The 109,581-nt window shown below is 40.7% G+C and overlaps 2 protein-coding genes across 4 annotated transcripts; both read right to left on the bottom strand.

Moving 5' to 3' along the window:
- Positions 1-300: 300 nt before the first annotated feature.
- On the bottom strand, positions 301-68,671 carry slc6a9 (solute carrier family 6 member 9). Of its 3 annotated transcripts, XM_054626716.1 has the most exons (15): positions 68,437-68,671; positions 68,118-68,321; positions 53,387-53,639; positions 16,992-17,148; positions 12,176-12,307; positions 11,483-11,756; positions 10,223-10,355; positions 9,848-9,982; positions 9,660-9,763; positions 7,343-7,580; positions 5,577-5,711; positions 5,388-5,487; positions 3,525-3,625; positions 2,355-2,525; positions 301-811 (listed from the first exon to the last, which is right to left on the bottom strand). In XM_054626716.1, the coding sequence occupies exons 3-15, from the start codon at positions 53,414-53,416 to the stop codon at positions 542-544; spliced, it is 1,980 nt and encodes a 659-aa protein (XP_054482691.1). In that variant the 5' UTR covers positions 53,417-53,639; positions 68,118-68,321; positions 68,437-68,671; the 3' UTR covers positions 301-541. The 3 variants fall into 3 exon arrangements, with proteins under 3 accessions (XP_054482691.1, XP_054482688.1, XP_054482696.1); XM_054626713.1 differs by lacking the exon at positions 68,437-68,671 and having other exon boundaries at positions 68,118-68,354; XM_054626721.1 differs by lacking the exon at positions 68,437-68,671 and having other exon boundaries at positions 53,387-53,634; positions 68,118-68,354.
- Positions 68,672-79,456: 10,785 nt separating this feature from the next.
- On the bottom strand, positions 79,457-82,195 carry klf17 (Kruppel-like factor 17). Its single transcript, XM_054626863.1, has 3 exons — positions 81,819-82,195; positions 80,574-81,693; positions 79,457-80,454 (listed from the first exon to the last, which is right to left on the bottom strand). The coding sequence occupies exons 1-3, from the start codon at positions 81,891-81,893 to the stop codon at positions 80,279-80,281; spliced, it is 1,371 nt and encodes a 456-aa protein (XP_054482838.1). The 5' UTR covers positions 81,894-82,195; the 3' UTR covers positions 79,457-80,278.
- Between the last annotated feature and the right edge of the window lie 27,386 nt (positions 82,196-109,581).

Below are 109,581 nucleotides of genomic sequence, written 5' to 3'. Positions count from 1 at the left end.
AAAAGTCACCGATCCCACACAGACCCAGCTAACAGATAAAGGAGAACAGTGTGTGATTCTATGATGCTGCATGCACGAAACAAGTACATGCAGCCCTCACAATCTACTGCACCTCTAACTGCATATGGAGATGACATGTACAAGTTTTACAAAAAAAAATGAAAGGAAAAACCAACTGCATTATTAAATTATGTGTAACAAATTGACAACCCACACCCATGCACACACTAACATACACACGAATCTTTTGGATGACGACCCAATTTTTTTTTTTTTTTTTTTCTTCCTTTCGCTTTTTTTTTCCTTCTTCGTTTATCTAGAGACAACACACAGATAGATAGATAGATAGATAGAAGAGGTTAGGATAGATATAATAAGCCCTTACAATATGTAAAGGTCTCCAGCGAATGGGATCTCCCCCACAGAGGTCTGTGGGAAAGTGGGGTGAGGATGGAGGAGGGATGACGAGAGGGAAGAGATGGCGGGGCACGGTAGAGGGGTGGGGGCCGTGCCCGAAGGCGCTGACAGGGCGTGGTGCCGTCTATGCGCTGGGGTTGGGGTTGTTGTGTGTGTTGGTGGAGCCGTTGCTTCCCTGGATGGTGAGGCTGATCTCATCCCTCCTCTCCTTCTCCTCCTCCTCCTTCAGATCCTCCTTCAGCTCTTCCTTCAACTCCTCCTTCAGCTCCTCCTTCTCCCTGAGGGGGCGGGACTCCACCGTGTCTTCGGAGGCCATGGGGGCGTAGACGCCTATCCGGTGCTCCTGCAGGGCAGGGCCCCACGTTGGGTGTGGCCGGCAAGCGAACTTCAACCGCTGAGCGAGAAAGAGAAAGAGAAAAGAGTCAGAGCAGCTTCAATATGAGAGGAAACTTTAGGGGAGAGTTATTTAAACAAAGAGATGAATGAACAGGTCTGAATTGAAGATGAATCCACTCAGGACTAAGCTGGAAGTACAATTTGAAATATACCAGTTACGCAGTCATAATGTAAATGTGATTACAAATACCAGCTCCAAAAACACAAAGTTGCATTCACTGATTGACAATTCAACTGCTTTCAGCCTCTAAACATCAGCTGACACTTCAATTAAACACACTTCAGCTATGACTGATACTGATACTTCTACTTCAAATTAATTTCAAATTGTTTTCAATGTTTTTCAGTTTAAATGACATTTCCAATGCTTTTATTGCTGACCCATTAAATTACAGTTCAACTGCTTTCATCTCTTACACTTCTGACAATTAAGGTGTTACAAGCCTCTTCATATAACTCATTTTTACTCTTCAACTAATACAAATACTTTCCCTGCAGTTATTCTTGCTCTTCCACTGACAGCTCAAATACTTTACGTTGACATTTCAACAGTCACTTTAAATATTAAGAGTGCACACGCTTAACTTATATCGACTTCTACGTGTATTCACCTGCTTTCAGCTCCTACTCTTCAACTTCTTTAGGGGTTTATATAAATACTGATATTTCACCTGCATACAGAGCTTAAAACAAAACTTTTTGACTTAGAATTAGTGGTGTAATGGATTGTAGTTGATGAATGATCCATTCAGTAAGAACAAGTATCATGACAAGGTAAATTAAAACGTTAAAAAGGTTATCATGATGTGTTCAATTGTAAGCTTGTAAACTTTGGTGTTTTAGCATAAATACAGTTATTTGACGGAGATGTTTTCACAGTAATATAAAAAATACATTAGAGAGGGAATTCTTACCCCCAGCTCTAAGCAGCATATAATAATATTAGAGAATAAAAACTAGTAATGAAAACATATTTCATCAATAAAAATACAATTATTCCCTATTAATTTGAATTGTGTATTTTAATGCAAATAATCACTACAGATGATGACCATAACAAAGTAAAAGGATAAATCGACAGTTAACACTGACATTGGAAGGTTGAAGTTGTTTTTTCGAGATGATTGTGAAAAGAAAAAAAAGGCAACCAATGTTAGGTTGTAGACTAACTGGGTCGCTCTACAACTGTTTGCTTGCCTGACTCCACAATGGTGGGACAAAGTCCCCATTGACATCACAACAACAGTAACTCTACACATATTCTGTCGTAAATTAAACTAAAATAAAAATAAAACTAGAAAAGGTGCACTAAGAACTACTTTTTCAGTCCTGATAACGATACCTGGGCTCTGGGTACCAGCAGAGTCCGAGTACAGAGCCGTTACCAGTGTTTTATCAATAAGCTGTATGCTTATTTTACCTATCTATAAAAATTTGAGCACCCAAAATATTATGCAGCAGAGACAGACACAGAGATGCACCACCATGCAGGCACTCAAGCACACCCACAACCGAATTCATAATCTCTGGGTAGTCTGTACCTCTCTGAAGGTGGCTCCTGGGGACCTTGAGATCTTGTAGAGGGCATAGACGGGTATGCAGATCACTGAGGACAGAGCCATGCAGAAGCCGATAGCCAGAGACCAGCCCGGATACACATAGTTATTGTAGGTGATGGGCTTGTACTGGATCACAGTGAAGATCAAGATGAACTACACGGACAGAGGAGAGACGGTGAATGAGTAAGGGATCATCATTTAGAGCAGGCGTCAGAAAAAGCTGATGCAATTAAACTTTATTTAAAAACACAGGGAGGAAGGAGAAAACAAAAACAACAAAATATATACATTTTTATGTTGTTTTTTCTTCAACATACTATAAATAATAGAAAGTTTTTCTACGGTATAAACTATTTTATCAATTTGATAATATTCTGTAAAAACACCCTTAGGATATACCACGAGAATTAGTCTTAAATCATGAAGCGTTCCCCTACTGGTTACAATAAGTCCAAAGAAATGGCTGCTGTTGCTATGATCAAAGTAAAATAAACATGACTTCCTGTCCAGTTTTTTTAAAGAAACCTGCATTAACTCAATACAGGTGAAATCACTGAAGACAGCCGCACAGCAGGCAGTTGTTTGATTTCAAAGATGCAGATAATTAGAATTATGCATCATGCAGCAGCGAGTTTAGTCAGAGTTCTAGCAGAGGCCCTGCAGAGCAAGGCATTAATCTGAGTGGTGAAATGAAAGAGAGAACAAAAAAAACGCCTGAAATCTGACCAGTAATCCACAACAATGAATTTCTTGGTTGGCCAGCCAGCTTAGTGGACTAATGCGCCTGCTTGGGAAATACCACATTGATAACTGCTGCATGTGTCCATTTCCCAGTTGCAAAGATTTGCTTTTAGAAGTTTATACTGGAAAACAAAGCCAACAGTAGCCAAACCGATTAGTGTTGATGGCAGCTCATATTTAGGTCAGGTCTCACACAATGTGTAAGCGACACATTGTTTAGAACGTGTCGCTCAACTTCCTTCAGATCGCTGCAACAACGTGTGGTTTGTTTCCTGCAACAATCAAATGCCCACTACGTTTTGCGGGAGGCAGAGAAGATGTATTGATTTTTGTTCTCTGATTAGAGGTTCAATCCCTACAACAGTGGTCCAGGATGGGCAGGCGTGTTTGTATGTGTGTGTGTTTACTTACAGAGATAATGACCGGGGAGATGAACCTCCAGCAGACTTTGAAGAAGAGAGGAGGAGGGAAGCCCAGCATCATCTCAACGTCTCTAAAGTAGTTCCTGTGGCCTGCAATCAAAACAAAGAGTTATCTAGGAGAAGTCCAAGGTGTGCATTCACGTTTAATCCTTTTACATTCCAATAACGACATACAATATGTATACATGTGTACATATATATATATATATATATATATATATATATATAGATATGATTCAGCATATGAGTCAGCATGTGTCTCTCTAGTCCCGTTACCTAAAGGTGAACCCTATCCTTATTTTTTGGACTGTATATATCATCATTTTGAGATTTTATTAGAACTGCACCGTATATCATTTCACAATAGACATTTCAGTCTGGGCATGAGCAATAGTCACATCAAAGGAAATGCATTGTGTCACGGTTTTCATTTTCCATGACTAACGCATGTTCATCATTAATTACCTACAGTCTAAGACGGTCTGCCACAGTTTCATGATGAAACGTTTATAATTTCTCAAAGTCTGCCCGAGGGATTCCAACTCAGCGGATCGGAGGTTGCTCAGTGTGAGAGGATCCTCTCTCCAGTAGGGGTGGTAAATCTTTTGGTATCTCACTATTCAAGTCAAAATCGATTCCCAATTCAGAATGCATTCTCGGTTCAGTACATAGGGGTGCTAATTTTGGGATCTACTCTTGTCCAGTGCGCTAGTAAAGGCAGAAGTTTGATTTGTGGCATGAAAGCAGAGTGAAGTGTGAATAATATAATGGAGTTTTTATATTTCAGAAAGTTATTTCAACTGATTGCAATGTATTCAGACCAAGGCAAGGTTAAGCTTGCACAAATAATCACTTAAAAGTTTTAGTATTTCTCGGTGAAACATAAAAAAACTAAACAAAGAGGCAGCTGGCTGGAGGGAGATCTCCAGGAGTTTGCCTGAAAGGTTCCTTTTTGCTGTGGGCATTCATTAGACTGTGGGTCTGTCTTCAGCTTGCACTGATTCGAATTCACTCCTGATTGGACTTAAAGAAACTGCTGCAGAGATTGTGTATTATACCAAAAGTAAAAAAGAAAATCCATCCACATTAAAATTGCCTTTTAATATCCACTTAGTAAAGGCACCCTGCTCAATTTTCAAATAATCCAGTGTCTGTGCCTGTATAAAAAGGCATTGCTTTGTTATCTCGGGCTATAGTATGTGTGTTTTTGTCTGTACTCCCTGCACACATGCTTGCATTGCGTCATGTTTCCGATAGCGTCACATATGTGTGCACAAAAACTGAAGACTCGGGTCCCGTCACTATCTTAAGCCGTCACTGCAGGCGTTTTGAGGTGCAGCCAAGAAAGTGAGCAAGAGAAGAAAAGGGTTTTTCTAGTCTTGCAGCACACACTGAAAACATGTCCCTCAAGGCAGCATCGTGTGCCAGCCTGTTCAAAAGCACTATCTCTGCCTTGTGCAATTACATTTTTCCATTTGGGATTGTTTAATTTGGGTGTTTAGTGGTGAGTTTACGATGAAGCTCACATTCCTTCAATTCAAAGACCCTGGAGAATTGAATTAATAATTAATGAATTCATAATAATCATAGACTATTTACATTTTTTTATAGTATACGTACTAACTCATAATGAACTTTCCTCTCCTATGCACCTGTCCCCATCTTTTTTTCAATAAAACCCCTGATGATTTCAGGCTCTATTATAGCTGCCCTGAAACTATCTCTTTATGGAATTTCAAAGTAATGTTTATGTGTCACAGCATATCCTGTTCTTTTAAAAATGTGACGTCTTTGTCCTAAATTCACATGAGAACAAACATCAGTAACATATTCAGTCTATTTCCTTTCTTACCATAAACATACATGACGCAGATGCACATGATGCAGGAGATGACGACCAAAGAGAAACTAGCAGCATAGTTGTCCATCAGCAGCAGCCAATAGATTCCCGCCTGCACACGGAAAACAGACAAAGAGTCACATCCATGAGAGAAAACGGGTTGCGTTCAAAGACACGATCTGGTTGTGTTTTGGGACTTACCCGTGTCGTTAGTGGCACTCCCAGTAAGAATCCAATGATGGCCACTGACAGTGTGACAACAGTCTTGTTCCGGATGATCCAGTCCGTACCGATCTCATCCACGACAGCCGTCACCAGGGTCTCCAGCAGACAGAACTACAAGAACAGGGATGAAGGGTTTATGAATTAAATTAAATGAGACGGCTGGCCAAAATTCTTCTTCCATGATGAGAACGAGGGTAACAAGAATTTTGACATATTGGAGACGGTTTTTCGCGTTAACAGTTTACACCCCAGGGGACTTATAACGTCATTCATAGTAGAAAGTCTGACATTTTAGGAGGAAAAAGTTCCCGTTCTGCATTAAATGTCCAGTAGATTTTAAATTGTTATATACACTACAACGTAAAGCTTTGCGATGGTACATTCTGTGAGCAGCTACATATTTATTCGCAACATAGTTCCACCACTTTTGTAGTAAAATGCATATGCATTCCACCAAATATTTTGAAATAGGAAAAATATCTGTCAAGCTTAACATGGTGGCATGCAAACTAGCAAGCAGGTGGAATTTTACAGAGTCACAGTTACAATCACCAAGACAAATTCTGAATTTATATAGATATGCAGATGGTGAAAACACAATGGTGATTACATTTGTTGTTTCAGTGTGGATTTAATCATTCCATCATGCAGTTGAGAAAGAGGTCAAAGTGCTCATTCATCGGATTCTGAATGACCCGAATGAGCATGAAGACTACAACTACAAACAGAACAACAATCTTGTACTCATCATCATATTTACCCCAAACATGAATTATAATACAGTGGAAGCCTCTTATAGTGATCAAGTCAGTTGTTGTCAAATTCATCACTATAAGTGGATGATTATTATTATAATTGAATTGCTTTTCTTTCATTTTCACATGCAGATTACTAGCTAATTTACTCTTTTTTTTTTAACACAAATATAAAGTACTGGAATGGACAGATTTATTATTTACTGAATTATAATGGCAACTGTTTGAAACTAGACTTCAGATGTTTCAGGCGCGTCTTCAGCCACAGGCACTTTCACCGTACACATTTGTTTTCGGTCTCCTTTACCAGCAGCCATGAATGTTTCTCGTTGTTTAAGTAGACGATATAAGGTTGCCTGAGGAACACCAGATTGCTGCTGCGCCTCGTTGGCTCATTGTACTCAGTTTGTTATTAGCTTTAAGAAAACTTTTTCATTGAGGGAAAATAACTTTTTTCTTTCCCCTTCATGATTTCAATGTGCACGCAGCCCCAGGTAGCCAGCCACAAGCAGAGGGGTTACCGCAGGGCAAAGTATCATTGGAGTGAAAAAAATAGATAACTATAGTTTCCCCCAAAAAATGTATATGTTTAAACAGTGTTAGGTAAGTTACTCAGGCAGTGAAACAAGTTACTTTTTACTTATTACTCCTAAAGAATGGCTATTCTGCCATGGCAGATAGTTCAATACATTTGATTCCTGACACTACTCGTTACTAGGGAAAGTTATACATTTTTGCCCAACATAGCTGTCTGTATAAAAAGACACAAAACAAACACGCTCAGTGGACTACTTGATTACTATAAGCAAAATTATTTGAACAGCATTTGTACGGAATTGAGTCTGTCCCAAGCGTTTTGATCCATATAAGCGTTATCAAGTAATTAACACTTGATTGTTGTTGATGCATTGGTATGGTCAGAAATGGTTTTAGATTTGGATGTAAGCGCATGAAATCTGTGTGTAGCATACAGTTTTCCGGCCTCACCTGAGTCCCCAGTCCCAGAAGGATGAGCATGAAGAAGAAGAGCAGCGACCACAGCGGTGAAATGGGCAGCAGAGTGAGGGCTTCTGGGTAGGCCACGAAGGCCAGGCCCGGGCCGTGGTCGGCCACCTCTGACACGGGCACGTTCAGGTTGTGTGCCATGAAGCCCAGGATGGAGAAAATGACAAAGCCGGCATACACGCTGGTCGCACAGTTGGTTATGCTGATGATGATGCTGTCTCTGTATGAGGAAATGAGAAGAAACAACTCATAAGGCATTAATCCAACTGCTTGGAAACATTTACAATCTGAAACCAGAGTATCCAGTGTTTTTGTCATTATACTGTCAACTGCCAACACCGAAACTGATACTTTTCCCTAAGGAAGACCTTATGTATCGTCATGTAGGGTAGTGCCCCATGTCCTGATTAAAGATGAGCGACAGTGAACGCGTCATTTAAAAGCTACTTATGAGTACTCTTTCATCTCCATCATCATCACATGATTATGAAACATTAAGAGAGCTTTTTACTGTCATCTGTTAATAATTCTGCTAAATGACTGTAATGTAATGTAATTCCATTACATGCAGGGTGAAAGAAAAGCAATTTTTAATGCAACAACAATAGTGCCTATGTGTGAAATCTATGAACTATCGAGGTGATCGCATCAGCATAGGAGTGAGAAGAGAGTGAATGTCATCTAACTGAGATTAAGTATCTCCATCAAAGGCGCCAGAGCGAATGGAGCGAATGCATCCCCATCATTCAATTAGGGGGAGCAGTGTTATAGATTTGCAATCCTCTCTTGCAAATTTTAAAAAAATCAAATAAACAAACATATGAGAATTCAGTCCCCAAAATCAGTAGGGATGTGAATCACAAGTTTCATCACAAAACATTATGATATTGATTTTCTGGACAACAATAAGATATTTTCTGATATCACAAAGTATGCCATGATACGATTTCACTTATGATTCAATTCAGAGAATATGAGGATATATCATATGCACATTGAAGACAATCAGTTTCATTAATATAAACCCACAAAAAGCAACTAAAATATGATTTTTTTCAATTGAATCCCCAGTCCAAGAAGGATGAGCTCAAGAAGATGAAGAGCACCTGAGTTCATGATTGAATTCATAGCAAAGAAAGGTCAGATTCAGTTTGAGATCTCTAACCCTTAACAGATCTGTGCTGGGCTGACTTTACCCTCTCTGGGTCAAGATGATTTTGACTGGGATGAAGACGTAGTAGTGATGAAACATTAATATTAAAGGTTGCGAATCAGTATGCTCCGGTACCATTGAAGTCTGCTCTGAGTCTTTGTTCTGAGAAGCACCAGTCTGAGCTGCATGCTGCTGGAGGAACACTTTTTTTATCTTCACTGTCCTCGACTCAGACTTTGTTCAGATTCAACAAGGGAATTATGCGGTTGCACGGTTTCTCTGTTTCCTCACATTTCCCGTTAGGAGTTACCACAGAGGTTTGACTTTGATGACTTTGATGCCCTTTCTCAGCTCCTAGTCAAACTCTCTGCACTTCTGCGTGTGCACCGATTGGTGGTGTTACAGGAGTGCGGAGGGTTGCAGAACACAAGCTGATTAGGCTGCCGTGCAGCTGTGTGCGCAGATAGCACAACCTCGAGCTGCTGGCGGAGGAACAAATTATATCTTTAGCCTTTCTCCTCGCACCCTCCCGCTCACTTGGTCAGCATGTGTGGACCAGCTCAGGAGAATAAATTACATCTTTTCCTCTCCTTATCACCTCTCCTCGGCCCCCTCGCTGGCTCCCTTGGCGTTCAAGCACAGTGCAACCAGGCTCTTGACACAAGTCTGAAAAAAAAAACATTTTCTCTGTCTGTCCTCCTGTCTTACCTTATCTCACCTTCTCTTTTAGACCTGTAAGCTTGAAGTTAGCCCACCGACTATTTTACCCTCATTGTCTCTTCCCTCTGTACTGAATCCTCCAGAAGCTTGTGGTTTATTCTCAAAATTCTATCAACTCCTCTTCTCTCCTCTCCTCCTACGCCTCCTCATCTTCTCACTCCCTCATATTGACACAGGCAAGCACTCACACTGCAGCTGCTGCTTTTGTTACAGTTCAACTGGAGAAGCTTCACAATCTTAAGTGCTCTGCAAAATCCAATGGCATATATTCAAAAATGCATGATCATCAAGCTCCAGCCGTACACGCGAGAGTTGTATTGATCTTCTCGTCTAACGCTCAGCATGAAGAAAATAAGCTTATTTCCTTCAAAGCAGCTTCAAAGTACCAACGTTTGTTATTGTTTATCCATAGGCTGGAGAACCGACCTGAAACAGTTGTTGTGGAACTTGTTGTAGGAGGCCATGGTAATGAGACCACCCCATGCACAGCCCAGGGAGTAGAAGATCTGTGACGCCGCATCTCCCCACACCTACAAAACCAAACCCACATACAGTCAGAAGCAGAACAAAGAATTCATCATTCCATCTGCCCATTTATGTGTTTGAGCAAATACCTTTGCATCGAGGACCTTCTGCCACTGTGGAGTCAGGTAGTACTTGATACCGTTGATGGCTCCGTCCAGGGTGATGCCACGGATGAACAGGATGGTCAGAACCAAATAGGGGAATGTGGCTGTGAAGTAAACAACCTGCACAGACACACACATACAAAGATAATCAGAGCATGTGGTGAAATATGTTGGAAGTAGTAATTTTCCTAAGCAAAACCTATCAACGTGACAACAGTAAAGAATGCCTGTGTGTATCAAATGCTTAATGCAGTGTGAATGAAAATGAACTTACTGCAGGAGTATTATGTCAGTTTTTCGCATGTGGTCAAGCCTTGATGTCTATGTATGAGTATTACTGTGCGTGTGTGTGAGACTGACCTTTCCAGAGGATTTAACGCCCTTGATGAGACAGAGGAAGACGACAAACCAGGACACAGCCAGGCAGCCTAGGATAGGGAGACGGACCTCTCCAAAGTTCCCAATGTCATCAGAGATGTTCAACACATAGTGTCTGAGAAAGAGAGACATTCACATGTTTAATTAATTGACATTTACAGGTCTTTGAACATTTTAATAGCAAATGTTGAAAAATCAAAATAAGCCCTTAATGACCATTACTAACTAGGAATTAAAGATAAAAAAGCAATGAATTTGTGTGATCCAGAGAGGAACAGTAACAAAAATGAGGCGCTAGTTCCCCAAAACATAGTTTGCTCTGAATTATATGAAATGGAAGTGATAATAAATGACAGTATTGATAAGCAGAAAACACTGAGGATATTATTATATCTTCATGATTATACAACCTACGCATCTTCTCATCTGCCTGATGAATGATGGCAGTATTGTCAGTACGAACAGATGAAGAAAGATGAATACATTCCTCCACAATGTGGCTAATTATCATGGATTGAGTGGTGTTAAACAGATTTGCTAGCATCAGGATTAGAGTTTATTACACAAGCATTTAAACCTTTATGGTCTCAATGGTAAAAATGGACTAAACCGTTTTATCAGTTGCCAATGTAAAGTAAACGCTGTGTGTTTAGTGCCACAGACAATAAAGTGTTAACCAGCATTAGCAAAACAAACATTCCTCCTAGCGCCACCTGTTCAATCCAAACCAAAACAAGGTCATTGAAAAAGATGCTCACCTTCTGCACATGTGTTAACATCAATACAAACTGATGAGAGCGGTGTCACAACATTGGTTTTGCCCTGACCCTGAAATGTACTTTGCTTATCCCTTTGCTCTTTTCATGCATCAAGCAAGGCGCTGTCCCACGCTGAACTTTACTCCCATTGAAAATCTAGTCCAAATATTTTAAAGTTGTTTCTGCAGAGAAATGCAGGCATGTTTGTGGCAAGCTTATCTCAAAGGGGCAAGTGCGATAGCCCTGCATACTTGGGTCCAAAGAGGTTACTTGCATAACTTGGCAAAACAAAGTGAGGAATAATACTTATCCTTGCTCCATTAAACCTATGACGAGGATACTCTTTTCACTATATTCCTGCATCTTGGGTTCGAAGATTAATACCGAAATTGTAATGCTCATACCAAAGAATACCGCTCAATTGCATTTCTTGCACTCACTTTATTAATGAATTACACATCGGTGATGTACTTCATAGACTTACTTCCAGTACTCCTCACTGGGGCTGGTCCTCTTGGTGCGGTTGACCACCTCGGACACCCCGGCCACCAGGCTGGTCGTAGCGTTAGCCAGGCTGGCATTGAACCGACTGTTACCCAACACCCCGCTGCAGTCCGGCGTGTTCCAGGGGTTGTTGCAGTAGGTCCACGGCAGCAAGCTAGTCATGGACATGAAGAAGTAGTAGAAGGCAATGCAGATGACCACGTTGTAGTAGATCCCGATGTAGGTGGACACCACCATCATGCCATAGCCCACGCCTGAAGGGAGAAGGGGACAGGACGGGAGAACAGAAGAACTTGGATGTGAGGCAAATGTGAGCCTTTTGGTCGATATATATGTTGCATTCTTACAATAATTTGTATGTTTGTCAACACGCAAGCATCATGTACTTGGGAAATCCTCGCTGTCCTGTTGCTAACACATCTAATTTGGTCATGGGTGCATCTCGTGTAATTTCCTTCATAACAAGCTGATGAATTTGGATCTTTTACAATGAAATTAAGCCTCACCTCACACTTGACCTTCTGTTTTAGCATGCCCTCAATCCTAATGTAACTCTTGCGGTCTGGATGGCTAAGATTGCGATCTTCCCGCATTGCGATAATTCTCTATCTAGATTAGCAACGATAGGAAAACGGGATAAGAATTTTATCCCCAAAAATTGTTTGGCACCAACCTTTGAACATAGGGCTGATCTTCCATACTCCCAGACACCCGAGGCTGGCGAACTGACCGAAGGACAGCTCGAGGAAGAAGAGTGGAATTCCGCAGAACACCAGCATGATGAAGTACGGCAACATGAAGGCACCTGGATTAGGGGGAGCCAATAGAACAGGCACTCAGTCACGGTCATGGTTCCTGCTCTGGGAGGACCGGAAGTTGCATATGAACAGCATTAAGACACACAGTGGGCCATGAAAGAGGACAGAAAATGATCTTCTTCAATTACCAATTTGTGTTAGTGGAGTTATTACAGCCAATGTGAGGACACTTTGGTGTTTTTCCAGACAAAAGCATAGAAGCCAAGCAAACAAATACATCACTTACATCCTATGCTGTTGTCTGAGAAAGGTAGTAATAAGGGTACAGAAATTCTTAATATAATACACATTCCCATTTGTGAAGGTATCACATCAGTTAATCTGCAGCTTTCAGTTTACCCAGCACTCTGTGCCTTTCTTCCTAAATACATCAGCGCACATAGTTCTTGGGATACAGCTTGAAGAGCTTCCCCTCCTGTTTGGGCTCAAAACCATATTTCTCCAGCTGTCCTTTGCTGAAAGTACAGTTAGAAGAGTTAGATAAAACTGCAGAATGTGGAGGAACCTGGTCCACAGGCACAGACGGACAAAATAAATCAGACATTTTATCTTAACAATGTAACATTAACAGTAACATTTAAAAACAAATACTTCTTCACAGTATTGTCAATTACTACACAAATGTGTCATGTGATTGGAAGGAAAAAATTTGCAATCCGCAAAAAGAAAGAAAAGAACTAGAAAAGAAACGAAAACATAGACCTCATCTGTCACAGCGACCTCCCCTGGGTGAGCAGAGAGGTCACTGCATGTGCAGCTGAGTCCGTTCAGTGGTGCAGCAACTCTCTGGTGGTTCAGACTGAACCAGAAACCAGACAGTCATCTATTGGGAATGTCTGTGTGTGTGTGTGTGTGTGCGTGTGCGTGTGCGTGTGTGTGCTCTCGTAAGAGGGTCCGTATGCAAACTGGGTCGGTGCAACCAGCTGATACTGTACAATACCGAAACCTTATCGTTCTGTGCGAGTTGCCGGGTAAAGCTCAGCTCTACTGCGTGCTCCGCCCCATTCGCAGCTGTGTGAGCGAATATACGAGTACGACCTACATATCCTGCGTCCTTGTACGGGACTGCAGGACTTCCACATGCATAACACTAATCCAAATATTTGCAGCATAAACATATTAACTGAAGTAGGAAAGGCCTGATTTACTGAGTTATGGGACCTTGACCAATACTTTGGAACTTTTCTAGTACATTTTCTAGCACTATGTAGAACCCATTTTAGTCCATTTAATGGAGGGAGGAAAGACTTCGAGTTCTTGAATGTATTTTTTTTCTTATCATGTTCTCATGCGTTGAATGCAGAGGCTGCAGACCGAAAGCAGCACGTCAGCGGAGGCAGCAAGAAGCAGCTGGATCCGTTCTGTGCACTCAGACACATTCTGACAGCGTTCACAACCCAATTAACAATCATTTAATTATGCAAAACTAGGCGTGATGCATGCAAGGATGCTTTGGATTGAAATTGGTGCGCTAATATGGTTACATATTGTTGATACGTTAGAACTGTTTGCATTTTTATCTACACTTCATTGTCGTTGTTTTTTGTGTTTTTACGTTCATATATATATACTTTTGCATTTTTATATTTCTGTGTAAAAAATAGTTAATGTTTATCCTTTTTTCTTCTTGGACCTCCTTGATTTTTTTTTGTTTATTTGTCTGTTTCTGTGAATTAGTGAGCGTAAGTAACCGGAGTGAAATTCCATGAATAAAGCGGATTTTGATTCTGATTCTGTTTAGCAATATAAATTGGGAAGATTTTATATTATACTTCACAAAAATACACAATATACCTTAAATGACAAATTATTAAGCCAAAGACATCAGACTAAATGACCAAATAAAGTCAGTTAAGTTTTGTAATAACATTTCCGTATTATTTTAAAGCTGAATCAATATAAATGACAGTGAAACACACACATTTCTTCTGTGTGCAAATAACAAAAGTCATCTGAATTTACAAAAGATTGAAAGTTTTAACGTATTGTTTACATTCTTAAAAGGGGTCGTTCGGATTCACCAAAGTCACAAATTGACCTTAAAGCTAACCAGAAACGGCAGCAATTGACCAGCAATTTCTGTGTTTTGCAGGGTAAAATTATTGGGTTTTTTTGTCAAAGGAGTCCAGTGGCTTTGAAGAAAGCAAATATAAATAAATAGAACGACTACAGTTTCCCGTCAGAAAGTGCTGTATGACAGTAAGATAAAGCTGTGAAAATATTCAAAATATAGTGTACACTTTGATTGATATACATTTGTTGAAGTGTGCCTTTCTATTAGGTGTCTAAAATACATTTTGGTGCCGTCACCGTCCACAGCAGTACATTGCTTTGCTCCCGTGCTGGTTCTCCTGTCTGTTTCTCCAAACTGGGGGCGTGACAACCGCCATCTACTGTAGATACAGTGGGTACGGAAAGTATTCAGACCCCTTTAAATTTTTCACTCTTTGTTTCATTGCAGCCATTTGCTAAAATCGAAAAAGTTCATTTTTTTTCGCATTAATGTACACTCAGCAACCCATCTTGACAGAAAAAAACAGAAATGTAGAAATTTTTGCAAATTTATTAAAAAAGAAAAACTGAAATATCACATGGTCATAAGTATTCAAACCCTTTGCTGTGACACTCATATTTAACTCACATGCTGTCCATTTCTTCTGATCCTCCTTGAGATGGTTCTACTCCTTCATTGGAGTCCAGCTGTGTTTAATTAAACTGATTGGACTTGATTAGGAAAGGCACACAACTGTCTATATAAGACCTTACAGCTCACAGTGCATGTCAGAACAAATGAGAATCATGAGGTCGAAGGAACTGCCCAAGGAGCTCAGAGACAGAATTGTGGCAAGGCACAGATCTGGCCAAGGTTACAAAAGAATTTCTGCAGCACTCAAGGTTCCTAAGAGCACAGTGGCCTCCATAATCCTTAAATGGAAGAAGTATGGGATGACCAGAACTCTTCCTAGACCTGGCCGTCCAGCCAAACTGAGCAATCGTGGGAGAAGAGCCTTGGTGAGAGAGGTAAAGAAGAACCCAAAGATCACTGTGGCTGAGCTCCAGAGATGCAGTAGGGAGATGGGAGAAAGTTCCACAAAGTCAACTATCACTGCAGCCCTCCACCAGTCGGGGCTTTATGGCAGAGTGGCCCGACGGAAGCCTCTCCTCAGTGCAAGACATATGAAAGCCCGCATAGAGTTTGCCAAAAACACATGGAGGACTCCCAAACTATGAGAAATAAGATTCACTGGTCTGATGAGACCAAGATTGAACCTTTTGGCGTTAATTCTAAGCGGTATGTGTGGAGAAAACCAGGCACTGCTCATCACCTGCCCAATACAATCCCAACAGTGAAACATGGTGGTGGCAGCATCATGCTATGGGGGTGTTTTTCAGCTGCAGGGACAGGACGACTGGTTGCAATTGAAGGAAAGATGAATGCGGCCAAGTACAGAGATATCCTGGAAGAAAACCTCCTCCAGAGTGCTCAGGACCTCAGACTGGGCCGAAGGTTCACCTTCCAACAAGACAATGACCCGAAGCACACAGCTAAAATAACAAAGGAGTGGCTTCGGAACAAGTCTGTGACCATTCTTGACTGGCCCAGCCAGAGCCCTGACCTAAACCCAATTGAGCATCTCTGGAGAGACCTGAAAATGGCTGTCCACCAACGTTCACCATCCAACCTGACAGAACTGGAGAGGATCTGCAAGGAAGAATGGCAGAGGATCCCCAAATCCAGGTGTGAGAAACTTGTTGCATCATTCCCAAGAAGACTCATGGCTGTACTAGCTCAAAAGGGTGCTTCTACTCAATACTGAGCAAAGGGTCTGAATACTTATGACCATGTGATATTTCAGTTTTTCTTTTTTAATAAATTTGCAAAAATTTCTACATTTGTTTTTTTCTGTCAAGATGGGTTGCTGAGTGTACATTAATGCGAAAAAAATTAACTTTTTCGATTTTAGCAAATGGCTGCAATGAAACAAAGGGTGAAAAATTGAAAGGGGTCTGAATACTTTCCGTACCCACTGTAATACACTGACTATGTATAAGTACCTCATACAACCCCACTACAAAAAACCTGCACTATCCCTTAAAAATTTTACATTTGAAAGTAACGTTACAGCTGCTAACGGCCCCGTGACCTCCGGTTTCATCGTTTATTAATTTGTCAGAACGCAACAGATGTTTCGTGGCAACCGTTTTACAAATCTCTTTTCTAGTTGAGACATTCTTTATGCTTTAATGGCGTGACCTAGTTTAACAAATCACTTGTTTGAATTCAGCGGGTTGCATATTACACACAAACTTGGTAATGGATTTACAAATAGCTGGTCGAACCCAGTAGCCGTGCTCTATTTCTTACATATATTCTACCAATGCACTCTCTAGGCTTTTTTTTTTTTTTTTTTTTAATTTTTACATACTAAGGGGCGTTGGGAGTCAACCAAAACATTACACTTGATCCTGTGGTCATGAATTGAATAACTTTTTGTTCACATGTGTATATAAAAAAGTATGTACGTACGTATTATGTACCGCATGTTTTCTTAAATGTACACTTAAATAGCACTCTACAGCTTTTATGCAGTGTGTCACTGGCCAGCAATAATAAAGTCATCCACTAATAGCTCAGTAGAAATTAACTAGGCTCTACCCTGACATGCATACCTCCTCCGTTTCTGTAGCAGAGGTAGGGAAACCTCCAGACATTGCCCAGGCCCACGGCATAGCCCACGCTGGTGAGGACAAACTCGATCTGGTTGCCCCAGTTCCCTCTCCGGGAGTTTTCATCCTTCTTCACTGGCTCTCCTGGAACTGCTCCGTTCTGCAACAACAAAGAGAGAGTCAGAGGTGGCAGAGGAAGGGAATGCGTTTCTGAGATAGCGCTGGACCAGCGGGTCCAGCGACTGCACTGGGCACAATAAAACACCACCTATTTTACCGAATCAGAAGAGGGTGCTGCGACAGAGAAGAGCATCCTGAAAGGCCTTGTTTGCTCTATTTGGCCAAATGGGTGTATTCAAAGTTGTATTTCTATCAGTATCACGCACCAATGGTAAATAATTAACATATTTGCATGCGGAGTGGAGTTACCCATGTGCCACACTCACACTCAGTTATTGAATACTTTCCGTACCATACTATCTCCTCTACCCCCCAAAGTCTGGCATGAGGTGGGCGCGCTGGAGCAGACGGGATGCAAAGTGAAATCAGCGCCTTAAGAACAGCCGATAAGCATTTGGTCTTGTCGTCCTGATTGCAAGCTTCTCCTCTCCTCTCCTCCCTCCCTACATCACTCCATCTGCTGGCATCAGATGGTCCCTCTCTCCTGACCTCCTTCCTAACCTCAGCTGGGTCTGTCTGTCTGTCCGTCTGTTTTTGCGGGCGCACGTGAAGACACTCGTGCTCTTGCGGATGAAAAAATATAATATATAAATAATCCCGGTACACTTTTACTCGTAGATTAACAAACTGATATGATGTAATGATCTTGGTTATTTTACGCATTTGCTTCCACTCTGTGTGAAATGAACCGACCGTGGCGTTGCCAAATTAAATTAGCATAGGAAAATACAAAAGAAAATATATTTATGCATATTAAACCCTACATGACCAAGGGCAAATTAGCTCTATACTCAAATTTTGAAATGGTTATGATGCACAACAGGAAAAACGGTTTGAAAGTATCCCGTCAAAGCCAAAACTAAGGAGATATATGCATTTAAAAGAAAAGTTTGGCGCTGAATCCAATTGTTACATCTTGTTTGTCTAGAAGTCAACATTCTTTAGTTGAACAGTTGAGAACTTGTATTCTTCTGTGTGATTTTCTTTTGTAATGCACAAACTATGATGATTAAATAGTTACTTTTCCATGAAATGGTGCAACAAAACCCTGAAACATTCTGAAGTGCAGATGATTGAATAATTGGCTTGCGAGCTTTGCAAGGAAGGCAAGATCAACTATTTAATTAGTATTTACTCAGATTTTGGTGTGAACAAATTAAGGTCTGAAGATCAGATTTTTGGGAATTTCTTATGTTTGAAAATGTAGATGCAGCACTCTGGTTCTGGCTTATATAAACTGATGGTGTCTGTGCTGGCGAGGCACAGCTGTGTGCAATGCACAATAATAAAAACTTCATTCAATCATTCATGCTGCCCGTGTTATCTGCGTATAGCAGAGCCAGATTTTCAGAGGCTCAATGAATGAATAGCCAGACAAAACTGTGAATGCTGGTCACAAAAACTGTCTCCTTATTTAGAGGCAAACTAGTCATTCTGCTGTTAGAAAAAAACAAAAATAAAACAGCTTTATTTGTGACAAAGATGTTGCAGTGGAATTTGTATAAATACAAAAACAGCAACAACCACGTAAAACAAACAAAGCTCAGTAGTTTGTCTTTAAGTCCGGCTGTGCATGCATCTCAGGAGGGCGAGACAGAGACCAATTCTGTGGCATCCTTGACCTTTTTTTTTTGGTTTTGTTTTTTGTGCCTGAGTTGGGGCTGCAGGTGGGACAGACAGGAAGCAAAAACAAAGTGTTGTTGGCGGGGGGGGAGCAAGGCCGCAGTCACAGCAGTGTGTGAGCAGATACCCCGTCCATCGCACCAGGGGTCGCGAGTTACGACATCTTCGTCCGGAGTTGACTTTGGAAGGAAAAGAAGCGGCCGGGGACACACGGAGACAGATTGCAGCTGTGCGTGTTCCTCGTTGCGCTCGGCACTCAGCCGTGCATCTTGTGCATCTGACTCCCCCTATCAGCGACCAGGTGTGTGCTTTCGCAAGATACGCACGCATGCATGAGCGCGCAGGTCAACAGTCGGGCTCTGCTCTGCAACCCTGACAAACAGAAAATGGAGAGAAAATGCTGGGAATAGCAATGACCCCTGAGCCTTTGGTGCACACTCTCTAAAACTGACATATTGAGGCGAGGTACACGTTTGAATCAACTAGTAGAATTCAGTGGCCAAGTGAGTGATTTTTCAAAGTAGGGCATGTGTAGAAGTTGTTCTTTTATAGTGAAAACCAGGCCCTGTGGTGCTGCAGTGTACCTACTACAGACGCTATAATCAGTAATAAAAAGTAATTCCATTCAGCCTCAAAATTGAACAGAAACATTTATAAATTATCATGAATTATAATTTCTGCTGTTTTGGCCACATTGAACTGGGACTTGACCCCCTTCCTTCCTGCTATCGTTTGCATTAGAAATCTGTGGTCTATGCTATGATGCATATGTTTCATTGTGTTAATTGATGACGGCACGTTCACTGGCACTAAAGGCTCATGAAAATTATCCTTTCAAAAGGATACAAGTTGATATAATGTTGATGATATTGTCATCATGGTGATGATTTTATGTCTAAATGTTCTACGTCACATCTGGCCATAATCTGATCTCCTTAAGCAGATCAGATTATGGCCAGATTTGACCAGCGACATGAGAGCAGCAACTATTTTGAAAAACTTTGATCACTTTGGTAATCTTTCTTTTAATATTTACTGGATGATTTAGGTCTTTAGAACAGACAGTGGAGAAATGACAAGAAAAAAAAGAGAGCGAGAGATGCATCAAACATCCCCGTAATTTTGTAAGCAAAAAACAAAAACATTTGCTCGTTCTGGCTTCACAAATTTTATGATTTGTTTCTATTCTTTGTCATATATGACATGATATGAAAGTTTTAAAACACCTTCCGCTGCAACAATTCATAAATATGATTTTATATTTTATATGTTTAATTGACTCGTTGAGAAAATTATTGTCAGATGAATTGATAGTGAAAAAAAGTCATTAACTGCACGTCTTAATGTCATCATAAATGTATAAAACATTCATTCAGTCATTGCAGGCAGCTGACAATTTGTTTTGGTAGCGGAGAAATTGTTGGTTTATCACTTTATGCCAGGTACTGGGTTGTTACTGATATCAAGTACCAAGTATCAGACTCTCAGACTCCGTATCGTAAAAGATTAAGTGGGGTCCATAAATCAATATTTTGGCCCGAAAATATGACCAATAAACAAGATTAAAAAAGACTTTCCTAAATAAATACACCAAAACAATAGGTTTAACTGCTCTTTTCGTGCCAAATCCAAAAACAGCCTTAATACTTAATAAAACGAAAGCTGCTCAGAAGTATTTCTCCACCAAAAGCGTCCTTGTTGGAGCCATCAGGCGTCATCAGGCGTCTCTTGTGTCTGCTTGTGTCATCCCTGTTGATCCATCCAGCTACAGGTAAGACTATGACCCACTAGTTCACACACTCTCCGTAGGTTGGGGTCCATTTTTTTTTTTTTTTTTTTTTTTTATAATGGCAAAAGCTGAACTCTGTGTTTGTCATGACATCCCTCTCTCCCTTGACCGACCCCGATGTCTGCCTCTCTCCTTCCAGGTGCTGTAGCCTGCAGTGTTGGCTCCCCCAGGTCAGTCAGTCAGACAGACACCCCTCTCTCCATATCCCTCCATTTCTGTGTCACATGCTTCTCTGGGACCATCTGGGTTTTATATAAGACCACACATGCTGCTGCCCCCCCCACACACCGTTTCTCCGTTGATTTCACTTTTTTCTCTTTCCAGGGTCTCATCCGAGCTCACTTTGCTGGACAAAAATTGGAATCAACAAAAGAATCAGCCTGCTACAAAGCAAGATGTGTTGATGTCTATGTATTGATTTTGATTTGTGTGCGTTAAGAGGACTTGGTAATCTGGGATCGCACATAGAGAGCTCTGGCAGCGGCGTTCGTTCTGATTGGTGAAACAGCAAAACCAAATGACAATTTAGTGATAACACTTAACATTAACATTCTAATAGACGGTTGTGTTGACAAGGTGTGGTCCAAAACATTTAATAGCCCGTTGCCCTTTCCAGTTTACCGATTCCATTTCTATTGTTCCTCCCTGCAATATTTTCACACTGCAGAGTATGTCAATATTGAAAATGATTACACCTTTAATAGAACTGCTAACGAAGCTACGCTAAATTGGTGAAAATCCCATTGCATTTCCTACAAACTTTTCATAATAAAAGCATCCAACCAGTCTGAACATTCCATTCTTCGGGACACTGTTTGTAATGTAAAATCATAATCTGCTGATGCCCAAGAAAATGCCACGGTACTCCAAAAAGTAACATGTTGAAGTGCTGATAATGCGTCCGCCTGAACTGGTTGACGTTGTTTATTTCTAATAAACAGTACATCCTTGCTGGCATTAGAACAGTGGACAAGCCATTCCCCATTCTGTATTAGTAATCTCACAGGTTTGAGACCAACAGTCTGTCAAACAGCCATTGACAAAATTACAGAGTCCCAAACCCTTCTCTGTGCTAAGCTGGACTGGAAAATACTGCCAGCTCAGTGCTTGAAATGTGAATGCACAGATAAATGCTGATCTGTGTTGTGCAGGCTCAGACTAGAAGTGACATAAGGTGGGATCAGAGCAATTTATCCCAAATCGTGTTGCTCTTCAAAGACCTGCAGGTGTAATGTGAAAGGAATAAATGCTCTAGCGTTGCAGATGGGGAGGTTGAATGCATACACGTTCAATAGCTACTGTTGAGTTACCTTTAAACTGTTCTCTCAAATTCCAACTGCTCTGATGGAGATGCTCACTGAGAACAAGCATTGGCTGTCGTTTTACCCGTCATCGTGTGTAAACATATAGTAATTTTAAACAGAGCATTGCTGAAAATGATAAGAAAGGTACAAATTCTGGACATAACCATTAACATTGTTTAAAAAAATATCATAGCCGACCATTTATCAAACGTCTAACACAATAGACTGTAACTAGTATAACAACCTCATTACTTTTGCAGAATTAAATGATAAATGTTATAATAGATGAGTAGTAGTAGTAAGTTATGGATTTTCCTCTCACAGCAACATTAATTCAGTTTTATCCAAAATGCACTTTTCTCCTGCTGTGTTTGCTCTCGACCCTGCTGCCACTCATCCTCTCACAGTCCAAAGAGAGCACTTCAGCTATGTGGAAAGACTGCATCGAGCCTGCACTCACCTTCACACCAATGTGGGACCAACACACACACACACACACACACACACACACACACACACACACACACACACACACACACACACACACACACACACACACACACACACACACACACACACACACACACACACACACACACACACACACACACACACACACACACACACCTTTCAAATCAACATCTCTTGACAATGTCAAGTCTACTGGAGTGTGGCGAGAACCAAAACATTTTGACATACCTGCTCTTACATAATTCATAAATGCTTTTATTTCTTCCACAAAAAAAACATGCTTAATCATGAGCTTCCTGTTGGAAGTGAGTTACTCTATGGCGCTTTATTTTGAAAAAAATGTGTCAAGATACAGTGCCTTCTGGGGCTTTTATTTTGGAAAGCTAGTTTCATCCCTAGTTTTCTGTTAGCGTACAGTGAGAGGTGGGGTCTATTATTTTGAAAATCAAGCATACTCCATAGTTTGCTGTGAAGATCCCTCCTACTAGAACAAGTACAATTGAACGCCACTCAGAGTTGGAATTCATACTTGTGAACTTGAGGCAAATCCATCTACCATGACTACACCATAGAGCAGTTGTCTGATGTCACACAACAATGAAAGCATATACTAAAAGTCAGCTTTATATATATTTTCCTGTATTTCATTTAAGTAGTACAGACTATCATATAGTAAAACCTCATGTGCATTTTAATTGATGTCTATATAGGTTTCGATGTTATAAAGAAGCTGCTTACGGTAAACAATCTCTGAAAGTTGTCTTCTCTGCACAGTATTTCATTAAAAATGTAGAAATGCCAGAAAAAAAACATGCACTGCTGAGAGTTGTGTTTACACTCACGGTCAGCCTTGGTTTTTGTTTATGCTTTGTGCCGTGCACCTGGAATAATAATGCTGTGTTGATGGAATGTACTGTAGTGCACAGCACTCACCACCAGAGGTGGCGTGAGTGAAATTATGCATGAAGACTAACTATTATGGGAATAGGAACAGTTTTAAGATATATTTTTGTGAAGATTTTAAAGCTCCTTTACACTCTAGCTGTGATGTCATCAACTCTAGCTTTGAACATTACGTCCAATACACACACACCAAAAGTTTTGAAGGGATTTGAATGCTGAATAACTCCCAGAATGTTTAAAGACGTGGGAAAGTATGAATGTAGTTTCTACGTGAATGTATGAATGAGTTGATAAGAGTTCAAAATGCATGAATATGTTTCATTTCTAAAATTCATTCAAATGGGGGAATTTTTGCCAGAATAAGTGGACTTTTTTTTGAAGATATTAGAGTTATGTATGTGAAAAGAAAAAGCATGCATGTCCTAATTGAGCTATGAAAAAAGAATGCAATTATTTTGGCGTAGAAGCACATAGGTAGTGAATGACGAGGAGATATTAAACCTGTTAGACTATAGTCGGCCTTGTTGCTAGCAGGCACCTCAAACTACACACTAAATTTCAGCTAATGACAACACACACACACACACATTTAGGTAACTTCCCTTTGAACTTTAGCTAAAAAATTTTGGGATGGAATGGTTTGGAAAATATGTCAAAGAAAGGAGTATACATTTGAAGGCTGAAAGTATGACATATTAGCCAAATATAATATCCAAGCACATATTAGCAAGTTCCCTGTATTATTTGCATCTCTCACACACTACATTCACTCAGCTTCTGAGCTTTGAAAAAGGTGCGTTGTAGCTTTTCATACAGTTGCAACAAGAAGGCACACAGTAGAGTGCAGAGCTCTGCAAAGGCCCGATAATCTCGCCTACAAAATATGATTTGTTAATATCGTGCAATTGCTGACTGTGCGCTTCAATTCCTGTCTGAAATAATTCTATTTAGCGACATCTCCTACGGAGCGATGGCATTTTACTGACAGCCCACTGCTCTCTCCCTCTCTCAGGGGAGTTGTCTCTGTGCACATAAGCAAATCTCCCTCAAAGTGAGCTTGACTTGCTTTTTAAAGCAAAAAATGATCGTAAAATTGGTCATTGTTGCAATGAAAGTAACAACAACTAATAGAAAGAGATGTCAACTATTTTTCAAGACTATGACATTAAGGACTATCCAAGAAGCCAATATTACAAACGTACATATCTTTGACACCTCTAAACTTCGGCGATTTTAGTCCTGTAGATAAGAGCCCTACAACAAAAAAAAACACACAATTGCCTGTCATGCTGTGATTTTCACCTGCTTCTATATTTGAATTGCTATTAAACCCTAAATTAAAAAATGACCAGATAAAGTGCACTTATTTTAAGTTTGATGTTCTCACACATGCATTCTCCCTCTCTCTTTTGAACTTATTCCACATCTCTATTGCCACCCAGGTAGCAGCTTTTTCTGTGTGAGAGGGCGAGGTACCATCACACCTGATCAAACATGTGTCATTGTTGAAAGGGCACGTGTACCATCAAAATCATCCGTGTTGTGCAATCTGCTACCTTGTGGCATAAACGTATTGTAGTTTCAAACAGACAGTCGTGAGCTGGCAGAGCATGAACTGTTTTTGGCAATATAGATGGCGTGTGAAAGAAAAAGGGATGTAAAAAAGAAAAAGGTGATATGGTGCGGAGATGCAGGAAATGTCTCGTCAGGACGGACCGGAGAAATCTGTCCATAAGCCTAAACAAAAGGGTCCAATCACTGTGATAATGATTTGCAGATCACGCCTGGCACAATCGATCTCATCTTTAAGACGAGAAAGTATTAGGTATCTCTGCTGTAACCTAGAAGTCTGTTAGCTATACTATCTACACAATACAAAGTTGACCTTAAATGCCAGTCAGGGACTCATTGCATTCACACAAGCAGCTCCAAATGCAGCTCCAGCAACCTTATCTCAACTCACATCTACTGTAAAAAAAAGAAAAGAAAAAGGACCACAGTATAATATATGTACTGCTCTTGCAACAGACAAGATGACTCTTGACAATAAACAACAAAGAGAAAAAAGTGTGTGCAGAGGAAGAGCTGTCTCAAACATGTCAGAATGAGGTGGTAGTCAATGCACAGAGGAAAACAACCGAAGAAAAGTTTCTGCAGTCTGAAAGTTAAGTGTGTCCAGTATTTTGAGCTTCCTGTGACATTTACTATTTACTTTTGAAACGGAGCAAGCAGTGTTTAACAGAGTAGGGATTTAGCAAATAACTCTTTACAACAAGACATAATGGAATGGTTTGAAGGCAAAGTATATTGTCTCCCTTTGATACAAGAATGTGAAAAACAACTTTATCCAACAGTGCAAATTGGGCTGGACACACAAGTGTCCACTTCACCACGAAGCACCTCGTCAAGGCGTAAGCACCCAGTGATTCATGTCAGTGTCATGCCCTCCGTTCACTTTGGCTCTATCTTCTTTTATATTCAAATCACAATCATGCAAATAAATGCATACCCAAAAACTCCTTAAATCAGCCTTTCACATGAGGCCGCTTACAATACCGTTTCCCCAGCCAATAACCAGGCCTCGGTTATTCAAAGTGGCACACGTAATCTCCCTCGCTCCACCTACGCAGAGTTTGGTAAACATGTCTGTCTGCAGTGACTGAATCCACTCGGCTATTATGGGACAAAAAGCCCACCGGATCCCTCCCAAAAACAGGCCGCTCAAAGCTCTCTTTATGAGTGGGCTGTGAGGTGAGAGTAATGGGCCTAAAGACAGTGTAGACCGTGGCTTCTCAACCTGCTACCATTGGGGCCACATACCAAAGGATCCCATTGGGCAGGGACTGAATAAATCCCCCTCCACGGCTGATTAATTGAAATCAATGGATGGGGTGTCAGGAGGAGGAGGAGAAGGAGAGAAAGTCGAGCCCTGTCAGATGAAGGGTGGGATAGAAGGCCGCCCAGAAGCTAGGGGTCACTTACAGGTCACATCACTCGATACATTGAGAATGTCGCTCAGCGACTCAGGCATCTCCAGGTTACACTTAAAAACACTTTAAACTCTGCGCTCATGTGTGTGTAGACCAGCCGGCGTTCCACCAGTGATGGTTTGTTATCCTTTGAAATTCCTTAAGGTGCAATTAAGCGTTAATTGTGTATTAATTGTGAGGGCAGTATATCAGGATGACATTAAGGCCGGCGAGGGAAGAGAAGAAGACAATGTGCTGGTCCACAATTACCCATATTTATGTGATGTCTCCATGCTGTTCCACGGAGACAATTTAAGTATCTTCAGATAGTCTGCAGGATCTAGACTTATACTTCTCCCATCACTTTTAAGTTTGAGGAGAGAAAAGTTCAAAACTGTGGGCCATTACCCATTTAGAACGAGTATAGATCCTTTTGATAACACTTTCTATGATTATCTGCTTATATCACTGTTTAAATACAGGCAAGAGTATAAATAAATATTCAAAATGCTTTATAACAATTACACATATTTCATTGCACTGACATTTGCAAGGATCATAGAATATTATATTTCCCATAGTAGTAATACATTATTATCTTTTTATAATGCTTTATAATGTGATTACAAGATATTCTAAGTGGTCAATGTTTGTTAAAATTGTTTTTTATAACAAAAAAACATGTAAAATAAACTTTTACTTTAGTACTATTCACCCGGTTGGGGTTCATTTCGTAATATTGACCAGCTCGCTGAACATTATCCCAATTATTACACACATAATTACTAAAGAGATCGACAATTTGACACAAAATATTGATTTAATAATGGTTTTATTGATTTAAAAAAGTTTTTTCCGCTTTAAAAAATGTCCATAGTAACAGTCTTTTATTCATATAAAGAAATAACAGACTGTTGAATATGTAATTGACCAATCGGGATCAAGCATTCAATAAAGCCGTGTAATATTGCATTATAGACATGGGCGTACAATCTACTTCATATGAGGCAAACTTAAACCTTAGGCTTGTTTCAAACATCTGGGACAACGTTGAAGCTTGTACCCAAGGTAACATACCCGATAGCCACCTCATTCCTCTCTTGCAGCTGAGGCCCTGCCTTTACAATGCATTCTTTCTGATCACAAGTGTACAGCTCTAACAACAGATGCAAATGCACCCCCCAGGTTGCGCTCATAACACATTGAGATTTAATTACCCACGCAAGGCTCTGGAGATCAGAGACGCATGAACGCAGTCTACATTCAAAGCAATTCAGCATCTACTCTCTCTCTCTCTCTGTCCGTCTGCATTATCATGTTTGCCAACTCTGTTTCCAATGTTTAAGTCTTACATTTAATTTTATTTGGTAGTTTTATCCAGTATGCAAATAACTAAGTTTTGCAGCATTTGAAAATAAAAGAAGAAAAATAAAATAAAAGATCTGCAAGTTATTACAGACGGACAGTTGTAATTCAGGAGCACAAATGCAAAAGAAGACCTAGCTGGTCACATAAATTAACATACTGTATATCATTTTTGCAAAGAATTTCTATATTACCTTTGTTAGATTTCACCTAAAGAATTTACAAGTAAAAAAGGTTTAAAGATCCATCTCCGTTCTCTACAATAGGTAGTTGATGAATCAGATTTAAAATAAGCCTCTTCAAGGTCTTATTTGTTCTGTGGTTAAATAAACTGGTATTGCAATCACAGTACTACCTCCACCTGTAAAAAACACAGCAGCGTCATTATGCTCCTTACCTTGACATCATTTCCCATGGTGAGGAACTTGATGCAAACACAGCAAATAGTCCCAATAGTCTGATGACTGACTCCTCTATCACTGTGATACTTAAATAGCAAGACCTTTACCGGGCTGGAATCCTAAAATTGGGGGGAGGTGGGGGGCAGGGCCAAGAAGGGCAAGTAAGGCCAGGTGTGGCTGGGGCAAAGGGGAGAGGGCGGGCAATGGAATTTATGTCGGGAATCAACTAGGGAATTGAGACTGCCCGCACAAACATGTGGGTGTGGAATTATGTTAATTATTGTGTGATAGATTATCCTACTTACATGTATGTGTGTAAGTATATGTGCATATGTGCGGCAGATGATCTGATATTATTTCTGGAAAGATAATCTCAGATTTCCCAATTGTCACTGGATTTTCGGTCCTGTCATCTACATGCAAGATACATGTGAAAACCATGGATCTCCTATGATGATTTTGGCAACCACTTCAATTCTACACAGAGGGCCAATCTGCTTTGACAGTCCCTTTCTCTGTCCATTGTCTGCGAGCGCAGGACGACAGCGCCCCGTCGAAAGCAAAGGGAAGACAATCTCACCATCCGATTCAGAAATAGGCAATTCACTCATAAGGACAATGGGATTACATGGGCACGAATTAACGCTAGCGAGATGGGAAGAGACGGACTGAAATAGAGACGGATACCGAGAGCAATGTGAGAGAAAGACAGAGTGACAGAGAGGACGGAAAAGGAAAAGAGTTAGAGACAGCGGGACGAGAAGCGGTGACGGCTGACGAGTGCAGACAGACAGGCAGGTCTAGCTAGATTTATCCGCTGCAGTCGTGCGCTCTATGTACCCCCCCGCCCCCTTCGCTTGTTCACTCATTTGCTTAATTCATCAAAGTTCATTTGTGCGTAGGCCTTCATCGGGTATGGCTGTCAAGTGATGCGCGAGACTGGCCTGCGGAACTGTTGGCCCTCGCAAGCTGTTCACCTGTTCACACACACACACACACACACACACACACACACACACACACACACACACACACACACACACACACACACACACACACACACACACACACACACACACACACACACACACACACACACACACACACCACGAGATCAGCTGTGAAGTAGAAATTGAAATAGGTTTGTGGCTAGTTTTGTTGATTGTGGTTGATTAGCTGCATTTCTTTGACTTAATAGTAACCAGAATATGTATTTATTTGTATATATATACACATAGATATATTTTGGATTGTTGGTCGGACAAAACAAGTTAAGGGAAATTGTCAAATTGGCTATATTTAGGAAGTTGTTATGGGCATTTTCCTGTATTTTCCTCTATGGACCTTTGGCGGCATCATGGCGAAAAAACGAAATAAATTATTTGTCATCTCCATTTAAAATCTTGTCATCTATTTGCTTCCACCCCTCTTGCGGGAGAAGCAAAAACATATTTGGCGTTGCCAAATACTAAGCTGAGTTTTTATGAACTGGATGACATCCGCAGTATCATCATCAATAATTGTATGGCTAAACAGTCGGTTATCCTATAAAATATACGGGCTCTCAAAGATAACAATGTTAAAAGCGCAAGTATTTCCTGAAAATGTCATATTAATACCATAAATCCATAGTGACAGTGTGGAAGGTATGAAGGTGATAATTATGCTAAAACGAGACAATAAACCAGAGCACAAATTTCGAAATCACCTCCAGGACTCTGGTATTTCTGAAATATTATAAACCAAACAATTATTTGATAAGCCAAGAAATCAGAGGCTGATTGATCCATAATAAAAATAGCCGTTAGTTTCAGTCCAAGTTGATTTTAAATCTTTGTTGTAGGAACATTTTAGAATTATCTAATAAAATAAATAACAGTTGACTGCTGATGTGATGGATGAGTTATTGACATTTACCGACTGCTTTACCTATCTTTCTCCATTTCACTTGTTTGTCCTTGTTTTCTTCATTGTTTCAGCCCTCTTCAATTGAGACACATAATCTCTGTCCTAAAAGTGTGCTGCTCAAACAACTGTGTGCAAACACGCAAAAGCACATCGCACACATGCAGCCTCAACAAGCATCCTCACCCCCCTCCCACCCTCTTCTCCCTGCTACCACGGTGAACATGCTGCCTCATCATCAGCTCTGGTTCTTGCGTCCTACAAATCCATGACAAAGCTGATGAAAAAAGCCTTGATCAGCCTTTTCTCCTCGCCGCGTTTCATTGTTTTGCTTAAACTTCCCCTTCTTTCCAAAAGTTGCACTGCTGCACAGGAGAAGTGTGCAGGTTAGAGCAGTACCATATTTATTTATCTACTGAGGAGTGCGGGCTGCTGTGATGACGCCATCATTTAAAAATAATTTAGGTTTTGCTCCGTGCATCACCCATCGTACATTTAGTGTTCATTTACCAACTAACATTAACTTTAAAAGGTGCAATGTGTAAGATTTGGCTAGCACTTTAGTTTAATATATTCAAATGTCAAAGACGTCCATGTATTGTGTTGCAGAGATATCTACTGAAATGTATGCTAACCAGCTAGCCCTATCCTTTCCTGCCCTAAGTCCAACACAGGAGTACCAAGAAGTAGAGCTGCACTAATGGCTTTGATAGTCAGCTCCCGGTTAATGACACAGTAAGCACAGAGATCGCTGACGGTCCTGGCAAGCGACCCTTATCACCATCCCAGGCACCCGCTCCCGGCAAGAAACCATAAGCAGCAGCAAAGAAAAGACTTGTATAAAAAGAAGCAGACAAGAGTAAACACAGGCGTGGCACTCCGTCGCCACTGCAGACAGCTCTTGGTGAGTTAAGGGATAAAGTTTGATGCTGAACTCACCATGTTTCTTTTAGACTTATATTTTAAGTAACATCTAACTTTATCTATTTAGAAAAACGTAAGTGCAACTAGTGACACAAACCGTACCAAAAACATCAAAAATGGCGTCAATATGTGGTTTTGGTGTGGCTGTTTTCTGCTATTATGGTCTTGCTAAAGCTGAGCTAAGCAAACTATATTGTAAACTAAAGGCCAACCCCACACCCGTGAAGATTATAAGATAGCAGGGTTATTTTGATCAACTCTCAGAGTTTTTGCAGTATGGTCTAATGTTACATATACTTGCCATGATGTTTTAGATGTTGTATATGTTATCTGTTATGACGGTTGACTGCAAATTTAGATTGTATGGACCCAATAGTAGACCGTTAAAAAAATAATAATTGGTTTGTCATACTGTAACCGATTTGCATTACTGTTATGAGGTGAGGCAAGATTGGAAAAATACACATTATTGAGGACATTGCAATGTTTATCACGTGTCTACTTTGACACAATCTTGAACAGTGTCATCGCTGCAGGTGAATTGTTGGCCCCTATTTGTTTGGAGCATTATTTCGACATTACTTATTGCACCTTTGAAAAACAATCTGTGTCAAGCAGGTTTGATCAGTGGAAATACTTCCCCTTACAGATATTCCAAGACAAATTTGAAGTTTCAGTCAGTATGTTTCCATGCACACCATTTTTGGTTTTATGGGGGTTTTGGGGATATTTACATGTCACAATAAATCCTGGTTCTAGAAAGTGCGCAAATGAAAAGCACACATTGAACTGATTGATTAGAGGTCTTTTGTATGAAAGGATCTCAATTTAACCCTATTTATAACCATTTGGAAAAGAAAAGGTAGAAGAATGATTGAAACGTTCAATGCATGCTGCAAACCTGATTCTTTATCTTTGACCTTGAATATTTACAATAACTTTGAGTGTTTTATATTTTGTTTTCCTTTGTTATCGTTTCTACTTAAAGTAATTGGTTTGACTAATATGGCCGAAAATGGGACTTGATCACAACATACTGTACTTGCAGTCTGCTGTGAAGGTGTGTAAAATGGTGTTATAGTGACTCCAGATAACCAACATAGGTAAAAAGTAAAAGTCTCCAGCACTGACAGGAAACCAAATTTCACGAAAAACAAAAACAAAAAACAAAAACAAAATCGTAAATAAGACTTGCCAGTTCAGCTAAACTGCACGCTACATCACAGATGTATGGCAAAGACTATTACCGGCAATATGGACATATTGGACTGCACATCCAATCCTTACAACCAAAAGTGTGAATAAACAAATGAAGATCTACCCAATACTCCCAATCCTAGATCTACATAATTTTATTAAGAACAAATGGACAAATACTATCTATCGGAAATCAGTTAGCCTCTAAAAGAAGAGTTAATATACCCGACTTCTCCCACCACAATTTGAAACAAACAGACAGGCCTAACGCAACAGGAATAATTCAAGTTAAGCAAATGGACATGTGAATTTAAACAATTAAGAGTCGGTTAGCGAGTCAGCCAGTTCTTAAAAATCATTCACTGTTACTTTCGGGATCGCTTTTAAATGAATCTCTTCCATTTTTGCCATTTGCAGATGCAAATCCTGGGTCGGACTTTCTGTATGTGTTGAATCTTGCCTCATAGATGGAGCCACATCGGTCAGGAAGACACAGCAGCAGCCCAGACATTTTTTACACTGACGCTGGCACAACAAGAATAACCTGCACAGTCAGTTCATTTCAGTTAAGTTCAAGTTCATATCAATAATCTTCCATACTATCCAACAGTGGCCCAGTCCTGCACTACCCTCACTAGCCTGGATTGGCTTATTGCCATTTCACAGAGGATGGCCCGGTTAGTTCCGGTTGGTAATGAAGAGTTCCAGGAAGTTGAGGTAACCACACCAGTGAGGCAACTCAGAACTATGATTATCTTTATGCGAATGGCTGGATGGGGCAACCCAAATTGGTTGATCTGGAAGTAACCATCGATCATAGCTGTTGGTTTCTTTGTTTGCCTGTCCTTTACTTGTTGGTATTTATTTTGGCCTCAAGGCAGGAAATACAAACCTTCTCCTTCTCTAATCATGTCCATCCCAATCCTAGTGGCCAAAGGCTTCAGGTTGGAAAATGCTGCCCTATGCCATTGAAGGCTTTGGGAAGTTCACCCTTGCCATGACCCCAACATTCTTCAATAAGGTGTTTTTTTGCCTGAGGAGGGTAATTCTAGATGGGATACTAACTACTGAGTCACCTAACCATATATGTTTGGTACTCACAACCCTTTAGTATTTATAACATGTACGTAGCGTTTAAGTAAGGACGAGACCTTTATTTCACCTCTCTTTTACACAACCTACATTTGGGTTGGCCTTTCCTTTTGAGTGATGGCCTCTTTTTATCATGAAGCATGTAAACCCAATAAAAAAGATCTTCTAACCTTTAGCCTCGGAGAGATAATGAGCAGTAGGAGCTGCTTCTTCCCATTGTTGATAAATGGGGCATCGGGTTCTAGTAATGTAAGACTAACCTATATTTGGTCATGTTTCATAACTGTTGCTTTGACTCTTTTTTTCCAATCATGAGATCCCATCTATTGTATCTTTTCATGCAAGAAAGGAATGACAACAAACTGTTAAGAAATGGAAAGCATTGATAGCCTTTCGTTGCGATAAGACCTACAACAAATGCTCAGTGTTGAACCACCTCAAGGTCTGACCTCTTTAACCCTCAGTCAAAGACTGCCTCTCCTTTCCTTCTTGCCTCCAGCTGTTAAAATGCTGTCGTTTTTTTTGTGCCCCCATGCCGAGAAGCAAATTCTACAGGGAAATGCCTCCACAGTTTCTTATTTCACTTGACTCTGTTAGCTTCTTTTTATTTAGAAGGTAGAAGAAGTTTACATCTACCAGAGATGTACAAGTAGCAATTGATCAGCTGTTTATCGGTTGATGTGATTCTACCACAGTACTGTATGACTGTGGTATGTGATTTATGTTGTGTGTCCAAGGTTTTGGAAGTAAAAATCCTGATCATTTTCTGCATAAACAAGGTTAGTTGATTGGCAGTTGGAGCACTTCACAGGCGAGCAGTGACATTAAACACTCCTGGTTGAATCGTCGGCATAAAAGATGAGCTGCTAAATTAGAAAATATCTGGTTCTTTGATTTAAAAAAGTCAGAGACATAATCCTATGTACATGAATGCCACAAAGAATGGATTGATTTTTTTCAGGATTACACAAAAGAACTGGAAGCTGGGAAACACAAATTTAAAAAAATCAGTTGTGAATTACCACTCAGCTTGTCCCATCAGGAAGCGGCTTCAGAGCACCAATGGCCAAAAAGAGAACTTACAAAAACTGTTCTATTCCCTGTGCAATATCTCAATATTATTAACAAGCTTTTTCCCAGTTTCAAGTCTTCATGCTAAGCTAAGCTAACTGACTCTTGTCTATAGGCTTATAGTAAACAGACACATATGAGAGTGGTATTGATCTTTTCATCTAACTCTCTGTAAGAAAGTCAATAAGTGTGTGTTTCTCCAAATGTCGAGCTATTCATTCAAGGAGCTAAATTAGTTCACTTTCAGATTTTTGGTCAGTTTTCAACTGATCTGTAAACTATGGGAGGGTGTTTTGTTCCCAATAGCAGCAGCAAATAGTTTTGAATGAACTATAGCTCAGATTTGCTCCTCTGGAAGGCTTTATCACCATAGCAACTGCGATAGGGCCTTATGGGCATCATAGTATTTAGAGCATTCTGCCATATACTGACTGGAAAAAAATATTTCTCAAAAGCAAAGGTAATAAGATTTAAACTGATGGATACAACATAACTTAAAATTAAACGCCTCTGGAATAAGAAGCTTCTGTAACTTCACAAAGCTAACTGCTTATGTTACACAGATGCTACCAATGTCACTATCAGTTTTCAGATAATCAAACATATTTATGTGCATATCCAGTCCATATCCGCAGAAATGGCAGGGGGTCAGTAACATTTCCTTCCACTCCGCCAGTTCTCCCATCAGATACCCAGCTCTCCTCTCAGCGGGCTAGTCAGCTGGTCAGCTATCCGTCCACCTCTCAAGCCAGCCATTATCGGTCAGTAACTCTTCTTACTTATCAGTCATGCTGGCAACCATCCGTTCGCCCAGCCATGCACGTAGATTCAGTTTGCTGTGTGTTGTGTTGTATGACCGTGTGCTTCTGCAAGGCAGCTGTGAGCCCGGAAGCTTAACTTAGTGAAGTCAGAGGGAGACCGAAGGTTAGAGCCATCACAGGGAGATGGACAAGGGACGGACACGGACATGCACACACACACACACACGTTCTCTGTATCTATTCCTGTCTCTCTTTTCCACATGTGTCTCTTCCCTTGCTAGCTGAGCCTCGGTGCAGTGAGTAAACACTTCTACTTTGCACTTCCGCTCCATAAACTGCAACACCTGCCCCCAGATGGGCAGAGTGTGTGCGTGGGCCCCTGCTGGCTTCCTACGCTAGATGTAATGTACTGAACTGCATATTAGCTGCTACCATCACATTATATATGACATCCATGGACGTTTCACAGTCAGTTCCATTTCAGTAAGTTCTCGATGATTACTTTAAAAATTGTGCCAGAATAAACAGCCAGTGAATGTTTAAACTACCACAAGATATTTTAAGTGAACATCACCCTGCTAAACCTACAGCGAAACCGTGACAGCCTTCAGGGCAGACAGGCTAAATATGTCTAAATGCCTTTATTATAGGAGACAGAAAGAGTAAAGGTAGATGTTGGAGTGCCGCAGCGCAATGAACGAATGCCTCTACAGCGGAAGAATTTGTGCTTTTCACAAATCCTCATTAGAAGGCACCCTATGATCCAGAAAATCTGCTTAAATACAAAGCAATTATTTGGGTCAGTCTGGTAGGGCAATTCACTTTCTTTGAGTTATGACTATTTCAGACAAGAAGTATTGCCTTTCAAATTCAGATTCAAATATAAGAAGAAAATAAGTCATTTTTTTTACCATCCAGCCGAATGGTATCACAACCGATACGTGCAAGTTAACGTGCAATCACTGTAAATACAACTTACTCAATTACGATAATAAAATAATTAAATTATGAAAATACATGAAGTCAAAGCAATGACTTGTCTGGATGTGGAAATGGTATCTGATTTGATCTTTTCTTCCAGTAAAAGGATGTCAAAGGCAATCACCAGCACTCACTTAGCAATTACCAGATCCATCTGAACTCCTTATTACTCCAATTATTAGTGAAGCATGCCTTGAACGCACACACGACCTCGTACTTTTGTCCCACCACCGTGAGGTCGGACTACCACTGAGCGGAAGGATGTGACCCATGAAATCACAGAGGAAATGACCAGGACTAGGGCTTTGATCCAAGATAGGCATTTTTGGTATATCTTTTTAGCTCTGTGTGATAACAGCATATCAAACTATTTCAGATAGGGATTTTTTCAACAGTGATTTAGATCATTAAACGCAACATAATTTTTATTGAACCACACAGGTTTCCAAATCCTGCTGAAATGCGTAGTTTCCCCAAGTAGGAAAGTACCTTGCACACACACGACTGATTAGCGCAAACCATTACATTACAACTGTTGTCGAAATTACACCAGTGGACACACTAGTGCTTAATTTACGGAAGACTACTGTAAACTAACAGAGTGCATCAAAATTAAAAGCCCAAATTAAAAGCCCAAATCAACGCGTTTCGTTGTTTGGAGTATAAATTAAAGCGGTGTTCTTATACATAAATAAATAAAATATACTGAAATACCTCTGTTTTGAAATTATTTCTCAGTTAAACAATATAGTTTAATTAGGAATAACAAGGTATCACTATCAGTATCTTTTGAGATCTGTATCAACCAATCACCTGGTGACAAACCTGGATCTGAGCTGTGTTGAATGTGTGATGCTTTTTTTTCTCCCAATGGCAGAGCTTACATAATGTTTCCATTACAGAACAACGCTATTCATTGATTTAACTAACAAAAGGTATGTATTCTTTACTTCTAAAAGACAAAAAATACCATGCAAAAACCTGCAAATGAATGTGCACAATGCTTGCATGTTAATGAACCCCCGTTTCTGTGTTTAAATGTTAAAGTACTTAAGAGTCTTAAAAGTACAAAAACATTCTGACTGGCAACCAGAGATACCCCCCCTCTACAGTGAGTCTCCCGATGTGAGTGACGGAGCCATATCGGCTTTAGCTGCAGCATCTTGTCTCATTTATGACATTAAAAGATAAACAAAAATCACGTCCACAAACTAAACACTGATAAGAGACGGTGGAGCGGACGACAATTCTGTGAAGTTCACCGGAAAAAACCTGCTGTCGGTTTCTGACAAGAGTGCCCACAGATTCATACTCAATAATTATGGAGACATTATGCACAATCATCCACTGCTTGTAATTATTTAGTGTCCACACAGTTCTGTCACTCAAAGGTTTTGAGAGAAATACAGTGTGTGTGTGTGTTAACAAATCTAAACTGTCCAGAATCAGCAAGTATGCGTGCTTCTGACAAATTTATCCAAAGTAGAAAAGTACCTGGACCAGAATCAGCGGATTAGCATATGGACTGTCAGCTGTGGTGCACACACACACACACACACACACACACACACACACACACACACACACACACACACACACACACACACACACACACACACACACACACACACACACACACACACACACACACACACACACACACACACACACACACACACACACACACACACACACACACACACACATTTTGTGTGTGAGCAATTTGAGCGTGTGTTTTGCTGGCGAGTTCGTTTGTGTGTACCTTAAACTTTTGCGCCTATGCTGTGTGTGTGTGTGTGTGTGTGTGTGTGTGTGTGTGTGTGTGTGTGTGTGTGTGTGTGTGTGTGTGTTTGCCTACAGAACCATACCAAGCTGACTCAGCCTCGACAGTAGCAATCGGAAACAGGAGACAAGGACTTGGCTAACAATGTAAGCCGGCAGCAAGGTCGGATGCGCACGCACAAACACATGCACGCACACACACACTTTTTGTCTCTACCTGCCGTAATGGAACTAATTATATATATATCTTATCTCAAACGGATCAGAGGATTTAATTGTTTCAAAAGTGTTTCAAAGTAAGTCGACCGATAAAAAAAAAAAAAAAAAAAAAAAGCAGAGTAAAGGATGGATGTGCCAAATTGTGCGATTAAAAGTGGCTTGTGGGGGAGGAGGGTCGGAGAGGGGAGTTGGGGGCCGAAGAGGGGAGGGGGGGTATAAATATCGGCCTTTTTCTGGACACTTTTGCTTTTCTCCTCTGTCACTCTCTTTCACACACACGGCGGACCGGCCCACTTCCTTACCAACCCCATCTCTCACGGCGCTGCCCCGGACTTCCCACTGCAATTACTTATAAAAACTTTTCAGGGGCCGCCACACGTGGTCGGGTTTTTAAAGAGCTGCGTCCCCCTCCTCGCGTGGTGCGGGGGGTATTGAGTCGTCACAGACCCCCTGAATGATCACCGAAAAATAAGGCGGCGCAGACAATAGCTCGTCTTGATGAATTCAATTCTTTCAGGACCCTGTACCGTTGTCCAGGCAGCTCCGGGCCAAACAATCGTTGCTTTGATAGTCCAAGAAACACACACTCACTCGGTTGCTCTTAGAAACTCCCTCGAACTACTTCCGAATTAGGATCTAAAGATAATATACATCTGACCGGAACTTGGGATGCGTTCAGTTTTTCCCCATCCCTAGAAGTCTCCTCTTTTCCAAAGTCTCGCTTCCTGCCGCTTAAGCCGGCATGAGGTGCAAGTAATAAAGAAAAAAAAACATCAGCACGCTCGCCTCTGATGCCAATGGAGAAAAAGAGAAGAGAAAACAAAAACAGAAAAAAAAAACAATATGACAGCTTTAACTGACCTGGTCTGCGGTGGAAGCGGCAATGGTGTTCGACTCGGACATGATTTGACGCTGTGACCCAGTGGTGCTTCTCTGCTGCCCACTGTGGTCTCCTTCATTCACACCTTGCCTTTCAGTTTGACGGCGCGCGAGAGAGAGTGAGAGAGAGAGAGGAGGGGGGGGGGGGGGAAGCACAGTATACCCTCCCTTTTGCCCTGGCTTGATTAATGCCTGAATTACTTTCACCTCATTTCATCTGATGGAGCTCTGCTTCCTCTCCGCCTCTCTTGCTCATTCGGCATGGTAGCCCGCTCTCTCTCCCATCTCTCTCTCTCTCCCACCCCTCCCTTCCTTCTGTGATTCCAGCACTGCCTCCCTTTCCTCCCTCCCCTCCCCTCCTTTGCGCTCGTACTTTATTTTACTCACCCCTCCCTCCCTCTCTCTCCTCTCCCTCTTTTACTTTCTCTTTCTGCTCCGTTTTTTTGCCATCGTATTTCACCATTACAGGAATATGCTCCCCCTTCCTCTCCCTCACCATCCTCCTACCCCTGCCTTTTCCCAACTCCCTCCACCCCCACCAAAAAAAAAAAAAAGACCCAGGAGAGATCCACAGTCTTTTCCCCTCTACCTCCACAATGAATGGCTCGTTGTCACTCCAGCACCTAAGCTGAATACAGAGCAAGTAAGAGGAGAGAGGAGAACCGATGGGGGGCGCGTGGAGGGGGGGTTGAACTTCTAGTTAAGCTGGCCGGAGTAAAGCGGGGGAGGTCTGGAGCACCCATGGGCTACGGCCAATCTCTCTCTCTCTCTCTCTCTCTCTTACTCTTTCTCCCAACAGATTAAAGCGAGGAGATGAAGAAAAAAAAAAAAAAAAAAGTGAGGAGCCCACAAGTGAGGAGCCTGCCCGCCTCCCACCGGACTCCCCCCAGCCTCCCCCACCTCCACTCTTTCTCTCTGTCTCTCTTATTTCTTCCGTTTGTTTTCAGGGGGCAGCTGCTGCAACTCTGCAGACCACCAACAACTTCCCTTTCAGCAGCACTTGACTCTTCCAAATCCTTGTCCGTCTCTACACCCTGACATTGCCAATGCCCCCCCCCCCCCCCACAATCCCCTCTGCCGTGTCACACCGAGAGGCCGGCGGAGCCAAAACCCTCCTCCTCCGCCTCATCCCGCGACATGTTCACAGAGTTACACCCTTTCAAAATGCAAGCTCTTCCCTCCCCGAGCCTCCGTTTTGTTTTGCGCGCATTGTTGAGTCTGTTTGCCACCATATGGCTAACCGCAACAACAAAAAGAGTGATGCAGTGAGGCGAGGAAGCGAGAGAGGAAATAGTAAAAGTGCATCCAGTATAGTGGCGTGATTGAGGGATCAACAAACACATCACTCATGTGGCAGAATGAGATGCGTCGGCGATTCCCCGACTGGATGCGGTGCGGGCCGTGTCAAAAGTTGACAAGCAACTGGCGCCCGGCCTAATGGGTGTTTGATAGCCGGGGACAATGGCCGTTGCCGCTTGAGTGGAGGCCCTCCAGTTATGTTCAACACGAGACGAGCAATGCAGACAGGATGCCATTCATTTGTCTATCAATTCAGAGGATTAGAATCTCACAGGGGATCCAATAAAGGAATCATTACCATATACCCGCCCTATTCAGTGTGCTCGGAGGAAGCACTGAGGGCAACGAAAACAAGTGCCCCCAGCAAATAGTCGACCGTGTTGACACTTTAGAACAGACAAATCTTTGTTGATGAGGTGCCATTGCACTTTCTCCGTTACTGTTCTCCTTTGCAGCGATTGATAACTCTTAGAACGTTCACCAGTTGTTTGGGTACATACGTTTGTTTACCCCCTTAGTTTAAGTTACTAGATTCAATCTGTGGTTTGATCAGAGTGAAATTAGAACTTTTGCATTGAAGCCAGGCAGACATATCTGATTATATTATCTTATTGCAGATATCGGCCGATAAGTAACAAGAAATTTCATTACCGAAATGCAAAACTAGGTTTAAGGTAGTTCGGAAAGTGTGTTATCTTTACATCCGCCAGGAAGAATGATATATAACATATTTTTCAACTGCAAAATGTCCTGCTTAGTATATGTTTATAGCTTGGTCACAATCAATAAAATTGTATGAGCGCTCCTGTTGCCTAGAGAGATGAGGTTTAGAGTGAGAACATTTTTGCAATGTGAGGTCATTGATCTGGTCCTCACCTCTTGAAGGTGATTTTTCATTTGAGAACTTAACTATGGAAGATAATCACACACACACACTAACACACTCTACTTAATGTACTAACAAAGCTAATAGTGTTTACCCGAGGCAGAACCGGAGGGTGGGTGCTACACTTCTGCGGATACCGTTCATTCTCCACTCAGGTAGACATTCTTTGTGGTTATATTAATGATCAGAATGTTAAATACAGACATTAAGCAGGGGGAAATCATTGAAAACTTGGTTTGAGTTTGGTGGAGGCAAACAGATCCTAAAATAAATGCATCGTTGTGGCTGCAGCTGGCTGTTTTTAGGAGAGGGGGGGAATTGTTTTGTTAACTAATTATCCTATTATGTTAGGTAATTTAACTCTAATTAGAGAAGCACAGATGCCGCTGCTGCTGCTAGTAACACCAACTTGTTAAAATTCTCACACTTGTTCATTCATATGTGTGCTTCTTACGACACTACAAAAAACGGCCTGTGTGAGAGAATAACAATGTGGACAGTGTGGATGTCCACTGCATTTTCAAAAGGCAGTGAAGGAAGTGCACCTCCACGTCCGACCAAAAGCCTGTCGGTATTGCTTGCATTACATATGGGCGAACACTTTTACACAGCCTCACCTGGAGGACAATCGCATTGTTGCATTAGGTTGGAATTACATTTGTTGGAAAAGATTGCCGTTTCATAAAGTTACAAAAATGGGTGGACGCAGTTTAATTGATTAGTCGTTCCACTGAAAGGCAATTCTCATAATCCAAGATGACGTCTTCACATGTGTTGTTTTGTCTGCCCAACGCTGGAAAACTAAAAGAATATTCAGTTAGTTATTGAAGAGGACTATAAAAATGAACAAAACATTCTTATTTGGAACCAAAACTCTCATCAAATAACCTTCTGATGATGGAATCCAGTCTTTTAAAAGGTGTGACCAGAAACCGCCGGGTGGGAGCAGCTTTCGTGCGTTAACAAGGACAAGCCCACAGAAAGACAAACAATCAGGAGGGCATGGAGCGGAACACTGATAAGGTCAGAATGAATCTCCTAGAGGCTTTCCTAGCACATGTCATCATCGATTACGGTTTAACCTAAGGCCAAACGCAGACATTGATCCTAAACCCCATCGCTATACATGCAACACCAACGATGTTCAAAGGGAGGGTGAGAAATTAAAGAAAACATTTAAAAGATAGCTTCCTTCTCCACTTCCCTTGTAAGCTCCTCGCTCTGACAAACCAATAACCTCCCTGATGAGAAAGATGAATGTAGCGTGGGTCTCATCCTTCCTAGGCTTTTAAAATAGACTTATAAAATTAAAGCAGGTAATGAAATGTTTTTTCTCGTCATTTGCGATTGTATTTTTTTCCGGCATCCCCTGATTTGGGGTCATATTTTCTTTTTTGCAAGTTTACTACAAGCTTATCGCCGTGCTAATTTTGTCTCAGGTGCCCTATACTCCAATAACAAAAGACTGCTTAGGGAACACATTGAGGGTTTCTAGAAAGTCCACAGTTTCGAGTCCAGGGTCTAATTTTTGCAATGAGTTTTTTCGGAGGGAAAATATCAGACCGTGAAGGACAAAGTTGTTTTGAGGAGAGGCGGATGAGTCTTTGGACATTGTGGAATATACAGCAGGCTGTGGTGAGGGAGGAGTGACAGGGATGCACAAAGATGCACCAATCAGACATGAAGTCAGAGGAAGGAAATAATCTACTTTCCTTCGAATTGTTTTCACTTCATCTCCTCCCTCATGTTTTTCTCTCCTTTTCCAAAGCACTCTTATCCGTGTTGACAAATTCAAAATATCACTGAATGCTCATGAAAGATATATCTTGCCCGTGCCTTAAATTCAGTAAAAAACAAATGAAACACCTTCTGGCAAAGAGTAGCTTTCAGAGATATTGGTCCAAGCCAGTCCAGACTACATTACAATTCAAACAAACAAGTACTGTTGTGAGCACAAATGAGAACACACACACACACGACAAAAAGAGCAAACTCCAAAGCTGAGGACACGCAAACACGATTTGGCTGTAAAACATCCTTGTTTGAGGTCAGAACAGAATGGAAAATGGGCGGCTGTGGCTCACGAGGTAGAGCACTCGTCCCGCAACCACAAGGTTGGTGGTTCGAACCACTCTACAGCCAACATGCCGAGGTGTTCTTGAGCGAGACACCTAACCCCAAGTTGCTCCCCGGGCGCTTCTTAGCAGCCCACTGCTCCTCCGGGATGGGTTAAATGCAGAGAATTGTAATTTCCCCATTGTGGGACTAATAAAGGATTAATTATTATTATTATTAAAACAGTGTACATGTTCTCTTACTGCAGCATCCTAATCTGTATCTCTACTGTTTATAAATTCATTCAGTGTACAACTGATTAAAGGTATACTTCACATTGCAGTTACTCACCCTGTGTTAAAGTGAATTCGTATAGAAACCTTTGTTATTCTCTCATGACTCCACGGTAAACGGAGGATCCAAGAACAGAGTCTCGAGGAACTAAATAGAGTGAGGTTGAACGACAGCAAAACTATATTGAAACATCCGTTTGGAAACTCTCACATGACGCATGCAGTAAAACTCAAGTCTTGTTTCTCCAGTTGTACGCTCACTACTTCCCAAACACACATCTTTGCCAAAATCTTACTGTTCAAAACACTTCACTACCATCTCTTACACTGACTCTAGGCGGTTGGGTTTTAAATAGTACGATTTTGCATCTATGCTGATTTTTGGGACGAAGTGAGCGTCGGCTGGGAAAATTAGTCTTGGATAATTCTGCATGTATTGTGTAAGCGTTTCTAAAACAGATGTACTGATGTAGTTTTTCCGGCCAACATTGACTTTCATTCACAAAGGATTTACTTGTTTGTTGATTCTCTGTTCACCTTGGAGGCGTGTGAGCTCTCCTCAAGAATTCAGGGTAACATTGTATGAGTAATTGATATACATATGGTAATTTTGGAGGTGACGTATTCCTTTAAGGAAAAGATATATTGAAGAAGACTGTGAAGATGCCTTCACGGAAAATATTTGCTAACAAAAACGAAGCTTCGTAGGATAATAATGCAGTCATGTGTCTTACAGGATGTGATCCAATCTGATATGTTACTTCCACTCAGGGGACAAATACCAACACATTAAGATGCTATTAAAAGAGCCTTTTATCATTGTGTGCTCTTGGTGATTTGGGCTTCACCTAACCAAGAAATTCAAAATGCTATGTTTCAAATTGATATATGAATCTGCCTGTCTCACATTATGACTTCTTGTCCTGTAACCAGCTACAGCTGTAAATCTTAGGAAGCCAGCAGCCCGTGTCTGGGCTCATTACATCCTCCTCGATCTATATATCTGTCCCTTACAGCAATTAGGGTAATATCTCTTCGCCTCGCGTTAGCTCAGCACGCCTGTGATGGGACGTCCGACTGGGGGGGGGGGGGGCCTTGAAACGAGGGAAACGTCGATAGGCCTGACGTTCTCTCCCCTCCTGAGTGGTTCACGTGAAAGCAGAGCAGTCAGGAGACTATCTGATTAGAGAAATGAAGCGATGAGCCGGTTGGACAAGTGAAGGGATGCGCGGCCAGGAGAAGGACTTCACAGGGTTGAGGTTCACAATAGGACGGGCGCCACATGAGCCATGGAGCAGAAGAAAAAAGGGAAGATGCACAAACAGCTCAGTTTTTGCAGCAGCAGGTCGGCTTTGTCTGGCGCAACAAAAGGACAAAATGTGTTGAGGCGCTGCTGGAGAGGGAAAAAAAAATCAACCCTTTCTTGTTCAGTCCAAAACAGCCAGCTCTTTAATTGGAGAAGAAAGTGTGTTTGAGAGAGAGAAAGAGGGGAAAATGGTGGGAGAAACATCAGTTGCAAAGTGAATAACAAGAGAAAAAGCACAGAGGGATAAGATTGAAAATGGAATGAGGGAACAAGACCAATGTTTATGTTTGTCTGGCGGTCCAGCTGACCTGGGCTGGACATGACCTGGCCACGCATGGACACCCAGGGGAGAAGGACAAATGACGGAGAATTAGACGACGAAGAAGAGGGAACAGAGAGACATTTCCAACGCTTGGTTTAACCTGAAGTTTCTATGATCTTTTTTTTTTTTTCTACCCATCCCTCACTGCTTTGGCTGGGAGGGCCCCAGCTGTTCGGTCTGTATAAATAGCGTGAGGCTTCGGTCCGACCTCCCCCCCGCCCCCCCCCAGGGAGAGCGGGGCTCATTGGAGAGAAAGCATGGGAACAAATCGGGCCGAAAAAAAAAAAAAAAAAAAAAAAAGCACACAACATACACATTTTTTACAAACATATGGGACCATTGCTGGGGATGAAAGTGAGAAACATGTGACTGAAGTTGGCCTCACGTGGCAGAAGTCACTGTCGCGCTTCAAATGGGACAAGAGAGGAAGAGGAAGGGGGGGGGCTGCAGAGAGAGAAAAGAGATGTGAGATTCCTAAGCTGTTAGAGCAAATAGAGATAGCGTCCAAGATGCCAATGCTTCAGTAGATCTTCTTCAAGGTGTTTGCAAAGACATAAAAAGCCTAAAGAAAATCCTTCAAAGCAGCACTACAAAATGCTACATGCAGCGAATTCCACATCGTCAGCATGACAGACTAAAACTAATACTATGGCAGATAAAGAACAGGGTTTTGTCTACGTTACTTAGAAAGTCTATATTTCCATGAAAACTGGGCAAACTCCATCTGCTGATGGACATTGCTTGAAATGATCCAAATCAACGTAAAGGACCATTGGGAGAGTGTGATAAATCAATTTCTGACAAATGATCTATCAATTGGGGTGGAAAGTAACTTGTAAATGAATTGATAATGAAAATGATTATCTGTATTTGCCCCTAGAGGTGTAATACATTTACAGTGTAGGCTTATTTATTTTGTGTTTAATGCCGAAAGGATAATTATGGTTTCAAATAGATAAAACACTAATCAAAGAAATAGCATGACTGGGTCAATACAAAGTTAAAGAACAGTCCACCTTTTCTCGACTAGCCGTCGAACTGTGCGTGGCATTCAGCCGCTAATGAGCCAGATAAGAGTAAAAATGGACATAGATTCCTGAGGCAGACTAAAGTAAAATTGCTGCAATTATGTCAATGTTGTGTTAACAATTAGTTCCACTGCTCCTGTGTGGCAAACAAAAAAAGCTAGCGTTACAGCTCGGCAGAGGAGGACGTGATTAATGTTTATCTTGCGCTGTCAGAAGCTTCTCGTCCATGAGTGGATGCTCACTGCCATCTGCACGGTGATGCAGTAGAGAGAAAATAGTTCCTACATGCCATGTGCTTATAGTAAGGATGACAGTCCATAAAATCACTTTACCTAAACAGGAATAAGGAATTTTTAAACTTGAACAGTAATGACTTGAGCGCGGTTCCTGAATACTACTATTGGGTAGTTGCTGTAGATGGTCTGCAATCAAGCTGTGAGGATAAGAAGACAACACCAAAAAGTTGGATTTTTCACTAAGGCTGCCTGTTTGTTTGCTCATCTTCCTTGATGACATTATTTCCCAAATAACAGCTGTCCTCCAGCAGTGCTGCACCTGGTTCTGTAATGACCCGGTCATGTTTGACCAGAGTCAACTTGAAACTTTGCCATAATGTTCAGAAAGCCCCAAAACATATATTTTTTTATAGATAAACCCGTTAAAAATCTGTGTCTGAAAGAAGCTAAAGAGGGGGTAAAACAGACAGGAGGCACAGTGATAAATAACACAGGGGAGGCGTGTTACCAAGCAGGAGAGGGCTGTCCGGCCCTGAGAAAATCAGACCCCCCCCTCGTCCCAGGCTTACAACTGCCATTCAACACACACACACACAGACAGACACACAGACACAGAGACACACACACAGACACAGAGAGAGACACACACACACACAGACAGAGAGACAGAGAGAGACACACACAGACAGAGAGAGACACACACACACAGACACACACACACACAGAGAGACACAGACAGAGAGAGAGACACAGAGAGCCAGGGAGCAGGTTGGGTTCATGCACAACAAATTACCTAAATATGGTTCTGAAAGGGCCTTTGAAAAGAGCTCAATTGGAAACCATTGAAAATGATAATAATACTAAAAGAAACCAGGGGAGTGGGGGAGATTTAAGAGCCCCGTTGTGTGGACACAATGTCAGAGCCCTGTCCATAATTTCACTGACTTCAGAGGATGGGAGAGGAAGAGTGGGAAGTCCCCCTTTTTTTTTTTCTTGATTGTATGTTTTTGTGGAGTCGGAGGGACGGAGACCCATTAAACCAGAAACACAAAAGGAAGAAAATCAGAAATTTTCAGCCTGAGTGGTTTTTCCGAATGAAATCTAAAGGTCCGAAACACAATGGAGCCCTTTTTTCCCCCTCTTTGCTATGTGTGTGTGTGTGTGTGTGTGTGTGTGTGTGTGTGTGTGTGTGTGTGTGTGTGTGTGTGTGTGTGTGTGTGTGTGTGTGTGTGTACACGGGGGTTGGTTGGTGGTGGGTTACCTTTTAAAGAGTGCCCAGCAGTGGACGTGTTTGGCATTTGTGGCCCTTGTCCCTCGATTGTGCGTTCGCCACAGTGGCTGCCGTTAAGCTGACGTTGGGCGCTGCCTCTGCCCCGTAAGGCTGATTGTAAATTTTGTTTTAATTCTCATTCAGCTGGTCAGTCAACGAGGGGGGTGGGAGGTGAGGGGGGCAGAAATCATGTCTGACTCTTCAACCCCCAACTGCCCTCATGGCTCTTTCTCTCTCACTCTCTTACTCACTCTCTCTCTCTCTCTCTCTCTCTCTCGGTTCACATCTGTTTGTTGGCCCCTCACCCCAGAGGCAGTCAACACGGTTGCTGAGCACTGCTGTTAACTAAACTGGCTGACTGGCAACTCAGTATGTCTCTTACATAAGGACTGAGAGAGGGAGAGAGGGAGACAAACTTTGTAGTTTCACCTGTAATATGCACGCTCATGTTATTTTGCAGAGCGCATGGTCCACTTAACTGACAAAACACATCTCCAGAAGACACAAGCGCTGTAATAATAATCTGGCGACTCACAAACGCCTCCACACTGACCCCGATTACAAACAAACCCCAATAACCAGGGAAACCAACTTTAATAATACAGCTGCAGGCCATTTTTTCGATCAACAGAAGGAAGAAGCTCAAATACCAAAATCACTTCAGCTGGTTTAATTCTGTCTTAGGGAGGAGTGAGACCAATCACACACTTTCATAATCGCAATGTATGCATCCGCTCAGTAACTGCACACTCAAAGTCAAGCCAGTCATATTTCTTGGCATTTGGAGACATGTATCAACAGCTTAATTCAAAATATCCAACTTATTTTGTGATGTTTGGACAAGCTGTAATAGAATTACGGCATACATTGAACATGAAACCTATCCTGCCAGTTTATTTTGGACAAACATTATCTGGTTCTAGCATGATTTGTGTTGCGCCACGCTCATTTATATCCATATTGTAGCGCCCCCTAGCGGTCATTATAATTAAGCTTTTAGGGTATGTTTCAGGCACTCTTGTGGACATATCCTGCACATTTTGTGATGACTGGCCCAACGGTTGTTGACTTTGGTAGAGTTATGTGCAGAGGTGCGAACTTTTGAAGTTCACTGATTAATATATCTTGAAATTTAAATAAGATATCAACAAGCTTTTGAGTCTGATAAGTGCAATAATAATAATACACAGAACATTTGGTAGTAATCAGACGCAAGGTTGAGGAGGAGATGTCAAAAACGTGTTTTTAAAAAAAAAAAAAAAAAAAAAAAAAAAAAAAAAAATGGCAGAGAATCTAGTCTGGTGGAATTATATATTTTTTCAAATATAATATTTGGGCATTAATTGAAGTACCACAAAGTGATTTGGAGTCACATTTCTTGGTAAGTGCTTGCATTTAATTTCCATTTTTTTTTGCCAGGCTTCACTTTTCAAGCTCATTCCAGGTCACTTGAATTTTAGCCAGACAACAAATAATAACAAACCGACACAAACTAAATATATAAATAGGGCTCAACACATCCCAAGTGAGGCCAGGTTTGGCCCCGGGGCCACAATCTGGGCTTCTCAGTTTTGTCACAGTTTTGGAGCAAAAAGTCACAGCCTAGAGTAACTAAACATGTTGTGTATTTATTAATTTATTTCTTATTTTAAATGTGTGTTCAGGTCTTGTGCGTAATTTTGTGCGTGTCAATGTGCCAGTTATGCGTTTATGTATCTGTGAATATCTGTGAAATCTAAAATATGTAAATGTGCTTATGACATTTTTTTACGTGTGGACCTAATGTATAAGCGTGTGATCTTTTATGTTTCCATTTGTGTGTGCGTAGGTGTGTGTGCATGCGTCCTGACCTCGGGGAGGTTGTGGCTGTGTGTTCCACTATTTCTTTCCATTTAGTTTCCACTTCACAGCCTACAGCACACATTAGCCAAACAAACCCCTGGGAAATGGCGCGCACACACACGCACACACCCGCACACACGCACGCACGCGCACGCACCCAGCGGGTACACAGAACTGTGGGGTAATCTCGGCCTTACAAAACCACACTCCTCTGTATTGACAAAGTGACTGAGTCTGCATTGTTGCACCTTACACAACATACCTCTGATAAATACCAAATGCAAATTTTATGAGACACAACTTTGAGTTAAACGGTAATGTGAGAATGTTTCTGCATCTCCCCTACAAGCAGCTATTAATTCAAACTATCGTCATCATCATCAAGACCTCATCATTCCTGACAAATGACTTTATGGTACAAATGTCCCGCAAAAGTTATATTCGTGCTGATCCAGGCTATAACAAAAACTTCACTGTAATCTACAGAGTTGTCCACCACAGCCAGCTAGCTCTGCAGCATTGCTCTCCTTTATGGCAGCTGGGAGCTACAGAGTTGTTTTTGTAGTATAGTCTCTAGTTAAAAATGCCCTTGCTGATATCATATCAATTATTCAACTTATTAGTTTTGAATCAAGACTTCCAGTATTTGTATGATTTAGCTTGAGGAAAATTAGTTTATTGTGTTAGATACAAATTATATCACCATTTGGGTGAATGTAAGTATCCAAATCGGCAATATATCAACAGAGACGGACTGGAATCTGGGCCCAAAAAACTTGGTCCGGACATTTCTAGTTTTTGTTGAAAATTTCTGTTCTTTTTGTTTTTTATATTTTGGTTAATTTTGGTTTAGCTCTGGTTTTCATCAAACACTGGTTGTGACAGGAATCACAAACCAGTGTTTGACGACAACCAGAGCCAATAAGCAGAATGTGGAATTGTGCAAAAATAATTTGTATCCGGTCAAATCGAATCAAAAAGTTTTGATGTTGTGTTAAGAATAAGGTTAAGGAGTCATTTCCCTGCTGACAGAGCTCGACTCCAAACATCTTACAAATTGTGGATGAAAAGTCACGGGCTGACATCAAAAGGCTTGCCAATGTTAATCTTTGATCAGAGGCCAGTCTTTAGTGACCTCTTCCTCCATTTGGCCTCTGTGGTGATGGAGTGGCAACAGTGTTCTGCACAGGCAAAGGTATGAATGCAGCGCCTCCTCTTCCTACGTCCCTATACATACACAGCAGACATTTTAAAGACGTAACCAAGCAGTAAAAAAAACACAAAGAGACGGCTATCGGTCCAGTAACGGCTAGTGCCAGGGCACCATCTGCTCATCCGTTTGGTGGAAGTGGAGGTGGCTTCCAGGGCAGTCAAAGACGACCCAGGAAGATTGAGGAGAGAGAGGGGGGGGGCTCCCTTTGAACGCTGTGAACGAGCAGAGGGGAATTAAGTTTTTGGAAGTAAAAGGGTCCCGGCAGAGGGCAACCAGCCGAGCCAAGCGGTAGCAGGAAGCGAGCGCCTTGTGTGTCACAAGATTTACGGTGACGGGTCCATCCACCGGCCATCTGGGGCCAGCGTAAATAAATTTAACCAGACTGCAAAGAAAGGGACAGGGACTTCCATAGAGAGAAGAAAAAAAAAAGTTTTGAGAAAACTACAACCGGAAAGGGGGATATTGGCTCCGTGAACAGAGGTAGAGATGAGCGGATTAAACATGAAATGACAGAGGAATAAAAAGTCATGTAAAAAGACGGATGAAGAAAAGAGCCAAAAGAGAAGAGGGAACAGAATGAAAACTGAAGTGACAGCTGGCGATGGGAGAGCAAGGTTTGAGATTCTGTAATTGTGTAACACACACACACACTTTCTTTCATTCTTTGTTGATGTCTCCAAGCCACGACTGACATCGCTGTCTGCCGCCGCTGAGGACAACGCTCCCAGCCATGAGAAGTAGCCAATCACGAGAGGGGAGCTGCTGTTGTAAGTGTGTATAAGCCGTTGTCTCAGCTGGAGTTGTGCAATCTTCCCGTGTTTGCCTTCGTAGATTAGATTTGAGTGCCGGTTACACTCTGACCTCTGCACTACTTATTTATTTTTTTGGGAAAAATAAGTGACTGATGAATGTTATGAGAACAATCTGAAATCCAAATTTTGGCTAAGAGAGAAAAACAAGCACAGCGTTGTTTTGGAAAAACACCTGCGCTTTCATCTGAGCTTAATCTGAAGTTTTTTTTCCTACCAAAAAATGAGGCTAACTAATGCGCCTTCTTCTCCGTGTTAACCTTTAAATGGCTTTTTAATTCTCTATTTCCTGCCAAATCAAGTGAATTGACCTCAAACAACGAGTCACTGAGTGTTGGCCGGGGAACAAAACTCTCAGCTCTGGAGAGCAAACAAAAGACGTCACCTACCGCGGTGATTCCTTGAACTAAAATTAAATAAGCAATCATTTATGTCAGCGATAAGAGGAGGCTCTGGCCAAGAACGTGGGACTGCCATGTGGTTATTTGTAACTCAAATATAAAAAGGCACAGCTCCAATAAAGTGTGACAAACAACTTTCTTTTGGTTTTTTTAATGTAGCTTTCCAACTTTTCAATCCATAAAATCCACTTTTAAATTGACATTTTTAACTTTTTAACTTAAGGATTGAATTTAACTAAGCTTTTATTTTGGTGATAGTGAATGATAAACTGCCCTCTTTCTCCCTCAAAGCTTAAACTTTTTGTTTGTGAATATGCTGTTAGGTGCAAAACACCTCATGAACTCAAAGATTAATTTATTTTTGCACTCATTGTTGGCCTGTCTGCCCCTAGTGGCTGTGGGGCGTCATGGCACTCTCCACAGTTCACACAGTGAACCGTGATAGTTGAGTTTTTCCATCCTCAGAGACACATCTGAGTGTAAGGGGCAGTAAAAAGGTGCATAACTTCTTTAGAAAAACAGTCAAACATCCACAATAAAAGTTAAATCATTCAAATCCTCCTTGTGACATTTAAAACTTTTGAATCTCTTAGATTGACACATTTAAACTCACAGAACTTTTTTTTGCAACTCCCCAGCAGTGCTTAACTATGCAAACGACTTATTGGCAATCTGTCTGACTGATGCAGACAAACAAACCCACACACAAACAAAAAATAAAGTTCTGAGAACGAGAATGAAATCTCCATCCTCCAACCGCCTTCAAATGCTGCGAGAGCAGACGATAGCGATAACGCCCCCCCCCCAACTCTTTTAAGTTCTGACGGCGAGCGAGAGTTTTAACGTGGATATGCATCTCAAAAGGACGCGGCGGGAAAAAAAGGAGAAGAAAAAAAAGTAATCGAGGAGGAAGGCGAGGCTTCAAATGAGCGAGAATGTCAGAGGAGAGTTGGAGTTCTGAGCTTGTGTTTATCTCCGTCTCAAGTCGGACTGAGGAACTTAGAAATGAAGGGAGAGAGAGAGGGAGAAGTGACCTGACTGCCAATGACGCCGAACCTCTATTTAAAGCTTCACCAACGGCACGTTTACCTCCCGGCCTCGTCTCTATCAGCTGCCTGAGGACACCGGAGACATGTTTATTGTTTGCCGAAAAGGCAAAGATCAGATAAACGGGGAAATGCAAAGTCAAGACTGATTTAAAGGGACTGTGTTTAGTTTGTAGATGGGTGCTGAGCACCTCGCCAAACAGCAGGCGATGACAGCTCTGCCTGCTGCACTCAAAAGCCAACACAACCATCACTCAGAGGGAAAATGCAGGCATGTGTCCTGATCATTTTAAAAAAAAGAATACAAAAGAAAGAATGCAAACATAGAAAATAGGAAAATAAAAGCATGTTCGAGTCCAGTGAGCGACCATAAAGTACAGTGAAACAAAACCACCTGCCCCCTTGTGCTTAAATTGGGGGAAAGGGGAGGCAGAGGGGTGAATCAACTGGTGGTCCAGCAGTTGCATCCAACCAGTGAACTCAGAGATGTGGCTGCATCCATGTATGAATTATTTTTTATTATCTTTGTTACTGCTTTTTTTTAATGTGTGTTGGTTGAACAAAAGCTTAACTTACCAGGATCCCGGCAAACTGCTTCTCTTCCATCCTTCAGGGACCTCGTCGGCAAAGATCCCCAGCCTCTCTGCCTCTCTCTCTCTCTCTCGGGATGGACTCGTCTGCCTCTCGCTATCGCTGTAGTTTTCTGAGGCGGCGTCCGCACGAGTGTCTCGGTCCCCCCTCGTTGCCTCTTCTGCGTTGCTTGCGAGTGTCGCTGGAGTGGCGTCGGTGCTTTGTGTCAATTCTGCCCTAATCCAGAAACTTTTCTATGCTGTGAAAGGAACATGTGACAGGGGGGGGGGGGGGGGTGGGGGGGAGGAGGAGGAGTGTAGAGGGGAGGCAACACTTTTTAGTAACTTGTCCCCCTTGTTCAAAAACAATTCCTGCGTCTCAGTTCGTGACCTGCTAAACTAGGTAAAAAAGTAAAAAAAAAAAAAAGACACAACAACAAAAAACAAAAACAACGTGAAATCAGAAGTTTGCACTTCAATAGACTGAGTGATTACTGAGAAGTGGAAGTTAAACCTCTGAGGAATCTGTTTGTGAGGATGCAGGGATAGAAAGAGAGAGAATTTAGAAAACATGTAGTAACAGATTTGCATTTTGTAGCAAAGCAGCTGCCATAACAAAGTGCCCTTTTGTGCAAAGAGATTAACTGTTAGGGTAACATTCAGACTGCCCACCGACTGCCGCTGACAGCCAAACTGGAAAAGAACACTTGAAAAACAGCCTGGATTTTAGAGGAAAGTGGCAGAAAGTACCTCTGACGGAGTGAAATGTATCTGAAATGTTTGCGAGTTACTAACGACTACATTTTCATTTTTGATGAGTAGTTTGTCTCCACTTTATTTTTTACCTGTGATAAATTTGATTTGACAAAAACAAGTCATGTGATGTAACATTTATGCATTGTTTTGTGAAGATATTACATTTCCTAAATAACACTTAATTAGAGATAATCAGTGGAGACATCTCTGTTTATTGTCATTACTGATTAATCTGTAGATAAATTAATCGACTGGTTGAACAAATGTCAAATAATAAAGAAAAATGAACGTCACAATTTTACAACAATGTTCAACCGATAGCAAGAGTCTCCTAAGTAGGAATATGCTGCATATAAACACAAAATTGAAGTCAGTAATGTCTTCAAGCTAGATTTTGACAAAAGGTGTCAAACTAATTGTATAAAGCACAACAGACTTTAAAAAGGGTAGGTTTGCCAATCTTCAGAAACTAGCAATAACACGCTAGATTGAACAAATGATCCCACCCAAAAACCCTAACAGCGATGGCTCCAAAAGTAGCTAAATTTAGCAAGAAAGACGCTTAGTCGGAAACGCTGACAGCGGGCCCTTCAGGCCTCCATCCAAAGCCACTCCCCTGAAATTATGATTATGAACATTACCAATAAACATGGCTACTGTCAAGCTAGCAGCTTGTGGAAGACAAGTAATGAGTGCACGGGCAGAACAAATGCAGATGGGTAGGTAGCCCGTCCAACCATTACATTCAGACCACACACACAATGATTGGAGGAGCTTATGACAGTGAGAACTTTTTCTTTTTTTTGTCAGAGCACTTGATTTATTTGTTGCTATTGGGATTTCAACAAACAAAATGATGTATGTATTTGAAGAAGATTAATAACCCTACCTCATCAGGTCAACACATTTGGGGGTTACATTATGGGATTACTTTATTAACATGGAACCTCCCTTTAATCTCCTATGTGGTAAACATGGTGGGGAAAAAAACACACATAAAACACCAACTACTTGTGCTGCATTTGTAAGTCTCTTGGCAAGAATCACTGATATTTTACATACAGATTGCGTCTGAGCAAACTGTTAATTAACCGTCATTAGATTTTTATGAGGCTGCTTATCAAGGGTAATCAAAAGCAAGTAGTTTGTAATTAAGGCAATTAAGACACTGCAATTAAGTACAGGTTTCTTAATCAGTGGAACCATAAGCAAATTAATGAATAATAATGAATAAACAAATGGTTTAATGATGGTGGATCATGAATGACTGATCAATGACATTTTTAGCCACCCTTATTATGTAACTAAAGGGACGACAAAGTCAGTCTGTCGGTCCACTGCTCTGGTCCAGACTGAAGAATCTCAAAAACTATTGGATGGATTATCATGGAATTTGCAAAGGACACTCATGGTTCCCTGACAATGACAACTTCGGGGATCCCCTTAACTTTTCACCTAGTGCCATTATCAGGTCAATAATTCAATTTGTCCAATTCTTTAGAGCTGCAACTATCAATCATTTCTATTTGCCCATAATTCTGTCAATTATTTTCTTGATTGTTTTTTGAAAAATGTTTCCTAAAGTCCAGGATGCAGCCTCAAATGTCTTGTTTTGGTATATATACCAAAACAAGACTTTTTTTAAATTCTGTTTACTGTTATAGAGTAAAGGAAGCAGAAAATATTCACATTTTAAACAGCTGAAATCTGAGAATTTTGACTTTGACTACTCAAGCCGATTTATGTAATAAAATAGATGCGCAATAATTAAATAGTTGACAACTAATTGCTCTACTTTGTTGGACTAAACACCTACAAACTTATTGACATGTTAGCATGCTTCAGTGTAACTGCCTAACATCTGCACGTTCACACTGTCATTGTGAGCATGGTAGCATACTGCTGATAGCATGTAGCTCAAAGCACCACTAAGAACATGTACAGCTTCAGAGAGCAACTAAGGTAAGGTAAGGCCAGTATGCTTCATCAGAACTGCTCTACGGATGGTCATATGGCTACGGAAATAACCCCACCTGACATCGAACCTGGTTGGCTGCGTCCGTCCGTTTCTGTATCATCAGTCTTCACACAACTTTTTTATATATGCAAAACCGTTATAGTCTGTTTCGACGTGCAAAAAATTATATGGAGCTGAGGAACTAGTGTTCAATATTGTAATGGGTGCAAAAGTCACTAAGGTCAAGATATTCTTCTAATTTCCCGCTGAAAAATTGGTCCTTTCACAAGCTCTTAAGTAAAAAATAAACTGATTGCAGTTTAAGCATTGCCCTACTGACCTTGATCATGCATAAGAACTATGGAAGTATTAGCCTGCTGTTGGTCAAAAGAAGTGGGAGGATGCCACCCGGTTACACATTAACCATAAAGAGGCTCTCTTTGTTGGGGCCCCATTTTCTGGGGATAGCATGACCTTTTGGTGCCAAAGAACTGCAAGTCACGAGGCACACGGCTGAAAAGATTATTAGTTTAGTTCTTTCTTGATTTTGCGAAACCATCTTTGAAGCGAAAAAACACACAAGACACACACACACACGAGGGACTCATTAATGACTTCCCTTTTATTTAAAATAGAGCTGCAACACCAGCCTCCTGTACTAAAACTCCCATGGCTCCCCATCTCACGTGGTGCACAACACTAAATAGCATCCGTTATTGACAATGCGTCACATTTTTTGGGGGGCTTGTATAGCAGCTGTGTCTATTATCAATGATGTCAATATGCAGCAGCAAGATTGGGACTCCACCGGCTCTGTTCTGTCATGATAGACGGCCTCTTTCTCCCGTCGCGCACAGAAAGGTAAATATGACTTAGAAATGGTGACGGCACTCAAAGCAGCACTAACTATGCTGAGGCCTTTGTTTGGGGCCCCAGTAAATAGAACCGGCGTCAGTTTGGACGGCTGAAAGAAATCGGAATACTCACAATAAGCCAATGGCATTTGGGAGTGGGAAGATATGGGATTTTAAAAATGAATTGCACAAATCAGGATTTTTTTTTTTTTTTTTTTTTTTTTTTAATAGTGGCATTCAAATGACATATGCCGCTGAGGCAGTCGCTTCTTAAAGGGAGGAGAGAGCTGTGAAAACATAATATATAGGGGTAAATCTACCAGTACAAGAAAAACCCCGTAGCAATGTGATTTTTTTCGAAACCCCTGCCGGGAAAACAGAGTTAAAATCTCTGTGCTAAATAGTGCAGCGATAATGTGCATAGAGTAGAGAAAGCCTTTTGGAAGGCGTACTCTGATGGTAATCGATAAACAGACACTGCTACTACCCTCACACACGCTCATACCCGAGCATGGCTCAACCTTTTCTTTATTGTTTTAAATGGGATGAAGGCCTTTGACAGCAAGAGACTCCAGAGGCAATAGGAATCCAACACACCTTTATAAACTATGTACCACACAACAAATACCAACCACTGTATCTAGGGTAAAACAAGGAAGATTACCATTATCGGGTAAATATTAACTTTTTCTTCCTCTTTAAACGTAATCCTCAAGTCTGTTTTTGGATCAGAATTTATTCGAGGAGACATCTGTGGGTCTGACTTTGCAAAACCTCTTGAAAAGGTTTATCTTGGTTAGTGTCCTGTGCTTTGGGGTCAATGGCTGGTCATTTTGAACAAATGTGTAACCTGGTGCTGATAAGCTCAGTTATAAAATAAGATAAGATAAGATAATCCTTTATTAGTCCCACAGTGGGGAAATTTGCAAAAAAGGAGTATTTACAAATTCATTCAGAGCTCTTACGCCTGTGATCAATCGGGTATTTTGTACCTGTCTTACTCTCTTTTTACTTGTTTTTTTCTATTCTCTTGCAATATTTATTGATTTTTAATGTCATTTTATAATGTGTTCCTTTTACACTCTGTCCTTTTATATTTCATGGCCTTGCCTTGCCTTTCTACCTACTACTTTGGGTCTTTTTTACACTCAGATCTATGTAGTAGATTCAGAATAATCAGTCTGTAGGTACATTATGCTAATGATTATCTAATTCAAATTTGATATAAAGAATGGGTAAAAAAAAAAAACTTCCATTCCACCAACAGTATGCAGCCACTTAAGCATAAAAAGCTCCGATAAAGCTACTTTATCAGCTCAAACATAGTTGAGCATTTTTGGTGGCGTTTTAGGAGCCAGATATTTCCTTCTGGAGTTGGTCGAGACCAAAGCGGAGCTGAAAGGGGAGTGAATATTGGGCTTATATCCGCTAGGTTGACCAAAACAAGACTAAATAAATGCTAATGTTGCTTTGTAACTCTAATGGAATGCATAAATAGGTAATTGCTTGCAAAGAATTTGAATAGGTGATAATATGTCAATGCTGTGTTTACAGCTTGATATGTAAGTGACAAAATAATCAATGTATGCAGGTTTAAGGATTTCACATCATAAAATGAATCATCATAGAAATACAACTTGAGAGCCTGGAAAACCCAGTAACCAACATATAACTCAATGATACATTGAGTTAATAAACATAGTGATTGATTGATTTGTGACACATGTGCCTATGTGTAATTTGGCACACGTTTGCTGCCTCAGGGTACAAATCGTTCTATGGTCATACAGTCCCTGACAAAAGTCTTGTCACTTATCCATTTTGTAGAAACAACAGCTTATAACCTGACTTTTAATTTATCCATTGGTTTTAGAAATGGCTCATATGAAAGCTAAAACCCTCCCAAATTATGTTTAATATACTAAAATAAATTTGCTTCACTGAAGAAAGATTGATCATTTAATGAACACAGAAAGGTCAGATTTTGGCAAGACAAAAGTTTTGTCGCCTACAGAGAGTAATGTGAAAATTGAACAAATAATTTACTTCAAATACAAAAATATGTTGCATAACATCAGTGAATTAAGTAGTGGTGCTGTGAGATCCATATTTAATATCTTGTATGACTTCCATGAGCTTGAAGGACTGCATCCATGCGGTTCGACAATGATTCATACAATTTATTGATGAAGTCATCAGGAATAGCAAAGAAAGCAGTCTTACATGCCTCCCAGAGTTCATCAAGATTCTTTGGTTTCGTCTTCCATGCTTCCTCTTTCATTCTACCCCAGACATGCTCAATGATGTTCATGTCTGGTGACTGGGCTGGCCAGTCCTGGAGCACCTTGATCTTCTTCGCCTTGAGGAACTTTGATGTAGAGATGGAAGTATGCGATGGAGCACCATCCTGCTGCAAAATTTGACCCCTTGTATGGTTGGGAATGTAAGAGGTAGCTAATACTTCTTGATATTTTAGGCTATTGATATTGCCTTCCACCCTGCAAATCTCTCGCACACCCCCATACTGGATGTAACCCCAGACCATGATTTTTCCGCCACCAAACTTAACTGTTTTCTGGGTGAATCTCGGATCCATGCGGGTTCCAGTAGGTCTCCTGCAATATTTGCGGCGGCTGTGATGTAATTCAACCGAAGATTCATCTGAGAAATCCACCTTCTGCCACTTTTCCAGCGTCCATCCTTTTAGCAGGCTATGGGCCTTGACAAATGCCACACGTTTTTTTAATTGCCTTTTGTTTAGTGCTGGTTTCTGGGCACTGATTCGACCATGGAGGCCATTTCGAGACAGAATTCTACAAACTGTCCTGGTTGACACGGGGACTTGAGGTGACCAGGCCTGGTGGAGCTCTGCTGCAGTGGAAAAGGGGCTGGCCTTGGATTTTCGAGCCAACAAACGGTCCTCCCGAGCAGTTGTCTTGCGGGGTCTGCCGGACCTGGGCTTGTCAAAAACATCTCCAGTCTCTTCAAATCTTTTTCTTATTCTTTGTACTTGACGCTGAGACACATTGAAGGTGTCAGCCACCTCAGCAGTGGATCTGGTCTTCAGCCTCTTGATAATCAACGCTTTGGTCTCAGGGTGAATCTTAGCGCTGAGCCTTCTCTCCTTCTTCTCTCCCTCCTTCTTTTATGCATGTTGTCAGAGGTCAAGTTGCAGTTGATGTGAAGGTCTGGTGTGCTGGGGTTCTTTTTATACACACCCACTAATTGATTGATCAATTATTGATCACAGGTGAGGCTGTAATCTAGGATTGGGTGCATCATATGACAAGGCGACAAGACTTTTGTCTTTGCAAAAACTGACTCAGTGGGCTTTACCAAGCTGTGAACGTTAGAATGCTTTTCAGCAGTTTCGTTTGGCACCAAAACATTATTTCAAAAGCTGTTGGGATTGAAATTAGCCATTTCTTGTATAAAAAAAAAAATTGATTACAAATATATTTGAGGGGCACTTAAGGTCAACTTGTACCCAAGCGACTGTATACACCCTTTGTACATAACTAGATTTAAAGAAATAAGTGAGTGAACAAATCCCCAAACAATCCAACCAAGTGACATTCCAGCTTTGCTGCATCTCATACTCCTCTCTCTGTCTCTACACTGTCAAAAAAAAGAAGGCAAAATACCCCAAAAATTATCAAAAAAAGGAAAAATATCAAACCCTGTTACAGTTAGCTACTGTAAATATTTTTTTTTCTTACACTGCACCTGTATTTTGTACCTGTCTTACTCTCTTTTTACTTGTTTTTTTTTCTATACTCTTGCAATATTTATTGATTTTTAATGTCATTTTATAATGTGTTCCTTTTACACTCTGTCCTTTTATATTTCATGGCCTTGCCTTGCCTTTCTACCTACTACTTTGGGTCTTTTTTACACTCAGATCTATGTAGTAGATTCAGAATAATCAGTCTGTAGGTTGAATCGTTGTGGTACCTGGACCGTAGTCGTGCCTCCTGCTGTGAGCCGACTGACACCCACTGCTACTTCGATTATTATTATTAGTCACATTACTATCCCTATTTTCATGGCTATAATTCTACTGTAATAATTGCTGCTGTTATTATAAGTAGTCTTATTATATGAATCATTTATGTCATATACATTGAATGTGTTGTATCTAAGAACTGTTATGCTGCTCATTCTGTACACATGACATCTATTGCATTCTGTCCATCCTGGGAGAAGGATCCCTCCTCTGTCGTTCTCCCATAGGTTTCTTCCTTTTTTCTCCCTGTTAAAGGGGTGCTGCTCAACATTATGCTAATGCTTATCTAATTCAAATTTGATATAAAGAATGGGTAAAAAAAAAAAAAAAAGTATGCAGCCACTTAAGCATAAAAAGCTCCGATGTTATGCTGCTCATTCTGTACACATGACATCTATTGCATTCTGTCCATCCTGGGAGAAGGATCCCTCCTCTGTCGTTCTCCCATAGGTTTCTTCCTTTTTCTCCCTGTTAAAGGGGTTTTTAGGGGAGTTTTTCCTGTGCCGATGTGAGGGAAGGACAGAGGATGTCGCATGTGCACAGATTGTAAAGCCCTCTGAGGCAAATTTGTAATTTGTGATTCTGGGCTATACAAAATAAACTGAATTGAATTGAATTGAATACTCCTCTCTCTGTCTCTACACTGTCAAAAAAAAGAAGGCAAAATACCCCAAAAATTATCAAAAAAAAGAAAGATATCAAACCCTGTTACAGTTAGCTGCTGTAAATATTTTGTTTTTTTCTATTCTCTTGCAATATTTATTGATTTTTAATGTCATTTTATAATGTGTTCCTTTTACACTGTCCTTTTATATTTCATGGCCTTGCCTTGCCTTGCCTTGCCTTTCTACCTACTACTTTGAGTCTTTTTTACACTCAGATCATGCTGTGATTAACGCTCAGGTCATCTACGAAAAGCCACGTGCATGCCTGGAACATCCTCGAGATGTTAACACTGAGCTGCTGCACTCCTGAACAAATACCAAACTGTTCAACAAGCCGATTATACCATGGGGCCCCCTAGTGGTCGCAGCGTATAGATCCATCCTGTTCTCTCTGACCGGTATCCCCTCACCTTCTGTTCTCACAAATGGGGATTAAACAGAGAGCTTTCATGCATAACACAGCGGCACCAACACACCCGACTATCAAGCACAAAGATCTCTCCAACTAATTAGTCTTAATCTTAAAGTCACCAACAACCTCCTCCTCTCCTCAGACTCTGGTCACCTCAACATTCTCATTCTCCTTGACCTCACTGCAGCTTTCGACACCATCAACCACAGCATTCTTCTCTCCCGCCTCAACTCCTCCCTCAACATCACCGGTACTGCTCTCTCCTGGCTGAAATCATATCTCACAAACAGACAACAGTTCATCAGCATCAACAACTGCACCTCCTCCACCGCTCCTCTGTCCCAAGGCGTCCCCCAGGGTTCGGTGCTTGGTCCTTTTTTTATTTATCCTCTACCTGCTCCCTCTTGGAAATATCATACGTCAACACGGTCTCCACTTCCACTGCTACGCCGATGACGTCCAGCTCTACATCTCCACTAAAGCCATCACCACTGCTGCTACTCACTCCACTCTAACAAACTGTCTCACTGACATTAAATCATGGACGCAAACCAACTTCCTGAAACTCAACTGTGAAAAATTGGACACGATCATCATTGGTCCCAAATCCCTCACAAAAACCAGTCAAAACTTCTGCCTCACCATTGACAACTCCACTCTGTCTCCGTCCACACACATCCGCAACCTTGGAGTCATGTTTGACAGCAACCTCTCATTTGAATGCCATGTCAATCAAATAACCAGAACTGCCTTTTTCCATCTCAAAAACATTGCACGTCTCCGCCCGTCACTCTCCCTACCTGCTGCTGAAACCCTAATCCATGCCTTAATCACCTTCAGAATTGACTACTGCAACAGCATTCTTCATGGCACATCAACCAAAGTCCTAAATAAACTCCAATACATCCAGAACTCTGCTGCTCGTCTGCTCACCCACTCCCACGATCACATCACCCCTGTTCTTCAGAAACTCCACTGGCTTCCCGTCCCACAACGGATCCAGTACAAAGTCCTGCTCCTCACCCACAAAGCCCTCCATAATCAGGCCCCCTCCTACCTCACCGACCTGCTCCATCACCACACTCCGTCCCGTCGGCTACGCTCCTCTGATGCCAACCTACTATCTCTGCCAGTCAGGACCAAGCACCGGACATGGGGCGACAGAGCATTCTCAATAGCTGCCCCCTCACTCTGGAACTCTCTACCCAAACACATCCAAGACTGCAATAATCTCTCAATGTTCAAATCTGAAATCAAAACTCACCTCTTCAAAACTGCTTTTAATGTCTGACTAATGCTGTGCGTTTTAAGTTTTTAGTGTGTAGCTTTTAAATGCTGTTTTTAAATGTCTGTAAAGCATCTTTGCGTACTCTGAAAAGCGCTCTATAAATACAATATATTATTATTATTATTAGTAGTAGTAGTATTACTGCAGTTATCATTGCCGTATCACTTCTTCCATCTCCTCAAATTTTTCCCAACCCTTTCAAGGTAATGGGTTGGTGACATTCACATTCTCCTATTCTGCACCAGACAGAAGTTATGAGAATTCCACAAGTCCAGACTTGACTGGACGAAGACTTCCCAAAAAGTATCAATGAAACATCTCAGAGCCTAATGTGAAAAGCTGTTTGACACAAGCCATGGGAAAGTTCCATCATAATAAATACTACAAACATGCTACAAATTCCTCTTGAATTATACTTTTACTATACGACATAAAATACATACATTTCAGCATCCTTGACTCTTCCTTGACAACTGAGGTATTGGAACCAGGCCAGCCTAGTCTTCCAAGGATTGAGTGCCCTTTACATGGTGAGGTAAAAAAAACTAAACGAAGGGTGTTGAGTTTGGGGGGGTGGAAGGACATTTTCCACGTCCAAATTCAAAGTTCAGACAAACAACTAGTGTTGGCGGTTAGTAACTGGCTATGATTTTTGAAATTATTTCAACAAGGTGTTTTTTCTCATTCATGTCTGACACAATGCAGCAAACAGTTCCCTATTTACACACACACCACGGATCAACACTAGCATTCCTTTAGAGTTCATTTGGTTCAGGTGACAGATATAAGTCCAATAATCACTATGCTTTTAGCTTTGTTTTGGTCTGCACCAACATAAGACAAAATTGCCTGGCTCTTTAGCTGCTAAATACGACGATATGTTCACCAGCTATTTGTTTAGTTTGTCTGTCTTCTTTTTTTTTTGAAAACAGCTGTCTTCTGCTGCTGGAGAGGTTGATGATTGAACCAAAACAAAGTTGGTGCTGTAAAACCAAAACAAGGTGCTGAAAGGCATTAAAATGCTCCATAAAAGGTGGAGGCAACCGCAGTCTTGCCAATTCTTTGTTAGCTGGTCGACTACACTACGAGTGTCATCTTTCACACTTCAAGTAGTAATGTGATCCATGTGTATGCAAATATTGCTTAGCGGAGCTTTACTCAACCTTTGGCAATATTTTCTTTGCCGTAACCTCTAGAATTCCCTGACGTTGACCAAATTTGAATATCCTAGCATTGCGGTCCAAGCACGCTATTGCTTCACAAAGGATGTATGGCCCTGAAGATTTGGGGGTATGGCTCCATTCACACCAAATCAGGCTTCAGTCACACTTTAGTGGCCAATCACGTAACCAGCTATCGGACCAGCGGTGCACACGGGAGTAGAAGCAGCATGAATGACCAAAATGTAGTGAAACTTTCCAGTCAGCAAACCCTAAGCTTTGGAATAGTCTCCCAATAAGCTCCCAGTCTTTAGAATCTGTTGACTCTCTTTAAAATGCAGCTAAAAACCCATCTGTTCAGACAGGCATTTAGGTAGCATGTGGTATTTAATGTTTTAACTCGTTTCTCATTTCTCTTTCCTTATTATTTTATCCCGTGTTCTTGTCTGTGTTTTATTTATTTTTATATTATTTGATAATTTGATTTGAAAGGTGCTATATAAGTAAACTTAGCGAGCTTGAGTGTAATGTTATGTTATATGTGTGGTCACTCAATTTGGCCCTTTTGATAGGCTTCCACTCTTGGTTTGTAATTGAAAGTAAATGTTCTCCTGTCAATGTGGACCCATCATATTAGCAGCATGGCGTCACACATACGGGCCATTAAAGTGACACCAAACCGCCATCCAACCCTGGAACGCCCGATTTGGTGTGAATGCAGCCTAAGGGAGACGATGACGGTGCTGAGCTTCCAAGTTCTGAATCACATGACGCCATGTCGCACACCCAAACTACCTCCAAATTCAATCTGATGATAATGCCCTGAGGTGGAAGTGAGGCGTTTAACCACCACCAATGTTCAAAGGTTCCCCCTACACTTTAACTTCCCCTCAGCTGTCTCTGCAGAGGGCCTAACCTTGTTACGGATAACTCAAATTCTGTGAGCAATCATTTTTATCCATATTTCACGTGTTCCAAAAAGAAACCAAACTGGGGGGGAACTGTAGTAGGATCTGTTACACGTACGACGTCCTCGTAAGTTCTGCTGTTGATCTGAGCGGCTTAAAGGCAAAGACCTCAAGACGGGCCAAATCACTACAACAATTTTTAATAGTTTTTGTTGCATATCTCTGCAATAAAAGTTGAACAATGCTGCATGAAATGATAACGGTTGTAATACTTTTGTTCATAAATGATGCATTAAATGTACATGGTATTGTTCAATATGTTAAAATAGGATATTTAATTAATGCATTGTCCAAAAAGGCTACATATCAAATATTGTCGCTGACACAAAACCTTAATTGGTGTAGTTGAGGCCAAGTGTCTACTGCAAGCTCATGTGTTTTAACTTCATAGTTATCATGTGTTTTAACTTCATAGTTATCATTTATGAAACAATCCCATGTGAATTGCAATGCGAGTATGATTGGACCATGGTAGTCATTAAATTAGCTGATTCATTTTATTATTATCGATAGTTGTCTTTTGCAACAGGATCATTTCAGGTGGAAATGTTCTCATCTTTATGATTATGTCTTTCTTTTTTATTGCCAAGCAAAAAGTCAATACTCTAAAGAAACAACAAATGGTGCATGTATGCATGCATACTCTAATAGGCATTAAAGGAACCGCAAAGCTGGTTTAATTTAGCAGACCCCAGGCTATGTAAACAATGAAAGCTCGATGAAAACCAGGGTTAGTCACGGAGTTCCACAGCTGTTCTTGGACCTATTTTATTTACTTTATATATGCTTCCCCTTGGGGAATATTATCAGAAAACACTCTAAACTTTCATTTATGCACATTACTGTTTTCTATCAATTAAGCCAGAGTCCAGTTCTCTAGACTTCAAGCATGTCTCCCAAAAACCTCGGATGACCTGTAACTTTCATGTGCCACCGACTGAGGCCCTGCTGACACCCACTACTACTACCACTATCATTATTAGTCACATTACTTTTTAATGTTAAACAAAAACAGTAACGATATAGTTTCTCTATTATTATTGCCTGTACTATTACGCTTATTGACTTGCTTCTACCCTGGAGTCTTTGTGCTTTCTAGAGAGCGCACTCAATCAATGCAGGCTTCTATAAATCGTGGCTGTACCTGGACCGTGGATGTGCATCCTGCTACGGCCCTGCTGACACCGACTGCTACCACCATTATTATTATTACTAGTCACATTACTATTACTATTACCTGTACCATTAAGCATTTTAGCTTTACTTCCACCCTGAAGCCCTTTTTTATTACTAGCTTTCTCGTTCTGCAGGTTTCCATGAAACGTTGTGGTACCTGGACCGTAGTCGTGCCTCCTGCTGTGAGCCGACTGACACCCACTGCTACTTCGATTATTATTATTAGTCACATTACTATCCCTATTTTCATGGCTATAATTCTACTGTAATAATTTCTGCTGTTATTATATGTAGTCTTATTATATGAATCATTCATGTCATATACATTGAATGTGTTGTATCTAAGAACTGTTAAGCTGCTCATTCTGTACACATAACATCTATTGCATTCTGTCCATCCTGGGAGAAGGATCCCTCCTCTGTCGTTCTCCCATAGGTTTCTTCCTTTTTTCTCCCTGTTAAAGGGGTTTTTTAGGGGAGTTTTTCCTGTGCCGATGTGAGGGAAGGACAGAGGATGTCGCATGTGCACAGATTGTAAAGCCCTCTGAGGCAAATTTGTAATTTGTGATTCTGGGCTATACAAAATAAACTGAATTGAATTGAATTGAAAATTGAATAGATACGGCGTTGGCCGCTGCTGTTCACTGGAGAGATGCCTCATCACGGCCGCTGACCATTCAGCTGATTTATTGTAATTAATTATACTTTGATCAATAAAACACTTTTAAGAAAACTATTTAAGAAATGTAAGAGTTTCTCATCGCGTTTATTTCTCACATGGAAATTAATAAAATTATTTGTAGCAGATATTTTAAACTTTCAAATTAAAATAAAAAAAGATATAATAGTCCTCAAAAATCGAATAACATTATCATTATGCGATTGTCAACACAATTGTGTAATTTATCATATAATATTAGCATGTATAATGAATGCCATGTAGGCTGGTCCCCATAAGAGCCATAGCATTTTATGGAATACTACAAGTGAGGTTTTAGTGGTTTAGCAACCTGTACTATTGATACAACCTATGGAAATTAAGATAATCCTTTATTAGTCCCGCAGCGGGGAAATTTACAAAAGCAGAACATGTCAACACGGAAATGCTCCCCCCACACACACACACTTCTTCATCTCCCCCCCTCTTTTAGTAGAGTCACAACAAGGGGGAGGCCCCAACCGGTGCCACGTGTTCCTCCCCGCTGTGAATAAAATAAAGGCTTTCCACCGTATTAACCGCCATTAACACAACTGTCTCACGGACAGTCTTCCTTACAGCCATATATGGTCATATCTGGCACTTTCACAGCCCTCAACAAGTTGCTCCTTTGATGAGTGTATAATCACATTACGGCCTATGGTCTGGTTACACCCCCTTCCTCTCGTTTATTTTTCTGTTAAAAAGCAGAACATGGAAATTAAGACACACACAGAAAAAACTCTCTCTCTCTCTTCTCTCTCTCTCTCTGTGTGTGTGTGTGAAGGCGTCATCTTACCGTGAAGGTGAGCTTGCGTCTGTTGCCTTGAGTGTGATGTTCTTTATTAGTGTTTTCTTCTGCCAGTATTAGGTTTAAATGGAAGTTGCATCACCTTGGTCTACCGTTCCTCTGTGCTCACAGGCGGGCCAACAACTTCTACTTAAGCACCTCCTTTCTCCACTCCAAAAAAACAGGTGGGGGACTGCAACGCACGAGGGCTCCCTGTGCGGGCGACACACACACACACACACACACACACACACACACACACACTCGGTGCTGATGGATGCCGGATCAGTTTGTCTTACACTGCCATTAAGATGTGCCCAAATAATACCTGTTCACGAGTTAAATGCAATTAAGTTTAATTCATGATCAATTATTTTTAAATACAAAACGAAAAGAACTGGAGTGCCATAAACACAGTGACATAAATTAAGCTCAAGCTATTATAAATGTAATTGAAATCTAAAATAGTCCCCTGTAAAAAGCTACACGTGTTCAGCGGAGGAACGAACGCGCCTGTTGTCGCTCCTTCTTTTGTCACGAGAGCATGCAGCAACGCTTCCTCTCACGCGGACCCGTGTGTTTTTTTTGGGGGGGGGTGAAAGGCTTCGCGGTGCGTATTTGCATGCAGCTTTTATAAGCAGCGCAATCAGACGGGGTTTGCATCCGAAATGCCGCACAAGTTGCCTTTCTTTGATGTCGATGCGCATTCTCTTAACAGCCCCGGTCAAAAGGCAGAGGCAATGAGTGAATAACGCGATGCTCCAGACAGGTGTGGTTTAAAGCCTCGGCCACAGTGTGACACCGGTGATGGATGGGAGGCGTCGGGCGTCCACGTATGACATAATAGAGAATGTGCGACGGGATGAGGGATGGATGATGGCACTCCGGAGGGTTTGAGTCATGCAGATGCAGGCTTTTTACCTTTGTTTTTGGGGGTTTTTTGGGGGGGAGGGGTGGACCGATCAGGTTGTAGGGTGGTTGGGAGAAGGCAGAGGAAGAGGAGGAGGAGACACGGATGCTGGCGCGGTGATGGTCAGAGGCACTGGGTGAGAGGAGGGAGGTGAGGGGGTTTTAATATTTATGGTCGCGCAGCCACTTGCATCTGTCCTTAATTTCCTTAAGATAGAACAAATAACAAGTTTATAGGATATTTTGAAAGGACGCTATACAAATAAGATACGACCAATTTTATGAACATAATTGGGAATATGATTATGAAATTAGATTGGAAATGAGTATTCTACAAACACAGTTTGAGACTGTGACAGCCTCCAAACAAACTGTTACAAAAAAAAGATATATTCCTTTTTAAAGTAGTCATTTTATTAGGTGCACATTTGACATTAAACAACATATTATATCCGTTTCAGAATTTAAATTGTGAGTAGGCGTACAGTAAAATGCTGCTTATTAATGCATCAGGAAGAATGATCTAATGGTGTCGTATATCTAAAAAGATATCCTTCACCAGAGCCATTTTTCCAGGGAAAAAAGTACTTTAACTTGGATTCTTTAAGAAAGTTTTGCATTCATCTGAACTTTTCTAACTACACTCTCTTTTAAACCTTTATAGCTTAAAAAAGGTTTCAAATAAAAAATTCCTTAAGGGTATAATCTCAAAGTGCTACAATTTAACAGCAAAACATTTTGAATAGAATATAACATTTTACATATAAACATATAATCCAAATGTAAATTGAGTCAAAGAAAGTTTGAAAGCGTATCATGGAATGCATCAAAAAAAAAGGCAAGAACACGTAGAAGCAAAAGCATGGGAAATCTTAAGCAGTGAAGGCGGTCAGGACCACATTTTATTTTTTGCACAGCATTACATTCATTTCCTGCTACAGAATTAGGTCAACCACATAGCTTCCTTGAAACTTTGCAAGGTTTTAGAAACCCACGCCTTTTCATTCCATTTGCAATAATGCTGGTCCTTCAGCCCTACCTGAGTTTTCAAAAAAAGTCATTTAATTTGTTTCATGTTTATCATAAGTCTGCAGCCATACTTAGATGGAGTTATTCCTTATAGACATATACCAGGAGTTATAGTTACATAATTGAATGTCAGAAAACGGAACAGGTGGTATTTTCACAGATAAGAAAGATAAGTGTTTGCAAGAGCACACGGTGCATCAAAGGTTACGATCAAACACGGCCTGAAATGAATGGTGCGGTCGATCCTCCTGAGAAAAACCAAACAATCTGTTGACAGATTAACAAACCCTCTGTAGAGCTGAGACTGCAACATCATTACTATAAGTAACCTTTTTGCTATCTTAAGTCGTTTTTTGCCTAAACCTAACCAAGTATTTTATGATCTTTTCTAAAACTAACCAAGTATCTTTGTTGCCTAAACATAAGTTCTTTATGATCTTTTTCTAAACTCTACTAAGTAGTTTTGTTGCCTAAACTTAGCCAAGTATTTTATGATAATTTGTTTAACGAACTAAGTAGTTTTATAATAATTTAGTTATTTATGATCTCTTCTAAAACTAACTAGTAGTTTTATTGCCTAAACCTATGTATTTTATGATCTTTTCTAAAACTAAGTTTTGTTGCCTAAACCAAACCAAGTATTTCATGATCTTTTCTAAAACTAAGAAGTTTTGTTGCCTAAACCTCACCAAGTATTTTATGACCTTTTCAAAATCTAATCTGCTATAGTAACAAAAGCTGTTTGGGTGCCCTTTCTTTGACCCAAAGGGATAATAGTTTTAGGGAGTTTAGGGAATGGCATGTCTCAGAGAATGCCCCCTCAACATTGAAGGATTCAAGGATAATTTATTGTCATTATGCAACACAGGGTTAAACAACGAAATGCAATTGTGTGTTTTTACTTGCATTAGAATGAATGGAAACGGCAGCAACTAAACAACATGTGTGTTTCCTGCAAGGATTTCTATATGTGATGCATATGTTTGACTTTTTTATTTTATTTTTTATATCCACAGATGTTAGAATTAAAGGCATACTGACACTTTAAGTTAATCATTTCTATTTAGACTTTTTGGGTTATTGCCTTGGTGTCGACCCAGACAATCTGAGCTTGCAGTTTGACTTCTGACCCAGTGACAGTTGACAAAACCCAGAATCCCTTGGGTTAGGTAAACAATGCTTCAAGGGGCACACATAGCTGGGGCTCCTTGACAACACACACATGCACTCACACAGAATACTAATCTATCATTCCCACTAAAGTGAACTAGTAATGGGGTCATGTTACAAAGTGGTTCAATACGCAATGTTGATTTAACTTCAATTAAAGAGATAATCTGAGTTGGTTTTATATTGCATTGGTGCAAACATTTCACAGATATAAATGATCTTCTGTTCTTCTCGCAGATATGCAAGTCTTATTTCATGAAATAAAGCCAATGACTACAGTCACTATTTGGTCAGCAGTAACTGTAACATTAATTATGAGATTATAAATCATCCACTTCATACGATATCAAGAAATGCTAAATTGAAGCAAATGGATTGGCTGCCGTATTTTTTCCAACTAATCAGAGTTTCCTCTAAGCTGCTAATTTGGGCTGAAACCTACCCCAGCATGCATTGGGAAAGGGTACATCCTGGACAGGTCGCCAGTCAAACATAAGTTCACGTACTAGCAATTTAAAGCCATTTTACAAGGGTGCAGCTCTTGGGCTAATGCTTTTTGATGGTAACAGAACATTCAAGGTGAAGTTTTTTGGGCCGAATGTTGCTCACTGGTCAAACACAAACTTTGCTGCAACTTGTGTACAGCATTCATTCACACAATATATATTAGCACTGATTACCTGTAGTAGTGTAGAAACTCAATTTTCCAATTGCTTTCTTTTGTAATTGTTAAAAGACATAGTGCAATGTCTGAATTTTTAGAAATCATCTCTAGTCTATGTAAAATAGTTTGGGGTGTTAAATATTCAGCCTGAAAGGGTATAAAAAGAAGACAACCTTTCTATCTGATACACTGTCTCCCTGGCCAACACAAAAACGTCAAACCCTTTCTCCTCAAGGACAGATGGTCAGCTTTTGAATCAACTCAATATCACACTTAAGATTCAAAATCATTATTGCCCAAGGTTGCAATTGTTTCAGAGACCCTCATGAAAGAGGTTAATTAAGTGCGGTACTGGCAGACAAAACACACCCAAGTCATAATGTGCTAATAAAGCATTAGACAACTATTTGCTGTGTAAATATATAGTGGAGTAATGGCATCCTGAGCAGGGAATGAAGCCGCTCTTTGTGTGTGTGTTGCAATCCAAGCTTCTCTGTACTTTGTTAACGAGCTAGTCTGGTCAAGCATGCATGTTAGTGCATATGTAAGCAACCACCGTTAGCTGCTAGTTGCCAGCTAAGCCGTTGCCACGGTGTGAGAGCCATGTGGAGGCAATAAATATGCTCTGAATTTGGAATTTGGCACCTTTAATAAGAGAGTTATGGAGTGGATAGCTATGAAGGTAGTACTCGATCCAGATTTTGGCCACAGTCCTGATGTCTATCCCTGAAAGGGCAGAGGTCCCATTGGTGAAAATACACAGAGACTCTGTTCACACCCTGTTGGCCTTAACGTGTGTCTCCGGCAACCTGATCACAAGAGGACAGATCGAAGGAAAGGTAAAGTCCTCAAGATACGATTGCTCGCTCCACATTTGGAGTTGGTCAGGGCCTCATATGGCCACATTCTTTTAGTTGTGTGTACAATTTTTTTTTCTCCAGGACTTCCCGCTCATCTAACTGTGTATGCATAGGTATGAACTCCTCCACTCGCCATTGTGTCTTATTGAAGTGCGACAGCGCGCAGCAACAGGCTAAATGGAATCTGATGCATGGAGTACATGCTACAACCCGTTTTCTCACTTTGAATTGGCCCAAAGCTGTTGGACTAGTGTTGGACGGTTTGTTCTCAGATCTCTGAACTGACTTTGTCCAAGAGGTCTGAACATTTTGAATAGGCCCGTAGATATTTTCTGAGTGCGTCAAACATCTTGGGCGAAACAGTTTGCCTGGAACACGCCGAGATATAGACCCCTTCTGTAGTGTTTTTTCTTCTTCTTTTAATTTCCGGCAGACTGGGCACGCTCAGTGCATTGCTGCCACCCCCTGGTAAAAAACAACAACAGCGCGTTCTAATGCCAGGTGTGAACTGATGCACTAGAGCTGTCCATCTGTGATTGGATCACCAAAGAAGCATGTGAATGCTGTAGTGTGAACAGGGCCAGAGGCAATCGTTGTGGCTCAGCATTCCGGACATACAGATGCAGAGGTAAGAATGTGAAGCACACTGAGACAATGAAGAAAAGCTAATTTCACCTGTGTGTCTGTGGACAGTCGCTTCGGATAGTGTGATCATCTGATTGTGAATTTAATAAGCTTGGAACATTTAAGTTGCACATTCTGAAAGTGGATTTTCACAGTTTTCAGACTATTTGAATTACTAGAAGTATCAATAATAAGTGAGCAGCAACTGGCAGACTTTTGTTGTTCCTCAGTCTTACCAATATTCAAAACAAGGAGAGATACATTTTGCTAATCGGTATTCTTTACAAGTTGCTCAGACGTGTGTACAGAATAACAGATAAGGACTGGGGGCTCCAGTGCACTCAGTTTGAAATTCAATTTGGCATTTCTACAAAGGCTGCCAGCAACAGATGAGGAGAATGGACGAGACGGCGCATGTGGGCCAGCCAGTTTGATCTTTAGAAACCAGATACCTTTAATTATAAATGCCATCCATCATATTTGGAAAACAACTCACATTACAGAAGCAACAAACAGGCAAGATATTGAATTTCTTGTCATTTATTTAACTGTATGAAACATGTATTTTAGTACCACATACTGGTGTTAATGTGTTTTAAATATGGGAAATTATTCAAGCCCAAACTATGGCGATTCCTGGTTTTTGTTCATGCTTTTTCTAGTCTGCCTCAACGACTTAAAGACAGCAAGAGGCGTAGTGTGAATGGTACAGCGATCTGACGACTTTGAAAGTCATGGATTGTGAACATGGCTTTAAAGGTGCTAAGTGCAGGTACTTCTTTCATGAGGCATTGCTATAGCCTTGTTAAATCAGGCCAATACATATGGTTAATCATTCTTCCACCTAATCACGGGTACCTACAGAGAATTACATTTACCATGAATGGGATTAAACCCGTGAAACAGTCTTTGTCCATTAAAGGCTTGAAACCAAATTAGTTTAGAGAAGGTCTCTCCAGTTGCATCATACTAACTCGACTTGATATCAGTCCAACATGCCAAGGTGGAATAATGGTGACAACAAAAAACCTTTCAGGACTATGTTTTTTTTAAACAAACTGCAACTCCCAACAGTCTAACACACAAGTGTTCTATCAATACCTCATCAGAGCTTGGATGCTGAAGAAATGGTGTTTTCATCTCGATTAAAACGTATGGTCAAAAAAAATCATGTTTCAGCCCAAAACTTCTTCTTCACTAGCTTTAACTAACTACAAGTAAATGTGTTAGTAGTTAACCAAACATAGAAGTATTCATATAATATAATTAGTGGATTTCAAGAAGTGGTACAGTGTGGGCCCATATGTCTGCCTGCTAAAAGCACATAGAGCTTTTTCTTAATCCAGTATTCAGGCTATTCATTTGTTAGAGTGAGAATACAATACAGCGGTGGCAGTATTTTGACATGCATTCTGTTGATTTAACAATCAAATCGTAAACGTACAGTTTCTAATTTCTCATTCTTATTGAGGAGATTTTGAGTCACAGCAGAAAAAGTGTTAAGTGTAACTAATACTGCCCAAGGATGCCGACTCATTATTATTCATATTATTAGTTCCACCTGTCCTGCTTTAAAAACTTTGATTTCTTAGTCCTGCAGGCTTGATTTTGTAAATGAAACAGTTTTTTAAGAGGGATTTTATGTTTGGATTTAAAGGAAACCACACCGGAGTCTCCAAATCTATCACTGTCAAAGCAATTACTATGTTACTTCACAGTTCTCCAGCAGGAAGTTAGAGTAAGAGTCCCCCCCCCCAGACCCAAATGAAACCCAGCACCCAGGACTAGTCCGTTCACAGTGTCAGCGTGATGTGTTGCTGCCCCTGTGTGGCCAACGGCAGCACCTGCATAACAAGTCTCTGATCACTGCTAGACACACCACCACAAAGCAGGTCTTTTCAGTCCTAAATCAATTACACACAAATCAACTTAAACACAACAACCCAATGATCAAGTTTTCTACTTTTAGACACACATTTGACCTGAGTAAAGCAGATTGATGAATTGAGAAGAGAAGTTGAACACAACTCATACCACGGGGGACGGGATTGAGCCCTCGTTAATGATATTTGTCTGACCTGTACTTTTCCCACTAATGGTCAAAACGTCTACTGTGAAAAAGGCCTATTAAAATACCGTACGTTTAAGGATATGCAGACTTTGTAGGCCTCTTTTTTTCTCCGTGGAATACAATTTGACTTGTCACAGCAGGAAATAAGCAGGTGTATATATCGTATTAAAGAATATATTCATATTAATGATGACTGAATACCACTTAGCTGTAGGTTCCTGGTATTGTGCATATTGTATGTAGTCCTTAGTCCAGGCCAAGAGATTTTGACCATGCTTTGGACAACTGAGGGTTGTAATGATTTCATAGAATAAAGAGAAAGAAATAAGAAAATCGACAGGTAGAAAAGCCAGAGTTTTATGTTTTGGTCGTTGTGACTTCTAAAGGACTGAAATTGTCAGAGCAGTTAGGTATCATGTCTTCCTTTGATTTACTACTTGCATGTACTTTTTCAGATGTTTTAGGATCAAACTGCAGTGACTGAATCAGAGGACATCATATTCAAGTTTATAGCAAGAAAACTCAAAATCAATAACAGATACTATCGAAGAAATAGAAAATAGTACTGCTATATTTTTTAAATAACAGGAGAGAGAACACTGAGAGATGCTCTGGCATAATAACAAGGAAACTTAAACAGATCCAAACAGGAGACGAGCGCTACTACTTTAAACAGGTGTTCATAACCAGCCTGATCAACAGACGCTAGAGCAGTCATACTCAAGTAGCGGCCCGCGGGCCTTTTGTGGCCCGCGGGGTGTCTATTAATGGCCCTCGAGCTGTTTTGAAAAGTTTTTTTAATTATTAAAAAAAAAAAAAAAAAAAAAAAAAAAAAAAAAAAAATCGTGCTGGGCGCTCTTATTTTGAAACCGCGCGCCGCGATCTCAATACGAGGCTGGGGGTTGCAACGATAAACAGATAGCACTCCAGCCCACAGACCGCTCCAGCCCTCCCAAACTCGAGGCAGACAGTCCATCTCAGCAGCAGTCAAAAATCAGTACCGGAGTCGCCTAACCAACGAGCACGTGCATCAGTGTGTCTCCCTGGCAATCACACCATATCAGCCCAGGTTTGAAGCATTGGCCAAAGAAAGCAGAGGCCAATTCTCCCATTAAAGGGGACATGTGAGAAATGTGAAATAGTTTGTTAAACAAAGCACAAAAATGGGCTGTCTGAAGGCTTTTTGTTTTTTTTTTTTTTTTTATCTTGAACAGGGTTATGTTTGGTTTTATTTAGTTATTTTTTTTAATATATGCCCAAATTAAAATTATATTTTTATTTTAGGAAATATTTTTGTTTTTAATAAAAAGGAAATGTTATGTTATAAAATGTTGTAAATGTTATACATACGTTATGTTATGATACGTTATCGGACGTACACGGTCCCAATAAATGGCCCCTTGAGTCACTGAAAAAAAAATTTGTGGCCCCTCATCATTTCTACTTGAGTACCCCTGCGCTAGAGACTATGAGCAGAAACCAAACCAAGGAGGACATCTAGTGGGGAAACTAAGACATATCATAGGAAGTGGCACAACAAATCCTCCAGACAGGAAGCTCTACTGTGGTTTGCTATAGACCCTTTTACTGTTTGTATACAATGATGACGTAGAACGCATGCGCGCGCAGTCTGGCAACAGAAGTATGGCAGAGATCAACAGCTTGTCAAGCTATGCAAGGGAATTATCAACAAAAGATCGCGAATTTTACTTTAACAAGTTGACTTTGACAAATGGTGTCCGACTTCCAGATCCGTGTACTATTACTGAGTGGGTTGAAGACGTCAACAAGTGGCCGAATATACAGTGGCCAGATATATATACGTACTTAATAGAGAAACCGAGCGTGTACACCAGAGAGAAATTACGAGCCTATAAGTCACTGGATGCTTATGAATACGTTGTCTGTGGTCATGTACAGAACGTCAAATACCATGACATAGATTCTTGTTCTGGAGTTTCAGATGGAACCGGAGGATTTGCTGCAGTGTTAGGTCTGTTAGGTCTCTCTCTCCTCCTTTTCCTATGGTACCTACAGTATAAAAATTATAGTTAGACTGATCCATATCTCCAAACAGCAGCTGTATGCACCAAAGCTTATGCAAGAGGAAAATAAACTAAAAACGACTAAGAGGAGGGCAACTCAAATCATACCTGTCCATCTTTGCATCGGGGTTCTGGCTTTGTTTTGTGTACACAAACACAGAAGGCACAAAATCGGGGCTACTAGAGTCCAATGACGCCTCACCTGCAAATAAAACACCTTTTAATCTAGTTTCAAAACTTTATTTACACTAGTAGGGCATTGTAGTTTCCCTCACTTACAATGACCACGAGTTTACAGCAAGGGACATGCAAACAGCAAATCTAACGCCAGCTTATCAAACTTTAGCTGCATTTGATTATTATTCTACATTGTAAATACAATCACTAATGTAAACCAAGCTTTTCTGTAAAATCAAAGAGTAGATAGATAACCTTACCTGATATAAAGTGGGCGCTACAGACCCGAGCATTTTTTATTATGTCCTCATTCCAGTCAACACGTTTAATCGCCTGCAGCCACAGACGCCGCCGGTTGCTCTTAAATGGTTGTGATCCTGTCGGAATCCTATAAAACTTTAGTCCGCCGGTGGAATATCGATTCTGACAACCATATACGCAACAACCAGACATTTTGAACGCTGGAAACTGTTTTTTATCCACTTTTAAACTCTTGCTAGCCAGTTGCTACCTCGTGTGTGAGTCAGAACGACTGGGAAACAACACCACTTCTGTTGCCGGCCTGCGCACGCAACTATTTGATGACGTTGGCTGTAAAAGGGTCTATATCAAGCAGGGGCTTTTTTTCTCTTGAGTATCAATGGGCAAAACCCAAATGATAGCAGCCTATATGACTGGGTTATAAATAATCGATTAAAACACCTTAGAGGAATTACTGTGTAATAATCACACCACATTTTTGTGCTAAACGTATGTTTTCACTTGCGCCCAAGTGATGATATTCATAGTTCTAATATTTTACAGTGAACAAGAGAAAAGAAAGAAATTAATAAATGCAAATGAAAAACAGGAAATGAAAGCTTCAAATTAAATTCCTTGATGTTATAGGTCTCTATGTGTTGTAATAGTAATCGGATTGGAGTGTGGACATGCGTACTGCTACAGGTGTTGTTGCCCATTTCGTACAAGTAATTGCAGAGGTGTGTCCCAAATGCGATTGGTCATGCACGGTAGCTCTTCCACATAGTAGCCTAGATAATAAGGTCCAGATGCCAAGAGCCACAAGGACAAGTAGCAACCCACATCCCCCACAGAGAGTTGCCAGGTCTTCTCTGGTTTGTGAAAGTTGTTTTTTAAAATACAGTTTTGCTTGTTTACAGCAATCCCTCCGTCTCCCAAGACAAGTCTCTAACAGATTGAACTACTGCCTGCACCCAAGAAGTACACACACAAAAAAAATAACTCTGTTGCTCTAACGACAGGAAATGTAATTTGTCCCCCTGCACAGCCCAGTTGAGGTTATTATATAAATGAGCAGCAGAGGGCAGTCTTTCATAAGCAGAGACGTAAAACTTAGGGGACATCTGATCATGCATGTTGTCACAGTATAACTTGTAATGATGCGTATGGCCTGTATGGAATATTATGAATCACGTGATGTCAAATGTTGGCGTAAAAGCACTACAATATTTATATATTTAGTTTGCCTCGCTTCAGAATGTAGAACATTGTGCCCTATAAAATGCTGGAATTGTGGGACTTGCAGAAATTTGGGGACGCAAAAGCTTTGTTAGATGTCAGCGCCTCTGTCTGTGTTACAAAAGAAGACAATTTAAAAAAAAAACTCTGAAGCCTTTGTTTTAAACTGAAGTATGCTTTGTTGGTCTTTTTATTCATTTAACCACGCAGTGCTGAGAATGATATCAAAATAATAAGAAAATGTCATTAGTACCAGCATACCTGCAGAAAGTGAAAGCAGAAACTACAGTTGAGTGAATTGTGAGAGAAGAAGAGGTGATGGCAGTCATATTTGTAAAAGTACTTTTATTTTCGGAGCCCTTAAACACATGAAAGACAATTGCATCGGTGAGAAAAAAAAATAAAGATACATCTGAGTGGCAATTCTGCTTCAAGTACAGCGGATCACCCATTGGCTGAAGTGGATTTCTTCATTCTTAAACAAAACATATCTTACATAACAAAATAGGTTGTTACCCAGAAAACACTGAGCTGAACATTTGATTTGAGTGAAGCTGGAGTGGGGTTACACTTGATGTGTGTTTGATCCTTAAATGGGCCTGAAAATGAGCTGTAGTACCTGAATTTGTGAATAAAAAACCCTGACCTGATTGGTATCAAAGATATAAGATGTAAACATTCAAGAATACAATCTACATATGTACAAAGTTCTGGGTCCTGCCCACAGTGAGTCGTCCCCCCCCCCCATTTGCGAAGCAAATACAAAGTCTTGTTAAGGCACTCACTCACAATCAATAACTTATTTCAGAGACAGGGCGAGGAAATGTCTTAAATACAAACTAGTATAATTTAGTAAGTTTAAATATCCACACGTATGTACAAAAAAAAGACACTAGCGTTCATTCTTTTTTCCTGATGCAGAGGCACTTGGCTTTTGAGAAACATCCGAGGCAGATATGTTTGGCACCTCAGGGTGCTTTACACTCTCTGCCAAGGCACCACACATATACTAAAAGGTCCCCACGGGGAGGTTTTGTTCCATGGACCAGGTGCACAAGAATGTCTGATAGTGGTGCTTCATTCTGGGATGCTCCAGGCATGACCCTGTGATGGATCTGGATGCTTTTAAGTTTTAGTGTGGCCTACATGTGCCTCTTCATGTGGAGAGCCAGGTGATCCGAGCGGGAAAACGCACGCTCGCACATGTGACACTGGAAAGGCCTGTGTCCGGTGTGCTTTCTGAAGTGACGGGTCAGCTCGTCCGACCTGGCGAACTTCCAGCCGCAGCCTTCCCAGTTGCAGTGGTAAGGCTTCTCTCCTGAGGGACAGGGGCAAAGGACTTTGTTTAGATTACAGTGCAAGAACAACAAGAATAGAATCAAAACAGTGTAAAAAGACTGACATTTAAATAGACTTTGTGTTCAGAATTGTGCTCACCTGTGTGTGTTCTCATGTGGGCTTTGAGGTGGGAGCTCTTGGTGTAGGTTTTCCCACAGCCGGGGAACTCGCAGCTGTGCGTTGCGGCTCTTTTTCTGGCCCACGACCTGCGGCCTCGCTTCTGTTTGATGCTCAGCGCCTCATCCTGGGCGTAAAACTCCAGGAGAGACGGCGACGAGGGAGGGGTGAGCATCATGCCCTGCATGGAAGCTGGATGGTGCTGCTGGTGGACGCGGACGGGCTCTCGGTGCATGCCATACTGTCCTTGGAACTGCGCCAAGCTCTGGGGCGCATACTGCTGCTGGTGGTAGGGCGCGTTCATGTACTGGTTTTGGAGATGGTGTTGATTGGAATGAGCGTTCATTTGCGCCAAATGGCAATCTGCGCGTCCCTGTGGCGCGGGGTGCTGCATGGGGTGCGCGCCGAATCCCGGCAGCGCGCCTGGGACTGCAGCCTGGTGGTGCGTAAAAGCTGCTTGGTGCACGGAGCGCATCGGGTGCCTCTCGTACATCTGTCCAATAAAGTCCCCTCCACCGGCAGCCATCATACAGGACTGACCGACGGGCTCGCTCTTAATTTTGTATCCGAGCGGTGGAGGAGATGCGGCCACTTGGTGATGAGCGGGAGTGGCCTGAACGGTGACCGGATTAAACGCCCGCAGTTCGGTGTACTCCCGCCCGTCTCTCGCCTTCCCCGCGCACTCCGGCGAGCTCTCCCCCGGGTAGTTCATCTCCGGCGTGAGCAGCTCCGCCATGAGACTGCGGACCGGACTCCTCGAGTCCGTGAAGCTCACCGTGCCATGGTAGCTCTGCGCGGCCAGGCCAGAGGCAGCGTGACCGTGGTCGGCGCAGTCCGTTGCGGAACCTCCGCCGCAGCTCTCCGGCGACTCCGGCAGGGAGTACGCGCACTGCTGCTGTGGAGAGACGCTCCCGCTGTTGCTCGCGATGTCGGAGTCCATTGTGTTGGACAGAATGAACTCGATGTCCAGGAACTTGCCCAGCTCGTCCTCTTCTTTAGGGAGCGCAGCGGGAGACTGCACGATGCTGAACTCCACTTGGATGAGCGGGCTGCCTGCGCCACCTGTTGCGCCGCCGAGTGCGCCCTCGTCCAGCCTGAACATCTGTTCACGAGGAGCAAAAGGGGATGTTAAAAACCAAGCTTCTAGCGTCTAGAGGTCGATAACAATCAGAAGAAAATCCGCAAAACAACATGAAACAAAAGTTAAGATGAAATCCCTCTACTTACATTTTCGAACTGTTTTGCTTCCATGGCTTGAACTCTTGGAAACGACGCAGGCATCAATGCTTCTGCCAGAGCCATGCTGACCGGGTTAGATGACACAGAAATGAAGTTTACAACTAGAAACGCCAACAGAAACTTTGCTCTAAGTCCATGTAACGTCTGTTTGGTGACGATGACAGCTGCGGAGCGTTTTCTGAACGTGAGTATCAACAGAGCTGACTCTTATAGCTCCCTTCCAATACGTGGAGGCGTGGCTCTCTACGCACACACGCATACCTCCCACCACGGCAACCAAAAGGACAAACAAACATAAAGTGGCGTTCAGGTGCGTCACGCAGGTAAGTCACTGAAGTGCATAACGTGTGACCAAAACAATCGCCCATACTTTTTTTTTTTTTTTTTTTTTATATATGAATGAATATGGACAATGCCAGATGGGGTGATTCTAAAAATCCACGTGTGTTGTCATCACTGAGTACGACTTAAAAGGTGTGTAAGTAAGTGAACTCTGTTGCAGGATTTCATCTTGTCCCCCGAGGCGGGTACAGAGGGCGACACTAAACCTGGCGACGGTCCGGGAGTGCCATAAAGTTACTCTCTTCCATAGGAAGGTCAAAGCGCATTTCCACCATATACAATTGAAACATTTTGGTCGGCTATTGGATAGAATTCGCCAAGCTTAGATTAATTAAAAAACGGGTGGGGGTCGGCATTATAACTTAAAAAAAGTAAATAAAAACACAAACAAAATTGTCTATCAATACATCAGCTAACAAGCTTTCTATTTAAGTACACTGGTATTTGTGAGAGATAAAATCCTTTGTTATTGGTTGTAAGACAATAACTGATGTGAGTCAGCATTTCGGCAGGTCATTGAAGTGGCCTGATCCCGTTGCGTTTAAGTCTCTGTGGTTTAATTAAAAAGTATAATTAAAAAAAAACTATCAACATTTTTTTGAAGAGGAAAAATGTGACATCATTTACAACCCTTCCCGATTTCGAGAAATGTTTATTCCCCGTGGATAACACGTCCCCCGCAGTTTCGTCCCGATCCTCTTCAAACACGCATGCGCAGCCGCTCGCACCTCATTAATTTGTCCCCGGTTGATCCCTGCACGTTTATCTCAAACGCCGAACGTGTGAAGCGGCGGCTCATCGAAACAACCTGCTAATCTGGTTGTCAACAAAGGAAATCATGTTTCTTAATGATTCTTCTTGGCCTCCAGCTGGCCGCGTGAGTCCCATGCAGTGCGATATTCAAATGTTTCAGGTGGATGGGTGTCCGTGGTGAAGAACAGCCCACGGGACAGAAATAGACTTGGAAATAAAACTGGTTTCACTTTTTGTTTCTTTTTCTCGAATATCCTCCTCAGATAATTAATACTTTTTGTATGCGTAATGTCCCGCCATGAAGGTCTTAAAAGAGCATTAAAGCATTCTTCTCACCAACACTTAAATATCACATAGAAATATAAATAATATAAATGAAATATAGTGGGGGAATACTAAATTGTATTTATTTCAGTCATAAAAGGGGTCATATTAAAATGTATTCAATAAATAATATACTGGAATCAGTTTTTAAAATACCTACGGTGTGTACATTTATAAATTGCAGAAGCTAAAAAGCTCCAAAATACAGGGGAAAAAAAGACAACTATGTGTTACACCACCACTCCATCTTCATTAGAACAGATAGAGGGTATAGTTGTTGCTATCAACTGCATAAAAGAAAAATCGTTTTTTATCAACTTATTTTATTTGGGCATGGAATATATAACATGCAGTCAAACCCCTCTGTGGTCTACTTAAGATAACAAACTGTACATTTCTGGGTCCTTAAAAATCTTTTTGTAAAACAAAGGGAATATATATTTGTTCACACATAGGCCATGTACAATATATACGTTTTATAAATTCAGCAGAAAAAGAAAAAAGTTGGTTTGTTTGGTTATTATCATTCTCCTTTTAAGAAAACTATGACAAAGTGAAGTTAATGTCAACAAAACAAAGTTGTTAAAGAAAAAAATATATAATACTATTAATATTATATAAGAATTTTTTTTCCCTCATATATTTCATTAGAATGGGCAACTAGTTTGAGTTTTAAATCCTTCAAGGAGCAAAAAAGCCAAATAAACTTATTGCAAACGAGTTTATCTCTCTCTCTGTCATTGGTGCTATGAATGAGCAGTGTGCCGCAACTCTCTGCCTTTTATACTCTGGTATTTTTAACCGTGCTGTGCTTACGCAGAACCATTTCCGGTTCTGTCCAGGAGCCAAGTGGAAATGGACTCTGTTTCCTGAGGAAAAACAAGACACTTGCTTCCTCTACTTGCACTCTGAAGCCACCTTTAGATGCTTGACCGAGGAAACAGACATGCATGGAGCAGGAAAAGGATCCTTTTTTTTTTTTTTTTTTTTTTTTTAAAGGAAATTTTGTGATGGCCTTTTCGGTAACGTTTTTATCTCAAGGCATATACAATTCAATTCAATTCAGTTTATTTTGTATAGCTCAGAATCACAAATTACAAATTTGCCTCAGAGGGCTTTACAATCTGTACACATGCGACATCCTCTGTCCTGGAACCAGGTCTGGTTTGTGGTGAAATAGTTGTTCTGCCAAACCTCTTTTTATTTGTTTGATTTTCTGTCTTAGTATCCTTGACATAAAAAATGAAACCCACTGAGAAATGCTCTGATCTCCTTCCACCAAGAAAACTATCTGTTATCTTGTTCCATCAAAGTCCTTATCAAACCCTGGTCATGTAAAAAGCAACTAGTCAAGAATAGAGTCAGATCCAGATAAAGAATTGCCCTGGGCTCAGGTTTCTTCTTTTGTGACTCGCTTTTCTGAAAGGGAGGAAGTCTTTCAGCTCAAGTGTTTTCTAAACACAATTACTTACAGTGAAGCAGACGGACAGAGAGAGCCAAGGCATTTCATCCTGGATACACTGAAATGTTTTTCCAGTAGAGATAAGAAAAAAGTGTTTTATCTGGCTCAGTTTGTGTTTATACTTCTAAAAATCTCAAATTCTATTCTAGTTTTTAGACGCTGGTAACTTAAACACTTTGCAAGATATTTCTTTTTCCGTTTTCTGCTTCATTCAGAAAATGTTCTTTTTCAAAAAAATATTTTTCTTTGAGAAAGAGATGATTTGCATAAGCACCCGTTAGTCCATGTGTTTGTGGTCTACTCCAACTCCTTCTCTCTATCTTTGTTGTTCCTCTGTCTTTTTTTTGTTGATACAACACAATTAATAGCCTACTCCATGGTGGTTAACTTAATGCAGAGATCCCCAACCAGGGGAAGGCTACTTCAGCAGCTGCCAGGGGCTACTAGGAAACATCGACTATCTCAACTAATTTAAAACGAAAAATGGATGGAAACGAACATCAGAGAACGACTGTGTTGCTGTTGAATATATGGAAAGTACTTAGCAAGCAAGCAGACTCTAAACAGTTAGCTAAAAGTACTTACATGATTGGAGTTGATGTCTAAAAGTAGGCAAAATCAGTTAAAATAGTTAGCTAAAAGCAAATGGGGAAATAGCTAAACTCAATAGAAAAAAAGGGGTTACACTGCTGCAGAGGTTAGTTTAAAGTATGAAACAGTTGAAATAGTTAGCTAAAAGTAGTAATGGATAAATGGTGAAAAAGCTAAACTCAAATGATAAACAGTTGAAATGTCTTGCTAAAACTAATAGACAAATGTCTGAAAATAGTCAGGTAACAACAGGCTAATACGCAGAGGAAATAGTTAGCCAAAACTAGCCTAATAGTTACATGTTTGAAAATACTAAGCTAACAGCAATGGATAAACCTGGTTAAGCCTAAATGATTGAAATGTACCAAATGGTACAAATGCAAACTTGTGGGGACTTTCATGCAAATGAGTGCTGGCATGCTCACGCAAATGTTCTGTACAACCACTGTCACTCTCTCATGTAGACACATACACAATGTTTTTGTGTTCCTGTCCAAACGGTAGCTGTTCTCAGAGCAGCCAGAAGCAATCTACTCTGCAGAATGTGGGGACACATATACAAACAGAGAAACACACACACATACCAACAGCAATTATCCTCCATCACCCGCAAAGTGAGGGGAAACCCAGCTGTTATCTTGGATAAATATGCCGCCTTGCATGGCATGAAAAACCAACAAAGTGATTAAAGGGAAAAATCAGAAAGTAAAACTACAGCGCGGAGACGGTGGAGTTACGTTCTAGAAAGACATCAAAAGGAGGTGGGGAGGAGAGGAAATAGGACTAAACGCCAACCCATGAGAAGAATCATGGGAAAAAAGAATAGCAATAACAACGGCCTGAAGCCCTGTAATCATATCTTCCTGAGGCCAGACTTTGACACCTGGAACAAATGATTGAATCGGAGTCCTTAAATATTTGAAATTTTGAGACAGAAATGCAAATTCAATCAGGTGGCCAATTTAACATAATCCCATATGCTAATTACGGTTCACTTGTTATGTCAAACAAAAGATCATTGCCCTGCTGCCGTGGTTTGCTATACCAATGGTGCTAAATGGCTTAACGTCCTCCAGTAGGTAAAGCTCACGTGGCTAAAAGGGTTAGTGGCGTCCAGCGCTAATGAAGCCATTAGCAACTAGCTGTTAGCCTAATGAGATCAGGGGGCCACAAATACTAACGCAGCATGTTGGCTGATTTGCGTATCTTGTGTGTGTGATCAGGATCAGATGTAATTAGGAGCTGGAATGATAATGAAGAGCCGCTGAGCAAAGACAGACGGTTTGTGTATTATCAAAAGTCATTATATCATTTTCTTCCTCAATCTCGTATCCTCTACATATCATTTGGCCCTGGTTGGTCTGACAGTCTGCAATCACTACTTTTAGTCTCTAGTCATTCACAAGTGTTTTATTACAGAATGTGCTCCCTCCTGGTTAAGTTACATGCATTGTCCTTGGATGTTCTCAAAAACAATGACAGACTCCTATTGCTCTAAAGTTAAACATAATTTCAAGATAATTGTTAGAAGTTTAAAGGCTTCATGCTTGGTATCAGGAAACAGCCTGGGCAGCAAAGGGTCTCTGTCAACTTGCTACACATGCCACTTGATCAAAAACCTCTTTTTAAGTTAAAAAAGATAAATTAATTAACATTACTGTGCTGCAAGTTGAACCAATTGACGTTACACACACACACACACACACACACACATATATATATATATATATATACACACCTCTTTCTTAAGTGTACTGGTATTGTAATTGGAAATCAATTTGTGCAAATAAAATGTAGCTTATATATCTATCTATATCAATATCAATATATATATAAATAAAAGCTACATTTTATTTGCACTAATGGATTTCCAAAATTTGGCAAAAGGACCCATGTTCCCCTATCTACTAAAAACATTATGTCATCACCCTGAACATACAGGGTCATAAAGAAGTATCAAAACGTCTCCAGTCAGTATATACCCAGATCTAGAAAAAAAAGTACTATTTGTATCACCTCAAGAGCCTTTGATTTATTGTGATGTGTGATTGCCCGTTACTACAGCAGCTAACACCCATACAAACGGGGATGAAATACTAAGACGGAAAAAAGAAGATGCCGGTAGCTAGCTGCTAACAGTGCTGACAGATATTACTATTTTAACCTGGGGTTCCTCCACCATGGGTTGGGGGAGGACGGCCTCAGCGGTAACCTCCCTGTGTGAGTGCTGTGTTGATCAGCGGCGATTAGACACACACAACTCCCGTTCACAGGATGGGTATCAAATGAAGTACTCTTATAGTATCAGTACCACTTTAAGTGTACTGGTATTGTAATTTTTAAACGATACCCAATCCTATTTTACACACGTTTTATGGGCTGTATAAATCAGAAAACATTTGATTCAACAAGCCATTTAGATTTGGTTCCCCTTCTTATGTCACATGCAGGCTATCGCACCCCCATCTGAGGATCTCCACCCACGGCTTGAGAACTGCCTTTGCAAAGGTCCTATTTAGGGAGGGGGGCTTAAAGAGACAGGCGCTAAAACAGAGCGCTTCAGACAGAGGCTGAAAACAGGTATATAATTAGAAAGACAGTATGTTTTTTTTAATTTATATTAAAGCATAGAAACCTGTTCTAAGTATGAACCTGAAAATGAGCATACATATTGCTGTATTGTGCACTTACAACCTATTCAGAAAGTATACTGCGAAATGCAGTAATATTGTTGGCTGTGCTCTTACACTGTATGATTATGTTTTTGCATGTTTCTCCCTCAGATAGAGGGTAGCAAAAAAAAAAAAAAAAAGGCTAGGGTTCCTTTTTTAAAAACCTATAAACCTGTTGAGGTGACAGTGTTCACACGCCTTGGATATTTAATGAGTTGTACATGTTGTTTGAGGATATGGCAATAAAATACAAGGTTGCAACCCTGAAAAAGTATTATGACCATATATATTTTATCACTTAAATACACTTATTTCATTGCTATACATACTATACCCATAACTGGCTTTTGGCACAGGACAATGTGCTTGATGTAAAAGTGAGTGTGATCAGTTTAAACTTGAAAGGCCAGCAGCTGCTATTCCACCTGATCTAGCACTTAATTCAAGAATACTGGCAAAAACCGGTCTCACTTCTTTCTGTCTCGGTTTCAGCTCTTTTATTTCTCCACATTAGCCTGCAGCAAGAGCTGAGCATCTACCCAGTCCCTGCTACCAGTCACTGATTACCTCAAGGGCCCGTTAACCTGTTCCACCTGTTGGGACTTCTTTTGTGTGTATGTGCGTGACTGTGTTACCATGGCATTGTACTCATGTTTATCCCAAACCATCGACCTGTATGATAAATGTAAAGAAATGTAGGATTTGGGAAAAATATCAGGCAAGGAAACATGTGTACTAGATCGTGGATGTTGTTACACATATTGAGTATCTAAATGCAGTGGCAACAAAAAGTGAAAGGCTTAGAATTTAAGAAACATGACCAGGACACAACGTTAAGTCATTTCTTCTTCGCATTCTTTTCTGTTTGGAAACAACAAAACAGAGCACGGTAGACGGCATCTGGTAGCTGAGAGTGTTCAGATGACAGGACGTTACAGAAAGCACAAAGGCGGCAAGTGAAACCACTGAAATGTATTCCTATTTGAGCCTATTTTGTAACCAGGAATATCTGGAACATCGACTTTTCACAAATTGAAATGCTTTCTCTTTGAATCAAACGTGGCTTGGTTTACTTTGCAGTTATCCATTTTCTGGCCCTGCAACATGGTGACGTAACGTTTCTTACAAACAAAAAGTTTATTTCTTTTCAGAGAGGTCTATATAGGGTTGCCCCCTCATTAGTCCAAAACTCGACTAATCTGTACTTTTGTCTTCGTCGACTAAGATTTTTTAAGTCTATTAGTTGTTCTTTATTCTTGTTTCAGGTTGAATTATTTATTTCCAAGAAACTAATGAGCACTTCTCTGGTAAACACTAGATTTTAAGTGGTGCTTTTGCAGGATTCTTTGTGGAGCAACTAATAGATTAGTTGTCAAAATCGTATCGTAAGTATTCCACGACTAAACATTTGTATTAGTTAAGGACAGCCTTGAAATAAGTACTACCACTTTTGTCTCTGCAAGGTAAAAACTTTGGTGAACTGCCCCTTTAAAGTAAGTTGAGTAAACTGATGTGACTAACTCATATTCTCTTACTCAGCAGGTAAGGTTGCCAATTTGGTTTTAATCCAATTTTTCTGAGGATTTTAAGTAGTTCTGGTTCATGTTGGCTTAAAATTTTAGATTGACAGTGGCCTTTGTGACGAGATTATTGTGTGATCATTATCAAAGTCAAGGATAAACTTTCCGTTTTTTTATTCTATTTGTTTCTATAAAGGTCAGGAAACATAAGAGGCTCAGTCAAAAACTCTGGCTCTATAAGTCGTCCAACTTTGTGCCATAAATAGCCTGCTTATATCATAACAAGTGGTTCGCTGTTTAAAGAAAATCTCTGACAAAAGGCATCTAAGAGGTTAGGGAAAGAAACATTGTGTGGGAAAACAGGGAGTTGGTATAGGGTTGCTTTTGCATCATAATGTCTATATGATCTGTTTCGGAGCAATCCTTGGGCTCTTGGCTGCTCTACTTAGCTCATCTTTCAGTGGCCGAGCTGCAGAACTTTTCTTAACAGCCATGATACTCTATTTAGACGCACAACAAAAGGACAAAATCCCACCCATTGTTGAACTTTTGTACGAGGCAGAAGGAAAACATAAGATGCTTGACATTTTTGGTTATATTTTGACACAATGGTTTCTGCATTCGTATGGATCAAATTACATGTGCCTGTCTTGCACCCAGTTTCACCTTCAGACCAAAATATGAAAAACTCAAGTGTTACTGTGGGACCTTGTTGTGCTGGGATGTGATGTACCAGAAACTGAGTCTGCAAAACCATGTCAACACCAGGCCTGTGATTTCAATGACAATGATCCGACCTGTTCAGCTTCATGAAAAGTGTGTATGTTGCAATCAAAAACAAATTCAAATACACTTTGATGGATGTTAAATGGCGTAGTGCACTCTGAATTACCTCATTTATTTTTCCTTCCGTTGTGGGCCATGGCGAAGCAAAATAAAGCTGGTGCACAACACGGGTGAGTGAGAGGCCAAGGGGTGATGCATTGTGTGTAACACACTTTGTATTCTGTGTCAATATGGCATCTCATGGTTGGTTTAGGAGTTCTACTCCCAGCAGGGCCACCCATGCAGACCATTAATCTAGGAGGGAAGAGTTTTGTCACTGAACTATGCAGCACTCAATGGATTATTGTTGAGGTGTTTTGATGAGACATGAACAATTCTGGCTTTATTTTTGTAAGCTCTAGAGATGGTAATAATGTCGGTATGACTGCCAGATGGTTGGTCCACCACCTTGGTCCAGACTGAATTATCTCAACGCTCCCCAGAGGATGAATCCTAATAACCTTGACCAACCTCTGATTTTACATTTGGTGCTCCAGCATGTCAAAGTTCTCACTCATACAGTGAAATATCTCAACTTCTTAATTTGGCACAAAACTTTGTACAGACAGTCATGTTCCCCCGAGGATAAATCCTCAGATCTCCGGACTTTCCTCTAGTGCCACCGTAATGGTTGACATAAGAGGTTCGAAATCAAATATCTTCACAACTACTGGACGGATTGGCACAACTTTTTTTCTTTTGGTACAGACATTCATGTTCCCCTCAATTTGTAACCATTCGGGTTATTTGTGCAATACTTTGCGTGACAGACAAATAACTGCAAATATAATGGCATTCCCATCAGCCTCAGCTGTGTATGAAGAAAATTTGCTAAAGTTAGCATGCCAACATGCAAAACTAAGACGGTGAATATGGTAAACATTACACCTAATAAACATCATCATGTGAACATTGTCGTTGTGTGTGTTAAATCACAACAACCTTTTCACTGAAACGAAAGAGCCTGAATATAAAGAGTCAATAGAAGTTGCAATGAGAATGACTTTCGTTGGTTGCTTCAGCAGCTGATTGCCTTTGTGTTATTCTGTATGTATCAATGCGCACAATTAGATGGTTGTATAACATTTGCATAGATCCACACTTCCCCACGCATAAGTGGTAAATATAGGCTTTATGGTCAGTGTAGAGGTCATAATCATTTAGACAATCTAGTGCTGATAGTAAACTTCCTATCAAGTTACTAAAATATAATATTAAAGATAACCTCAAGTTCTTTTTAATTTCATTATGACAAAAGTTTACAGCCACGCATTAACTTCTCTGAGCTTAATGCTAACCTCTCTATGCTAATAATTCTCGCAGTGACAGAGCTCTGTGAAGCAAGTAATATTTCCCAATATTGCCAACATAATCACATTTCAGCCGGTCCAAAAAGCTCCAAAAATGTCTACCTGATGGTGGCGCTGGTGTAAAAGTCAGGTGATCAACTATGCCGTCAGGCTTCATCCTCTGGAAACCACCTATGACTACTCTTCAGATTTTGCCGCTATGGTAGAAGCCCCCAGGGGCAGCCGTTTGGCGTAGTATCTGTCAGCGGGTAGTATATATTACATTGTGTGCTTTACATCGTGTTCTTTTTGACAGTGAACAATGTGCTGTCATGTCCATCATGCCGCAGCATGCGCTGCGGTTGCAGGATGAAACGCTGTGCATGGTTTGAACACAGGACTTTTATCAAAAAAAGTTTTTATGACCCAGACATTCTTTCTTGAAGCTTATTAGAAACTTCCAGGAAAGAAATCAAAATGTATCCAACGTGGACTTGAGAGTGGGGTTAAAACTTTTAGTTTCTGTCTCTGTTTCTTCTCAGACCTGGCAGATGAGTGCCCTGAAAGCAAGGAGACAGACAGGAGAGCAAATAATTACCTTTCCCAGGTAGCTGCAGTGATTGTTGGGGCTGGGGGGTGAGGGGGGCTAGAGGATGAGTGAAGAGGGCTCTGTGTGTGTTTATATCTGTGTGTGTGTGTGTGTGTGTGTCCGAAAACGGCATGTCCTTTTGACCTTGCAGCGCTGCAGACACACACAGAGAGACGGTTTTGTGTCCCCAGACAAGAGGTCTGCTTTCACCTGAGCAGGCTCGGCCAATTACTACACCCCCCCCAGCAGAGACAAAGAAAGGAGCAGAGCAGGATGAGTGACTGGGACCAGGCTGGGAGCCTCTTCATCAGAGGAGGAGGGGAGAGGAATGGGCTCGGTATTGGGAGAGAGGGGACATTTCTTTTGAAGAATGTAGATTTTAGAACCAAGAGCTACTTTCCTGTTTCTTTGGCTCTGCATATTTAAAACAGAAATTTTAAACCAACACTTCGTTTTGCAGTGAACTTTTCTTGATTCGAGGTGTCAGTAATAAAACTACTGCGCTGATATGTTTGCGGTTCATGATCCATTCTCCAGCCAGGATGGTTTTGGCTTAAATGGCATTCCTCTGTGCCTTTAGGCGAGTGAACAAGTTCAGACTTGGCCACGAACGCACACACTGCAAGGCTTTTATTCACAGGTTTGGTATTGCCATAGGACTCAACTGGCATCATGTTATGATATTTCATAACCAATTCTGGCAGAGAATCCACATTCCTTCTCTTTGGTGTGTGCGTGAGTGGGGATGGCGGTGAAAGCGTGTCTTGACATTTAAAACATCAAAACATTATGTCTGCATCACTTGATCTCACGTGGGCACTGATATGAGAGAATATCTATGTATGGCTGATAGAGAGTAACATTCATTTTATGCAAAATGTTTGATCATTTTCATCCTTTGTGATTCTTAAATAGTGATGTAACTATCCTCTCAATTAACCTCAAAATGATTTTGATTCAAAACTACAAATGTGAAGCAAACACGGCAAAAAGAAATAATTTACTCAACAAACAAATAATAGAAAAGGAATTGAAACCAAGAAAAAAAACAATGATACCAGCGGGAGAACCGCCCCCAGAGGGAGACGATGACTCGAGCAAAACGTTAGCTAACAATGCTAACAGCGACAGAACCACAATGCTAATCCGATAGGAGTCGAAACTTCAAGCCTTCTTAACAAGCAAGGCAGTCTATCCTTTGTGTTTGCACCATTTGGGTAAAAATAACAAGTAGTACATTTACTCAAGTAGGCTTGTACCTCAGTACAATTTTCAGGCACGCACACTAAACTTGATTATTTCAATTTTCTGCTACTTTAGAATTTTACTCCACTAGAATTCAGAAGGATATTTTGTAAATTTAACAACGCTTCTACCACTAGATTCATTCAACAGCTGAAGTAACTTTGCAGGTGAACCATATGGATATGATGCACTGATGCAACAGATTATAGTACTCACCAGGATAAAAAAGTATGAACACATATACCATTAGAGTATACCCAGTATATCCATTATGATAATGTATGATATGCAGTGATTATCCATCATATACATAAACAAGTTATTAAAAAGCTAGTTCACCTTTAACTACAGCACTGAGCTGTTCTGTAAAGCCTGTCACATCTTGTCAAACTACCAATCAGTTTACGATCCCATTTCCATCCTGCTTTTTTTTTTTTGCTGAGGTAAGGTGTTTTATAATCTATTTTATGCTCTCAGTGTAAATTGAGGTTTATAGCTATCACAAAGATAATGGGCTATTACCGGAGCCATTATGAGATTTATTATAGATTTAGGCCCTGAAGAGCCGCGGGGCCTCCTTCAAAAGAGAGCCTCATGTTGGCTTCTCACAAGCAACACGCGATCACGCAACTTAAACCCAGGGTTTATCTGCTACATCATACTGCAAAATGCAAAAACGTACACACACCGGTTTAAATGTGCATGGTCATTAACATTACTTGTTGGTTAATGAGAATTAACTTCTCTTTGGGGGAAAATGGTGAGGTTGACACGTTTTATTTTAAACAGGCCCTATTGTGCTATTTTCCGGGTGCATATTTTTATCTCAAGTTACAGTTACAACTTGTTTACATGCGTTAATGCTCATAATCCGCCTTGTTTTTCTCATCCTGGCTGTCCTGCAGCACCTCTTCTCACCCTCCCTCTGAAATGCTCCGTTGTAGCGCTAGCTCCTCCCTCCAGAAAGCAAAGTCTGCTCTGTTGTGATTGTTTCACATTTAAAAAAACTCTTCCTCAAGAGGAGTTTTACATCACTTCCGTAACATTGTGACCTCATAAAGTTACGGAAGTGAAGGAGATAATTCAATGGAGCCGTTTCAGGCAGCTCAGGAGCTTCTGAGGGGGAGGTTAACTCCTTTTAGACGTGGACTTCAGGTTTTACACTCTACGGACCTTTTACATGTACAAAAATATATATAACACACTAAAGAAGGGAAAAAGTGGAAAAGCATAATAGGGCCACTTTAAGTAAATTCCATCAAATTTTCTCTTAACTAGAGAAATACTAGATTGATAAAATGTCTTAAAGAGCCTTAATCCTAAAGATGGTCTGTTTTTTGGACAACACCTGTGGTGGATGGTGGCCACAACAAGTTTGTTTTCACAATATAAAGTATATATATATATTATAAATGAGTGGCAAATGAAATAAAAAAGGAGAGAGTAAAATGACGAGCCCCAAAATATATATATTTATATATATAATAGCTTCTATGCTTCACAATTTCAAAGGCAAAAATCTTCAAAATCTTCACTGTATTTCTGGGAATAAAGATTTCTAGGACAACACTGCTGTGAGGAATCTAAAAAAGGAAAAAAAACTGCTTGTTTGTGATCACCACTACAGTTTCCGTTTCGGTATGCTCTGCTCTCTCTTAAGGAAGTAGACAACTAGGAATTTTATCTGCACTGTCATCAAGAGAAACCATGTAGCTGCTCCACTGACGATGAAAAGGGGATTTACTTTGTAGGCTCATCTCCAGATATCTATGAGTCCATTTGTCAGCCTGTTTGTCTTTCTCAGAAAAGCTAGCGTTTCTGGTCGTCATTTGTCATTATTTATAGCTAATGATGTAATTTCCCACAGAGTGTAACACTGACAAGGCTAATTCCTCTCTGCTGTGTAAACCTCAGAGGTTGTCTTTGTATGTTTTTGCACGAGGCTTAGCTGACACACATTCATCTTTCTGCCTTTTCAAATCGGTTCGACTTAGTTTTTCTCACCCCCTAATTTATCACCATACGTGCTCACTGACTTCGCAAAATACTCCCCCCCTCGCCTGTCACATTACGAGGGCTAATGGGGTCCACTCCAGATACCTTCTGTTTGACCAAGACTATCTTCGACCTTTAATAGTCTGTTTCAACAAGCGGAGTACCAAAAGCAAACTTGACCAAAGAGGTAATATGCGAGGCGTTAATCACACGGCTGCACACACTCAAGAAACCCTTGCAGATAAAAAAACAAAAAAAACACACACACACACATTTACTGACACATTTTTACCTCTTTTCCAATATGGCTTGCGGTTTATTGGCACATTTTCCTCACTGAGACTCGATTGTGTCAAAGGAATAAGTTATGCAAATGCTGATAAAGTGTTTTGAGTTTCTGGGTCATTCGGTGGTTTCAGTCAGTCCCTCCTCCCCCCAACAGTCTCATTTCTACCTTTGGCAAGATCAAATTGTTCACCTTTAACAGTTTTGGAGCCAAAATAAGCTATGAAAAACGACTACGTCTGGTCAGCCCAATTCAGTTCTGATATATTATACTTAATCGATTCCCTTTATAATAACACATCTCGTAGTGGGCATGGAATTCCATTTCACAAGTTAATTGCGTATTACTGTTAAGGTGGTGGAGTTCATTTCATCATTCCGGTTGGTTGGTGTTTTAATCCCTGGCTTGACAAACTGGTTTGCAAAGGCAAATAAAATCATTATCAACATTGGCATGAAATGTTAAATAACAACATTCTCCCATTTTGTTTACAGAAAGCGTATGCACCCAGCATTATGTGTCCTTTAAATAGGATTTGCTGCTGCAAATTATTTGTATTAAAAAAGTAATTGTTATGGTTCAGGGTTGTTTTTTTCCTGCTTCGTGAGTTGTTGGAAACCATAGTATATTTGATGGATGGCTGTCTTAGTGAATGGAAGTATCACAAAGTATAAATTGTTTTCCTTTACCAGTTTGGAAAGAGGCAGGTGAGCTGATTGATTGTTATTCTTTCTCTTTTTCTGAGAGAGGTGGCTGACATGCTTTAACCATTATATCCAAACATGACAGTTCTAGACACGTCATTTAGGAACCGCTTAACTCTTCTTCTTTCTTTCCTTTTTTTTAGGTGTAGTTGTACGTTTGTTCTATATAGAGATCACTATTCCTGTTAAATTTTTCACTGAAAAACTAATTTCCATTAATTCCTTTCTCTATCATCTGATCAGCAGTAATATAACAATTAATGGAAATATGCAGCAAATAATAATCCACATAAAACATGGAACACCGAATCAAGGGGATCGTGTCGGTTAGAAGCTTACTGCTCATCAGCACTCTGTTGAGAGTGAGTCCCGTGTGTGGATCTGTGTTATCGCCTCATCCATGTAGCAAACGCAGAGGGCCGGACGGTTCCTCACAACTCTTATCAGACTCTGGCCTCTTGCATTTCCGTTAGAACGAAGGCGCTATCTCACCTAGCCCCCCCTTCTGTCCGGACTGTCCACCACAGATTAGTCAGGGGCAGTCTACTTACTATTTTGCTATTTAGTTACCAAAGTAGAACACTTGCCTTTTGCTCTTTCTCTCCTGTTTTTACGCAGAAAACTAAACTGTTTGGTTGTATTCCACAAGTGGTTATTTGGAATAATTTATTTTTGTCATTTTTGTCCACGCACTTCCACTGAAAGATAAAGAGAATGTGCATATTATCTGTGTTCAAACAACAAAATGGTTGTCAGACGTGTGAATGATTTACTTTCTATAAACATTGCTTTCATTTTTCTATTTATTTTAACCTGAAAGCTAAATAGCTGGAGGGAAGCCTACTAACTGCTGGCAAATTTTTCCCTCAAAAAAGGCCTCTCACACAGCCCTCCATTGAGACAACAATACAGACAAAACCTGAAAAAGGTCTGAATAAAGCATACAAAATGTGTGAGATTTGTATAGTAGGTGAGAGTATGATTCAGTATGAAGGGGTTGAAAAGGGTTAAAAAAGGATCAAATGGGCAAAGCTTGAGCATTTCACTCATTATTTCAATTGGACAAAAGGTTGAGAAGGTGGAATCCTTTTTAATTGTACAATGATATTCTGTTGACCGACACCGAATGCTGTGCCTGAACGCACCCTGGGTAGTAGACACAGATGGAAGACTGACGCCACTGCTTTTTTAGGACAAGGGATCAAACCGACAACCTTCTGGTCACAAGCCCGCTTCTCTTTAGGCCAACGCTTAGGCCACCAATGACCCAGACTGAAATGAAGTGGAATATATAGGGGGGAAATTACAGGGGCAGTTCACCCCAAAATCAAAAACGCATATTTTACCCCTTACCTGTAGTGCTATAAATCAGTCCAGAAGGTTTTGGTGTGATTTCTGGTATGACACATTACTGTCAAAATAATTAATAGATGCACGCCTCATCTAAGGAATCTAAATATTTGAATATTCGAGTAAAGTTTTAAAAAGGCACCATACACATTGTAAGGTACTAAGCAGTGCATCATTTCCCATCTGATTCTCACAGTCAGGATGGAATGTGATCTGTTTTCCCAAAAGCTTGGTGTGAACCTACCTGTCACTTTGATAGAACTGAATAGTAATCATATCACACGGTATCTGGTTTGACAGGCCTAATTATTTTGGTTGCACACAAACAGCTCGGTTCGTGGTAAAAGAGGTGGCGTCACCGTGTGTTCATAGTCATACTTGCATAACGACAAAACAAGGTTGTATAACCGAGACGTTGTGTAGATAATGCCATAAATCCGTTAATACCTCACAAGGTTAGTTGTATGTGTGTTTTGGCACTTTGGCATTTTGACTTCACCACGTTGCTTGATGTTTAATCAAACACATCGAGTGCTTTAACAACACCTTCAACAAAATTAACACGAACCAGTGACCGCATTAAACAACAGAGATATGCGTGATTTATCAGATCTAACAACTTAACAAAATGTTTAACCAATACCATCAAAAGGTTGACAACAGAGCCTTCCATTAGGGTTGGGAGATGTTTTCTTTTTTCTTATCGTCTAATTCCAACGTGGTTATTCGAGATTCGCCAATAGGCCAGGGAAAAGCAAGCAGTATATTTATTATTTTTTATCAAATGCATTATAATTTTTTTTAAATTATTGTTCATGTTAGCATGGCTTGGGGTCTGACGGAGCATTGTAATAGGCAAATATTTAAGCTTTCTGCAATCAACACAGTTGTAGTTACGTAAATAAACATTTATAAAAAAAATTGGACAATTTACTTAGAATGTTTAAACATGATCTGTGCATGGCGCACATGCATTTAGAGAGTGTCCAACTCCAGTTCTGCTAGTTAAACAGTAAATAATCTGGTCGCAGAGTGAGGCAAAACGGGCAAAGGGGTTGATAACAGTCTATATATTATTCATAGATGTGTTTTGGGCATAACTGACTTAAACCAATCAGAGAGTCTTATCCCATTCGATCTAAAAGCTAGGTGCACCTGCACCTGGAGCACTGCTTTGTAAATGGCGTCGGCCATTTCCAGATCCTCTGTCCCATGACAACTCCATTTGAGTGTATATGAGCAAAATGCACGATAACCTATTTAAGCGAGGAGGAGGAGCCTATGTGCATGTAACAAAAATTGCCGGAAATGACTGCATTATTGACTTCAGACCAGGTCGCTGTCGGTCAATGGAACTATCACTTTCTGCTGCCTCAAGATAGCAATGTAAAGTAAGCTGCAACTAAAAAAGCTTTTGGATTGTTTAAAATGAAAACATCCCTGGTGTAACTGCATGTCATAATGACATATGCTAATATAACATACTCCTGGGACTGGAAATACTGTCCGTCCTAAGTAAGAAATGTACCATGTCTCTGTGACACACCCACACACTATCCCGCAACAGCCACCAATCCTGAGCTTGCTACTGTGTCACTGTTCACAGAACAGACCACACATTTAGCTTGAAAGCAGATTAGCAGTTGTTATTTTGTTTTCTTCTTTCGTTCTATTGGCGCCTGTGGTTTGCTGATAGCATCGCTCGCTGCAACCACATGAAGAGGAAAACAGTTTACGCCATTAGCACACATACACACACACACACACACACACACACACACACACACACACACACACACAAAGAGAGAGAGGCTGGAGCACATTCTAACACACTCAGGCATTTCTATGCAGCTGGCAGTGGTGCTAGCAACATCAAAGATAAGCAGGACGGGTGACAGAACCAGGTTTGCTAAATAAGGTGAAACAGATAAATCAATTAAAACACAATTTGGTGTTCTCAATTATTAGCGCGGTGCAGAACGTACAGTGCCTCCAGAAACAATATGCTGCACCTAACTCATGGGTGGTGCATGCTAAGCGTCACAAAAGGACAAAGACAAAAGCCGATGCTATTAAAAGTGAGTCAACGTGGCGTGCTGAGCGACGCCAAGTTACAAAAGAGTACAAAAGTGTTTTATGCCCATCGCTCCCTCTGTCACACTTATTGCTGAAGAGACATAAACATCAATCAAAATAAATAAGTGAAAATAAAACACATACTTTCTATAAACAAGAACAGCAGTTTACAGAATATAACCTCTCCTATCTCATCGGTCAATGATGAGTCGATCCAGAGGGGAAAATTAACAGTAAAAAAAGAAATACAGAGAATAAGGGAGAACATGACTTTTCCTGCAAGATGTGGGGTTTCCACGGTAACTGCCAAAACTTTCACTCATTACTGTGCCTGAATGCGTCCACTGACTTCTATATCTGTGTCATTTTGACCTTTACAAATCCTTTCAAATACACAATTTCTGCTAAATTGGTCAAGAATAAAAAATCCAAAATTTAGAGATGAATTGCTGGTCTAAATATTACTTTTTTAAACTTGTTTTTCTGCTTCGGACGCACCTCGATATGACAAATAACGTTTTTACAAGCTGATCTGATGCAATGACAATTTTCATTTTGTTTCTGTTCTGACAATCAAGTCCTCATCTTGAACGTAAATCCAAGCCCTGCATCATGGAAAGTGTAAACTCATTGTTCATTTATACATTATGTGGTTGACAGTAGGGCAGCAGTGTGAGTCACTGGTGACTAGTTGCCCAACAGAGGGAAGGTCCAGCAGGTTTGCCACGTGAGTTTCCTTCTACAGACCTACAGGTTTGGCCCATTAGAAACTCCAAAAGGCCTGTAGGCGTAACATCAAGCGGGACAGTGTTTGTAGGTATGCTAGCCCGTGAATGGTGACCTGTCCGGCGTGTTTCCCTGCCTCTCACTCAGTGCATGCTGGGGTAGGTATCCTTTACAAACATTCCATGTGATGATGCATGTTTAACTGTGACACTGTAGATGTGACTGAGCTGTAAGGATTGTAACTTATATTGTAATAACATGTTTAGAAATGCAGATTCATGATACAGATAATACAGTGGATGAATGAGGGCAGAGATGGACAATTTTTCCTAGAGTTGGTGAAGAACAAAGCTAAAGCTAAAAGGAGAGTCATTTTGGACTAGAATTTGTTGAGTGGACGGAAACACGACTACAATTATCCCCGTCTGCTTCAGGCCCTTGTTTAAAGTTGTATACAACTTTCTTCAGTGTTAAGAAGTCAATGTTTGAAGGTTGTACCACAGTCCCCCAAAGTGACCAAAAGTAACTTAAAGGAATAATTCATTCACAAAATGATCAGTTATACATGAATTACTCAGCCTGTGTTACCTTGAATTCTGGAATACAACTTGTTCTTTCCTACATGCCTCCCTGGTGAAAATGCATTCAAAGAAGGGAGATAAAGTGCAACTATTCGTACATTTTTAAACAATGCTTGCTTTCAAAATCAGCATTGACTGTCCATTCAATTCCCTGTTTTTTTTTTCTTTCTAATATAGAACCAAAAGTTCTATTTAAAACCATGAAAAGCAAGCGGGCTAAGAAATCTGTTTGTCAATAGATCACATCCCCTACAACAAACAGCACTGTCCATGGTCCTAACACAGCAGCTAACCCATAAATTAACGTCAAGTATCATATATTTTTCTGAAACAGTAAAGGAAAAAACAGTAGATGTGAATGCGATACAAGTAAATTAAACAACATAAATATCCATAGGAATCGTCCCTCAGGAAACTATTTTTATAAAAAGCAAATTTTAAGGTGACAAAATTATGAATTTGGATGAAAATAATATATTATTATTTTCATCCAAATTCATAATTAATCTGGAGAGCAGACAGCAGTTTTTGAGGTAAATTGCACATTTAAACTTTCTTACTTTGCATGTAAGTAAGGTGACAAAGTGATTTTGTCACCTTAAAATTGTGCTTGTTTATAAAAATAGTTTCCTGAGGGACGATTCCTATGGATATTTATGTTGTTTAATTTACTTGTATCGCATTCACATCTACCGTAGCCTGTAGTCCAGGTAGGCTGTCTTTACTGACCTATATTAACTTTCAATGACCTCACTGATGTGTCCAGATCAGTGAAAATTCTGACACGCATATGCTACGTATAAAACAGTGAGAATGTATTTATTGTTGTATAATCAGCCTGATCAATAAACTCACACGCGTTGCCTATTTTGTTTCCTTGGGCCCGCTCACCGTTGTCAAATTTCCACCCATGGATATTTGGTGCTATTTGGATACCTTGCTGCAGTGGAGTTGCGTATTTTAGATTCTCAGTTCGCCATGCAGGCATGCAAGAAAAAAAACAAAGCGTATTTCAAAAATTCTAGGTAAGATTGGGTTAATAATTGATATACAAACGCCCATTTCATGGATGAAGTATTCCTTTAATAAAGTTTTTTTTTAAATCAATGCATACTTGAAGCTGAGAAAGAAAACCAAAAGACAAGGCCAAATAACTTCTCCGTAAATTACAGTTTGCATTTACGATTTACTACCCGTCGGGTGGTTAGACTGGCACCGCAAACAGACGGAGAGAGACAGAGAGAGAGAGACAGAGAGAGACAGGTGAATGTGATAATTACACATCAGCTACATCTGATACCACAGATGTAAAATGCGCCTTAGGCTGGTGCAACCTCATTTATCCTCCCCAGAGGCCCAACAGCTAACTGCTGTGGCTGGAACCTTTCTCTGGTTGAACACCTCAGGCCCTCCTTATCACTACTCCATATCAAGTACAGGCGACACACACACACACACACACACACACACACACACACACACACACACACACACACACACACACACACACACACACACACACACACAAAAACACAAACTCTAACAGAAGCCTGTTACCTTTCACTGCTGTTGTTGTGTAAGTTTGTTGCTGTAAAATGAGATGAGCTGATATTGGATCATCTCCAAGGGAAAGGGAAGGTGGAAAACCGAGAAAAGTTGTTCTTCAGGACTGTGAGAAAAAGAGTCTTAAAGTGTGTGTGTGTGTGTGTGTGTGTGTGTGTGTGTGTGTGTGTGTGTGTGTGTGTGTGTGTGTGTGTGTGTGTGTGTGTGTGTGTGTGCATCCTGGTACTAATAATAATAATACTTTTCAAGTAAGAGGGTTGATCTTCAGGGTTCTGCTGTATGCTTTCTGTGTTGTGCTTGAATGCATTTTGGTTTGTCGTTTTCTTTCCTGAATAAGCTTCACACTTGGTATTTGTGTTTTCTGTACTGAGGCTACTTCCACACTACTACGTTTCACAAAAAATATAATACTTTTGCTACCTTGATGCATAGCGTCCACACTAGTCCAGCATGTTACAACCCCTAAAACGGGGATGTTTGAAAACGCTAATGACGCCTTTTTAGTTTGAAAACTCTGGGGTTGTGTTCTAGTCTGGACCGGGAGAAACAGAGACCTTTGACAAGACTACCAGTGTCTATTCCCACATGGATAACAAATTGTGTTGCGGACCTTCTTGTCTATGCCAGCTGCAGTAGTGCAGTTAAACTCTGCATATCATAATGCTACTACTGTCAACATGGGCAGGAGGCAAAATGTTATTTGTTAATGTAAATGTTAATTATTTCTGAAAGGCGGCAAAATAGTAGAACAAAAATTAACTTTGTAGCCTGTGTTAAAAAAGCTGCTATATAAATATAGTTGTACTTATTTACTTACCCTCAGATTATCTTACACTCAACCGTATATTTTGTCTCTCCTTCAGCAGTACACTTGTTTTTAAACTTTCATGAACTCAGTGTGACTCATCAGTTACGAATTATTACAATTCAATTCAATTCAATTCAGTTTATTTTGTATAGCCCAGAATCACAAATTACAAATTTGCCTCAGAGGGCTTTACAATCTGTACACATGCGACATCCTCTGTCCTTCCCTCACATCGGCACAGGAAAAACCCTAAAAAAAACCTTTAACAGGGACAAAAAAGGAAGAAACCTATGGGAGAGCGACAGAGGAGGGATCCTTCTCCCAGGATGGACAGAATGCAATAGATGTCATGTGTACAGAATGAACAGCATAACAGAGATACAACACATTCAATGTATATGACATAAATTATTCATATAATAAGACTACTTATAATAACAGCAGCAATTATTATAGTAGAATTATAATTCTGAAAATAGGGATAGTAATGTGATTAATAATCGAAGTAGCAGTGGGTGTCAGTCGGCTCACAGCAGGAGGCACGACTACGGTCCAGGTACCCCGATTTATAGAAGCCTGCGAAGCGAGAAAGCACAAAGACTCCAGGGTAGAAGCAAGTCAATAAGCGTAATGACAATCGAACTATAAATATTTTTTTATATTGGCACTCAGCTGTAAACCTTCAAAGTCAAACCACATCTGTAAATGTCTTGCTCATGATTTGTCTGGCTGGCGACGAATGGATGCGATTGCTTCAAATAATACACCGCCTCAGTGAAAAGCCTCATTAAAACTCTGCATACATTAGCTGTGTCTTTTGTGTTCACAATGTACTTTTCCATTGTGTGTGCGACAACAGGAGGTGTCTGTTGAGAGAAAGCTACAACTGCACCCTGTCCTCGTTCTCAGAGGGCATCTGAGGTGACAGAACCCGGGCGTGAGTCCCTGAGCAGTGTCAGCATGAGGCCGCCGATGAGTTCCACCCGAGCCTGACGGATGGCCTTGACCTTTGCCATCTCGACACCTCATGTGCCCCGAGGACAGGAGCAATTAGACACCTCGCTATGTCTTTTACACTCCCCGTCCCCCATTCAAGGTGTCATCTACTACCTGTTTCTTTTATCTTGTACGCTCTTTGAATAGACTGGAGCAAATGGAACTAGGGTTACAATCTCTGTTCTGTTGCATAGAGAACCAGATTCAATGTGTGAGCTATAAAAAAAAAAAAACACGAACAACCACAGTTATTTAGATTAGATTAAATTATAATAAATGAAGATACTCAGGAAAGTCATCATTTGGCATGTTTTGTTAAAAAAAAAAAGAAATTAGTGAAGTAAAAATTGTTCAGATTTATTACATGAATAAACTGTGTTTTAACACAAATATCTATATGTGAATAGATAGTAGTAAGTGTCATTGCTGCAGGATGATCAAGATTCGGCCACCAGGGTTCCCATCATGATTTGATGGATGACAAAAACAGGGAGTACGATGTCCCAGTGGAGTCAGTCCTTAAGCAGTGAACTACATCCAATCTAATTTGTATGTCTTTACAATTAGAATCATCTGTGCCATCAAAAGTCGAGCTGATCAAGCTGCAAGTCCGTGATTTTATTGACATTTTTTTTTAATTCGAAGAGCGTTGATTGTAAAAATTCTAAAGATTATTATGGTTAATATATGGACGTTTCTCCTTAATGCCTCTGCTCGAAAAAAGCGAGTTGTATGCTATACAAGTTGTGACTGCTATTTCTAATGCAATTGTAGTCAAATAGGGTCAACGGTATTAATTTAGTTATGCATTGCCAAGCATAACCCTATGTAAACTGTCAATTGCATCTCAGCTTAGTAAAACCCCAAAATCCCCACACAAAATATGGTGACCTTGGTGCCCTCATTGAATGCTACAGTGCTGCATTTCTTCCCTTATATTCACACGAATATGTCAGTCCTAATTGGAAATCAGAGTGTGATTTTGTAGCCCATATTGAAGGCTTTTACTATAGCCTGTACAGCTTTCCGATGTTTAAAGTAATAATCAGTGGTGATAACCTTTATATCTGGTGACTTATTATCAAGTTATTATTATTCTACTCTTTCCTGGGAAATATCAGAAAATTATGCATTTTACATTTCTAGCAGGAAAACAAATATCTTGCACTTTTGCAAAAAACAAAAGCAAAAAAACGTAAGATCATTTCCCATATTGTTGTTGAGAAAGTGCTTCTTGGAGCAAAGGTGTTGACCTTACATTGTTTTTTTTAAGAGTACAACCCCTCAGTGACATGTTATCCTCTATCCGTGTTACAGCCCTTCTTAACTCCCAGGCCCTCTCACCTGTCGCACTGGGATGGTGAAACACAGCTCTTTAGATGGAGTGACCTCTCCATCCTTTTTTTTTCTTCCCTTTGACACTTTGTATTCTCTACCTACGTAACCAAAGCCCTCCAGAGTAGCCCCTTACTTCCTTAATCTCTAACCCCCCCTCCCTCTCTTCTTCATTTTTCTCTTTCACCACCATGATCTGTGCTACTCTCATTCTCTTTACTTCCCTTTGTTTTTTTCCTCCTTTCCCTCTCGTTCTCTGGTGAACTCTTCTCCCTGTCAGTGTCATCTGTCATCTATGCCGCATTCTCGGAGGATCAAAGACAAAGCTGTTCAGGAGCGAACCGATCGGAAATGGAGGAACCCTTAAGCTCTAAAGTAGTCTGGTCGCTTCCTTGAATGTCCTAGAATAATCCACATTCACACTCACTCACACAGACCCCTTTCACGCATGGAACTGCCGGGTTCAGTGCAAAAAACGAGTTAAAAGTTTAAAGCCCTGGAATATAACTGTTACATGAGATTAGACATGTTAGCAGTGCAACGTTGGTCGATCAATACGACACTTTTTGTTCGGACATGCGTGGTGACCAAAGGAGGATTCGTAATGACCTTGCCAAATTAACTGATCCCTTTTCCAGCAGTGCTAGAACTTCAAACTTTTCACTTTAACTGTGAATTATATACTGACGTATCTCAACATCCACTAGATTGGTTGTACATACATTCATGCCCCCCAGAGGATGAATCCTACTGACTATGGGGATCACCTGACTTTTCCTCTAGCGCTGCCATAAGGTTCACTTACGATTTTGAATGAAATGAAAACGGTTGGATGGATTGCCATGACATTTAGACATTCGTTTTCCACAGAGGATGAACTGTAATCATTTTGGTAACACCCTGAGATTTCATCCAACACCATCATCAACATTTCATTTTGTCTAATACAAACAAAAAATTTCAGCATCAAGACATTAAATTATTAAAAGTCATAAAAGATAAGTAATTCACAAATGTTAGCATGCTAAAATGTGTGTTAGCGTGCTAATCCGGTAAATATTGTACCTGCTCATCATCTGCGTACAAGTACCTTAAGTACCCAGGTTATTCAGAGGAACCAGAGTACTCAGGCTATTGGAGAAGCCACTTACGTGCACTGTAGTAACAGGGTGGTGTAAATCTGCGAATACATCAGCCGGTCAGTGATCAGATTTAGAGTTATTTAAATAAAAAGATGCATCACTACCTGGAATTATCTCTCTTTAATTCTGCCGCTTTGCTGTTCCGCTTTTCTTGTCTTTGGTATGTGGGAAAAGGCCATTAGAAACTTGGTTTTTGCTTATAAGTGGACCAGAAATCTGGATTCTCTAATCCCCAAACACAACTACAGGAAAAAGTAGTTTGAGTCTTGTTTGCACAAGAATTAACAGCACAAATTAACAGCAATGCAGTTTAAAACACAGTTGAATATAAAAAAGTATGCTGCTCTGGAACATCATATAATCTCGAACAATGACGAATCAAAAGACACTAGACTAATATAGCATTAGCTTTTTTACTGAAAAACGTCAAATTCACAAAATATTTTTTCAGGCCATTCTATGTTCAGTAGTTTGAGTACATGGCCCATGGAAGCAATTATTTTCACCAGTTGGTTTACAAGAGTCAGTTGAAGACAGTGAAACAGTGTTCAACATGAATAATTTTTCAAAATGGAACTAGGGTTACAATCTCTGTTCTGTTGCATAGAGAACCTGATTCTGGTAAATTAATCCAGACACATCCTCTAACGCCACCTGACTAAACTCCTGTTTTCAGGATAATGTAAGTGTCTCTTGTGCTTTGGCTCAAAAACGTCATCGTTTCCCGGTGCCATTTTTTTGGGCTGATTGGTACTGGGCATGGGCAACTCTCAACAGAGATGAGAAGGAAGCGAGATGGCCCACTCTGTAGCTTTTTTCCATCAACAATACAATTTTTAATTATGTTTTTTACCACTTGCCCGATTGGGATTTAACTTGCCCATGGCAAACGCTCAATCCCAGGGCAGCCCGCTGACTACTGTAGTCATTGGGCTTGTGCTATTTTCTCATGATGTCAACACAATAAAGTGCTATTTTCTCATGATGTCAACACAATAAAGTGCTATTTTCTCATGATGTCAACACAATAAAGCGCTTGGATATTTATAGGTTAAGATCCATGACGATGAAAGGCCACGCACGCTCTTTATACTTGTGGACATCTGAGTCACTGCTAACCCTAACACCGGATGTGTGATAAGCAAATAAACAAACGACTTGTGCTGAAATTTCTCCAAAATAAAGAGCCACAGTCCCGAAAGCTCTGCTGACTCTGAGCCAGCAGACTGAACGGACTGATCAGCTAAGGCATATTTTTAACTTGTCCAGTGTTTGCTCTATAAAGCCTGGTTAAAAGGATGTAATGTCTATTGTAGTAACAACACTGAAGAATCCAGGCCAAACCTTCATCCTACAATAGACAGCAAAACATTAAAGGAAGTTGTGATACAAGCAATATTCTCTTCATTTTCAGATATTAAACATATCTTAATTTAATTATCCTTAGTATATTTTTCTGTGCATCTGTATCGTTCAGAGGAAATAAACAACATTGGATGGGGGCTCTGTATGAAATAATTTGGATCAGGATGGAAAAACAAGGATTGGGAGATTCCTAGAGGCAGAGTTTTAGGACGTTGTTTGTTTCAGAATGGCTCTGAGCCAAAAGATGTGATAACTAAGATAAAAAATGAAGTGCATATAAGTAAATGAACACAATAAACACAGAATATTACGTGAAAAAAACCATATCAATGTAAACTTATTTAGCAAAAAAAAGTAATTTGTTTTTTACTTGTTATCTCCCTACTCAAACGTAGAGGAAGAAAATTGAACTAAAATAAAATTCAATTTTGTGTCATTGTCAAATACAGGCCTCAGGCATTTTATTTGATTATTAGACACAGGTTTACCGTTGCTACTATATGTAGATATTATCTCGTTTTCTTTTCTGTTCCTCTTTTCCTCTGTTAATGTACTGCTGATGGTTTTCATGGAGTCTCAGCCTTTTCTTTTGTTTTACAGCAAAAGTCTTGCCAAAAGTCCAGTTTTTTTTTCCATGTACGTTCACCTCACTGAAGTTCTAATGATGGTTGAAACGACTAAAAAGAGAACCCCCCCAGAGCAGTATGATATGTCTATGTTATTAATTATTAATAAATGTGTCTTCATGCGGAACTTAGGGTGTGAGCCGTTGTAGTAGGCCTGCAGGGAAATTAATTTATTCTACTTTAAAAGCTTGTCGTCAGTGTCATATTGTCATTAATCACTGCCATGGGAAAATTGTACTTTATGTACTTTCTCTTAAATTCATATACACACACACACACACACACACATATATATATATATATATATATATATATATATATATATATATACATACACACATATATACACACATATATATACATACATACATACATATATAGTTCTATGTCGAAGCACACGGGGCACCACCAACCGCTTCACGTTTCTAACCGGTTTTCCCCGCTCAGCGACACACCCGCTGAGAAACCAACTCTGGTGATCGGCAGCTCCATTTTGAGAAACGTGAAGTTAGCGAAGACAGGGGCCATAGTTAACTGCATCCCCGGGGCCAGAGCGGGCGACATAGAATCCCATTTGAAACTGCTG

Source organism: Anoplopoma fimbria, chromosome 3 (assembly GCF_027596085.1).
Source record: "Anoplopoma fimbria isolate UVic2021 breed Golden Eagle Sablefish chromosome 3, Afim_UVic_2022, whole genome shotgun sequence".
NCBI lineage: Eukaryota > Metazoa > Chordata > Actinopteri > Perciformes > Anoplopomatidae > Anoplopoma > Anoplopoma fimbria.
The sequence above is the reverse complement of the archived record's forward strand: the minus strand, read 5'-3'. Positions and strand labels throughout refer to the sequence as shown.

What these genes read in the sequence shown, in the direction of transcription:
- klf17 (XM_054626863.1), bottom strand. Translation starts at nt 81,893, where the DNA reads ATGGCTCTGGCAGAAGCATTGATGCCTGCGTCGTTTCCAAGAGTTCAA. An exon ending in AAGCAAAACAGTTCGAAAAT is followed by an intron (nt 81,694 to 81,818) that starts GTAAGTAGAGGG and finishes CCTCGTGAACAG; the next exon opens with ATGTTCAGGCTGGACGAGGG. An exon ending in CCACATGAGAACACACACAG is followed by an intron (nt 80,455 to 80,573) that starts GTGAGCACAATT and finishes CCTGTCCCTCAG; the next exon opens with GAGAGAAGCCTTACCACTGC.
- slc6a9 (XM_054626716.1), bottom strand. Translation starts at nt 53,416, where the DNA reads ATGGAAGAGAAGCAGTTTGCCGGGATCCTG. An exon ending in GCGTTAAATCCTCTGGAAAG is followed by an intron (nt 9,983 to 10,222) that starts GTCAGTCTCACA and finishes GTGTCTGTGCAG; the next exon opens with GTTGTTTACTTCACAGCCAC. An exon ending in CTGCGTCATGTATGTTTATG is followed by an intron (nt 3,626 to 5,387) that starts GTAAGAAAGGAA and finishes TTTTGATTGCAG; the next exon opens with GCCACAGGAACTACTTTAGA.